We start from the raw sequence: 144,179 nt of genomic DNA, 5'->3' as shown, positions 1-144,179 counted from the left end.
GCCGTTTATTCAGCCTGTGTGTCAATCGTTTAATGTGCCCTTTGATGTCGGGTTTTGTAACGCTGTTTGGGCGTCTGTGCGTGCCGGCAATGGCGTTGTTGACTGACGGTATGTCGGTACCACGGCGGGAGCGAGTGCTTCTTTTCTTTCTCTGTATGTAATGTAACGACAGGAATGGAGGTTGATTTAATTGTAGGTGCATTGCAGCATTGTTGTATTTACACTGAAATACTGATTACTGTTTATTTCATAATAATGTTAGGCATGTTGTCCACAGTTTGTTGTATGTGTAGATTAGCAATGGGCACTAGGCTTAACTCATAGGCTGCGTAGTTCATTCTTAATTAGACATGCTTGCAGTGATTGATTGATTATTGTCCAGCATTGTCAGAGTGATGTTTATTTCATTAATGTGTAGCTTAAGGCATTAAGCAACTAGTCTTACTAGTGGCATTGCTTAATGCCACTAGTAAATCCACTAGTCGACCTTGCTGGTACTAGTTGACTAGTTGATAAGAAAAAAGAAAAAAAGTTTTTTATTTTTTTCCCGATTTGTAGGCCTCAAGATCAGGTAGATTATAGTTATAGTCACCAATGTACACAGTTTTTAAATGTACAAATATGTATTTCCACTAGTCGACTAGTAAACTAGGCAACTAGTCAACTAGTAAAAATGACTAGAAGTGAATGCCCTATAGCTTATATACATTATGTCCAGTGTGTAAGCATAATGCCTTCATGTCATTGATGTTAACGTTTACTGTGATTATCATCTCTGTACCATTTCAGACACCACATAAAGGAAGTCTATTATTGTACTGTACTGTGCTCAGTCAAGACCAAGTAAACCACTTGAATGAGAGAAGATGTCTGTCCTATGTTGTGTTCTAACCGACACCCCTGGGTGAAGTGGAGAAGCCGGACCAGCCAGCCATAGACATTACCAATTATACAGTCCTTCATTAACCCTCACTAACAGTGACAGTACTTCATTAGACACCACCCTGGAGTCGTTTTTATGTACAATGATGTCTTCCCTTTGTATTTAGGGTTTCTTCCTGGAGGCTGGACCCTTGACAGTCAAACGTGCCAATGAAAAAAACTGTAATATAGTGACATCACATTATCAGCCCCTCCCCTAACCCCTCCCCCTTTATCATACAACTACAGCTGTGGGTGCGGCTTAAATTCAGGTGGATCACCATTCACCACCCATCACCACCCACCAGGCAAACCAGGCATACTTAATGAACTGGTGGGGGTGCCCACATAAAAACGACATTTTAACAAATACTGTACTTTTTTTTTTTTAAATATTCTTCCTCCTTATATAACAATAAGACCTGATGATCATGTTTTAGGGTGGACAAAAATCATGGCACTCCATCTTTAATGCACAGCATATACTGTATATATGTATGCTTTCCTCCCTGGTATAAAGTGTATTATACTTCCAGTTTCTCAGTCCAGGTGAGGGAATAGTGTTTTGAGCTGTTCAAAGGAACACAGTCTCCTCTGACTTCCTGCTGGCTAATTCATTCCTTCCCAAGGTTGTTGTTATTATTTTATTTTTATTTCTGTTCCCACGCCTTAGCCTCGACCTGGCTTAGCTTCTCTTAGCACTGTCTATTCTGTCACCAAGTCACAGTGTGCTCACATAATATTGTTGCATTCACAAAGAAACCTCGTGTCAACATTTCTTTCCATCTTTTTATGCTTTTTTTGTGTAAATTAATCCCCTACTCCTTCATACAAGAGTATTAGTAGTAGTAGTGAAAATAGCTGATCTACAAGCTGGCTATTTTCAATATTTAAAAAATATATAAACGTGACAGTGACCATTATGATAAAATCTACAGAATATTGCAATGGAAACAAAAACTAAAATGTTTTTTTCTTTGTCACAAAACACTCCATATCTACAGTCTCTGTCGAGTGGAAACCCACGTCCAAGTTTTCCTTTTTTTTAATTATCTTTTAAATATTACAATTCCTTTGTTCTAATGAATCCAATGTAGTTATTATTTAGTCTCACGTTATTTTCATTGGTTCAATATTTATTAAAAAGAAAACACACACTTAATCACTTTAATTTTCACTCAAACTTCAAATGGAGCAAAAACAGCTGCTCTACAAGCTCTCAACGTGTCGCATCCCGGCACATTGTGAGTTGTAGATCTGTTCTTTTTTTGCTACTTTTGTGTGACACAGAAGCATGATAATGTAGGACATTGGTTTACGGAAAAAAAACCCGACGGCAACAATTATATTATTGACTACCGGTATGTACATCATATTATAATAAAAAAACAAAACAACATACAATGGTTTTTATTTGACACAATGTAGTATCTCAACTAAAGGATTGTTCCTTCTGTCTTCATACTGAAGACAAAGCAAAGCAGCACAGTCAAACGGCTAGAGGCTACATGTAATGCACGCACGCACACGCACGCACGGACACGCACGCACGCACGCACGCACGCACGCACGCACGCAGAGCCTTTAGAGTCTCAGAGTCCAGGGTCTCAACCTCTAGCATTCCTGTCATTCCAGCCACTGTTGGGAGTGCAGCTAGCTACTCACCCCAAGGCCCTGCCACTCTTACAACCCTGGGCCTTCATTTAACACAGAGAGCCTTAACCAAACCATAGCAGAGGGACCCGATTAAAATGAACACGGAGGGTTTTTTTAGTACTGTGTGCACTCACTGCTCCCGGAAGTAAAGAGAACCATGTTCAAGACCTGGTGACAGTGACCTGGTGACAGTGACCTGGTGACAGTGACCTGGTGACCCGGTGACAGTGACCCGGTGACAGTGACCTGGTGACGGTGACCTGGTGACGGTGACCTGGTGACAGTGACCTGGTGACAGTGACCTGGCGACAGTGACCTGGCGACAGTGACCTGTTGACAGTGACCTGGTGACAGTGACCTGGTGACAGTGACCTGGCGACAGTGGCCTGGCGACGGTGACCTGGCGACGGTGACCTGGTGACGGTGACCTGGCGACGGTGACCTGGCGACAGTGACCTGGCGACAGTGACCTGGCGACAGTGACCTGGCGACGGTGACCTGGTGACGGTGACCTGGTGACGGTGACCTGGTGACAGTGACCTGGTGACAGTGACCTGGTGACAGTGACCTGGTGACAGTGGTGAAATGAAAAAGATGCATATCCATCACATGTCATCATGTGGGAAAAATCGAACAATAGATGCCAACATTGTCGCGTTCTATTTTTATATCAAAAGTGCTGCGTGATGACATACACTTTCTTGATAGATTGATTTGGTTCACCTGTGTGATGCTGCCCACGCACGTTCCTCCAAACACACCTGTGTGATGCTGCCCACGCACGTTCCTCCAAACACACCTGCTTTTATTACAGTTCTACTCTGTTTTTGAGTGTTGCAGCCACTCCAATGCACAGCAATGTGTGTCCATATGTCTGTTTAGGGTCCATATGTCTGTCTGTTTTCCTGTTTTTAGGTCAGCCATTAATTTAGGACTAAAGTCTGGGACTGAGTCCACTTCAATTCGGCATAGAGTAGCGCAAACGTCGATCACTCTCTGCTGATTTCTGATCGTCTGCACCTTTGTTAAATTGACGCACACCCGTACACACACACACACACCTTGGAGGCGCAAGACGGAGATCACCGTCAAGTTCAAGTGCACGGTCAGTTGCCCGAGACGGAGATTGATAAAAACGACGGAGATTAATGATATAAAAACCGGTCGCATCGCTCCACAGCCTAGGAGCGCTTGTTGCCCAATCCTCTGTGTTGCACAACAGTGACACGTCATCGAAAATGTTCCCTGCCTGTTTAGCGGACGACAACGAAAATCTTAAAACGCTCATAACTCGCGATCTAAATCATCCCGTCTAATTATGAAAAAAGTTCCTGTGTTAGACGGCGGTCCAGTCACTAGTCGCGATAGATTTATTCTTACCTCCCGTTGTTGTCGATCGACTCTAGAGTGGTGTGGCTATTGTTAGCTGCTACACAGACATTACCGGTCCGCCGGTAAAAGTGGTCCGGGCGCTATAAACGATGGGCACATTTTATTAATGGATTAAATAGGCCCGAGCCCTCGAGGTGTTAATTAGTCTCATGTTGCGCAGCTGCGTCTAGATTCTCCCGGCGGATCCTGCCGGAAGCTGCCTATGCCATAGAAAGCATAGGTGGACCCCAGGCTAAGCAGGGAGTGGAGATCTTGAATGTTTTTTTTTGGTAATGGGTCCGTTGTATTTTCAGAGGCATCCCAGACCTCCTCTCCCTCCCTGTCGGAGCAGCTGCTCCTGGGTAAGGACGACGGCATGGGGGCCGGCATCAACGTGGAGTGCAGGATCTGCGGGGACAAGGCCTCGGGGTTCCACTACGGCGTCCACGCCTGTGAGGGATGTAAGGTGAGCAGACACTTTTTTGAGCGGTGCCTCTGCTCCATTACGCAGATATGTGTCCGTATGTCTGTCTCTGTGTCCGAGCACGGACAGCTGCAACACTTAAAGTGGCCAGTAGAGTACACCACACAGTACTCTACTCTACAGACTCGCGTTTCTGCGGGTCTGGATGTTCCGGGACCCCCCGGGGACCCCCACACGTCGGTAACTCTGTCATTTCTCGACTGTTTCGGACACGGGGTGGCTCGCTGGATCCGGGCCGGCACCCTGGGTGCGTTCCTGGGGGTCTGGAATGTTCCGGGGACTCTCCGGGGACCCCCACACGGTAACTGTCATTTCGTGAAGATTTTTTCCAAAAATAATTTAAGTACAGTAGAGAGCACAGTACGTGACTCAGTTATGAATCCAGCACTGATATCGCGTCGCGGCACGGCCCTTTAATCCATTCTTTGCTGGGATCGACAGCTCGTAAGTGTGTGTGGTGTCATGTGTGTGTGGTTTTCCAGGGTGTGTTTGTACACTGAGGACTTGACAGTGTCGTGTGCGGTTCGTGGTTTGTGTTTTTTCCAGGGTTTTTTCCGGAGGACCATCCGGATGAAGCTGGAGTACGAACGCTGTGAGCGCAGCTGTAAGATCCAGAAGAAGAGCAGGAACAAGTGCCAGTACTGCCGCTTCCAGAAGTGCCTGCAGCTGGGCATGTCCCACGATGGTGAGCCACGCGCACTCCCACTTCCACACTGCTCTAACACAGGGGTTCTCAACCCGTGGGTCGCGACCCCTCGGGGGGTCGCCAAATTATTTTAGGGGGTCCCCAAAAATATAAAAAAAAAAGAAAAAAAAAGTTTTTTAAAAAAATGTATTTTCACGATTTTTCAAAAATAGCAGACCTACAAGCTCGTAGCGCGCCACTCGGTGGCGCGCTATGAGCTTGTAGATCTGCTATTTTTCAATAGCTAAATTATAACATAATGCTTAAAACACCAAAAGGGGTTCCCGCCCAAAATGGGTTAAGGTTATTGTAGCAGTCAATTTATATTGGGGGTCGGGAGGGGGCCACTTCCACTCTGGCTGTGTCTCATGGGAAGGCTGTGGACATTTCTGAAACCTGCCTAATGTGTTTATGATTTTCCATGATTTGTCAACTCGGCTGTTGGCTTTGTTCGAGGCTTTTAAGGTTTTTAAATAAATATTTTTTTGAAATTTCTATTATTATTATTTTAAATAAATAAATGCAATTTAAAAATATTGTGGCTAGACCCCCAGGTTGAGAACCCCTGGAGTACAAAACAGAGTATAGTGGCACAGAGTACACTACAGCAGGGGTTCTCAACCCGTGGGTCGCGACCCCTCGGGGGGGTCGCCAAAATATTTTAGGGGGTCCCCAATTTATTAAAAAAATATATATATATATATTTTTTTTTAAATTTTATTTTCACGATTTTTCAAAAATAGCAGACCTACAAGCTCGTAGCGCGCCACTCGGTGGCGCGCTATGAGCTTGTAGGTCTGCTATTTTTCAATAGCTAAATTATAACATAATGCTTAAAACACCAAAAGGGGTTCCCGCCCAAAATGGGTTAAGGTTATTGTAGCAGTCAATTTATATTGGGGGTCGGGAGGGGGCGGGGCGGGGGTCCCGAGACGTTGCCAAAGCATTTTCGGGGGTCCCCGGCCAAAAACGTTGAGAACCCCTGCACTACAGTACGAGCACTTGGGCACAGTATACACAGTATACAGAGTACAGTACAGTACAGTACAGTACAGTACAGTACAGTACAGTACAGTACAGTACAGTACAGTACAGTACAGTACAGTACAGTACAGTAACTATAAATACATGTATAGTTGCACCACTCAGTTCACTCGGATGTGATTTTTTTCATTGTTTCCTGAAACTTAACTGTTTCAGACAGACTGATTGAAGTGTTTATTAACAGATTGGAGAATTACAGTACATTTCAAGCACAACTCAATACAAAGCTGCTAACTGTGGATGACACCATAAAGCATTACACTTGTTCACAATAGGGTCCACCATGTTCAATTCATCATAACATTTAGAGACGTACAAATATACACTTCTATATAGCCAAAAACAGGAAATCATTATAGAGGAGGTAAAAAGGAAAACAAAACAAAAACATATACAGTGAGGGGGGAAAAGGGGTGGGTGGGGGAATCACATTTTACGGGGCCAGTTTCGAATTGCAGCCGTCCGTAGTTGCCCTTTGAGACTCGCAGTCACACACACCCTACAAGGTTTCCACCTGACCGCAGTGACATTTCCTGGTCCCTTCGATGCAGGCACGTGCACACATAGACATCAACGGGGGCTTGAGCCGCTGCCCTTTTACATGTCTGTAAAACGACTGCCCTTTCCAGACCACGGATGCAGCATTTACTACGGTGAAAGAAATGCAAATGCCATTCCTTTCCATGCCAGATACTGGAAGGCAGCATTAATTCAGGAGAAAGTCTCCTGAACTTGGAACACGGCATTTTGCGTTGAACTCATTTGTTTTGAAATCCCATGTCGTTACACCGTATCTCCAGTAGATAAAGAGTGCTGGGTTGCGCCCCGAAAATAGCTGATCTACAAGCTCTCAACGTGTCGCGCTGCGACATGTTGAGAGCTTGTAGATCAGCTATTTCTGTCCAAAAGTGCCACTCTTACAGGGATTTCAGCCCCTGCCTCTCTAACACACTCTCTGCGGTAGGGTTGCCACCTTTGAGATCTTGAAATACGCCTGCCACGGCCTTGCGGCACAGGCGTGTGCGGCAAGGCCGGCAATAGGTTGAAGCAATAAGTTGAAGCAATAAGTTGAAGCAATAGGTTGAAGCAATAAGTTGAAGCAATAGGTTGAAGCAATAGGTTGAAGCAATAAGTTGAAGCAATAGGTTGAAGCAATAGGTTGAAGCAATAAGTTGAAGTAATAGGTTGAAGCAATAGGTTGAAGCAATAAGTTGAAGCAATAGGTTGAAGCAATAAGTTGAAGCAATAGGTTGAAGCAATAGGTTGAAGCAATAAGTTGAAGCAATAGGTTGAAGCAATAGGTTGAAGCAATAAGTTGAAGCAATAGGTTGAAGCAATAGGTTGAAGCAATAAGTTGAAGCAATAGGTTGAAGCAATACGTTGAAGCAATAGGTTGAAGCAATAGGTTGAAGCAATAAGTTGAAGCAATAGGTTGAAGCAATAGGTTGAAGCAATAAGTTGAAGCAATAGGTTGAAGTTTCCCTTCAACTTATTGTTAATGCTATCCACAACTTTTGAAGTAGAATTTTGTTTTCCAAATGAGCATAACAACATAAAGAGTTCTGATTGTGAATCCGAGTGGTTCTTTAAATGGGCACAATATTTAATTATATTGATTTATATTTATATTAGACTTTAAAACTCAACATTATTAAACAATCAACTATAATAGTCTACTGAAATAGCAGGCTAACCTATCCCCACATCAGCAGCCAAGATGTGGGCTATTGGGCAGGTATTAGAAATACTACTGACATGACATCTTGTAAAAACACGGATAAATAAGATGATAAATAATATAAGGTCCCATACCGAATCGATCTCAGGAGATGTTTGTCAAATGTCAAATGGATTTCGCCCTTACTGGATGTTTGGGTCATGAAGAACTGAAAATGAACTGAACATGAAGAACATGAAAAGATGAAATTACCTACCTAGGTTCCATCATGGAGTCAAATCTTTCCGGTGATAAAATGGCCACCAACGTAATCAAAAAAGTCAACCAAAGAACAAGATTCCTATACAGGATCTTCTCACTGGTCAACAAAAACACCTTGAAGACCCTAACAGGAGCCCTCGTACAAGGTTTCCTCGACTATGCATGCACCTCCTGGACGGTACCACAGCACCTCAAAGGCCCTTAAAACAAGGCTCCAGACTTCCCAAAACAAACTGGTCAGGCTACTACTTGGCCTCACTCCCCGAACCCACCTGGCTGGAATGGCTACAGGACTCTATACTAGGAGCCCGCGGACCCCCATTAGAAAATATATGCCAGCGACCCCCATAAGAGAGGATTTTTACGCAGTGATTCTCAACCCATTTAATTTCAAGTACCAGTTTGACATACATTAGTCTACGGACCCCCATTTAATGGCATTTCTATCTCTGGGCCCCCAATTCATATTGTAAAATCAATGTTAATTTAACTCTGAGAGTCCATTTGGTTCCATTTGTACACTCTCAGAGTTACAGGCCCATAAGGCCCATTTGGTTCCAGAGCTGGGGACCCCCTGGAACTCCCTCAAAGACCCCTGGGGGTACCCGGACCCCACTTTGGGAACCACTGGTTTAGGCTACTTTAGGTACTGTGTGCCTCCTGCTAGAACAATTGTGCTGACTTTAATATTTCCTGTGTTTTGTTTTGTTCATTATTGTTAAATTCAGTGTTGACGTGTAGAGGCTATTTAGGAAAATAAGGAACAAACTGTGTTCCTTATTGGTTCAATAAGGGACGCATCATTTAATTCTCCAATAAGGGATGATTCTGTATTTTAAGGGACGGGTGGCAACCCTACTCTGCGCGTCCCGTCCCTGCCTTCAATCCATGCTAAGCTCCGAGTGTCTCTCTCTCTCGCTCCTCCACAGCCATCCGTTACGGCAGGATGCCCGAGGCGGAGAAGAGGAAGCTGGTGGCGGGCCTCCTGGCCGAGGAGAGCGGCAGCCCGGGCAGCGGCGGCAGCCCCAGCGGCACGGACTTCAAATCGCTGGCCAAGAAGGTGAACAACGCCTACCTGAAGAACCTCAACATGACCAAAAAGAAAGCCCGGAGCATCCTGACCGGCAAGACCTCCTCCACCGCTGTACGTATATATACTAATGCCTAGAGAGGGAAGAAATACGGTATTCCGCAAAATAATTAATAACCGCCATCAGAGAGAACATTGCCTGGTCTTAACAGGCCACTTCACCCCTTTTGCAACCAGATCTTATTTTAATGATGTTTGGGAGACAAGAAACACTTTCCTGGGGTTTTTATGTGGGTAATATTTATTTTAGTTTTTAGATATTTTAGTATTTCCAAGTGACTGGGCTCACTTACTTCCTGGACTACATGTTGTCTCAGTAAGACAGCCCGTCCCCCTATCCACAAGGAGGAGCAGTGCACCAAAGCATTGTTGGAATTGTAGTCCAGGAAGGAAGTGAGCCCAGTGTCCATTACATCATGGACACTAAAATATCTAAAAACACAAATTACCCACATAAAAACCCCCAGGAAAGTGTTTCTTGTCTCCCAAACATCATTAAAATATGATCTGGTTGCAAAAGGGGTGAAGTGTCCCTTTAATGATCCTATCATGAGGACTAATGATGGATCCTTTTTAAAAACTATTGCTGCAATGTTAACCATCTTGCCGCCAGCATTAAAGCGCGCATTGCCAAGGTTGTATCACCCGTAACACTTATTTTGAAGAGCCGAATATCCGTAACCGCATGTTACAATGACTAAAATGCTGTGTGTGGTGTCTTGACCGGCTGTTGTTCTCTCGCTCTGTGCAGAGAAAACCCGACAGCGAGTATCACAGCGCCTGCTGTCGGCCATTGAAAAACCTTGTTTTCACCAGAAACGACATTCATTGCGCCGATTTGGAGATACAGGCATTTGAACGAGGACCATTGAATGCAAGTGAATGCGCGCGCATCTTCAAAATGTTTTTGTGCTCAGAATGGGATAAAGTACCATCTTTAGAGCCTAATAAACATGAATCGTGCTAAGAATATTAATCGTCCGGGCGTTGGTCCACAACTTGGAGTGAGTCTAGACTATAGCTGAAATGAAATGAAATGAAATCTATATTTACCCAGGGTATCTGGGCTAAGCTCAAGAACTTGTTTCCAGCCAGGCCCTGCTCATAGAACACATTTCATCGTAGTGGTTGATGCCTTGTTCAAGGGCATTTCAGCGGTGGTAATTTTAACGTGTCGGACGGCTGATTCGAACTGGGAACCTTCCGGTATCTAGACCGCGCCGCTATCCGTTCGGCCACCGCTGCCATGGAGCTATGGAGGGCTATGGAGGGCGATCACAACGGATCACGTTGTAAGCTTGTAGATCAGCCATTTCCGCTATTTGTACCTTTTATTTCACGTATAAAATTAACAAAATAAAAATTTGGGGGCGGCAGTGGCTCAGGGGTAGAGTGACCGGATTGGAGCCACAAGGGTCCCAGTTCGAACCCAGGCTCCCCCAGAGTTAGTGTCGAAGTGTCCTTGAGCAAGACTCTGAACCCCTAATTGCTCCCGATGTGCTGGTTGGTGCCTTGCATGGTGTGTGAATGCAATCTCTGTAAAGCACCTTGGATATAAAGGCGCTATATAAATACACCATTTAACATTTACTACGAGGCAAATATAGAAATGTGATTTTATTTTATTCATACAGTATGTTCCACAGCCCAAAAACACAATTAATCGTCAAGTTAACCCATTTTGGGCGGGAACCCCTGTTGGTGTTTCAAGCATTCTGTTATACTTTAGCTATTGAAAAATATCAGATCTACAAGCTCATAGCGCGCCACCGAGTGGCGCGCTATGAACTTGTAGGTCTGCTATTTTTGAAAAATCGTTAAAATGTGCCTCAAATCTTTCCGAAAATTGTCGTGATTTAGAAAACCTTTTTTTTTTATTTCGACGTCAGGCCTGAATGGGTTAAATGTGTAATGGTTGACAGGCCCTCGCTACCCTTGACATGAGAACGCTTCCATGAGAACCACTTTCTACCAGACTCCACAAAATGTGCCGTAGGTCACCCTGTAACTTAATCATGTTGTGTCTGACGGAGGAAGCCGGGGAAGTGGCTTGTGTGTACAGTAAACAACAGAGTGTGAAAATGTTAAAAATAGACCCATAAGGCCCTCGCAGGGTCCTTCCGTTCTCCACTGTTGTGTCTTCCAGGGTTTGGAAGTACTCAGATTTGTTTTAGTTAAAGGCATAGTACGTAACATTGCCCTGTGTTTGCATAACAAGACAACAGTGTTGATTTTGGCAGCAAAATTTGAGTTTAGTCATAGTTCTTTTGAATAAAGTTAAATTCAGTTTTTCTCATATTAAATATAGTCATCTGAAATGCTTTAGTGTTAGTCTGGTTTTAGTCTTACTAAATGTCATGCGATTTTAGTCGACTAATCGACCGGTTGTGAACTTGTAGATTTTCAGCATACAACCAAGTGTAAAATGACTTGTGTCTTTTACTTATAGTGGATCTCTTGTCCCTGTCCCTTCCTAACATTTTAGTCTAGTTTTTATTTGTCGACAAAATTGTCACTATATTTAGTCTCAGTTTTAGTCATCATAGCTTAGTTTTCATTTAGTTTCCATTTAGTTTCCGTCAGTGAAAAAGGGTAGCTAACGAACATTTTTTGTCATAGTTTTAGTCGACGAAATCAACATAAATATATATTTTTATTTTCAGATGTGGGTCCACGGACAGATACAGATACAGACATAGAAACATAGGTTTTTCAGAAAACTGTCATGATTTCGAAGAATCTGGTCTCGCTGTATTTTGGAGTCTTCACTGTTTGTTTTGGTTGACGGGGAGGTTTTTGTGGGGGGGAGTCTACCAAAACAAACAGTGAAAACACCAAAATACACAGCATAATCTACAAGCTCACAGACACATTGTGAGCCTGTGGATCAGCTGTGTATTTTGTTGCATTATCCAAAGTACAACAGTATAAAGCCAAGATTGGTTAATGTATGTTTTGCAATAATACATCTAAATCTAGTTGGCGAACATGCACTGCTCCCGTGCTTGCGGTTATGTTTAGGTTAGGGTTAGAGATAGGGATAGTCATTTCGGAACAATGAACCTTCTGACTAATGACACGTCACCAAAAATAATGTATTGCCTCTGAGTTGTAGTAGATGCATAGAAGTATTGGAGAAAAAAAAGTAAATTTAAAAGTACCTCCGAATTGAGGTACTTTTAGTACAGCAATGGGTCAATGTACTTAGTTACATTCCATCACTGCTATCAAGTATATGAACTCGTACAGGATACAGCGCCTCCCAGTGGCCCACGGAGGTGCTGCCCAAACTGCTGAAACTATTCATTAGAGACCAGTGGCTTTCAACCTTTTCCATATCGAGGCCCAGTATTTACTCAGCATTTGAGCATTTAAGCATTATGTTATACTTTAGGCAGCGGTGGCCGAACGGTTTGCGGAGCGGTCTTGATACCGGAAGGTCGCCAGTTCGTATCCCCGGACAGGCACGTTAAAATTACCACCGCTGAAGTGCCCTTGAGCAAGGCATTGAACCCCTACCATGAAATGTTCTATGAGCAGGGTGTGGCTGTAAACAAGTCTCGAGCTTAGTCCACTTCCCTGGGTAAACAAATAACTTTACTTTACTTTGCTTAGCTATTGAAAAACAGCAGATCTACAAGCTCATAGCGCGGCACCGAGTGCCGCGCTACGAGCTTGTAGATCTGCTATTTTTGAAAAATCGAGAAAATGTGGCGCAAATCTTTTGAATATATATTCTTTCAGAGACGTTCAACATTTTTATCTCAAATCTTTGCTTCTGGGGAGGGTCCCTGGAACAACATATTTTCAGATGGGGGGGGTCTACTCTGCAGCCAAATACAGATAATTCTGGGGGTCATTGACATGGAAAGGTTGAGAACCACTGACATAGAAACATAGGTTTTTCAGAAAACTTTTAGGATTTAGAAGACTTTAATTCTTTTAGAATCTGTGTCAGGTCTAAATGGGTTAAGCCAGGGGTTCTCACGTTTTTGGCCGGGGACCCCCGGAAATGCTTTGGCAACGTCTCGGGACCCCCGCCCCGCCCCCTCCCGACCCCCAATATAAACTGACTGCTACAATAACCTTAACCCATTTTGGGCGGGAACCCCTTTTGGTGTTTTAAGCATTATGTTATAATTTAGCTATTGAAAAATAGCAGATCTACAAGCTCATAGCGCGCCACCGAGTGGCGCGCTACGAGCTTGTAGGTCTGCTATTTTTGAAAAATCGTGAAAATATATTGTTTTTTTTTTTTTGTTTTTTTTTGGAAAATCATTTGGGGACCCCCTAAAATAATTTGGCGACCCCCCGAGGGGTCGCGACCCACGGGTTGAGAACCCCTGGGTTAAGCCACTGAGAGGGACAAGACTAATATCTATGCAGTGATATTATTATCGCTACACAATGCTATATATGTCATCCATCATGACATGGACTCACTCACTGCTTGTTTGTTTGTTTGTTGTTGTTTCTATGCAGCCACGACATGGACTCACTGTAGTGTGTTGTTGTTCCTATCAGTGTTGTTTTTGTCAACTAAGACATTTTACACTGAGGAAAACTGAATTAAAAACGAAATAAAAACTAAGCCATGATGACTAAAACTATGACTAAATATACTGACAATTTCGTTGACAAAATAAAAACTAGACTAAAAGGTCAGGGAGGGACTAGTGGACAAGAGTGTCATTTTACACTTGGTTGCATGCTGAAAATAGCAGATCTACAAGCTCACAACGCGTCGCGCTGCGACGCGTTGTGAGCTTGTAGATCTGCTATTTTCAACAAGTGTAAAATCTACCATTACAACGTCATCAAAGGCCCGCCAAAACACATTTTAGTCGACTAAATCAACTGTAGATTTAGTCGACTAAAATATGATATTTAGTCGACTAAAACTAGACTAACATTCCAGGTGACTAAAATGTGACTAAAACTAAATAAACTATTCAAAGGACTACCGTATATGACTAAATATTTGCTGTCAAAAACAACACTGGTTCCTATGTAGCCGTTTGTCATCCACGACATGGACACGCTGTGGCAGGCGGAGAACGGCCTGGTGTGGAACCAGCTGATCAACGGAGGCCAGCCGCCCAACAAGGAGATCGGCGTGCACGTGTTCTACCGCTGCCAGTGCACCACGGTGGAGACGGTCCGAGAGCTCACCGAGTTCGCCAAGAGCATCCCGGGCTTCGTCAACCTCTTCCTCAACGACCAGGCAAGACAGAAAGCACCGCTTTTTTTTATGTCTGGTTTTAGTCTGTCTGTCTGTCTGTCTGTCTGTCTGTCTGTCTTTTTGTTTGTTTTTACACAAATCTAATTAGCGTTGTCACGATCCTGACCTTTTACTTTACCTGAATAATTGTTATTAACGATTTAATTGTCGTCGAACATTGGAGCATATTAATACGATTTACATTTCTGTTTGCCTTTAAGCCTTCGTAAAAAATTGTACAGGACAGATATGACTAAAACAAAAATACATCGCATGGATGCACCTGGGACGTATCCTCAGTGATATATCCCAAGGTCATCTGGGTTTCGGGTCTCCCAACATCATACCCCTCACTCAGGCGACCCAGCCGGGGTGATCAAGTCCCGACTTACGTCCCAGTAGCTACCCTCAATCAGTCCCATTAGGGAAAAACCAGGGCCACACAATCCGTTCCTCCTGAACTACTCTGCCGGGACTGAGAGGCACTATTCTGGCGCGTGGAAGGACTAGGCTCTGTGGGTTGACTCCTGTCCGGGCCCCTCCTACGTCTCACCAGGTCCACTCCTGCTCTCACCAGGTCCAACCCTTTGCGTTGCACCAGACTCCCAGCACCAGGCACTTCATTCAGGAATGGTGAAATATAAAAACTTAAACATACAAAGAAATGACTGACATATTTAATAACTTTACACTTTATAACGGCGGAGATGGCTGGTCTAACAGGCTCAAAACAACACGTACCGCGTTGTTGTGAGTTTGCAGATCTGCTATCTCCGCTATTTTTGAGCGGTGCACACCGCTCCTATAACTGGCCGTGTGTGTCTATGTACAGTATGTCCACACAACCCACACATACACACAGACCCATTGACCACTGCAGCACACACACACACACAGCCTACACACACTCAGCTCACACGGGTGTGATTTCGGTTTTCCAGGTGACCCTGTTGAAGTACGGCGTGCACGAGGCCATCTTCGCCATGCTGCCGTCACTGATGAACAAGGACGGGCTGCTAGTGGCCAACGGGAAGGGCTTCGTCACGCGCGAGTTCCTGCGCAGCCTGCGACGGCCCTTCAGCGAGATCATGGAGCCAAAGTTCGAGTTCGCCGTCAAGTTCAACGCCCTGGAGCTGGACGACAGCGACCTGGCGCTGTTTGTGGCCGCCATCATTCTGTGTGGAGGTAATAAGAGGAACTGTTTGTGGCCGCCACCATTCTGTGTGGAGGTAATAAGAGGAACTGTTTGTGGCCGCCACCATTCTGTGTGGAGGTAATAAGAGGAACTGTTTGTGGCCGCCACCATTCTGTGTGGAGTAAACACATTAAACACTTTTTTTTGGGCAGAACAAATAATTTGAAGAAAAACAACAACAAAAAGTGTTGTACCCTGCCCTTTTTTTTCGTCTTTCTAATTATCTGTTCGGCCCAAACAAATGTTATTTATTGTCATGAGGTGTCACCTGCCGAGTTGTCTTTGTCCGAGGCTTTAAAGGCCTTTAAATAAATACTTTATGAAACGTCTATGGGGGAAAATTAATGGGGAATTATTTCCTGGTGACCTCCCAGGGGGGCGGGACTGCGACGCTCTATACTTAGTGCAGTTTAGAGGCTCCCACATCACCCGAATGATATATTGTCGTAACCTGTTTTTTTGGGGGACCCTTATGGTGTCTAGTTACGATTTATTCTCTTCGGAAGAGAAGAGAATGTTAGTACCATCAATAACCTTCATCTTTTGGATAAAACTTCGTCCTGGGCGCTGGGTGTTACTAATTGAAAGGACGGTGAACTTCGTCCTGGGCGATTGGGGTGTTAACCCATTTTGTAGCATTATGTTATACTTTAGCTATTGAAAAATAGCAGATCTACAAGCTTGTAGGTCTGCTATTTTTGAAAAATCGAAGAACGACTGACATAGAAACATTGCTTTTTCAGAAAACTGTCAGGATGTAGAAGACATTTGTAGAATCTGATCTCAGGTCAGAATGGGTTTAACCGTTGCATTGAACTGTGTGTTTTCTTTTCCTCTCCAAGACCGCCCGGGGCTGATGAACGTCAAGCAGGTGGAGGAGATCCAGGACGGCATCCTCCAGGCTCTGGACCACCACCTGCAGGCCAACCACGCCGACTCCGCCTACCTCTTCCCCAAGCTGCTGCAGAAGATGGCCGACCTGCGGCAGCTGGTCACGGAGAACGCCCAGCTGGTGACCAAGATCAAGAAGACGGAGTCGGAGACCTCGCTGCACCCGCTGCTGCAGGAGATCTACAAGGACATGTACTGACGGTGGTGGTGATGGTGGTGGTGACGATCTTTGTGTTGGAGATCTATCTGCTGCTCAATAAGGACAACGTGCTGGACTCTTCCCCGGAGGAGTCAGGAGGGTGTTCACCAAACTGTGGTGCGTTGTTGCACCCCTTGTGGTGCCCCGAACGAACGAACGAACGCCCTCTAGGGGGGGTGCGTGACATGAAAAGGGTAATAATGGCGGTTTTATGGTGTTATTTTAGCACAAATGGCAAAAATATATCCGGTAAAGCCACTGTTGTAAGGAGATGTATAGAGCAGCTGTGGGAGTGTACAGCAGCTGCATGTCTCTCAGTGCAGTGACATTCTGTGCTTTACCGGTATTTTGCCATAATCATATAAAAAAAAGAAAAATTCGGCCAAATACAACGAGACTTAGCGTCAGCTAAGTCAGGGGGTAAAAGGGGGTGCACTGCACGGCCCAAAAATGTTTTGGGACAGCTGGAGGATCTATGGGAGATCCAACGATGACGTGCACTGAGTGGCTTGACGTGAGGAACAGCCAGTGCTCAAAAAATGGCCTTTTTGGAGATCGGAAGGACTTACCGGCCTATTAAGGCCTTTTGATATACTTATTTTTTTTTGCGTGCGGTCGTGTTGCGACACCGCTGAAGCAGGCCAAGTCTACCGAACGTGTATCGTGTTGCTGCCATTCCTAGAAGGAGGGGGGGGGGGGGGGCAGTTGTCCCGAACGTGTATCGTGTTGCTGCCATTCCTAGAAGGGTGTAACCTGACTCCGCCAGATGGGGCAGCAGAGAGTACACTGGGTTCCCCCGGGGAACCCAGTGTACTCTCTGCTGCCCCATCTGGCGGAGTCAGGTTAAGAAGGGTTCCCCCGGGGGAACCCAGTGTACTCTCTGGGGCAGCAGAGAGTACACTGGGTTCCCCCCGGGGAACCCAGTGTACTCTCTGCTGCCCCATCTGGCGGAGTCAGGTTAAGAAGGGTTCCCCCGGGGGAACCCAGTGTACTCTCTGGGGCAGCAGAGAGTACACTGGGTTCCCCCCGGGGAACCCAGTGTACTCTCTGCTGCCCCATCTGGCGGAGTCAGGTTAAGAAGGGTTCCCCCCGGGGAACCCAGTGTACTCTCTGCTGCCCCATCTGGCGGAGTCAGGTTAAGAAGGGTGGGCAGGGGGGAGAAATCCTATCACATTGTAACGTGAAAAAGTTCGTTTTTCTATATATTTTTTTAAAAAGATATCTCTGGGGCTTTTTATGCCTTTTTTATAGTTGATGGTCCGACTAGTGAAGGTTGACGGGGGAAACGGGGGAGAGAAAGTTGGGGAGTGACATCCCATCGCTGGGGAGTGACATCCCATCCCTGCCTGGCTAAGGAATCCAGACGCACGGCTCGCCGTCAAGGCATCAGAGCCTACGTTACGTTACGCGCCTTAACCACTCGGCTACCGGCTCCAGAACAACATGTTACTTTTATAACAGAATGATGTTATTTTGTTAAAACGTGAAAATGTTACAACGGAATAGGATTTTTCTTTTTCTCCTGGCATGGCAGCAATACAGTTTACTCCTCCGATACACGTCGGATCCATCAGACTCCGACGGCTCTCCGGGGGAGGGGTGGGGGGTAAATGACAAAACCTTCACGTTTCCACGGATTGAAAATCAAATTGTGAAGTGATGAGCCAAAAAAAAAAAAAAAAAGGTGCTGTGTGAGTTAAATACAAAACCCCAATCTGTTCTACAACGCAACGGATGCTCCGACTATGACTTCCCATGTTTTCCAGACAGGAAACAAAGACTGTTGTTAATACAGGAATGGATGTATGTGTGAAACCTGGCTTAGCCAGTCAACCAACCTCTACCGGGACACTAAACCAACATGCTATGCTATTCCAGGTGAATTACGCCCTTATATGGGACAACCTACAAGAACTTCAACTCCCACAATCCTCATTGCTTTTTTTTCCCGTCTCTCTTTCTGTTTAGCAGATGATCAGTGTTTTTTTATAATATATACTTTTTTGTTGTAGTCTTATCGCCGAAGTTGGGAGCGTTTTTTTTTTTTTTTTTAAACAAGCAGGTCAAGACCCCATTCTCAACCATGGATGGACACCAGGGGGGGCTCATGTTACCAAGACTTTGTATCTTCTTTTTTTTTTACATTGAGAAGTTTGTTACACAGACGAATCGATGGCATCCACAGACACACTGTGTTCCCATTGGTCCCCATATAGCAGTGGTTCTCAAACTGTGGCTCGGGGTCACCAGGGGGTCCCCGAAATGTTGGTTAAACAAACCAAAAATACAGTATGAGTTAGTGTACACACACAGGGTAGCTGCTCGTTTCCAAAGTGACAATTACTTTTGACTCTTATAATACCTCTAAAATGAAAGGAATAAAAAATAAAACGATTACTGCGTTAACGGTAACCAACTAACTATACTATTAACCAAATTCTGGGCAGGAAAACCCCTTTTGGTGTTTTACCCCAATCAGGACGGGACAACATAACATTTTTTGAAATGTTTGAATAAGAAAAATAATAATAACTTTTCAGAAAACTTAAGTCAGTATTTAGAAGGCGTTTATAAGAATCGGCCCTCAGTCCTACATGTTTTTAAAGAATAGAAACATTAACCAGAGAGTGAAATATTGCCTATGAAAGAGGCAAACTAAAAATATTAGTGTTTATCGGGGGAAGGGGGGGGGGGGGGGGGGGAATCTAGTTTGAACTGGGCGACTTGAAAACGGCGGCTTGAAAAGGTTTCTCAAAGTGGGGTCCAGGGACCCTCTGGGTTCCTTGAGAGTTGTTTCAAATGGACAGTTATGTGTGTAACCTCTTGTAGAGTTGTTCCGATACTGGTATCAGTTACTCGGGCCGATACCACCCTCAAGTACTCGTACTCGGTACTCGGAACCGGCCCCGGTACTCTGACCCGAGTACCAAAACATCCAATTGACACTAGGTTGAACGATCAATGCAACGGGAGCAAGTCTGACCCAACACTGCAGCAAATCACCAAAAACAGACGATCTACAAGCATAAATGACAACTGACAAGTGTAGATCAGAGATCCATCAACATCTATGAGAAAAAAAGAGGTAAAATAAGTAGTTGCGCAACAAAAATAAAGTACTTGTATCGGTACTCGGTATCGGTGAGTACTAAAAATGAAGTACTAAAAAATGGTATCGGGACAACTCTAACCTCGTGTACGTTTATGGGAGGTCCTTGAAATTAAAAGAAGTTGGAGAACCACTGTCTTATGTACATGGATTAAAGTTCTCAGTCGCCAGACTGATTTCAGTCTTTTTTTTTTCTAATTATTTTTTCTTTTTCTTTTCTTTTTTTCTTACTCTGATTAAAGAGTATTAGGTCAAACTAGCAATAGAATACATATTCTATTCAATAGAATACTATTGCTTGAATTGGTGATATCATGTTCAGACTGAGGCATCTTCCATAATGGTCTGGGATATTTCATGAATGCAAAAGGTTAATTAAAGCCTCAGATCTTGTGATTTTCTTCAACTATAGTTGGCTGTATGTGTGTGTGTGTAAGAACAGAACATTTATAAGTCTACATATTGCTGTATAAGGGCTGGGCCATACGACTTCAAATCAATATCACCGTTATTTCAAACTTTTGCCTCGATTGTGATTAACGAACGATAATGTTTCAAATAGTGAAAATAGCTACAATAGCAAACCTGCAAGCTTGTTGTGAGCCCGTAGATTGGCTATGGTCACTAATAAAGTGGTTAATCAGACAAATCAATTTACTCAAACTAACACAGAAGAACCCGGGTCTGGGAAATGTTCGACAGACTTCACAAAATCATAGTTGTGAGATTTCTACTAGCTTTAAAAAAGCTAAAACAAAAGTTAAAGCCAAAAAATAAATACAGAAAAAAGCAGATCTACAAGCTCAAAGGTCAAGTTTACAAAGTATTGAGGGTTCAAGTGGTTAAAAACGTCCAAAAATACACATAGAAGAGATTGTGTGTAAACAAAGCAACAAAAAACTAATTTGCATCACTGATGATAGTGCTGTCAAACAGTGTAGTGGGAGACCGGGGGACCCCCACTACATATTGTCTCATCATATTGCCTCATCTCTCTCTCCGCTAAGGGGTCCTTGGCCTGACAAATGTTGAAGACCCCTGGGTTTATGTTGGACACCTTATATAAAGGACAACATTTTCTGGGCTATTAAGCAAAACATTTGAAAAGCTCAAAGGCTCGACTGGCGGTTGCTTTTACCAATTGAACCCTGCCGTACCTATTCTGGTACACTCAACAAGATCATCTATTTTCGGAGGAGGAGATTTGGTGTAGAGGGAAATACTAGAGCCCCTCGTACTAACCTCGCGTCACCATGGCTTTCCACCTCGGAGGAAAGCCTGGTTCTGTGTTACAAAATTGCCGCGTGAACCAACCGGTCTGGAGCGGATGATATCGCTACGTCATGTTGTAGTCATTGTTTTGTAGGCAGGAAGAATCACCCGGAACTTCCTTTTCCCTCAAACCGGAAGAATAACAATAAAAGCTCTCGTATAGCCTGCAGCTTTTATTGAGAAAAATCGGTTTGAGGGAAAAGATTGATGACTACAAAAAAATACTACAACATGACGTAGCGAATCATCTGCTCCCGACCGGATCATAAACCCGAAAAGGAATGCTGCCCAACGCTACCCTCGTACAGGGTTGCAACTATCGTTAATTTACGTAGCGATTCATCTATCAATTGCTTTTTTTTAATTAATCGAATAATTGGAGAAGTGTGTTTTTTTTTTCTGTCTGTAAGAAAATATATAGGCTATATCGATGCAATGTTGTATGTTTGTACAATTATTTGCGGAAATAGCCCATCTATAATCTCATAGATTGAACATGCGTTGCCCTTTTTGCTGTTTTCTTATTATTTAATTAAAATTGATAATGTTTTTATAATAATCAATTTAATTGATTAGTTTGATTAACTATTGCAACCCCAATCCAATTAAGAGCCCTGAGGGACACCGCTCAACTGAATTAAAAAGGTGTTTTAAGTGGTTAAAACATAAGAATTGAATCATACATAATATATAATTTTGGTCTTCATTATATACACAAATGTAATCGTATACGTACAGCATCGCGTACATATTGTAGTGGTTCTCAAACTGACGTCCAGGGACCGTCTGGGTTACGTGAGAGAGTGTAAAACTGGAACCAAATGAACCCGTACTCTCTCTCTCTCTCTCTCTCTCTCTCTCTCTCTCTGTCTAAAACATGGGTTCCCAAAGTGGGGTCCGGGGACCCCTGGGGGTACCCGAGGGAGCTCCAGGGGGTACCTAGCTCAATTAGAAATAGTTAGGAACCAAATGGACCCTTATGGGTCTGTAACTCAGAGAGTGTACAAATGGAACATTTCCATTTGTACACTCTCAGAGTTAAATTAACAGTGGTTTTACAATATAAATTGCGGTACCAGAGATAGAAATGCCATTAAACCGGGGGTCCGTAGCATAATGCGTGTGAAACTGGGGGTCCATGAAATGTATGTTTCGGAATCACTGCTAGAGCCGTAAGAATCCTCCCTTATCGGGGTCACTGGCATATGTTTTCAAATGGGGGGTCCGTGGCCTAATAAATGTTAATTTGGGGGTCCTTGACACGGAAAAGTTTGGGAACCACTGATCCACATGCCAGCTCTGAGGGGTGGCAAAACTGGTTCCACAAACGCTTTCAAATGTGACGGAACTGATTCCTAGTCCTGTCCGTGTTTGGATTTGGTTCGTCCAGTTCATATGATCCCAATTAACCCTAATCATGTACGTCACATGTTTTTCCAAGCACTTAAACGCAGTACTATATATATATATATATATATATATATATACACTGTCACAAGAGGCCTGTGTTGAAAATGTTATTTGAGTAAAAGTAGTGGCATCGAAATATGAATGAATGAAAGGTTTTTCTTTCTTTTCTTTTTTTTACTAATTTGTCTCGACCTCACAATGCTGAGCTTGTAGATTGGCTATTAACAGGGCTCAATTGTAGATTGGCTATTAACGGGGCTCAATTGTAGATTGGCTATTAACAGGGCTCAATTGTAGATTGGCTATTAACAGGGCTCAATTGGACCTAATTGGTTAGAGTATGTTATTCAAATAATTATCAAAAAAATCTACAAAGTAACTTTTAAGTAAACTTTTCAAAATTATTGTAGAGTAAAAAAGTACACTATATTTGCAGAATCATACAGTATTGAGAGAATGTAAAAACTACAAGTACAGTAAAAGTATACCCCCAAAATTGTACTTACAGCACTTAAGTAAATGTAAAGCAGTGAATGTACTCTGGTACGTCTCAAAATGACACCATTTGTCAAACTATACATATTAATATGTATTACATATTAATAATATGTAGGTCCTTACAACCTCCCTAATCTCAATATATTTGTACTATTATTAGTATTATTATTTGTTTCTCTTATGTAGATCCCTAGCTTTGTGGTCTCAAAACCATGGGATTTGTTTAGAGTTGTTGAAATACTGTGAAAAGCTTATATATAAAAATATATATTATATATACATGAACACAGGGTCTGGTCTGTGTATGATGTCGTTTCATTATTGCCTGATTTTATGTTTACTCAACATTTACCTACGTTGTGAATGATTCTGTTCTTAATAATACCAACGGTATTATTATTATTATTATAATATACCAACTCTATCAATACGAACTGTATTATTCTTGTCTTATTGTTGTTGTTAACCAAATGAACCCATCTATGCACACATGAGCTGATCACTTCACAACACAAGGATGTTCTTTTAGTGTTTTGCTTTCTTTTTTTTCTTTTTTTTTCTTTTTTTAAGTTCATAATTTAAAGTGGAGATATTTACGGTTATGGATTTTCCGAGGGTCTCAATCAATGTTTAGTAAAAGAAACAAATAATGGAATGAACAAACTTTAAAATAAATAAAATAAATCATTATGCTCATCGATTTGAGGTACTTTCTTTTCTATAACCCATTCTGGGCGGGAACCCCTTTTGGTGTTTTAACTAAGCATTATGTTATACTTTAGCTATTGAAAAATAACAGATCTACAAGCTCATAGCGCGCCACCGAGTGGCGCGCTACAAGCTTGTAGGTCTGCTATTTTTGAAAAATCTTAAAAATGCGGCACAGATCTTTATTTTGACGTCAGGCCTAAATGGGTTAAAGGTATATTCAGTGATTTGACTTAATTCAAATATCACTTATTTTTTCTTTTTTTCTGGATAATCCTCCCTACTATAGAGTGTGCTGACCATATAAGGAAATCCTCCCTGTCCCCAGTGAGCCCCTGGGGTCAAAAAACCCTAGTTTCAGTTTTGGTGGCGGGTGGCAAAACCTTCATCCAATCAGGATGAGAGGGGCCTTCCTCCAATCATGATCGAGTGGGGGCGGGCCTTGGTGCACATGCTGTTGGCCTGTTGCACTTCCCCCCACTGTAGAGCGTGCATGTGCACATTTTGTTACCGGGGCGGACCGGGTGGTGATCACTGAATGCTCCTTTAATATTTCAACATGAAATGAAAAAAGAAAAAAACAGATTTCATGGGGGGTACCTAATCATGGGACAACATCAGTGAAAAATGTGGGTATTATAGTAAAACATATTCCTAAAAAAGAAAAAAAGAAATGGTGCTGGGGTCTACTCTTGCTCCGCATGTGAGAATGGTCAGTGATGAATTCTGATGATTGTATCAACTGCCAGCAGACAGTGGCCTTGTGGTTAGAGTGTCCGCCCTGAAACTGGGAGGTCGGGGGTTCGATCCCTGGCTGGGTCATACCAAAAGACAAAAATGGGACCCAATGCCTCCCTGCTTGGCACTCGGCATCAATGGGTTGGATTGGGGGGTCAAATCAACTAATGATTCCCCGAGTGTGGCGCATGCTGCGTCTCACCGCTCCAAGAGCTGGGTCAAATGCGGAGAACAAATTTCACTGCGGTAACGTCTGTGACTAATCGTACGACTTTGACTTTGCCCATTGTGTGAGTATGGAGTTTGTTTTTATTACCCTCTGCCACAAAACGGCCTGGCCAATCAGCGGCAGCTAGAGGCGGGATCAAGGCAGCACTGTGTATGGCTTGATCCCGCCTCTAGCTGCCGCTGATTGGCCAGGGAAGTGGGCAGGGAAACACACCTACCTTCTATGATGTCACCCACACCTCAGACATCAGCAACTTTATGTAAATCACGTAAACCTAGTGTTCTACGGTTAATTAAGCTGATTGGCATTTAGCAATGCTGGTACAGGATAAACCAGATATACATACAGTACATACATTACATTTTGTACAAAAAGGACATGCAGCGACAATGTCAATTGCAGGTAGGGGAGTGCACCCTTACACTGATATTGTGTATGAGAATAAGTCAAACTTTAAAATGTTCATCTAACGGTGGACATCATGGTTTCTTGAAAATTATTCTTTGAAATGTTTCATAGTTTTAGAAATAATATATAGGCTAATATAGTGCTTTCAAATTTGAAAAAAAAAATAGAATGGGGGTTAATGGCATTCACACTTTTTTAAAATTCAGCTTTCTGAGGAGACACATGCTTGAACTTTTTTCTTTGAAATGTTTTGTAGTTTCTGAGTTATTTAACTTAAACGCCCAATGCATTCTCAATGACAATAGCACAAACTTTGGCATGCTACTAGTCCTACATACTTGCACCTAGAAACCCCATTCAAACCTATTTAGGTTCATCTTACGGTGGACATGTTTGCCTGAAAAGGAATCTTTGAAATGTTTCATAGTTTTAGAAATATAGTGCTTTCAAATTTGAGAAATGTATAATGGCAGATAGTGGCACGTCAAAAAATCACTTTCACCTAGAAACTCCATTCACACTTTGTATAAATCAGCTTACTGTGGAGACACATGCTGGAACTTTTTACTTTGAAATGTTTTGTAGTTTCTGAGTTATTTAACTTAAACGCCCAATGCATTCTCAATGACAATAGCACACACTTTGGCATGCTACTAGTCCTACATACTTACACCTAGAAACCCCATTCAAACCTATTTAGGTTCATCTTACAGTGGACATGTTTGCCTGAAAAAGAATCTTTGAAATGATTCATAGTTTTAGAAATATAGTGCTTTCAAATTTGAGAAGTTTATAATGGGGCTCAATGGCAGCTCTATGGGACGTCAAAATATCACTTTCACCTAGAAACTCCATTCACACTTTTTATAATTCAGCTTACTGTGGGCACACATGCTGGAACTTTTTACTTTGAAATGTTTTGTAGTTTCTGAGTTATTTAACTTAAACGCCCAATGCATTCTCAATGGCAATAGCACAAATTTGGCATGCTACTAGTCCTACATACTTGCACCTAGAAACCCCATTTAAACCTATTTAGGTTCATCTTACGGTGGACATGTTTGCCTGGAAAGGAATCTTTGAAATGTTTCATAGTTTTAGAAATATAGTGCTTTCAAATTTGAGAAATGTATAATGGGGCTCAATGGCAGATAGTGGCACGTCAAAAAATCACTTTAACCTAGAAACTCCATTCACACTTTGTATAATTCAGCTTACTGTGCAGACACATGCTGGAACATTTTACTTTGAAATGTTTTGTAGTTTCTGAGTTATTTAACTTAAACGCCCAATGCATTCTCAATGGCAATAGCACAAACTTTGGCATGCTACTAGTCCTACATACTTACCCCAAGAAACCCCATTCAAACCTATTTAGGTTCATCTTACGGTGGACATGTTTGCCTGAAAAGGAATCTTTGAAATGTTTCATAGTTTTAGAAATATAGTGCTTTCAAATTTGAGAAGTTTATAATGGGGCTCAATGGCAGCTCTATGGGACGTCAAAATATAACTTTCACCTAGAAACTCCATTCACACTTTTTATAATTCAGCTTAGCCTACTGTGGGCACACATGCTGGAACTTTTTACTTTGAAATGTTTTGTAGTTTCTGAGTTATTTAACTTAAACGCCCAATGCATTCTCAATGGCAATAGCACAAACTTTGGCATGCTACTAGTCCTAAATACTTGCACCTAGAAACCCCATTCAAACCTATTTAGGTTAATCTTACGGTGGACATGTTTGCCTGGAAAGGAATCTTTGAAATGTTTCATAGTTTTAGAAATATAGTGCTTTCAAATTTGAGAAATGTATAATGGCAGATAGTGGCACGGCAAAAAATCACTTTCACCTAGAAACTCCATTCACACTTTGTATAATTCAGCTTACTGTGGAGACACATGCTGGAACTTTTTACTTTGAAATGTTTTGTAGTTTCTGAGTTATTTAACTTAAACGCCCAATGCATTCTCAATGGCAATAGCACAAACTTTGGCATGCTACTAGTCCTACATACTTACCCCTAGAAACCCCATTCCAACCTATTTAGGTTAATCTTACGGTGGACATGTTTGCCTGAAAAGGAATCTTTGAAATGTTTCATAGTTTTAGAAATATAGTGCTTTCAAATTTGAGAAGTTTATAATGGGGCTCAATGGCAGCTCTATGGGACGTCAAAATATCACTTTCACCTAGAAACTCCATTCACACTTTTTATAATTCAGCTTAGCCTACTGTGGGCACACATGCTGGAACTTTTTACTTTGAAATGTTTTGTAGTTTCTGAGTTATTTAACTTAAATGCCCAATGCATTCTCAATGGCAATAGCACAAACTTTGGCATGCTACTAGTCCTACATACTTACCCCAAGAAACCCCATCAAACCTATTTAGGTTCATCTTACGGTGGACATGTTTGCCTGAAAAGGAATCTTTGAAATGTTTCATAGTTTTAGAAATATAGTGCTTTCAAATTTGAGAAGTTTATAATGGGGCTCAATGGCAGCTCTATGGTCAAAATATAACTTTCACCTAGAAACTCCATTCACACTTTTTATAATTCAGCTTAGCCTACTGTGGGCACACATGCTGGAACTTTTTACTTTGAAATGTTTTGTAGTTTCTGAGTTATTTAACTTAAACGCCCAATGCATTCTCAATGGCAATAGCACAAACTTTGGCATGCTACTAGTCCTACATACTTGCACCTAGAAACCCCATTCAAACCTATTTAGGTTAATCTTACGGTGGACATGTTTGCCTGTAAAGGAATCTTTGAATTGTTTCATAGTTTTAGAAATATAGTGCTTTCAAATTTGAGAAATGTATAATGGGGCTCAATGGCAGATAGTTGCACGTCAAAAAATCACTTTCACCTAGAAACTCCATTCACACTTTGTATAATTCAGCTTACTGTGCAGACACCTGCTGGAACTTTTTACTTTGAAATGTTTTGTAGTTTCTGAGTAATTTAACTTAAACGCCCAATGCATTCTCAATGGCAATAGCACAAACTTTGACATGCTATTAGTCCTACATACTTGCACCTAGAAACCCCATTCAAACCTATTTAGGTTAATCTTACGGTGGAAATGTTTGCCTGGAAAGGAATCTTTGAATTGTTTCATAGTTTTAGAAATATAGTGCTTTCAAATTTGAGAAATGTATAATGGGGCTCAATGGCAGCTCTATGGGACGTCAAAAAAATCACTTTCACCTAGAAACTCCATTCACACTTTGTATAATTCAGCTTACTGTGCAGACACATGCTGGAACTTTTTACTTTGAAATGTTTTGTAGTTTCTGAGTTATTTAACTTAAACGCCCAATGCATTCTCAATGGCAATAGCACAAACTTTGGCATGCTACTAGTCCTACATACTTACCCCTAGAAACCCCATTCAAATCTCTTTAGGTTCATCGTACGGTGGACATGTTTGCCTGAAAAGGAATCTTTGAAATGTTTCATAGTTTTAGAAATATAGTGCTTTCAAATTTGAGAAGTTTATAATGGGGCTCAATGGCAGCTCTATGGGACGTCAAAATATCACTTTCACCTAGAAACTCCATTCACACTTTTTATAATTCAGCTTAGCCTACTGTGGGCACACATGCTGGAACTTTTTACTTTGAAATGTTTTGTAGTTTCTGAGTTATTTAACTTAAACGCCCAATGCATTCTCAATGGCAATAGCACAAACTTTGGCATGCTACTAGTCCTACATACTTGCACCTAGAAACCCCATTCAAACCTATTTAGGTTAATCTTACGGTGGACATGTTTGCCTGGATAGGAATCTTTGAATTGTTTCATAGTTTTAGAAATATAGTGCTTTCAAATTTGAGAAATTTATAATGGGGCTCAATGGCAGATAGTTGCACGTCAAAAAATCACTTTCACCTAGAAACTCCATTCACACTTTGTATAATTCAGCTTACTGTGCAGACACATGCTGGAACTTTTTACTTTGAAATGTTTTGTAGTTTCTGAGTAATTTAACTTAAACGCCCAATGCATTCTCAATGGCAATAGCACAAACTTTGGCATGCTACTAGTCCTACATATTTACCCCTAGAAACCCCATTCAAACCTATTTAGGTTCATCTTATGGTGGACATGTTTGCCTGAAAAGGAATCTTTGAAATGTTTCATAGTTTTAGAAATATAGTGCTTTCAAATTTGAGAAGTTTATAATGGGGCTCAATGGCAGCTCTATGGGACGTCAAAATATCACTTTCACCTAGAAACTCCATTCACACTTTTTATAATTCAGCTTACTGTGGGCACACATGCTGGAACTTTTTACTTTGAAATGTTTTGTAGTTTCTGAGTTATTTAACTTAAACGCCCAATGCATTCTCAATGGCAATAGCACAAACTTTGGCATGCTACTAGTCCCTCATACTTACCCCTAGAAACCCCATTCAAACCTATTTAGGTTCATCTTACGGTGGACATGTTTGCCTGAAAAGGAATCTTTGAAATGTTTCATAGTTTTAGAAATATAGTGCTTTTACATTTGAGAAATTCAGAATGGGGGTCAATGGCAGATTTTGGCAAGTAAAGATTTGAGTGGGGTTTGAACCCACAACCTCCAGATCATGCAACCAGTGTGCTAAGTCACTGTTCTACTTGCTACCTGCCACAATGCAGACTGCTGTGCCCTTTGAGTAACAACATTGATACAAATATGAAATACAAAAAATAAAATAACAGGATATTTGTCTATTGTTTCTTTTGCTGTTGTTTATCTCTAGACGTTTGAATGTTTATGAACCACAATAAAAACAAGTCTCTGGCTCTTCTGTCATTATCTATTCGGCCTTTTGAGAACAGCATGCACTGTGGCTCACTGGGTACAGAGCCTGCCTGGGAATCAGGAGGCCACAGGTTCAGGTCCTGGCTCTGATATAGTGTCCCAAAATCATGAAAATATGATATACTATAGTATGCCGTCCGAAACCATGGACTATAGTATGTCGTTTTTTCATGATTTTCATCTTTTTTTGAAATCCTCCAAAATCACGAAAAACGACATGCTATGCCGTCCAAAACCATGAACTATAGTATGTCGTTTTTTCATGATTTTCATCTTTTTTTCAAATCCTCCAAAATGACGAAAAACGACATGCTATAGTATGCCGTCCGAAACCAAATATGAGAAATGTATAACTTTGGCATGCTACTAGTCCTACATACTTACGCCTAGAAACCCCATTCAAACCTATTTAGGTTCATCCTACTGTGGACATGTTTGCCTGAAAAGGAATCTTTGAAATGTTTCATGGTTTTAGAAATATAGTGCTTTCAAATTTGAAAAATGTATAATGGGTCTCAATGGCTGATAGTGGCACGTCAAAAAATCACTTTCACCTAGAAACTCCATTCACACTTTGTATAATTCAGCTTACTGTGCAGACACATGCTGGAACTTTTTACTTTGAAATGTTTTGTAGTTTCTGAGTTATTTAACTTAAACGCCCAATGCATTCTCAATGGCAATAGCACAAACGTTGGCATGCTACTAGTCCTACATACTTACCCCTAGAAACCCCATTCAAACCTATTTAGGTTCATCTTACGGTGGACATGTTTGCCTGAAAAGGAATCTTTGAAATGTTTCATAGTTTTAGAAATATAGTGCTTTTAAATTTGAGAAATTCAGAATGGGGGTCAATGGCAGATTTTGGCAAGTAAAGATTTGAGTGGGGTTTGAACCCACAACCTCCAGATCATGCAACCAGTGTGCTAAGTCACTGTTCTACTTGCTACCTTCCACAATGCAGTCTGCTGTGCCCTTTGAGTAACAACATTGATACAAATATGAAATACAAAAAATAAAATAACAGGATATTTGTCTATTGTTTCTTTTGCTGTTGTTTATCTCTAGACGTTTGAATGTTTATGAACCACAATGAAAACAAGTCTCTGGCTCTTCTGTCATTATCTATTCGGCCTTTTGAGAACAGCATGCACTGTGGCTCACTGGGTACAGAGCCTGCCTGGGAATCAGGAGGCCACAGGTTCAGGTCCTGGCTCTCATATAGTGTCCCAAAATCATGAAAATATGATATACTATAGTATGCCGTCCGAAACCATGGACTATAGTATGTCGTTTTTTCATGATTTTCATATTTTTTTTAAATCCTCCAAAATCACAAAAAACGACATGCTATGCCGTCCAAAACCATGAACTATAGTATGTCGTTTTTTCATGATTTTCATCTTTTTTTCAAATCCTCCAAAATAACGAAAAACGACATGCTATAGTATGCCGTCCGAAACCAAATATGAGAAATGTATAACTTTGGCATGCTACTAGTCCTACATACTTACGCCTAGAAACCCCATTCAAACCTATTTAGGTTCATCTTACTGTGGACATGTTTGCCTGAAAAGGAATCTTTGAAATGTTTCATAGTTTTAGAAATATCGTGCTTTCAAATTTGAAAAATGTATAATGGGTCTCAATGGCTGATAGTGGCACGTCAAAAAATCACTTTCACCTAGAAACTCCATTCACACTATGTATAATTCAGCTTACTGTGCAGACACATGCTGGAACTTTTTACTTTGAAATGTTTCATAGTTTTAGAAATATAGTGCTTTTAAATTTGAGAAATTCAGAATGGGGGTCATTGGCAGATTTTGGCAAGTAAAGATTTGAGTGGGGTTTGAACCCACAACCTCCAGATCATGCAGCCAGTGTGCTGCTAAGTCACTGTTCTATTTGCTACCTGCCACAATTTAGTCTGCTGTTTCTTTTGCTGTTGTTTATCTCTAGACGTTTGAATGTTTATGAACCACAATGAAAACAAGTCTCTGGCTCTTCTGTCATTATCTATTCGGCCTTTTGAGAACAGTATGCACAGTGGCTCACTGGGTACAGAGCCTGCCTGGGAATCAGGTGGAGTGGTGGTGCTTTCAAATTTGAGAAGTTTATAATGGGGCTCAATGGCAGCTCTATGGGACGCCTAGAAACTCCATTCACACTTTTTATAATTAGTGTGGTTGCCTATGGGCAACCATACTATTGTTCACCTTTTATTTCTTTCTTTCTTTTCTTTCTGTATAAACTTTATTTTGCCGTGCTACTCCTCCCACAGTTTTTGCCGCACACACTCGAGCCATATGTCAAAACGACCGGCTTCATCGGGAATCGTGTGCTATCTCCTTGCTAAGACATCCGTTGTATAGTTTAATTGATATTAATTAATTTTCCCCATTCACTTGAATGGGGAAATGCCAAAACTCACATTCAACCATTTGTTTCTCTGAGACCGTAAGGGCTGTAGTTACACTTGGAGGGGAGGTTCATAATAATTAGTCAAATTAATTAACTTGTAATTATATCGCTCGGCCTCATGGTGGCGCTATAACAGTCCACTTTACGTTTTGAATTATTACTCTTGAACCGTAGGTCGTAAAATCAGAATTATTTTGTCCTTGGATTCCTTGGGCCATGACGCATCTCCCCATATAGGCCACGCCCATTTGCGTCAGGATAGATTTTCCGCCATTTTGAATTTTGTTCAAAACACACTTTTGGATCCTCCAGCTACAGATTTTGTCCAAATCTCACAAAACTCGGTACACATGATCTCCGGACCTATCCGATTAAAACAGCAAAGTCAGAATTTCGATCGTCCGTAATCGGCTTCCGAAGTTAGTGGGAGGGGCCTATTTAACAAAAAACGCCACAAATCACGCACGGAATGTCCGATCCATCCCAAATCTGAATCACATGTCGAGGGTGGCTTAGTCTACGCAGTGCCAAAAGCAATTCCAATTTCATACATAGGGGGCGCCACAATTGCAAAAACACAGTCTGTCTGCCTGCCTGTCTCTGATAGATTGAATGGCCATAGTGTGTGTGTGTGTGTGTGTGTGTGTGTGTGTGTGTGTGTGTGTGTGTGTGTGTGTGTGTGTGTGTGTGTGTGTGTGTGTGTGTGTGTGTGTGTGTGTGTGTGAAACACACTTTTGGATCCTCCAGCTACAGATTTTGGCCAAATCTCACAAGAATCGGTACACATGATCTCCGGACCTATCCGATTAAAACAGCAAAGTCAGAATTTTGATAGTCCATATCGTTCGTCCCTAATCAGCTTCCAAAGTTGGTGGGAGGGGCCTATTTTACAAAAGACGGCACAAATCACAAACGGAATGTCCGATCCATCCCAAATTTTCATCAAATGTCGAGGGTGGCTTAATAAACACAGAGCCAAGCTATTCTATTTTCATCCATAGGGGGCGCCACAATTGCAAAAACACTTACCCGTTTGTTGCAAAAACATGATTTCAGGGGGGGGGGAAACACATGATCACAAGGGTGACTTGACGTTGTCATTGGCTAGCAAAATTACTGGGAGGGGCCTATATTAGCGAGTGGGGCAACCACACTTTGCAATTTCCCAGAATTGCTTCTTTCTAGTTAGTATGGTTGCCTATGGCGACCATACGCGACCATACTATTGTTCCCCTACTTTGGAATACTTTGTATCGCTACTCCTCCCACAGTTTTTTCCACACGCACTCGAGCCATATGTCAAATCGACCGGCTTCGTCGGGAATCGTGTGCTTGCTCATTGCTAAGAGATCCGTTGTATAGTTTAATTGATATTAATTAATTAGTTCTCCATTGACTTATAATGGGAAGATCGAAGACTAATTACGGCTCAAATTTAAGTATTTTTTCCCTTGGAGACCATAAGCACCATATTTATAAGACTTAGGCTGGAGGTTCATAATAATTATGAAAATAAATTTAAAAGGAATTACATCGCTCAGCCTCATGGTGGCGCTATAACAGCCCACTTCACGTTTTTCCCTATAACTCTTGAACCGTAAGTCGTAAAATCAAAATTTCCTTTTCCATGGATTCCTTGGATCATGACGGATCTCCCCGCATAGGCCACGCCCATTTCCGTCTAGAACGAAATCGCACCAAATTTGCATTTTCTTCAAAACACACTTTTTGCTCCACCTCCAACAGATTTTGTCCAAATCTCACACACATTGGTACACAACATCTCTGGTGCTATCCGATTACTTAAACACTGGCAGAATTTTGATAGTCCATACCGTTCGGCCATAATCGGCTTCCGAAGTTAGTAGGAGGGGCCTATTTTACAAAGAATGCCACAAATAATGAACGGAACGTTCAATCCACACGGAATTTTAATCACATATCGAGAGTGGTTCAATCAATGTAGCGCCAAAAGCAATTCCATTTTCACCCATAGGGGGCGCTGCAAATGCCAAAAATGTCACCGTTTGTTGAAAAAACAATTTGTTGGGGGGCTCAATCCCCACCAAAATACTTACACATGATCTCAAAGGTGATGTGACCATTTAATTGACTCGTAAAATTAGTGGGAGGGGCCAATTTTTTTCGAAAAAACTAAAACACTATATGTCACCAAATCAGGATCCGATCAGCGCCAAATTTGAATGGCATGTTGTTTGGCCTTGGCCTCTAACACAACACCTCCTGGCAGACTCCTTGGGTCCCCAACGACGTCGGTGCGACGGGTGCGATGGAGGCAACCATACTTTGCAATTTCCCAGAATTGCTTCTTTCTAGTTGTTTTCTTTCTGTATACATTTTATTTTGCCGTGCTACTCCTCCCACAGTTTTTGCCGCACACACTCGAGCCATATGTCAAAACGACCGGCTTCATCGGGAATCGTGTGCTATCTCCTTGCTAAGACATCCGTTGTATAGTTGAATTGATATTAATTAATTAGTGAATTCATTTTCCCCATTCACTTGAATGGGAAAATGCCAAAACTCACATTCAACCACTTTTTCCTCTGAGACCTTAAGGGCTGTAGTTACAACCCTTGGAGGGGAGGTTCATAATAATTACGAAAATGAATGGGGTTGGAAGTACATCAGGACACCTCCCAAAATCTCTCTGCATGGTCCTGAGGCTCTAACATTGTCACATCATGTTAGTTCTAGTAAACTTGAGTGGGTTTACACAGGGGTTCCCCAAAATTCCCCCCCAAAAAAAACATTTGAAACATTTGTTTTCTTTTAATCGAGCCCTTTCCCTTAATTGTCCTTCTCCCCTGATCAATCCACCAGCCACCCTACTTTCAATTAGAGAGAATTGCTGCCATCTGTTGTTATGTCAACGCAGCTGCAACTTAGACTCTACTTTCATAGTAGTAATGGTCTTATAAGTAATCAATCAATCAATCAATCAATCAATCAATCAATCAATCAGCAACTAAAGTTGTCAAATAATTGCAGTGGAGTAAAAAGTGTTTGCCTCTGAGGTACAAGTGGAGTAGAAGTTTAAAGTATCAACAAATGTACAGTACTGAGTGTGTGACAGTGTGAGTAATATTGCAGATGGTCAGATTGCCAACACAGAAACACTAGAAAATATAGCCTACTGTATATTTACAATGTTTGTGTTTACTTGAATTTGATAGAAACACTGAATCATGTTTAAGGTATTAAATGCAGCTGTGGAAAGTACATGTATGTACAATATTGTACTTAAATCTGGTTATGTACATCATCTACCTCAATACTTTACTAATATACAATTACATCTGGTTCTGTACATCATTATACATCAATAGATTCAATACAGCAGACAAAGCATCTGAAGACACAGAAACAGGTTTTAAAATCTAAATGCTGGCTTGAAACCTCTCAAACAATTTTAGGCTTTGCAATTAATTCATCAAAATTAATTCCATTCTAATCACATATGAATATTTGACCTGAGAAGCCTTTCGTTTTCAATTCAAATGGATTTTAGTATACAAGTGAATCAATAAAGAGTGAATAAATAGTTTAAGCAACAAAATATTGTTTATTTTTTAAGGTGGTAGCCTACTGAACAGTCTAAAAGCATTGAACGTGTTGTCTCCAACCAGCTCTCTCTCCATCTCTCACAGAACAACCTGCTGGATCCCAACCAGTCCGGATTCAAAAAGGCCCACTCCACAGAAACTGCCCTGCTGGCAGTCACAGAAGCACTACATGCTGTGGAATGCACTTCCCGTTGCAGTCAGAACTGCAGCATCACTCCCAATCTTCCACTGTAGTCTGAAAACCCACCTTTTCAGACTCCATCATGGCCCATAGCACTTACCCTACCCCCTTAGATAGCATTTCTGTAGACTTAGATATCATTTGATACAGACTTATAGCATGTTATGTAGACAGCACTATAATTGCATTGTATGTAGTCATAGCACATCATAGTACATATGTATAGCACTAGAATTTCGCCGCCCTTCGGGCAGCTCATCCTAGTTCCGTTGCAGCACAATGGGGCAGCACAATGGGAAGAAGGAAATTGCGAGATTTGACAGACTCCACTTTCAGCTGTGTTTTTAAACCCAGTATTGTGCCCTTCACATGTAGTAACGGATGGGTATTATTATTATTTGTTGTATTTTCACATCAAAGCAAATTAAATTAAATTAAAATAAGCACACATGCTTTTTACTGTTTTTGTTTACTTACAATAAATTACTGTTTTTGGAAACCAAAAGATGTTGAGAATGGAGCAGAACATACTGTAGTATATTTTTTGGGGGACCTGACTGCATTATAGTAGGCCTACAATCTTTTGGATTGCAGTGACCCCACATTGTTTCTTCGGGAACAATATTTGTAGTTACAATGAGGGCTACATGAGCCGAAGGGAGAGAAACACTTCGCCTCTCTCCAGTCCGTGCGTATGGTGCTGGTGGTGGCTGAATAACAACGGATCGCATCGCTGACTGACATAAACAAACAGTTACAATTCAGAGGCACTTCAATAAGAAAACTCAACTAATACCGCTTGTGTGTGTTAATCTGCCCGATGCTGACGTTAGTATATAATGTTTAGATTGTTTTCCTCTTGGACATGCGTTTGTGGGCACAGTGGCAGGGGGTGAAAAGCCGTTTTTTCCAATGGTGTGCACTGCGCAACTGTGCAGTGTAAAACATGCTGAAATCAAACTACACACACACACACACACACACACACACACACACACACACACACACACTCTCACGCATAGTCATGTGTGACTAATTATTTGAAATAAAACCTTTTTTGTCCACACACAGTCCTACATGACATGATGGCATACCTTTTCACTTCACTCGAGTGCCGACTGCCGAGTCGTTTTGTTTGTGACCGGGAGCGGTTGTGCACTCAACTAGCCTACATGTGTTCAACTTGTTTTTGTTTCGTTTCCAGTGTGTGTATAATTCGACTGCGTTGCGCGGTGGCGCGGCCGATCTCCAAGCTCACAACGCGTCGCGCTGCAACGCATTGTGAGCTTGTAGATCTGCTCTAATTCTGCAGCGCAAGCTAGCACGGCACTGCGCAGCGCAAAGGGGGACAACAGGGGGGCCCACGACCGGACGGCCGGGCGTTGCTTAACGGGAGGCTGAATAAGTGACGCCGGTTGCGAGGAGGAGGCGACGCGCGGCCGTCGGAGGCCCCCCTGGGGGGCGGCTCCAAGCCGACCGCAGCTTAAATAGGTGAAAAATCAACTGCGACGGAACGGGCTGCGATGCGATTATTGTTTCTTAAAAAAAAACACTGCCTAGCGCGAGGCCTCGCATGCGCGAGGCCCTGTGCGGCCGCACCATTCGCACTACCCTTAAAGCGGCCCTGCCCACACACACACACACACAAATCCTCCACGGTGTGAATACGTGTCTGCAGTGACACTGGTGCGAGGTTACAATCCGACTGCGCGCGTTGTGGCGATGAGATGGGCGCGTTCGGAAATACCGCACCGGAGCACACTCGCCTATTAGTTTGCATTGCACAGTGCGCTCAGTGCGATATTTCCGAACTGAGTGGATTTGGTTCAATACATTGTTGTGCAGGTACTGGTACAGTACCTGCACAACAATGTATTGAACCAAATCCACTCAGTCACTCACATACAGTACCAGTACCTGCACAATAAACAACAATGTATTGAACCACATCCACTCAGTCACTCACATACAGTACCAGTACCTGCACAATAAACAACAATGTATTGAACCACATCCACATCAGTCACTCACATACAGTGACTTTGATAGAATTACAATAAAAACATGTCAAATGTCTCACAGTGTTGTCAGTGGTGTTCCATACAGCCACGTCCATCTGCCCACTCGATCTGCCCTGGTCAGACCAATCCATGAATAACTCCCAGGGCTCAATCCATTGATGAATTCCTGATTATCTGTACATGATTGAATCATCAATAATTGTATCCAATATATTCACTTCTTCATCATAGAATTAGATCACATGCAACAATGTGGATGCACGAACCTACGCACAAGCACACACAAGCGGTCAAGCGTACACATGCACGCACGCACGCACGCACACACGCACGCACATACAAGGGAACAAAGATGCACGTATACACACACACACACACACACACACACACAAACACACACACACACACACACACACACACACACACACACACACACACACACCCTCTTCTCGTCTCTGATGAGTCATGCCACAAAGAAAACAAGCTGGAGTTGGAAATACATTGTTTTCAACGAGAGCTATTTTAAGCATGTGTGCAACATGACAACTGTTTTAAAGTATTGTACAGTAACAACTAAAGTCTCTTTAATGTTTATGTTGTACGATTACTACAAAACAATCCAAACTAAAGAGATTTAAGATCTTTAAAGCTGGGGTGTTGCCTACTTCCGGTCCAGGACTTGTCCCAGTTGGTGGTCCCCATGCTCAATAGAAGTCTATGTAGGAGAGCCTCCATTGGACTGAAGCCCCATGAAGTGAACGGAGTTTGCGTAACTCTGTCTATATCTAAGGCTCTGGGTCAGTGGTGATATTAACCCATCTGCTGCCTCCTGCTGGACGCAGAGCCAACTGCCGAGCCAAAATGAAGCCATCCAAGACCACCGGATAATCAGCAAAGACCTCCGAACATTGCGCGTTTTATCCAAACCATGGAGAGCTCTGTAGATTTAGAGTTATTCAGCTTTTTAGTCAGCCTGTATAAAGGGAGGTGAACGGCAGCATGGTTGCGCAATCCGGTCTAGGATCGCTAAAGAAGGAAAGGCCAACCAAAAAAAATAAAAATAAATCAGCGATCCGGTTTGATATCAATAATAAAGCTTATCAATCAATCAATCAAACTTTATTTATATAGCACATTCAAAACAACAAAAGCTGACCAAAGTGCTGTACAGGTTAAAAACAAACAACATCAACAGCGCCCATCAGCGCTTATCAGACGGAACGTTACGCCAGAAGCAGTTGCCGGTTAGATACCAACTGGCGGAACCTTCCGTCAGAAGCAATGCATTTGTTAAAAAGGACAATGAACAATACCTGCAATGAAGAGAAATATTTATATGAACCACAATGAAGATAGTGTAATGTCACCAGCAGAGTTGAGCTGTAGCAGGATACATATCCTTATGGAACATGCAGAACCAAAGGATGTCTTGACCTTTGTCTGATATGTTATGACCTAACTGTAAAGTACCTGCTTTCTGTCCTGCCTGTGAAGCACTTTGAACTGCAACTCTGTATGAAAGGTGCTATATAAATAAAGTTTATTATTATTACTTGCGCAAGCAGAGCGTGCAAGTAATAGTTTCCGTCCAGGGCGATGTTTGATGCGTATGCGCCGTGCCAGCGTATGACGTAATGACTACTTGTGCTTGATATGGCAGTGGTGTCAGATTACATACATGTATACATAGGGGCATTACCTTTAATACTCCCGACACTAAAATATATCGTCATTACGTCACCATCGTTTGTGTCATGCTATGAAGCATATGTCTCATGACGTGATGAAGATATGTACCAATGTCCCTTAGAATGCACGTGATATGATGTCATACGGACATACGGAAGCTGACCGTGCAGGTATGTTTTCTGTGAATCGTGATGAAGATTATGTACCAATGCCAGGGTATAATTGGTTGACGATGGTGACGTAATGATGATATGTTTCAGTGTCAAGTACATACGCATCAAACCACCCAGCCGATCACATTATACCACCAACCACTCAGAAAACTACATATACATAAATATAGACATGTACACATATATGGACATATGAGCATATGACGTGATAAATATATGTACCAATGCCAGGGTATAGTTGACGGTGACGTAACGATGACATGTTCCAGTGTGACGTCGAACAAACTTATAAGTAATTACCATCATTATTTTTCAACATAAGTTAATGGTATTTCAAGATTACCATTAACTGTCTTTTATCGAAGGCATTGGGTCGTTTAATCCACATCTTTATTACGTCATCATTGATAGCTAGTCATCATTGAGAGCTAGCTATACCAGTTATACCCTGACGTCATATGCTGGGACGGTGCATACGCATCAAAAGTAATCACAATATACCGCTAATCAACTTACAAATTACATATACACATAGGCATTTCCTTTAATTCACCCGACACTGATCGAGATATACGTCACCATCGAAGGCATTGGGTCCTTTAATCCACATCTTTATTACGATATACTTCATAATACTACTTTTTTACGTGCAAAAAGTAGGTACGTAGCAAATAGCTAAACCTAATAATTCAATATTTCAATCGTTCTTTCAAAGAGAAGCTGAGATTTGACAGTTTGTAGCGGTCGACAGTACTTGCGCGCTCTGCTTGTGCACTAGTAGGCCATTTATGGCCTACTTGTGTGCAACAAGCAAGTCACCTGAACAGATCACCTCTATTCTGGAGATAGATGTATCATCCCACTTTAATATACACTCCCTCAGCGAAGCATCAGATGACTCACAAGAAGATCTGATCAACCATACAGGTTGAAGGTCTCCAGAATTTATTTCTTTTGATGAATCAAGAGAGCCACAGTTCAGATGTCTACACACTGTGCCTGCTGTCCGCTGGTTCCACTGATAATCATCCACTGTTCTCCACTTTCCCTGGTGATGCAGCTCGAATATACCATTACAGCGACTGGTTCCGCCCACCAACCTGACATCAGTAGCTGTACAGATACATTTGCATAAGCGGTTAAAAATGCATACTTTTATTGTAAACTAAGTCCAAACCTCAAGTGTATTTTTTTTTTGTATTTGTTTTACCTGAGCAGGTGAGTCCAACAGTCTTTTCAGGTGAGCAGGTGTTTCTAATTGAGTCTGAGGTTCTACAGTCCTGGAGAGCAGTCTCATTGCCTTCACACTGGAACTCTTTAGTCGACATTGGAACCTTCCCTTCTCCATAGAGCGCCACCTGGAGGACTGAAAGGGCCCCACAGTCAAGCTGCCTACAGACCACCTCTGCATCCTGCTGGTCAAAGTCGTCTTCACACACTGAGACCCACGACTGAGTAGACTTCACCTCCACTCTGCCTGAACACAAACTGGACCCATTCACCAACCTTACAGACTCTGGAGAGAGAGAGAGAGAGAGAGAGAGAGAGAGAGAGAGAGAGAGAGAGAGAGAGAGAGAGAGAGAGGTGAGAGAGAGAGAGAGAGACAGACAGACAGACAGACAGACAGACAGACAGACAGACAGACAGACAGACAGACAGACAGACAGGCAGGCAGGCAGGCAGGCAGGCAGGCAGTCAGGCAGACAGACAGACAGACAGACAGACAGACAGACAGACAGACAGACAGACAGACAGACAGACAGACAGACAGATTAGAGAGTTCTTTAGGAAGCATAAGGTTTAACTTTTCAACCCCTAAGCCTAACCTAAATTCTATTCCTTCCTAACCCTAACACCAACCCGAATATTTTCCTAATTTTAAACTATAAATCCTTCTTTGTGTGTGTGCGTGCGTGCGTGCGTGCGTGCGTGAGTGAGTGCGTGCGTGTCCATCTGTACAATCAACTTTACACTCTCTGAATGCCAGAGCAGAACCTTAACCTTTCAGCGCTATCATTTATTGAAAAATTAGGATCGTCAGCTCTGTGCCGTCAAAGAAACGCTGTTTTGACCAAAATGCCATCTGGGACAAGGAATAGGAGATACAGGCGATTGAAAGAAATGGATAGAATGGATTATTATGGTGACGACGAACTAAGATGGGCGATCCAGTGCTGTGCTAACAACACAGCTAGCAAACCGGCTAACGTAAGTAGCATTTTGACTCGAGCAATCAAACGCACTATAAAAGCGCAATTGCCGAAGGCCTTCGGCAATGGCGCTGAAAGTATTAACATAATTATTTATTGATATTACTCAGACAGATTTTGTCCAAACGTCACGATGATGATTGGAACAAAATGCCTCAAATAATAGACACAGCTTCTGATTGCCGCGTAAATTTGCACACATTATTCCCACTAGGCGAGTAAGTCATGCAACCTTTTCAGAGTGTCATGTTATAGCACCACTGGATGGCTGGAAAATGAAAAATAAGAGTTTCCATAGGTTTATGTACATGCATAAACCTCCTTAACGAATATATGGTTTCAGTATTTAATTATAATGTATTTGTTCTATTATTAAGGTTATTGTAACCATCAATTTGTATTGGGGGTGGGGCGGGGGTCGCGAGACATGGCCAAAGCATTTCCAGGAGATCCCCAGCCAAAAAGGTTCAGGTACCCTGGTATAGATTACTGTCATTGTTGAGGTCATTGTTGGTTACCTGAACAGATCACCTCTACTCTGCCTTCTTGTACTTCATTTGGCATATATGATCCCTTACACTCCCTCAGTGAAGATTCAGATCCACCACAGGAAGATGTCAGCCACCATACAGCTTGCTGTGAACGAGTAAACTTTTTTGTTGAAACAGGAGAGCCACAGTCCAGCTCCCTACACAATACAGTTGCGAACCTCATGTTCCAATAGTTCAAATCAATTGGTCTCCAATCTCCATTATTTTTCATCTCCACTGTGCCAGCACAGTGACTGGTTCCTCCCACCAACCTGACTTCAGGGTCTGTAGTACAGAGACAAAATACAAGAGCATAAGCAGTAGCATACAAAATAAAATAAAATACATTTTAAATTGGATGATTGTAAAATAATCCAATCACAGTTTGTCTTTTACCTGAGCAGGTGAGTCCAACGGTCTTGTCAGGTGAGCAGGTGTTTCTAGTTGAGTCTGAGGTTTTACAGTCCTGGAGATCAGATTCACTGCCTTCACACTGAAACTCTTTGGTCGACCTTGGAGCCCACCCTTCTCCATAGAGCGCCCCCTGGAGGACTGAAGGAACCCCACAGTCAAGCTGCCGACAGACCACCTCTGCATCCTGCTGGTCAAAATCACCTTCACACACTGGGATCCATGACTGATTAGACTTCACCTCCACTCTGCCTGAACACAAATTAGGCCCACGCACCAATTGTACAGACCCTGAAGAGAGATAGAGAGGGCGGGATACAATTTCATCTATACAGAATTGACATATTTACACTATCCACACACAAACTCATTGCCTGCCAATGACAACTTTTTTCCCAGTGTCTCTCGCTGCCGAGGACGACTTTTACCACTTGTTGGGGTTTTTATCAATTCAGAAAGAGATCGCTGATAGCCAACGTATATCAGCGTCCCCATCGCTAGGTAGCGTTCGGCTCGGCTTTACCCGATTTAGCTTCCGGTTCATTTTTGGGGTCTTCAGAATAAAACATCCGGCTGCAGCCGTATCAGGGAACGGACTACAGACTGAATCAATGCTGGCAGTACATTTGTTTAAAAATCAGCACAAATTATCATATTTCGACACACTCATTAAGAACATACAGACAATCACTGTCATTTGTTGTTACCTGAACAGGTCAACTCCAGTGTGTTGTCAGCAGTATTATAAGTGAAAAGTCCACAGTGCCTCAGTAACGATTCAGATCCAGAACATTCCCCATAATGTATTAAGAGCCACCATGCAGGTGCATAATGAGATCCAGAAATAATTTTAGTTGAAACAGGAGCACCACAGCCCAGCTGTCTACACGCTACAGTTGATAACTTCTGCTCCCAGCGACTAGGATTTACTGGATACCACTCGTCCTCGTATTTCACCTCCAATGTACCAGTACACTTTCTGCTTCCTCCCACCAACCTGAGATCATCAACCTCTGTACAGAGACAATAGAATAGACAGCAACAAGAAAAGTAATATCTATGTACTTTGATAAAAACCGTTTAAGGCTACAATCTGATGTTTAGTTGTTTGAGGTGTGTTTGTTCACCTGTTGTGTGGCGTGTTGGTTGAACATGGAGAGCTGAAGAGACAAAAGATTAAATTAATTAGTTTCTGTGTAACAGAGTACATGGATATCTTCTCTAGCAGTACAGAGGATAGAGGATTAGCGTAAAGAAAGAAAGGAAGAAAGAAAGAGTAAAAGGTGCAGAAATACCGTAACATATACAGTGTACACTGGTATTTTCTAAGGTACCGTACCACACAGTAAAACGTAATACCATACCATCAATACTTGTGATAGATAGGAGTAGAAGATAAAATAAGATTACTGTCATTGGTGAAGTGATTGTTTGTTACCTGAACAGACCACTTCCAGTCTGTGGCGACTAGTGTCTGACTTAGACAACGTCGTTCCACACTCCCTCAGAGAAGATTCAGATCCATCGCAGTTCGATATCATCCTCCGGGCAGGTTCAAGTGGATGACCATCACTCCTTTGTGTTGAAACAGCCGAGCCGCAGTTCAGCTGTCTACACACTACAATTGCTGCCTCCAGTGTCCAGCCATAATTATAATCCGCTGGACTCCACTCTCCCTGGTGTTTCATCTCCAGTGTACCAGTACAGTTACTTGTTCCTCCCACCAACCTGATGTCTTCAGGCTCTGCACAAGAGACAAACAGCACAAAATAAGTAATATGATGTTGATTCTAACATAATAAACCGAACCTAAAGTGTAGTTAGTTGTTGTTTTTTTACCTGAGCAGGTGAGTCCAACAGTCTTAGGTGAGCAGGTGTTTCTAGTTGAGTCTGAGGTTCTACAGTCCAGGAGAGCAGACTCACTGCCTTCACACTGGAACTCTTTGGTTGACATTGGAGCCTTCCCTTCTCCATAGAGCGCCCCCTGGAGGACTGAAGGAGCACCACAGCCAAGCTCCCTACAGACCACCTCTGCATCCAGACCATCTCCTTCACACACTGAGACCCACGACTGAGTAGGCTTCACCTCCACTCTGCCTGAACATGAACTAGGCCCATTCACCAACCTTACAGACTCTGGGGAGAGAGAGAGAGAGAGAGAGAGAGAGAGAGAGAGAGAGAGAGAGAGAGAGAGAGAGAGAGAGAGAATAATTTAGATACAATTATGTTGTCATTAAACATGTTATAGTTATGTCATAGGAAAAAAAGTTTAAAAAGAAAATACATGGGAATAGTGAAATTAACTTCTAACACAATTTACAATTTAGGCATTTAGCAGACGCTCTTAATCCAGAGCAATTTACATTTAAGCAAGACCAAAAACATGGCGATACATCATATACATAAAATAGTCATCATGAATCATACGTAAGCTAAGAACGTAACAGTGGAATATCTATATAATGAAATGCATATGCATACAGTATATAGTGCTATGTAATGCTATCTAAGTTACATAAGTTGAGCCTTTGCATTCGCCTGTAAGGTCGTCGGGGCTATAGAGCGTCGCAGTCCCGCCCCCTTTCATGACGACGGCAGGCCCAGGAAATGAATCCCAATGCATTTTTCCCATAGACATTTCTAAAAGTATATATTTTTTTTAAAGACCTTTTAAGCGTCGTACGAAGCCAACTCCACCCGCAAATAAAGATGTCGGCATAATGTATAGTGCGTATAGTGGCCGCAAGATACCATTTATGCATAATGGAAGCTCCTAATTGCGCAATTCACGGATAATAGTTAATGCTTGCGGGTAGCTAGGCTAGCTCTGGTCCATAGCTCTAATGCGTTGCATATTTGCATTTAGACCTAGGCCTTACTCTCAACTTCCGCCGCTCGCATGAATGCAAACCAGCTTCTCCTCTTTAGCGTAAATAAAAATAATGTTTTTGCTACTCACCAAAACAAAGGCGGGTTGTGTCATTAGAAAGCCTACTTTCCTTAGTGGATGCACTCTGAGCCCCCCCACCACACGTATAAACTATACTTTTTGGCCAAAATGGATTTTGTTTCCACCGGAAAAAAAATACTTGTAGTTACTCCACTGCGCCTTCTACCGATATTGCCCAGATAATGGCCTCATAGAGAATATTTTTCCTCCGGTGAAAAAAAATCCCTTTCTGGCCAAAAAGTACAGTTTATACGTGTGGTGGGGGGCTCAGAGTGCGTCCACTAAGGAAAGTAGGCTTTCTGATGACACAACCCGCCTTTGTTTTGGTGAGTAGAAAAAACGTTATTTTTATTTACGCTAAAGAGGAGAGGCTGGTCTGCATTAATGCGAGCGGCGGAAGTTGAGAGTAACATAGCTCTAAATGAAACGCATTAGAGCTATGGATCAGAGCTAGGGTAAGGCATGGTATACGATAGAGCCCTTTGTTTGCTAAATGTGTAAATTGTAGGCCTACATATAAGACATGACAAAAGATTACTGTCCTTGTTTTAGCCATTGTTCATTACCTGAACAGATCACCTCTAGTCTGTCTCTAGTTGACTTAGACCTCTTTGTTCCACACTCGCTCAGTGAAGATTCAGAACCAACACAAGAAGGACTTATCATCCATACATCTTGCCAGCTTGAACCAGAACTTGTTTCTATTGAAACAGCAGAGCCACAGTCCAGCTGTCTACACACTACAGATGCTGACTTCAAGTTCCACCAGCTCATCCGCATTAGTCTCCACTCTTCCTCGTGTTTTATCTCCACTCTACCAGCACAGTGACTGGTTCCTTCCACCAACCTGACAACAGGCTCTGTACAGAGAGAGGAGAATAAGGAGTACAAAAACAGAAAGTTTACATTGACTGTAAAATAACCAACCATATCCAAACCTGAAGTGTGTGTGTATATATATATATATATATATATATATATATATATATATATATTTTTTTTTTTTACCTGAGCAGGTGAGTCCAACAGTCTTGTCAGGTGAGCAGGTGATTCTACTTGAGTCTGAGGTTCTACAGTCCTGGAGAGCAGACTCATTACCTTCACACTGGAACTCTTTGGTCAACATTGGAGCCTTCCCTTCTCCATAGAGTGCCCCCTGGAGGACTGAAGGAGCCCCACAGCCAAGCTCCCTACAGATCACCTCTGCATCCTGCTGGTCAAAGTCACCTTCACACACTGAGACCCACGACTGAGTAGACTTCACCTCCACTCTGCCTGAACATGAACTAGACCCATTCACCAACCTTACAGACTCTGGAGAGAGAGAGAGAGAGAGAGAGAGAGAGAGAGAGAGAGAGAGAGAGAGAGAGAGAGAGAGAGAGAGAGCAAGAGAGAGAGAGAGAGCAAGAGAGAGAGAGAGAGAGAGAGAGAGAGAGAGAGAGAGAGAGATTGGTCCACTCCACACACCTCATAAACATCATACAGGAGATTAATGTCCTTGTTGAAGTCAGTTTGTTACCTGAACAGATCAGCTCCAGTCTGTCGCCATCAGTACCGTCCTTCTTTCTTCCACACTCCCTCATTGAAGATTCGGATCCATCACAATTATAGCCACCAAGAATCAACCATAAAGGTTCGGTTTGAGAACCAGGACTCTGTTTTGCTGAAACAACATTACCACAGTCCAACTGTCTACACACTACAGATGATAACCTAATGTTCCAGGCATAAGGTTTGACTGCTCTCCACTCTCCTCCGTTTTTCAACTCCAGTTTACCAGCACAGTGACTGCTTCCTCCCACCAATCTGACATCACCATCTGTGCAGAGACAATAGAATAAACAGAATATATATATAGATGCATGACATAATCGGTATCGTATCGAAATCGGCCATAGAAATGCCATATCAGTATCGAAACAATCTCAAAATGAACCCGACTATTTTCACCAATATTGATGACGCAATAATAATGTGACCGTCAATGGCTTTGTACTCGCAGAGCAGACTATCTCACAGTCTCTGCTGTCAGTGGGGAGGGGGGCTTTACCATATACTTTCACCAGCAATCGGAATTGGTCATAAGAGAGAGAGAGAGCAAAACATGTAAGGCCATAATCTATCATGTTTAGTTACCTGTTGTGTTGTCTGTTGGTTGAACCTCATCTGAAGAGAGAAATGATAAAACTGATGAGTTTCAGTATAACTAGCACTAGTAACTAACTTATTTCTTGTGCATGGAAGGGGGGGGGGGGGGGGAAGGTTTACATTTGAAACTCTTGCCACAAATCAGATGTCAGTGTTCAGATGTCAGTGGTTGTTCACTGACATCTGAACAACCACTGTGTCAGCTAGCATAGAGTGAACACAGAGTAGTGACTTCTTAAAAGGACCTGACTGTATTGTGGCCGTGAGTGAGTTAGCTTGCAGCGAATGTGAAAGAGCCTGATTAGTGGGATTAGTTATATTAATGAACTCTTAGTGAATGAATGGAGTGTCCGGGCAGAGATAATAATTGGAAGTATAACCTCCTGCCTTCCATGTCCTAATGAACAATCGCTGTGCTGGAGTTTGTGCACTGCTCTATTAGGTGATACATAACCTGCAATAAACTAACACTCTCTAAAACAATACAAATTCATGAGCAGATCTCAGTTCCTGTCATATTTACTCACTCCACTCCACACGCTCATACAAATCGTACAGGAGATTACTGTCACTGTTGAAGTCAGTTTGTTACCTGAACAGACCAACTTCAGTCTGTCGTCGGGACTTTGATCTCCCCTTTGATCCACACTCCCTCATTGAAGATTCAGTTCCGTCACATTCATTATCTCTAATCAACCATGTAGGTGTCCCTTTTAGCACCAGGACTCTTTTTTGTTGAAACAGCACTGCCACAGTTCAACTGTCTGCACACTACAGTTGATAAATGAAAGGTCCATTCATTAGGCTGCACTTGTCTCCACTCTCCTTCGTTTTTCAACTCCAGTTTACCATCACAGTGACTTTTTCCTCCCACCAATCTGACATCACCATCTGTACAGACAACAAAAAAAGACAAAAAAAAATTATAATATTTTGTTTTTACACACATACACACATACATACATACATACATACATACATACATACATACATACATACATACATACATACATACATACATACATACATACATACATACATACATACATAATTATTATCATCAAAATTGTGCATCTCCAGTGTGTGTGTGTGTGTAGGCATACTATATATTATATATATATATAGTATGAGAGAGAGAGAGAGAGAGAGATGAGAGAGGAGAGAGATGAGAGAGAGAGAGAGAGAGAGAGGGAGAGAGAGGGGAGAGAGAGAGAGAGAGAGAGGCGACTGTGGCTCAGGAGGTAGAGCAAGTCGTCCAATGATCCGTTGGGTCGGCGGTTCGAATCCCAGCTCCTTCTGTCTACATGTCGAAGTGTCCTTGGGCAAGACACTGAACCCCAAATTGCTCCCGATGTGCTGGTTGTTACCTTGCACGGCTTCCGCCACAATCAGTGAATGGGTGAATGTAATGCACTATGTAAAGCGCCTTGGATAAAGGCGCTATATAATGCACCATTTACCATTTAGAGAGAGAGAACATAAAACATGTAAGGCCAAACAATCTATAATGTTTAGTTGTTTGTTCATGTTCGCTTACCTGTTGTGTTGTCTGTTGGTTGAACCAGGCGAGCTGAAGACAGAAATGATAGAAATCAAGTAGTTTCAGGGTAATTAGTGCGAGTAACTAACCAACGTTGCCCTCCTGGGTAATCTGAATCTTAGATCTGAATGTTAGATGTGGCAAAGCTTTGCTACAAAACTGAACACATGAAGACATATTTACACAAAGTAGGTCTACCTCAGAACACACTAATAATAAAAATGTATGGAGGAATGAATATAAGACAATCAGTGGTTTGGTGTTGCAGCTATCAGACCAGGTTGTCCTGGTGACTAATTCACTCTGCAACCTTGTAGATACATTTAGGATACAGAGGTCATGACTCATGACCTTCTGTATTATGTTGTGTTTCCAACAACATTCAGACATTTGAATGATTCTGATGAACCGCAACACATGGTCAGTTTTCCATTGCTGACTTAAGGTGGCGCCATTTATCTTTTTTGTAAAGATAGTCAGTTAGTCAGAGAGAGAGAGAGATAGAGATAGAGAGAGAGAGAGAGAGAGATAGAGAGATAGAGAGATAGAGAGAGAGGAGAGAGAGAAAGGACAGACAGACAGACAGACAGACAGACAGACAGACAGACAGACAGACAGACAGACAGACAGGACAGACAGACAGACAGACAGACAGACAGACAGACAGACAGACAGACAGACAGACAGACAGACGTCAACTCATCAGGTTATCTTCATGTGAACTTTGGGCCTTAGTGATTAATCCAGGACCTGAACAAGATCAATAACCTACAGTGTGTACAAACAAATTGTCCTAGCTGGCTCTGGCAAATACTGGAGCAGGAGACGAGGTAAATGTGTAACAAAAATGGGATTTATTAATTTTGGCGTATGCACAAACAATAAACTAAAGGATAAACTGAAGAGCAACAGAAGAGAACGGCACGGATCCTGTGAGGTGTGGAGTCAGGCCTCATTCACACGTACCAAACACCAATCAAGCAATGTTTGGTCGTTTTTTTTTGTTTTTTTTGGGCCACCACAATGCTTTTCCAATGGGAGTCACATGGTTTGATCAAACATTTGTGTTTGATCGCTGATTGCTGAATGCTCCCCCCTCATCAAACAAAAATGTTTGGTCAAACATGTGACTCCCATTGAAAATGAATTGGAGCAGCAATCAAAAAGCAATCAGGCATCACACACGGACCGAACATTTGTTGTGTAGGGCTTCATTCACACGTACCAAACACCAATCAAGCAATGTTTGGTCATTTTTTTGTTTTTTTGGGCCACCACAATGCTTTTCCAATGGGAGTCACATGGTTTGATCAAACATTTGTGTTTGATGGCTGATTGCTGATTGCTCCCCCCTCATCAAACAAAAATGTTTGGTCAAACCATGTGACTCCCATTGAAAATGAATTGGAGCAGCAATCAAAAAGCAATCAGGCATCACACACGGACCGAACATTTGTTGTGTAGGTGTGAACTAGGCCTAGGTGTGAACTAGGCCTCAGTAATCACTGGTGTAATGGAGGATGTGTCCAACAGTAGTATAGTAGTGTGTGTGTGGATGGAAAGCATCAAACATAACAGGACATGGTACGGAGGGAGTCAATTAGGCAGGTACTGCGTAACGAGGCATAGTGTGTGTATGTGTGGGGCACCACAAAATACAAATACAAGGCAACAACACATCTCGGAGATGAGGTTGACCTTTATGAATTAATATTCTCCAGAACAAGAGAGGTTATCAGTATACTATGAGACACATAACCTTTAGTAAACTATCTAGAACCAGAAAGTTTAACAGTTATATGTGCAGTGATGCAAAGTAACATGTAATGTACATTTACTCAAGTAAGTACATTTTTGGCCAAAAAGAGATTATTATTATTATTATTAAAAAATACTTTTAGTTACTCCACTGCGCCCTCTACCGATATTGCCCAGAGAAAACCCTCAGACTCGAATCACTCCAAAAAGTACCTTTTATACGTGGCTCAGAGCGCTTCCACTAAGGAAAGTATGCTTTCTAATGACGCAACCTGCCTTTGTATTTGTGAGAAGCAAAAACTTTATTTTTATTTACGTTAAAGACTAGAGGATGGTCTGCATTTAGGCGAGCCCCGGAAGTCATCGGTAACATAGCTCTAAATGCAACGGAATTGAAACGGCATTAGAGCTATGGACCAGATCATCATATCAGACATTATTGACATCGGAAATATTTTCTAAATATGAATTTAAGCACATGCTACTTCTGTCCCGTCATGCTAGTGTTAATGCACCACAACAAAAAATAAAAATAAAACTGTACGAGAAGAGGTTTGAGCTCAAAATGTCACAGTATTTTGTGGCACAATAAAGCATCTGTCGCATTTGGAGCAATATGGAGCCCTCAGACAGTGTGCGAGCGTTTATCGTTCTCTACACTCTAAAGTTCTAAACACATGTGATCAGTGTGAGATGGTCCAGTCTCGCCATGGTATCAGGAGGTGAAGGATTACATCTACTTACAGTGCAGCTCCATGGTCAGGGAGGAAAGGAGGAGAGAGGTCACACTCAGCCACGTTACCATCTTCATCCTGCTGCCTGAAGACACCTTCACCCCCTGTCTGCTCCTGTGTCTGCTGAAGTTCCACAGATACCTTCACCCCCTGTCTGCTCCTGTGACTGCTGAGGCTCCACAGATACCTTCACCCCCTGTCTGCTCCTGTGTCTGCTGAAGCTCCACAGACACCTTCACCCCCTGTCTGCTCCTGTGTCTGCTGAAGCTCCACAGATACCTTCACCCCCTGTCTGCTCCTGTGTCTGCTGAAGCTCCACAGACACCTTCACCCCCTGTCTGCTCCTGTGACTGCTGAAGCTCCACAGATACCTTCACCTCCTGTCTGCTCCTGTGTCTGCTGAACCTCCACAGATACCTTCACCCCCTGTCTGCTCCTGTGTCTGCTGAAGCTCCACAGATACCTTCACCCCCTGTCTGCTCCTGTGTCTGCTGAGGCTCCACAGATACCTTCACCCCCTGTCTGCTCCTGTGTCTGCTGAAGCTCCACAGATACCTTCACCCCCTGTCTGCTCCTGTGTCTGCTGAAGCTCCACAGATACCTTCACCCCCTGTCTGCTCCTGTGTCTGCTGAGGCTCCACAGATATGGAGGTATGCCAGACACCCACCGTCTGGTCCATGCCCCCTCCATAGCCCCCCCCCCCCCCCCCCCCACACACACACACACACACACACCATGTTGTGCAGACTGACTGTTGACTTTGATAAGAACACACACCATGTTGTTCAGACTGACTTCCACTTTGATAAGAAGAGCTCAATATAATGCAGGGCGTTGACATTGGATTTGGATATATTTGAGGTTATAGTTCAAAGGGAAAACATATACATATACATATTCAACTATTGTATAGCACCTTCATGACATGCAATGCAACTCGAAGTGCTTTACAGAGCAATAGAGAATGAAAGAAAAGCAAAGGCATAAAACTGCATTAAAGGACCACTTCACCACTTTTCAACTTATCTTCCTATAATTGGTCCTAACTAATGTTCATGATAAAATACCACCATTTTTTCTTACTCGGTCTGTGTCTCATAGGAAGGCTGTGGGCAGTTCAGAAACCCGTCCACCAGTGACATCATCGATGGTGAATCCAAGCTAATAGAAACGGCAGGCTTTATTTTCCTGAAAAGTTGCAATGCAAAAGTTGAAGCCATCGTTCTCACGATAAAAAAATCTAAATATATTTTAAAACAAATCTTGTTTAAAAGAAAATCTGCCTAATGATGATGTCACTGGTGGACGGGTGTCCGTACTGCCCAAAGCCCTCCTATGAGACACAGACTGAGTAGGAAAAGAATTGTGGTGTTTTATCATGAACATTAGTGAGGACCAATTATATGAAGAGATGTTGAAAAGTGGTGAAGTGGTCCTTTAACATAATAGCAGTAATGCAATACAGTGAGGAGGACATGAATAACAAGGATTTCAACTAAAAGCAAGTGTAGAGGTAGGCCTTCAGCTGTGCTTTAAACATGTCTACAGAGGCTGCCTGTCAAAGTGGGAATTTGTTCCACGGCGTCGGCCCGTAGAAGCAGAAAGCTGCTTCACCGTGTTTTTTAGTTGCCATTTTTTAGGCACATCGAGCAGTCCAGCAGTGTAGGACGGTGCGGGGGAGGTTGGGACATATCTAGACAGGCTGTAGGTAGGAAGGTGCGAGACCATTGATAGCTTTAGAAACAAGTAAAATATATTCTTTTTTAAATCTTGCTTCTCAAAAAGAAAGACCTGCCTGGGAGTCGCCTCCCTGACTTTAACCCCTCGTGTCCCCATGCGCCCCTTCCCTTCGCCCACCTGAGACTGTGATTGGGAGCATTTCCACCTTTGTGCCCAGGTGTGCTAATGACTCCCGTGTATGGTTGTCCCAATCTGATCACGTGATCGGAAATCATGTTATATAAAAATATAAATATTCGATCGGGAAAAATCTGTATTGACATATACTCAAAATCAAATGATCGGAATCGGATGGGGAAAAGCTGTCTCAAACTAGAGGCTCTCTCTGGCTGGGAGTTCCGCTGGATGGCTGGATCATTCCGTCAGGACCCGGGATGTGTTTAATTGGACCCAATTTGCTCATACTCAATTCAAAGTAGAATCAGGAAACCAAGGAGGACAGTTTAACGACAACTTTACTTAGGAAATAACCAACATTGATCACAACAGAAGTGCACCACACAGTGACAGGGCGAAACTGAGAATGCACAGGGACCCGGAAACAAGCAACATGACGCTACATGATTGATCCAGCACAGAGAGCAGTCACAGGCAGTCTTAAATAGTCTGATGGAGGTAGTCTGATCTGACTTAGCCCTAGAACGGCTCTTGTTGTTCCATACAGTATATACAGTATTTCACATACAGAGCCATAGAAAGGTCGCACTTGCTTTCATGTTGGACATAAACTTGTCGGCCTGAATGTGATAAATGCTCCGTTTGTACTCACCCATTAAATAATTCCAAAAATGTGGAGTGAAATATGGTCCTCTAGTTTTATATCCATGTGAAAGTTCTGGTACAAAACGTGTATTTATAATTATCTCCACTTTTTCAAGAGATGCACACGGACGTCTTTCTCTCCGGGCGTTGGGGGGCCGGAATGATCGATGAACTGATTTTATGAATACGTCCTGTTTACCGCAGACGTCATCACCAATTGACCAGGGAAACACAAAAGTTTGGGTCACACAATTGGCAGGTGCCTTGCGATAGGTTCTGGGTAATAATTCACACCACCAATTTCAACAAACCGTGACACTTACAGATGTTGTTTGTGCTGTAATTGTACTGACCTATCTTCCAGAGGGAGCCAGTACAAATGGGAAGCTTGTTTACCAACATGGCTAGCCCCAAAGCAACCCTGACCAGACTGTTCTGATAAACCTGCCAGACACTTCTCTTTTCGGACTTTGGTTAGACCTCCATACCACACCATGGGGGCATATTATAGCCAATACAACATACTTGCCAAAGAAGACCAACTGTATCCAGAAACTAAACTTCTCTGGACAATAATTTGGCACTGCTATTCACCTTGCTCATGGGCTTTCAGTGCCATAGTTTCACCTCCCAGGATGCAGTCAAACATGCTTGCTGTGGAAGAACACTGAATATATGTCTAAATATATCTAAATGCATTTGTTGGGGCCTGTATTTATAAAATATATGAAAATGTCGAGCTTAACATGATTTATGGCTACTATAGGCATGTTCTTTGTTTTTAACATCAATAGTTGTTTAACTTTTCTTATTAAGTTCAGAAACAATCTTTTCATTTTGGGTCATGAGGTGTTCTTTGGTAACTTGTTGACACGACAAGGCTCCCTGCAGAAAGCTCAATATTTTTTCCAGATGTGCCTTTCTACATGCACGCGCGCGCGCACACACACACACACACATACACACACACACACACACACACACACACACACACACACACAGCATCAAGCGTAAGCAACAAATTGTTATTTAACTGCTTTCTATCACAGAGACTTCATTGTTCAACTCATTGTTTGTCCACCACCACCACCGCGAGCGCTGCCACCGGTGAAAATAGCCCAAACTGCGTTTTGGTTTATAAACAGCGGGGCACTGTACAGTAGTTGTGAAGGTACCTGTCGGGGAGCCCACAGTGCACCCTCGCCACTTCTGACTTCCTCCACATTAGCCGACACTACACTCCAGACGCCACGTCTCTGGCCGAACGGATAGCGGCGCGGTCTAGATACCGGAAGGTTCCCAGTTCGAACCAGCCGTCCGACACGTTAAAATTACCACCGCTGAAATGCCCTTGAACAAGGCATCAACCACTACGATGAAATGTGTTCTATGAGCAGGGCCTGGCTGGAAACAAGTTCTTGAGCTTAGCCCAGATACCCTGGGTAAATATAGATTTCATGTTGGGAGGGGGGCATGTGTGTGCCTATGGTGTGTGCTACCAGCAGCCACCACTGGGCTCCGCCAAACCTTGACCATCTCAAGTGTCATTGCATCTCTGACTGTACGTTATAATTTTATTTTACCGGGTGCAGTACTTAGTTAGTGTGGCTGCCCTAAAGGGTCTGGTTGCCCTAATCCAGGGTGGAATAGGAAAGTTACACAACGCAGCTGTAACTTTATATTTTACTGAATCTGATTGCACTTTTATATAAAACCTTGTTGTTGTGAGCAGTGATTGGCCAGTTTTGTTCTTGGTGTGTCCCTCCCCACTCACTCTGATTGGCCCACTGTTAGTATTTAACAAGAGCTTGGTCTGCTTGGTGTCACATTAATCTCTGCTAGTTGTTAAGAGCTGAACTTCTCTCTGCACTAGCTGAAGCATTTAGTCTTTGTTTTGGTTCTACTTTACTATATACTTTTATAATATTTTCTCTCTATTTAAAAATCTATTTGGGCTGGTTTTGATTTATGGCTTTACTACAAACATTGAAGTCCCTGGTCAACCAGAGACTATCTGCTGCTGCTGAAGAGATATTTGGGGTCGTTGGAAGAATTCTAACAGAGTACGAGGATGAAGCTTTCCACATCAAGCAAGAAACTGACCGCCAACGCAGACTACTGGATATGGTTTTACAACCAATCGTCAAACTACACAGAGCAGGTTGGTAAAACCTTTACTATGTTTAATCTAACCGTTAATGTTTGAACACAGTTGGAAGAGGAACTGGTTGAAACTTTTCATCGATCCATTCATGTTAGTGTTAAACTTGCATTCAAAAAATGTATATGTGGATATATCTGATAGCAATAGGTTGTAGCTAATGATACATTATATTTGAGGAACAAGGAGACGCTTGTTTTAGAAATGAAGCGTTATAGAGCGTCGCAGTCCCGCCTCCTACCCTGGACCAGGAAATGAAACCCAATGCATTATTCTCATAGACATTTCTTAAAGTATTTATTTAAAGACGGTTACGCCGCGGACAAAGCCAACTCGAGTCGTGACAACTCATGACAACACAAACAATATTTTGGACCAAACAAATAATTAGAAAGAAGAAAAAAACGGCAGGTTACAACACTTTTTTTGTTGTTTTTCTTCTTTGTAATTATTTGTTTGGTCCAAAATATTGTTTGTGTTGTCATGAGTTGTCACGACTCGAGTTGGCTTTGTCCGCGGCGTAACCATCTTTAAATAAATACTTTAAGAAATGTCTATGAGAATAATGCATTGGGTTTCATTTCCTGGTCCAGGGTAGGAGGCGGGACTGCGACGCTCTATTGAGGTAAGAAACAATCATTTTGTTCACACTGGAATCAAAACAACATTAGTACAGATACGGAACTAACAACAGAAGTTTCATGTAATAATGTGTTTCTATTCTGTATCTTCTGTCTAGACTCCATACACCTCCTTGTCTGTAAAGAGGAGGTATTTCCTGAGCAGCAGCAGGAGATAACCTCCAGTCTGGTCCAGGAGGAACCAGAGCCTCCACAGATTAAAGATGAACAGGAGGAGATAACCTCCAGTGTTAATAAAGAGGAACCAGAGTCTCCACAGATTAAATATGAACAGGAGGAGATAACCTCCAGTGTGATCAAAGAGGAACCAGAGTCTCCACAAATTAAAGATGAACAGGAGAGAACCTCCAGTCTGGTAAAAGAGGAACCAGAGTCTCCACAGATTAAAGATAAACAGGAGGAGAGAACCTCCAGTGTGATCAAAGAGGAATCAGGGTCTACAAAGATTAAAAAGGAGCAAGAGGAGAGAACCTCCAGTCTGGTCCAGGAGTCTCTACAGATTAAAGAGGAACATGATGAATTATTTCAAAGATCAGAGGAGGATGGTGGATCAACAGAGACATTACTGTCAGTGAAACATGAAGATTATGAAAACATACCAGCAGAACCTGAACCTGTAGCCAGCACCTCATCTAAACACATGGCAACACAAGCTGATGTAGAGGACCGTGGAACATCACAACCAACTAGTGATGACCAGCTCCTGTCTTCACGCTGTTCTCAATCTGACATCACTGAAGACAGTGACGAGTGGGATGAGACCAGGGATGACCAGTCAGGTTTAAACCGGCTGAAATCACACAATACACAACACATGGGAGGAAATAGTTTGTCTTTGAGCAACAAGCTGCTCCATGACCTCAAACCAACAAAACAAAGTCACTCCACAAGGAGTCACACAGTTAAGGAATATTTTAGTTGTGCAGATTGTGGCAGAATGTTTAATCATAAGGGAAATCTGAAGATGCACACAGTGATTCATTCAGGGGAAAGGTAATTTGCTTGCACAGTCTGTGGAAAAGACTGTCAAAGAAAGGCTGATCTAAAAAGACACATGATGACTCATACAGGGGAAAAGCCCTTTACGTGTACAGTTTGTGACAAGGGCTGTCGTTTAAAGACTGATCTAAAAAGACACATGATGACTCATACAGGGGAAAAGCCCTTTACGTGTACCGTTTGTGGCAAGGGCTGTACTCGTAAAGGCAAATTAAAAATACACATGATGACTCATACAGGGGAAAAACCATTTACGTGTACAGTTTGTGAAAAAGGCTTTAGTCATAATTGCAATCTAAAGTGTTTTTTCATCATCATAGTGTATTCCATTGACTTAGTTTGATTATATGTTTAGATTCTCTGTATTATGTTGTCTTCATAAAATGTATTCTTTTTCAAATAAAGGGTTGACAGCTACACATCATTTGTGTGTTCATTACAGAAAGCTCACCACAACACATGCTTCACCAGGGTGGAAAAGGGCAACCAGACTATTGTAACACTTTATTATTTTATTTTTATTTTACTAGAGTAAGACAAAGTTTGTCCCACTACTAGTCCCACAGTTTTGACTACGCACTTGAACCATATGTCAAATTGACCGTAAAAATCGGGAATCATGTGCTTGCTCATTGCTAAGAGAAATATTGTATAGTTTAATTGATATTAATTTATTAGTGAATTAAATGTCCCCATTGACATGAATGGGAAAATGCGGAAAATCACGTTCAAGTATTTTTTCCTCGGAGACCGTAAGGGCTATAGTTACAAAACTTGGAGGGATAATTCGTAATACTTACTAAAATTAATTAACCTATAATTACATCGGTCGGCCTCATGGTGGCGCTATAACAGCCCACTTTACGTTTTGGCTTATAACTCTTGAACCGTAGGTCGTAAATTCAAATTCCTTTCTCCCTGTATTCCTTGGGCCATGACGCATCTCCCCATATAGGCCACGCCCATTTGCGTCAGGATAGATTTTCCGCCATTTTGAATTTTCTTCAAAACACACTTTTATTTTCTGATTCTACAGATTTTGTCCGAATCTCACAGAAATCGGTACACATGATCTCTGGACCTATCGGACCGCGTTTACATTTTTTTCAGATTTTTTGAATTTTTTTTGTCCGTATCGTTCGGCCTTAATCGTCGTCCGGAGTTAGCGGGAGGGGCCTATTTTACAAAAAATGCCTAAAATCACGAACGGAATGTCCAATCCATCCCAAATTTGAATCAGATATCGTGGGTGGTTTAATCAACCAAAAGCCAAAAGCGATTCTATTTTCATCCATAGGGGGCGCCGCAAATGCGAAAAATGTAACAGTTTCTTGCAGAAAAATGATTTTTGGGGGGATAAATCCCCTCCAAATTACTTACGCATGATCGCAGGGGTGACGCGACATTGCAATTGGCTGGCAATATCAGTGGGAGGGGCATATGTAAGCCACTGCGGCAACCACACTTTGCAATTTTTTAAAATTGCGACCTTTCTAGTTCAGCTTACTGTGGGCACACATGCTGGAACTTTTTACTTGTAGTTTTGTAGTTTCTGAGTTATTTAACTTAAACGCCCAATGCATTCTCAATGGCAATAGCACAAACTTTGGCATGCTACTAGTCCTACATACTTACACCTAGAAACCCCATTCAAACCTATTTAGGTTCATCTTACGGTGGACATGTTTGCCTGAAAAGAAATATTTGAAATGTTTCATAGTTTTAGAAATATAGTGCTTCCAAATCTGAGAAAATTATAATGGGAACCAATGGCAGATTTTGGCAACTGTCACCTAGAAACTCCATTCACTAAACTAATACTCTTCTGTGTGGAGGATCAGCAGCCAGCGTGTGTTGTGTGTCGAGATTCTAAAAGACACGCTGGCCACAGATTCAGAGTTCAGACCCATCGATGAAGCAGAAGCTGCTGATCACAAGGAGGAAGTCCAGAAATCACTGAAGCTCTTACAGAAGAAACTCAAGAAGGTCTTTAATAAAGTTTAATCAAACTGTGAGCAAGCATCAACCCAACCCATTTAGGCCTGACGTCGAAATTAAAAAAATGTCTTCTAAATTCTGACAGTTTTCTGAAATACCTCATGTTTCTGTATCAGTGGTGCTCAATATTTCATGTCAAGGACCCCAAAAATGATATGTAATTGGCCACGACCCCCATCTGAAAACATGTTGTTCCAGGAACCCCCCAGAAGCAAAGATTTGAGTTAAAAACGTTGGCTCTGAAAGAATATATATTCAAAGATTTGTGCCACATTTTCACGATTTTTCAAAAATAGCAGACCTACAAGCTCATAGTGCGCCACTTGGTGGCGCGCTATGAGCTTGTAGTTCTGCTATTTTTTAATAGCTCAATTATAACATAATGTTTAAAACACCAAAAGGGTTTCCCGCCCAAAATGTGTTAAGGTCCAGGCCCAGAAAACAGAGAGGCAGATTAAGAAACAGCATAGGAGGGGCTAGAGCCCCTCATAAATAAAATAAAACAAAATCACACCCGTGTGAAGTGACTGGAGCTCTTATCGTACATCATCTCAATCCGACCAATGAGAATTTGCGTCCTCACCTTCGTCTTCAACCGTTATGTTACGCAACGTTTGCGTTTACACAAACACTCAAAATTGTCCATTCACAATGGCATTTAATGGTAAATGGTGCATTTATATAGCGCCTTTATCCAAGGCGCTTTACATAGATTGTGCATTACATTCACCCATTCACACACACATTCATACACCGATTGCGGCGGAAGCCATGCAAGGTACCAGCCAGCACATCGGGAGCAATTTGGGGTTCAGTGTCTTGCCCAAGGACACTTCGACATGTAGCCAGGAGGAGCCGGGATTCGAACCACCGACCCATGGATCATTGGACGACCTGCTCTACCTCTTGAGCCACAGTCGCCCACATGTTTGTGTTAGGACAAAGTTTGTGTTTGCACACACACACACACACACACACACACACACACACACACACACACACACACACACACACACACACACACACACACACACACACACACACACACACACACACACACACACACACAGATGTCATATGTTGTCATTTAGTGCCCTATTAGGGCACTAAATGACAACATATGACATCATAGCAATACAAAATAATACTGACCCAATTTGAACCATCTGTCATCTGAGCCTTGGATTTGAACAAGAACCAGGATTCCCAGTGACGGTAAACTCCAGTACTAATTCTACAGGGAGGGAGTGTTACCAAGACGAGCAGTGAGTTTAATATTAATAATAATACAACATTATATTTATATTGCACGTTACATTTGAAACAAATCTCAAAGTGCGAATTTGTAGCGCTTCACTGAAATGGCTTCCCAGTCATCTTTATCCGAGGATGATTTTTCCTGTCCCGTGTGCCATGACATATATAAACACCCTGTTGTCCTTCCCTGTAGCCACAGCTTGTGCAAAGCCTGTCTGCAGGAATGGTGGATGCGGAGCGCAACAAAGCAATGTCCCATCTGTAAGAAACTATCTTCAGTCAACGATCCACCTTGTAACCTGGTTCTGAAGAACCTGTGTGAGAGCTTCGTGGAGACGCAGCGCCAGAATGGCTCAGAGGTTTTCTGCAGTCTTCACGCCGAGAAGGAGAAGCTCAAACTCTTCTGTCTGGAGGATCAACAACTGGTGTGTGTATTGTGTCGTGATTCCAAAAAGCACTCCAATCACACTTTCAGGTCCATCAAGGAAGTCGCCCTGGATCACAAGGAGAACGTCCAGAAATCACTGAAGACTTTGCAGAAGAAACTGAATGTCTTTAATCACGTCAAAACAAACTGTGACCAAGCGGCAGAACACATTAGGGTCCAGACCTTAAAAACAGAGAGGAAGATCAAGGAACAGTTCAAGAAGCTTCATCAGTTTCTACATGAGGAAGAGGAGGCTAGGATCGCCGCGCTGAGGGAGGAAGAGAAGCAGAAGATTCAGATGACGAAGGAGAAGATTGAGGGTCTGAACAGAGAGATATCAACTCTTTCAAACACAATCAGAGCCGTAGAGGAGGAGCTGAGAGCTGAACACGTCCCGTTCCTGCAGAACTACAAGTCCACAGTGGAAAGAGTCAAGCTCACACTGGAGGACCCACAGCTGGACGCGGGAGCACTGATGGACGAGGCCAAACACCTGGGCAACCTGGCCTTCAGAGTCTGGGACAAGATGAAGGACATCGTCTCCTACACTCCCGTCATTCTGGACCCCAACACCGCCTATCCGGATCTCGTCATGTCCGACGATCTGACCAGCGTGAGGCGTGGAGAGGAGCGGCCGCTTCCGGACAACCCGGAGAGGTTTCACTGCCACTGCCGCGTCCTGGGTTCCGAGGGCCTCAACTCGGGGACTCACAGCTGGGACGTCGAAGTCGGGGAAAACAGATACTGGTCGGTAGGCATGCTGACGGAAAGGAAAGGCGACAAAAACGGACAATTCTGGGCCATGACGTCATACGACGGTGAATACACGGCGTGCTGCTCCCCAGGGCCCACCACCGATCTGTCAGTGAAGCAGAAGCTGTGCAGGATCAGAGTCCAACTGGACTGGAACAGAGGAAAGCTGTCATTCTCCGAGCCCGACACCAACACACACATACACACCTTTGCGCACACTTTCGCTGACCCGCTCTTTCCGTACTTCAATAATAACTACTCTCTGCCTCTGAGGATTTTACCAAGGAAGTTCACCGTGATCAAAGATCAGGACCACACATCTGGTTCTTAAGAGGGGGGAATGTCTGCATTTTATAGAACCCATGGGTGATGAGAGTAAAAGTGGAGCAAAGTCAAAGGAGAGTCGTCACCCTGTTGAATCATTCCAAATCATTCCAAAAAGACAAAAGCATAATAAGTAAGTATTGTCTGTGTTTTGTTGTTTTGTTTGTTCTTTTTTCTTGTGGTTGTTATTCTTTGTTTTTTATGTTTTGTCCAAATGTTGATTGTTTTGTAGACCCAGTACATGTTCTACGTTTACTATTGTTTCTGAACTACGTTCTTATGTAAGGAGGATAGGCATACATAAGCTTTAAAGGAGCATTCAGTGATTTGGCTGATTTGGAAAAAATCCCGGCCCACCCCGGTAACAAGATGTGCACATGCACACACTCTACAGTGGGGGGAGTACAACAGACCAACAGCACGTGCACCAAGGCCCGCCTCACTCGGTTATGATTGGAGGAAGGCCCCTCTCATCCTGATTGGATGAAGGCTTTGCCACCCAAAGCCCAAACTGAAACTAGGTTTTTTTTTACCACAGGGGCTCACTGGGGACAGGGAGGAACTCCTTATATGGTCAGCACACTTTATAGTAGGGAGGATTATCCAAAAAATAAGAAAAAATAAGTGATATTTGAATTAAGTGAAATCACTGAATATACCTTTAAGCTTCTGCCTATTCCTTTTCGATCGTGTTTAAAAAAATGAAAAAAAATGATTTGTAATTGTCTAAACTGAATAGATCGAAATAAACCATTCATTCAAACCATTCATTCATTCATTCCAACGTCCAAACGGCAAGATCAGAGGATAGGATAGTGACCGAGGCAGCCATGTCCAGCCATGGCAAATCTGAGGAGATCAATGTCAGGGACGTACGTGGTGGCAGAGATCCTGAAGATCCAGAAGCTCAGCTGTGTTGCTCAGCTCCATCCGGACAAGAACGTGTAGCAGAGTGACTCAGAGCCTCGGCCTGATGGCCTAGCCAATTGCCTTTGGCTTAGTGGTTAAGATGTTGGCTTTCCACGTGGGAGACCCGGGCCGGGTACGAATCCTGGGCGTTACAAACACACTCAATAATGACCTAAGACAGGACCTCCATCCAGTCCAGTGAGGAGATCTATGAAAAGCACCTGAAGAAGCAGGTGGTTAACACGGAGGGGAAGGTCAGGTCGAAGGTTATCAGAGTTCACGGAAACGAAACAAAAAATATATATTAATAATCACACCCATGTGAAGTGAGCGGTGCCTTTTATCATGATGACGTATAGACGCACATGATGGTATAACCACAGTAACCGTGCTGCTATACCGACTAATAGACACCCAAGCACTCAAAGTCACACATGTTGGAGCGGGTGACACCGCTCAAAAAGTAGAACTACGTGTGCTTTTGTTTTGGTTAGAAATAGACTCTAGAGACAAAACAAAAATAGACTAATACTATCTGAAATGATATTACAGTAGGTACATAATGCAAATAAAAAATAAATAAATAAACGTGTGTTCATGTGACATAGTGACCGCACGCTTGTTTCATAATATATTACCATATACAATATCTGCACCTAGACTTTTACTATTGTTCACTGTAAGATTTTTTTCCGGAAATTACGTCGTATGGCGTATGTGGTCGTCCAATGATCCCTGGGTTGGCGGTTCGAATCCCGGCTCCTCCTGTCCACATGTCGAAGTGTCCACATTGCCTCCAATGAGTTGCTCGGTGTGAGCTCGCCACCATTGGTGTGTGAATGTGGGAAGTGAGGACACTGGCATCGACTGTTCGCCGCTTCACCTCCCAATGTATGAATGAATGAACCATTGTAGAGCACTTGGAAAAGCGCTATAAATAATGCAATTCATTATTATGTCTATGGACTTTAATGAGGTAAAAACAGCACCCCATGTGATGTCATGTGGAAGCCAACTATGGACTTTTAATGTTTGTTTAGAGTACGATGTTTGTTTAAAGAAGTGACGCGTCACACACTCCACACGAGTGTGATTCATTTCTTCTTTTTTTGTCAGAATAAATACCAAACTAGTGGTGGCTAAAAATCAACCACAACTAACTCACCGCTTCAGCAGACAAGAGAAGGATCATGCTAGCAAGATGAACACCCAGCAGCTTATATTACCAACACTCCAAATGCTATAATCGGTGAGCTTTAGAAGCTTGGAGATCTGCCGTGGCCCCAATCCATATAGCAGATCTGTCGAAGGGATACAATAAAACGCTCTTGAGACCTCATTTTCCATTGTGCTTGTTCTGCTATACGTTTCAGAATGGCGGCGTCCAGCGGCAACAACAACAACAACACATCCAGCAACAGCATGAGTAACCTGCTGCGATTTATGAAACTTATTGGGCAACTCAAAAGGGTCCCGCGGGGCCCAGGCGGTGGCGTAACCGTCTGGGCACCCGACTGGTAATCCAGTCGCAGTGTGCCGCGGGTTCGACTCCCGAGCCCGACACGGCCTTTACTGCATGTCTTCCCCCATCTCTCTCCCGTTTCCTGTCAGACTACTGTCTGTCCCTTCAAAAACCAATAAAAGGCGTAAGCCGCAAAAAAATATCTTTAAAAAAATAAAAAATAAAGGGTCCCGCGGACAGGCTGGGTCCACAGGAAGGTGAAGGAACCCGAGAGTGTTTCGGAGGACCACATGTACAGGATGGCCCTGATGGCCCTGACCATCACAGACCCCACGGTGGACAAGGAGCGGTGTACGAAGCTGGCTCTGGTTCACGACATGGCCGAGTGCATCATGGGAGACGTCGCTCCGGCGGACAACGTCAGCCAAGCAGAGAAACACCGACGGGAGCAGGAAGCGATGACACGTCTAACAGGTCTGCTGCAGGACGGCCTTAACCCATTGAGACCTGGAACGCATCCATGTCACGTTAGCGTTTAACCACATTAACCATTAACCCATTTTGGGCGGGAACCCCTTTTGGTGTTTTAAACATTGTTATAATTTAGCTATTGAAAAATAGCAGATCTACAAGCTCATAGCGCGCCACCGAGTGGCGCGCTATGAACTTGTAGGTCTGCTATTTTTGAAAAATCGTTAAAATGTGCCTCAAATCTCCCAGGCGGTGGCGTAACCGTCTGGGCACCCGACTGGTAATCCAGTCGCAGTGTGCCGCGGGTTCGACTCCCGAGCCCGACACGGCCTTTACTGCATGTCTTCCCCCATCTCTCTCCCGTTTCCTGTCAGCCTACTGTCTGTCCCTTCAAAAAACCAATAAAAGGCGTAAGCCGCAAAAAAGATATCTTAAAAAAAAAAAAAAAAAGTGCCTCAAATCTTTCCGAAAATAGTCATGATTTAGAAAACTTTTTTTATTTTTTATTTCGACGTCAGGCCTGAATGGGTTAAGTGGGAGCTCTATGGACTCTGGGAGGAGTACGAGAACCAGAGCAGTCCGGAGGCCAGGCTGGTGAAACAGTTTGACCTCCTGGAGATGATCCTGCAGGCCCACGAGTACGAGCAGATGGAAGGAGCCCCTGGAAGACTGCAGGAGTTCTTTGATTCCACCAGCGGTCGTTTCCAGCACCCAGACGTGGTCCAGCTGGTCGGCCGTCTGAACGAGGAGAGAAGAGAGCACATGAGCAAAGCGGACGGCGCAACGCGTTCTGGGAACGTGGAGGAGGCCCCCGCCAGTACCAAGACCGACGGAGTCCGCAAAACCACACACACACACTGACACACACAGCTCCTGACTGTTGCACACACACACACACACACGCGCGCGCACGATACACACACATCCCTTGATGCTTGGAGACGATTGGCAAGAGAGCATATAGGCCTGAAAGCATCCTACGAGACCGTCTGTTTAATTCAAAAACTGACTTAACAGATCTGGCATTCCATGATGTATATTCGACACACCGCCATTCCGACCACATGGCTTCCGTATGCGGTTAGGGCCGTAGCACTCGCCCTAGCCTCGACGACCTTACAGGCGTATGCAAAGGCTCAACTTATGTAACTTAGATAGCATTTTATGTAGACATATAGCACTATTACACGAGGCTAAAAGACAACGCGAGTTTGTCAACAGCTAAGAAAGACTGATTTGAAAGGGTGTGATACAACAAAGGAAGCGGTGTCATGTTCTGCAGCATCCTGGAACCTGAGTCAGCAAGGACGAGTGGAGAATACAGAGGTGTGCCGTTCCAGATTCAAGATGCAGTTCCAAGACTGGAAAAGGAACGAGCTAAAGTGATTGGTATAGGAAATGTATTTGGTTACATAATGTATCCTGTCCTGTAATTGAATGTAACGGCAATAGTGTAACTATTAATTATTTTTTTAAGATTTATTTTTGGCATTTTCTTCTGCCTTTGATAGTTTCAACTTTAAGTGAAGATAGACAGGAAAGAGGGAGAGAGAGACGGGGAGAGACATGCAGCAAAGGTCGTCATGAACGGGACTCAAACAGGCCACACGCTGTCAGGTCAGAGCCTTATGAGGCATGCGCATGGACCACTTGGTCAGCAGGCACCCGGTATAAAAATTAAAAACAATCCAAATCCAAACTCTCACTTGGAGGAGAGGCTGAGTGACTTACAAAGGGACAGTCCAGTCCGCACATTTAAGGCCTTTGATCACCCTTACTGGCCCAAATGGGATGGGTCGGATGCCAGTGCCTGTGCTCGATTCAGGGAGCAAGGTCAGGAGGATTTGAGGGCACTGACTAACCACTTTAGTGTATTCCTGAGTCGAGAAGATGTAACGCCAGAGAGGACGTCATATCCAACTTCCATGACTACAAGGTCTTTGCCCAGGGGAGAAGCAGCAGTTCCAATGGGGAGAAATGTTCTTAAATATTCTGCTGTCAGGTATTTGTCCTACCTTTTACCTTTGCTCCTGTAAACTTTAAAAACAAATGTGATCATTTTGTGTGTCATTCTCTCTCATTGTCTTCTAATGATGTTACAAATCCGATCTTTTCAGAGGATAAATGTGTACGGTTCAAAAGTTTGGTGACTCTCATGAGGGTGTACTGTAACAGTCAGTACTACTGTACTTGGTCCTGCCAGTCAGCTCCTCACTCAGTTCAGTCCAGCTTCAGAGGCTGCATGCTGCCTGGTTCTTTCTACTGAGGGCCCACAGTTTGAAGACTTTAATGCAGGATCTGGATGGTGGGCCTGCAGTCAAAGGAAGAGGCGCCCAAGGTTAATTAAATGAGGTTAGGAAGCGAAGACGTACAGTGGACTCCATATTGCTCCCTGGAAGGAAAGAAACATGCGCAACTGAGACCAAGGAAGCTGAACGCTGAAGTGTTGGCTGCATATAGCCCATTGCGCATGTTTCTTTCCTTCCATGGAGCAACATGGAGTCCACCGTACGGTCTTCACTTCCTAACCTTATTTAATTAACCTTGGAGGGGCCCAGGATGCAACCCCTGGGAGTCGAGGCATGAGACAGAGGATGACTGAACAATGAACAGACTGGTCATGTTGCAGATAATGACTCACCCTGGAGTCACAACTTATCACAATTTATTTTATTTTTTAAAAGACAAGTGCCTCAAAAAGTTAATGTCATAAGCCCTGACATACCTATGGAAATAAATAAGTATTGAAGGAGAGATACAGGTCTTCCTCACAGCTTGTTCAGGTCTGGGCCTGTACTGCCACACTGTGGCGGTACACTGTAATGCACCGAGTGTTACAGTACATTTAACTCAAGTGTTTTAGAGTCCTTACCGTTCCATTTGTACAATCTGACTTAAAACAGACACACATTTTTGCAGTTTTAAGATAAGTAGCACTTCAGTTCACACATGGAAATTATAAGAAAATAAGTCCCACTATTATACATACATTTATTATTTATATCGGGACTATTAATGCCATTATCAAAGTACATTTTAGACGTTAACTTATAAATCTGCATGTACATTAGTTACAGTTAAGCTTTACAACGGTCAGAATCAAGGCCAACCATGGCGATTCTCAATGCACAGGCAAACATGGAGTGCTAACTTGAACCGCCTATGTAAAAGAAAAGGGACACTAGCAGATCTACAAGCTTGTAGCGCTACGAGCTTGTAGGTCTGCTAGTCAAGGTTGAACTAATACTCCACTTGGACAGTGGGGAATGTCCAGTCCACTGGAGCAGTGGTTCCTAAAGGGGGGTCCGGGGACCCCCAGGGGTCCTTCAGGGAGTTCCAGGGTGTCCTCAGGTAAATAATAGTTTGGAACCAAATGGACCCCTATGGGTCTGTAACTCTGATATTGTAACACATGGAACCAAATGGACCCTAATGTGTCCATTTGGTTCCATTTGTACACTCTCAGAGATTGATTTTACAAGATACATTGGGGTCCCAGAGATAGAAATGGCATAAGTTGGGTGTCTGTAGCCTAATGCATGTCAACCTGGGGGTCCTTGAAATTAAACGGGAGGACAGCCAGTTCAGAATGTCCTCTCCAGAGGATGGGAGCAGATGTGGGTTCAGAATGTCCTCTCCAGGGGATGGGAGCAGATCAGAATGTCCTCTCCAGGGGATGGGAGCAGATGTACAGTTACTGTACAGTAGGTTCCGAATGTCCTCTCCAGGGGATGGGAGCAGATGTGGGTTCAGAATGTCCTCTCCAGAGGATGGGAGCAGATGTGGGTTCAGAATGTTCTCTCCAGGGGATGGGAGCAGATCAGAATGTCCTCTCCAGGGGATGGGAGCAGATGTAGGCTCTCTTTTCCAGCACCTGCTCGGCGATCTTCTTGATGTTGGCATCATTGTTCTCTGGAGAATCTGGAACCAGAATCATTACGTTACAAAGTATGCCAGACCTTTAGTACTTTGAGATGCTGTCAATGCACTGAATGTGTCATTTTCACACTTAACACTCCCAACGCGGATCGCGTATCAATACGTTATCAATTAATCAAACGTCGGGTGCGGATCACGTATCAATACGTTTCAATCACTTTTTTATAGCATACTTTCATTCATCTTTTTACCCACCCGGACAATGAAGAACCATCGCCCTATCATTGCTGCTTAGTCCCGCTCACGTGATCAGAAAAAAAAACCAAAAAAAAAAAAACCCCTCCCCTCCTGAAAACAGGAGGGCGGACCGCTTTACGTGTATAAACCAGTGTAGAATGGCTGCGCCCATGCCGATGTAGCCCGTGTGTGAAAAGAATCACATTTCACCTAACCTCGCCTCACCAGGCTTTCCTCCACCTATTGGCTTTTATACTCGATTCCCCCCTCCCCTCCTGTTTCTCCTGCAGGAGGAGAGCCTTGCGAGATGGGGGCTCATGTCTCGGAAAAAAACATACGGAACGCTGTTACGCTGCCTAACACATGATCTGCAGATTCTGCACCAGATCGGCAACACACATGGACAGATGCATGTTTACTTCTTCATACTGTAGCGACCAAACGATCCCCGAGCCTACAATACTACGAACTAACAAACGAACCACAGTATCGAGGGGCCGCCATGACAACAGACAGTCTACCGTTGGTGGATCACGTATCGCCATGCAGAGCCGTCATAATCGGAGATCGCTCAGACGTGTGATTGTAACGCTTTTTTATTCATTATAATTGTAGTGATAAGACCGCAATGAACGCGTCGGGGACGTAATCGACCCGGGTGTAATGTATAACGAACTTTTCCGCGACCTAAACCGTGGTGTTGTCATCTGTGGAAGTCATTTTTTCCTTCTCGTCGACATCACAGCCGGGTGACGCTTTTTTCCCCCTCCATCGCCCCCAAGCTGCATGCCCATAGCCTGGCTTGGCCAGCCTCATAGCGGGGATTCACTGAAGATTCTTCCCCGGAGGAAACATCAGTGAACCCTCGCTATGAGTCTGGCCGTGCCAGGCTAGCATGCCCAGGCATGTTCCCCTACACTAGCTTGAAAAACAAAATCAGCTGATGACAACGCGTCTCACCGTTATACTATAGTTCTGAACCGAACGGTGGAATGGGACTTTTTATAGCCGTACGGATCAAGACTTTTGCTGCCCAATGTGCCCATGACCCCCCCCCAATGTTACTGCGATCAAAACAATGAAAGCAGTGAGATAGATTAGGCGAGGCGGCAATCATCATCAAAAAGAAAGCATAGTTATGAAGGTTTATAGTCAGACATTGACAGGCAGATATAACAATAAACACAATAAATATGCTATACATCCTATACATCGAATGAAAGCCCTGAATGTGTACTTTTACGAGGAAAAGAGTAAACATTGATCCCATGTACAGTTTGTCATAAATTGGATACTGGGTGGATGCACATTGCGCCCACCAGATATAACTGCAGAGAAGACATGGACCCGAACTCAATATTCACAAAATAAGGCCTATAGCGACATATAAATACTATATACCGTATGAAACAGAAGACTCTCTGCTTTCATAAGGAAAAAAATTGTACTGTAATAATAAAAAAATCACACCCCTGTGAAGTGAGCAGTGCAACTCTACTTCTCTACTTATTCACTACAGCTCGCTATATACGGACTGAGGCAGAAAGTCATGTAAACCTTTTATTTACAGTTTGGTCTGTAAACTTCTACTGTAATAATAAAAATCACACCCCTGTGAAGTGAGCGTTGCAACTGTTCTGTACTTATTCACTACAGCTCGCTATATACGGACTGAGACAGAAAGTCATGTAAACCTTTTATTTACAGTTTGGTCTGTAAACTTCTACTGTAATAATAAAAATCACACCCCTGTGAAGTGAGCGGTGCAACTGTTCTCTACAGTTGCACCGCGCAACTATAAAGAACAGTTGCACCGCTCACTTCACAGGGGTGTGATTTTTATTATTACAGTAGAAGTTTACAGACCAAACTGTAAATAAAAGGTTTACATGACTTTCTGTCTCAGTCCGTATATAGCGAGCTGTAGTGAATAAGTACAGAACAGTTGCAACGCTCACTTCACAGGGGTGTGATTTTTATTATTACAGTAGAAGTTTACAGACCAAACTGTAAATAAAAGGTTTACATGACTTTCTGCCTCAGTCCGTATATAGCGAGCTGTAGTGAATAAGTAGAGAAGTAGAGTTGCACTGCTCACTTCACAGGGGTGTGATTTTTTTATTATTACAGTACAATTTTTTTCCTTATGAAAGCAGAGAGTCTTCTGTTTCATACGGTATATAGTATTTATATGTCGCTATAGGCCTTATTTTGTGAATATTGAGGAGTTCACGTCCATGTCTTCTCTGAAGTTATCTGGTGGGCACAAGCTGCATTCAATAACCAATTACTGTCTAACTGTAGATGGGATCAATGTTTACTGTTTTCCTCGTAAAAGTACACATTCAGGGCTTTCATTCGGTGTATAGGATGTATAGGATATTTATTGGGTTCAATTTTATATCTGCCTGTCAATGTCTCTGACTTTAAACCATCCATAACTCTGCTCGCTGTTCAAGATAACCACTTCCAGGCAAATGCAGGTGTTGCAAAAAGGTCAATATCTCCAGAATGGAACATGGTAAAATCAAAACGTATTTTTTTAATTGAAGTGGACAAGTTCAGCTTTCTTTTGATGTAGGCGTGTGATTCTCGCTATAAGAGAACATTTTACTGTGGGCCCCCGAACAAGGCCTTTGTGCAATGTTAAATGGCAGCAACATCCAAATAGGCCTGTTGAGATCTTCCAGCAATCAAAGTGTTAACACATTTTGGGCAGGAACCCCTTTTGGTGTTAGCATTACGTTATACTTTAGCTATTGAAAAATAGCAGACCTACAAGCTCATAGCGCGCCACCGAGTGGCGCGCTACAAGCTTGTAGGTCTGCTATTTTTGAAAAATCGAAGAACGACTGACATAGACATATGGTCGACCAGGTGAGTGCTTGTCATTGGTGGACCAGGTGAGTGCTTGTCATTGGTGGACCAGGTGAGTGCTTGTCATTGGTGGACCAGGTGAGTGCTTGTCTTCACATTGTACTCACGCTTCTGTAACTGACTCATCAGGTAGTTGTTCTTGAAGAACACCTCACTGCAAAATGAATTTGCTAGCAGAACCTGGACAATTAGAGAGAGAGAAAAAAATAAGTTAAAATGTATCTATTGCTCTAGATAAGAACGTCTGCTAATTGCCTCCAATCGTAAAAGTGTGAATTTAATCCTGATATGACATGAAGTCATTGTTTGGGTGAATTACTCACAGATTCAAGTCTACACCGTAGTTACCGTAGTTAAGTTACTTAATATTCTGGAGTATCTCTTTTCATGCAGTCTCCTGAGCTCTACAGTAGAATGTTCAGGTGTTTTTGGGCTAGTTCTCAAAAGGAGCACCTGGAGGTGTTGCTCAGTGCGCACTGCGGGCATACGTCTACTGTACCACAACGATGATCTGCCGCGCAACTATTTCACCATGCATGTGCACTTCATACACACCAGTTATAACGTATGTGCACCCATGAGTAGCTCTGGTCCATAGCCTTCTACTGCTTCTACGATTCTGCCCTGCAGTATAAGGCTATGGGACTTTCGGTTTTAAATCTCAAATCGAAATCAGACCAGCCTCTCCTCTTTAGTGGAAATCTCACAAACGTTTGACCTACTCACCAATACAAAGACGGGTTGTGTCAATAGAAAGCCTACTTTCCTTAGTGGACGCACTCTGAGCCCCCCACCACACGTATAAACCTTTTTGGCCAAAAAGGGATTTTGTTTCCACCAGAAAAAAATACTTTTAATTACTCCAATGCGCCCTCTAGCGATATTGCCCAGAGAACTGCCTCATAGAGAATATTTTTCCTCCGGTGAAAAAAAACCCTTTCTGGCCAAAAAGCACAGTTTATACGTGTGGTGGGGGGGCTCAGAGTGCATCCACTAAGGAAAGTAGGCTTTCTAATGACACAACCCGCCTTTGTTTTGGTGAGTAGCAAAAACGTTCTCTTAAAATACGCTAAAGAGGAGAGGCTGGTCTGATTTCGATTTGAGATTTAAAACCGAAAGTCCCATAGCCTTATACTGCAGGGCAGAATCGTAGAAGCAGTAGAAGGCTATGGACCAGAGCTAACCCATGAGTATGTTCATCAGAACGAGCCGTACTCTGGTACCAGTCTGATGTGAGACCAGTGTACAGTGTGCGTGCGTGCGTGCGTGCGTGCGTGCGTGCGTGCGTGCGTGCGTGCGTGCACCTCATGGTCATGGTTTCTCAGTCCTATGTTAATAGATCTGGTGGCTCTGGACAGGACAGCCGTCATGGCGTACAGGTGGATGAGAACGTCCGCCACTCTCTTCAGCACCAGCTGCTCGTCTACGATGGTCTGACGGCGGACACAGAACACGATGGGAATTAGAAGGGAATCGTCACCTTAAATGTGAAATCATGACAGCCCTGATACTAATACTGTAGATCCCATAGCCTGCAGCCACAGATTTCATAGCAGCCTGTGGCTAAAATGATAATAATAAGCTCAAGTTTGGACAAAGAGAAACATCTGCTTCCTTGTGCCATGCTAATGTCAATGTACTTCAAAGTTTTATGTTCTTGCTTTCGGTAAATATGCCATTATATCACCATGTTTATTCCTTTATTTCATTTTGTATTACTATTATCATTATTTTATTTATTTTTTGCAATCACTGTATAGGACATAGTATTTTCATAATGTGTTACAGTATACTATTGGATTCAATGCCGTAATGAGGTTGTAAGGTTTTCAAGGTTTGCTATGTTTAGTGTTTTGTCCTGTCCATGTTAGGTGTATGTAATTTGTTTTGTTTTATGTTTACATGTACAATAATGATTGTGACATGTATCTGTGTTGGGAGCCCCTCGAAAACGAGATGGTACATCTCAAGGGGTCTTTTTCCTAATAAAGAAACTTGAATCATCAATGTGATCAATGCACATGTGAAAGTTCAGATCAACTGGTCAACCCACTGCGGAGGGGGGACAAAAATGGATGAGCACAGAATTAGAAGAACGTTTCTTTCTTCTAATGGAGCGAAGGGTTTGATTTCAGAACGTATGCACAGGAACTGGAATGTTACGCAGGCTTTTCAACCCCTTCCGTCCATCCAGTGTTGTTTTTGGCAGCAAATTTAGATTTTAGTTTTAGTCATAGTCTCTTCAATAGCTTTCATTTAGTTCCAGTCACATTTTAGTCACATGGAATGTTTTAGTGTTAGTCTAGTTTTAGTCGACTAAATATCATAAGATTTTAGTCGACTAAATCTACAGTTGATTTAGTCGACTAAAATGTATTTTGTGAAAAAAAGGTAGTCGACGAACATTTTTCGTCATAGTTTTAGTCGACGAAAACTACATTGCGTCCATCGTCAGTAAATAAATTGTGAGAAGTGAAACACAATGAAGAATCCCACCTTTCCATATCGGTAGAGCAGGCTCTCTGTGGTCGTGCCAAAAAAGGCCACGTTCTGTTCCAACTTCTTTGCACTGTCCTGAAAAACAAACATAATTATGACACATGTCAAAAAAACGCACATCGTCATATGTCCAAACCTGTTACTTTTCAGGATTATAAACAAAAACAAAACGGATCTACAAGCTCAAAACGTGGCACTTGTGAATCTGCTACCTGTGATGCTTTGTGTGTGACGCTGTAGTAGTATGAACAAGTAGGGCGTTCATTTACGAAATAAACAAACAAAAAGTAAGAATTTGGAGACAAGGTTTTGACTGACAGCTACAATATCAGAAAGGTTGGGACCCATGCACTGCTCTACACTTCACTTCATATATGGAGTAATGCATATATAACTATATAAGTAACGAATGCGTTCGAATAACGTCCCATAGCTGGGGGGTACAAACATATTCGTACAGTACATAGCAGAGGAAGAATACAATAAGGTTGGGACCTTAGAGTATATATGAATAGAGACGGCACCCGGAGGAAACCCTGAGGAGAAATGGACATAGTGGCCGAATTTGGTATTGCAGTGCTGGGCCAATTCTGGTCCGTTGACTATCATTGCGCACGTTCATGATGACACGTGAACGCTGTTTCATACGTGAACGCTCTTTCATACGTGAACGCGTGCAATGATAGTCAACGGCAAAGCGCGTTCACGATTTGGCCCAATTCTTCCCAGAATGCACTCTGTTCCTAGCCGGAAGGAGGAGTGAAATCGCCTCATGCGCTTTTGAGCAACTTAATGCAAGTGGATGAGAGGAGAAATCCGGTGCCGTCTCTATTCATATACTCTAAGGTTGGGACCCATGCACGTCTCTACACCACCCAGACAGACGTCAGTCAGAGATGGGTGTCTTACTGCCAAGCTGGGATGCACCACTCCATCCATCCCCGTCAGACCCAGGTCCACAGTGCCGGCTCCAATGGACTCCTTCAGCTTCTTCCCCAGCATGCCCAGAGCAACGCCGATGTTGCCTTTCTTCATTTCCCTAAGAGGAGGAACGCCACACGTGTAAAATAACAGTCTGAAGCTACAATGGAACATCCTTATGGTTAAATGAGAATTCCATGCTAGAAGGCTTTCTTACCTTTCTTTGTAGTCGTTACGTCCCCACCAAAGAGGTCCAGGTGTTATTTTGTGCAAAACCTCCTTATTGGCTATTTCCCCTACCATAAGCCCTAAATTAATTGTATTGAATGGGAATTGAATGGAGCTATGGGGTGTTGTGCTAATTCGCTTATTTCCATCGCTCAAAATTATTGTTTTTTTGTATATATCCTCTCTTCATAATGTAAATAATATCCCAAGCGGCATACTTTACTACTTATTTCGATGGAAATAAGCGATTCATTGAGGGCTTATGGTAGGGGAAATAGCCAATAAGGAGTTTTTGCACCAAAAAACACCTGGACCTCTTTGGTGGGGACGTAACAACTACAAAGAAAGGTAAGAAAGTCTTCTAGCATGGAATTCTTCTTTAAACCGAGAAAAAGTAATTTTTTGCACACCTACGTACAGTGACATGTGTGTAGGTAAGAACACAAGTGCCAAGCACCATCTTCACTTACATTTTTTTATTTAACAATGTTTCAGTCCAACTGACAGCCAAAGTCAGTCTGACCGAGAACTATAAGCTTTTGTAAGTGAAAGTGTGCAGGACTTCTACCTTTTTTTTTTAACTCAAAGACAAAGCGTTTGTTTTGTTTAGTTAACTGATTACTTCATTTACTCACTTTATTTTCCCTGTTAGGATCTTGCCAGCGTACTGCATTCCAGTCAGAGCGATGTACATGCGGAGGATCTCATTGGTCCCCTGTAGACGAGCAACATTAAATTAAGGATTGAATTGGTCCCCTGTAGACGAGCAACATTAAATTAAGGATTTCATTGGTCCCCTGTAGACGAGCAACATTAAATTAAGGATTCCATTGGTCCCCTGTAGACGAGCAACATTAAATTAAGGATCTCATTGGTCCCCTGTAGACGAGCAACATTCAATTAAGGATCTCATTGGTCCCCTGTAGACGAGCAACATTCAATGCACATTACATGACTTGTTCCTGACGATCTCATTGGTCCCCTGTAGACGAGCAAAACATTCAATGCACATTACATCACTTGTTCCTGAGGATCTCATTGGTCCCCTGTAGACGAGCAACATTCAATGCCCATCACATGACTTGCTCTGCATGTTATATTCTGGTGACAATGTGCATGTTTACACATTGTGACGTAACGGCCAGGGTGACCTAGCTCTCCTTGCCGCTATGAGACTCGTTAAGGAATTTTTCTATTCCGCCGGTAGTGTAACTCGATTTAAGTGGGGATTATTTTATATTCTGGCCAAATTGGGGGGGGGGGGGGGGGGGGGGGTGTTCCCAGTGTTTCCACCCCAGAGAATAGGCTTTCAACACCTTCAAACCATCTTCGTTTTGGTGAGTAGCGACTAGCGAGACGAATGCCCATAGAGTCACATAGCGCTAACCGCTAAGAAGAACTCCGAACGCTATGGACCAGAGCTACGGGTGACGAAGGTTTATTTCTCACTATACATTTATACCTCAAGTATAACTATGAAGTGCGCCAGGGACACAGTGAGGGTGCAGCTAGAGAAGATCTAGATCTCCTTCGCTCTTATAATGTCACAGCAGTGTCGTGATGGTACCTCAAAGATGAGCAGGATGCGGCAGTCCCGGAGGTATCTCTCGTACGGATAGTTCTTGGTGTAGCCCAGACCGCCGAGGATCTGCAGGGCCTCACTGCAGCAGATCCAGCCCCCCTCTGAGCTGAAGACCTGCAGAAACATTTCAATATATTAAAATAGGTATAGATCTCTATCTATTCAGTAACAGTTAACAGTAAGTTATTGATTTGATTAGGTAAGTTGATCAATACATGATCATTAGGGATCTATTCTCGTCCATGCTAAACTATTGGCTATTTGAACTATTCAAAAATGTTTTTCCAAAATAGTAAAAAAGGCAAAGAAGTTTAGAGTTAAGGGGTTAAGCATGGACGAAAATAAAGCCCAAAATATGAAATTAAATATTCTTCTTCTTTCCACTTTCTCCCGCAGTAGCTGAATTTGAGATGAACCAGCTGTCCTACACTGTTAACCAATTTTGGGTGGGAACCCCTTTTGGCGTTAGCATTATGTTATAATAATATTGAAAAATAGCAGATCTACAAGCTCATAGCGCGCCACCGCTACGAGCTTGTAGGTCTGCTATTTTTGAAAAATCAAAGAACGACTGACATAGAAACAGAAAACTGTCAGGATGTAGATGACATCTCAGGTCAAAATGGGTTAATGGCCTACAGAATGATGACATTAACGGACGACGGACGTTTCTGTAGAAGCAAGGTGTTGAGCGGGTGTTCTGACCTTGACCATGGCAGCCTCCAGAGAGCAGTCAGGAACACCTGGCCGGTCCATCATGCCTGCTGTCATGTACGCCATGCTCTCCATCACGAAGGCGCTCTGGGCCATGATGGCAAACTTCTCCTGCAACACACACACGCGCACACACACAGAGACGAAATGTTTTTTATAATCGTCATTTGAATGCCTGATCTGCATGTGTACAAGAGGACAGGCAACGCGGCCCACCACCCACCACCCCGGACAAAAGAGGTGTTAACACATTTTGTGCCCAAAACGTCTGTGGACGTCCTGGGTATTACCGCACGTGCATAGCCCAAGACGTATGTGGAAATAATAATATTTTTTTTTTTTTTTATTAAAAAAAAAAATCAGAAAAATGTCAGAAAAATATTTTTTTTAACACGTGGTGCCAAAGTTTGTGTTTTCGCCATTGAGAATGCATTTGGCGTTTAAATTAAATAACTCAGAAACTATAAAACATTTCAAAGTAAAAAGTTCCAGCATGTGTCTCCACAGTCAGCTGAATTATAAAAAATGTGAATGGATTTTCTAGGTGAAAGTGATTTTGGGCAGTTTTGCGTGGGCTCTCAACGTGTTAAGGTGCGTTCAGACTTGGTTGGTTAGAGCGGCGCGATTACATGCAAAGTCACTGCAAAGACGAGAACTGCGCGACCTGGCGCGGTACAAACGGGACGATTCGAACCGAGGCGAATATATATATATTCAGGTCTAATTCCTCATGCGGGCTGGAGCCCCCACGGAGTCTATGTCACTGCGCACGCACACACACACCACATCATTGCAAACTCCTCCAACGAATTTCTACGATGAGTATCTCTTTAACCACTAGCAAAAATCCAGAAAATTGTACCAAGCTCAGAACGAATCGCAGTTGTCATTTTCTGCAAAGACATTTGGTGTATGGAGGAAAAATAATATAGCACATATGCCTGGGGGACCCCAGTCAATAATACTGCGGTTAAATGCCCATGTTACGCCAAAGCTCCAACTACTACTGTGTTGCATTGCGTTCGGACGGTTTAAAAAATGAACCAGGCGAATGCAACGCAGCGCAATGCAACGCAGCGCAATGCAACGCAGCGTCTGCAGTGGAGCACCCTTCATGGATTAAAAAGGGAACATTTAATAGGTTGACGCTGAGGCGACGCCCAGTGGCTGCAGTGGCGCTTCGCCGTTATTCCTTTGTGGATGAAATAAACATGATAAACATTATAAACTTACCTGAATCATACCGAACTCACTGAGTTTCTTGTTGAACTGCTTCCTGGTTCCGGCATATTCAGCAGTGAGCTCTACAAAGAGACACGGTTTCATCAGGACAAATAAATCACATTTAAAACGCTCCTTTACATTATTCCCATTAAAACCGGGAAAGCATCTGTGTAACCACTTAAACCATCATTTTATACTGTGGCTATTCAAAAATAGAAGATCTACAAGCTCATTTTTTTAAAGCCAACATTGTTAACTCAAATCCTTGATACTGGGGGTCCCTGGAACAACATATTTTGAGATGGGTGTCGGCGGCCAAATGCATCTAACTTTGGGGGGTCCTATTAGAAACATGAGCTTGTAGGTCTGCTATTTTTGAAAAATGGTGAAAATGTGGCGCAAATTTGGAATGTTCAGAGTGAACGTTTTTAACTCAAATCTTTGCTTCTGTGAGGCCCCTGGAACAACATATTTTCAGATGGGGGTCGGCGGCCAATTTCATATAATTCTGGGGGTCCTTGACATGAAATAGTTTGAGAACCACTGACATAGAAACATGGGTTTTTCAGAAAACGGTCATGATTTAGAAGGCATTTGTAGAATCGTGTCAGTCCAAGATGGATTAATGGGTCAATGAATTATGAATGAATCCATGACGTTTACCTATGAGTTTCTTTATCATTCCTGCCCCGGCACTGCCCATGCTGAACCTCCCAGAGTTCAGTATGTTCATGGCGACCTGGCAACAACAAAATAATTATGAGTGCAGATGTTCATTAACATTGTCCAAATCTCACATGTGGTCTCATATGTGTTGGCGTTCCATTTGTGTGTGTTGTATCATCATCATAATAGACCGACAGTTACCTTGAATCCACCACCAACTTCTCCAATGACATTCTCCACTGGTACCGGCACGTTGTCATAGGTTACTTCACACGCTGAACAACGAAAGAAAAACAAAATGTTATTAACCCATTTTGACCTGAGATCAGATTCAAAAAATGTCTTCTACATCCTGACAGTTTTCTGAAAAAGCTATGTTTCTATGTCAGTCGTTCTTCGATTTTTCAAAAATAGCAGACCTACAAGCTCGTAGCGCGCCACTCGGTGGCGTGCTATGAGCTTGTAGATCTGCTATTTTTCAATAGCTGAAGCATAACATAATGCTAACACCAAAAGGGGTTCCCGCCCAAAATCAACTCTATAGTGTAGTGTAGGTCTACCAATTCCTACACAGAGAACACCAAACAACATTATACTCAGGGAGGGCCATTAACACCAACTACTATAACTAAACTACAAAAACGTTTGGAAACTTCATTTCGGTCGATTATTTCTCAGTAAAAAAGCAAGACTCTTGCACACCTAAAGGCGACAGGTGGGTAGGAGAAGACCATACGACTGGGCACTATACACACTGAATAAGGAGAAATCCCTGCACACCGTCTTCAAATGCAGTTGAAAAGGTTTTAAATTGGAAATCACAATGTTTAGGTCTGTTTACACCTTCATCAGGCTAACTTTCTGAAAGATAGTTTTTCCTTTTTCAGGTTGATTATTTCTCCCCTTCAATATAATACCAATTTGAATTTTATACAGATGGAAAAACCTGATTGGTCACCTTTACAACAAGGTACAACTCATAAGGATCATGCATTCGCGGAATGAGCAACACAGCTAACCGTGTGGGTATAGCGCCCCCCCAAAAATGTTGCCAAAATCCGTGCCAGGACAGGCAGTCAAGACTCCAACAATCCCCACTAGGTACCATTATTAGGAACTTGCATTCCTATGCATTAGATGAGATGAACTCTAGATTTAGCATTTTAGGAGAAGTTTTAAACTCTTTTTATCCTAACTTTGTTAATGACATGAATTCTTCTAGTTTTAGGATTAATTTATTTAGATTAGATCGTTTTATTTTTATTTTCTTTGGGGGGGGGGGGGGGGGATAATAAAACCTCTCTTTCTTTTATATCTTGTCTTCTGAGCTGCTTGAGGAAGAAAGGAAGGAAAGACGAATAAAGTAAACTTAAAGATTTCACAGTGTGTACGGGAACATGCATTAAGGTTGGCGAACATGCACTGCTCCCGTGCTTGCGGTTATGTTTAGGTTAGGGTTAGAGCCACGGCACCGTGTGTACAGTAGTAGTGTACTGACTGTTGGACCCTCTGATGCCCAGCTTGTCCTCGGGCTTGCCACTGATGATGCCGCCGAACGCCCGCTCCACGATGAAGGCAGAGATCTTGTCTTTCTTCACGCCGTCCTTGTCGACCACCTCCGTCCGCGCGAACACCGTCATGATGTCCGCCATGCCGCCGTTGGAGATCCAGATCTGAGCGGCACCACAACGACAATTAAATCATTGTTTATTAACCCATTTTGACCTGAGATCAGATTCTAAAAATGTCTTCTACATCCTGACAGTTTTCTGAAAAGGCTATGTTTCTATGTCAGTCGTTCTTCGATTTTTCAAAAATAGCAGACCTACAAGCTCGTAGCGCGCCACTCGGTGGCGCGCTATGAGCTTGTAGATCTGCTATTTTTCAATAGCTAAAGCATAATATAATGCTAACACCAAAATGGGTTAAAACAAAAACAACAAAGAATAACATGAAGAGAAGAGAATAGAGAATAGAGAAGGAGACACAAAGTCCAAATGTAAGTGTAACTAAAGTGCATAATATGTAATTCATGTCCGTAATAATAGAATGCATAGTTTTTAACTAATTGCATACTAAATTAAGTGACTACGAGCTTCAACGAGCTCTTTGATGGGTGATCTGGTCCGCAGTAACAGTACTGGTACTGTACTTTTTGAATGGCTTGAAATGAAAACAACGTACGCATGTATTCAATTTCTTGCATTGATCTTTTTCTTTTTTCTGGGGAAACCCAGATGGCCCCAAAGCAGACGGTGGTGAAACGGTGAGTCTCACCTTGGAACCGTTGAGCACGTAGTGAGTCCCGTCTTCTGACAACGTGGCGCGGGTCTGGATAGAGGCTGCATCGCTTCCACTGGAATCACCATCATTGATTATTAATAACAATGAGAAATAAGTCATTGTGTGTTAACCCATTTTTTTTTTTTTAAAGATATTTTTTTTGCGGCTTACGCCTTTTATTGGTTTTTGAAGGGACAGACAGTAGGCTGACAGGAAACGGGAGAGAGATGGGGGAAGACATGCAGTAAAGGCCGTGTCGGGCTCGGGAGTCGAACCCGCGGCACACTGCGACTGGATTACCAGTCGGGTGCCCAGACGGTTACGCCACCGCCTGGGCGTGTTAACCCATTTTGACCTGAGGACGATCGTTTTCTGAAAAAGCTATATTTCTATGTCAGTCGTTCTTCAATTTAGCAGACCTACAAGAAAATAGCAGACCTACAAGCTCGTAGCGCGCCACTCGGTGGCGCGCTATGAGCTTGTAGATCTGCTATTTTTCAATAGCTAAAGCACAACATAATGCTAAGACCAAAAGGGGTTCCCGCCCAAAATGGGTTAATATGCAAGCGATGCAGACAAAGGTTCCAGCACCAGGTTCTAGATCAGCGGTCTTTAGCCGAGAGAGAGTTGAAGCCGCCCAGGACCCCCCCACTGCATATTGTATAAACTTGTGCTATTTGCTGGAAATTGCAGATCTACAAGCTCTACAAGCTCACAACGCTTCGCAGCGCAAGCCGTTGTGAGCCGTCGGCTATTGTCGGCGGTTAAAAATCAACCGTGATGCGGGTTAAAAAATCACCCATGGCTCTCGACATGCGCGGCAGGTTAAAACTAAAATCACACGTGGTTTCCTGTGAGGTCAGGTTTTGGGGAGGGTGTCTGACTCATGGTGTGTCTGACTGCTAACAAAACACATGCACCCTTCAGCAGGGGGTCTGGGGACCCCTAGGGGTCCTCAGAGTTACGACTGTAGTAACTCGGAGGACCCCTAGGGGTCCCGGACCCCCTGCTGAAAACCCCTGCCTGTTCTAGGATGCTCGTTTACCTTCCCGGTTCAGTCAGGCAGAAGGCTGCCACGTGCTCTCCAGAGGCCAGTTTGGGAAGGTACTTCTGCTTCTGTTCCTCACTGCCAGCTATCAGAATGCCCTGGAAGGAACACACATCGTTACCCACAACCCACGCTGGGCAAGACCTACGCTGTAGAGTGCATTGCTGGAATTTGGCGGAAGTAGCAGGAAATGACGAAAAATATCGTATCCGGGGGAAAGACATCCGTCGGATGTTCCGGACCGACACTTACGGCGATACCATCTCTGCCTTATATTGTGACCAGGCTTTTCTCTTCGCAGATGAGTAAGGCTGGGACCGAGGCTACTCACAACCTCACTTCAAACTCCAGCTCAGTGGCCTTGTGGTTAGAGTGTCTGCCCTGAAACTGGGAGGTTGAGGTTCGATCCCCGGTCGGGTCATACCAAAGACTGTAAAAATGGGACCCAAAGCCTCCCTGCTTGGCACTCAGCATCAAGTGTTGGATTTTTGCATACAGCAATGTATGTGGCAATTCTGGCAAATAGTAGGACTGCGCCCACATATCTCTATCGGACGATATTTGCCGTTGTCGGTCAATATCGGAATTGGCAAATAAACCTGACTTAGTTTAACCGATGGCAGTAGCCGACATTAGCATTAGCTGTTGTTGATAAGCATACATTTTGCGCCGGCTATGTTGTTGTGTTGGTTATCTGTAGTCTACCAAGCTGCAGATTCTGAACAGTTATTTCTTATAATGAAGATGTATTTGTATCCCTGGCACAAAAAGGGGAAATAATAACACACACAAAAAGAAACTAAACAAATATTGGTTTCAGTATCGGCTATATTATTATTTTAAACATCGGTATCGGCCATGAATGTCCATATCTTTCTTATAAAGCGTCCCCAAGGACCCCTGGGGGTCCTGCACTGAAGGAAAGCAGGTTTACAGCATACCCAAGGACCCCTGGGGGTCCTGCACTGAAGGAAAGCAGGTTTGCAGTGTCCCCAAGGACCCCTGGGGGTCCTGCACTGAAGGAAAGCAGGTTTACAGCGTCCCCAAGGACCCCTGGGGGTCCCTGGGGGTCCTGCACTGAAGGAAAGCAGGTTTACCTTCAGACCGATGGCTTGGTGAGCAGCCAGAGTAACAGCGATGGAGCCATCCAGCGACGTGATCTCTCCTAACCGGGCATACATAGTGTTGGACAGACCAAGACCCCCTGAAAACAAACACACAAAACATACATGGTGTTGGACAGACCAAGACCCCCTGAAGACAAACACACAAAACATACATGGTGTTGGACAGACCAAGACCCCCTGAAGACAAACACACAAAACATACATGGTGTTGGACAGACCAAGACCCCCTGAAGACAAACACACAAAACATACATGGTGTTGGACAGACCAAGACCCCCTGAAAACAAACACACACAACCTTTTATCCTGACCTTGATGTCAAGCTTCTAAATAAATACATGGGAGTATAAAGCCTGATTTATACTTTGTTGCACATGCCGCTGTCGCGTTGTGAGCTTGTAGATCGGCTATTTTATTTCGGCAAAGATATTTAACAGAAAACACACTAGCATAAAGCTCTGAGGCACCGTATAGGGTTTTAACCCTTTGTAAATGAATGCCATACTTGATCACACTAGTGTCTCACACAAGCATCAAAAGCAGCAGATCTACAAACTTTGTGTCGCGTTTTAGAGCTTGTATATCTAAAACTTTTGACGTTTTAGAATCCTGAAAAGTAACGTTTTTTTGACATAATGAGGTTTCCACCCGACAGAACAGGGGTAGGCAACCTTTGGCACCGGGGCCAACATTGGCAAAAAGGAGGATGATCACTGGTGATGTAGTCCAGGGGTTCTCAACCCGTGGGTCGCGACCCCTCGGGGGGGTCGCCAAATTATTTTAGGGGGTCCCCAAATTATTTAAAAAAATAAAAAAATAAAGATTTTTTTTTAAATTTTATTTTCACGATTTTTCAAAAATAGCAGACCTACAAGCTCGTAGCGCGCCACTCGGTGGCGCGCTATGAGCTTGTAGATCGGACAAAAACGTTGAGAACCCCTGATGTAGTCAAATGAAGTCCCTCACATCATTTGTATGTAAATTGCATCCTGCACACAATTCTACATTCATTGAAACTCTGAAATCTGACTGGGGAGGGAGTCTGGGAGTTAAGTGGGGTTATTGCTCTGAGTCTAATGATCATTTATAAATATTTAAAAAGAAACGGGAAAAGGTCATATTCGTGGACAATCAAAATGTTTTGAGATTTTTGATGTGGTGTCATTCAAATGTATGTTGAACACCGACTATCAAGAAAATAAAACATGGGATTTCTTTTTTTTTTTTTTTTTTAGGTTGCAGATGCCTGCTATAGAAATAGAAATAGAAAATCCTAACCCCCAGAGGTTAGGATTTAGAAAGAATGGTCAGGACTAAATGGGTTCCAGATCTTACCATACTCCTCTGGGACCTGGATGCCAAACAGACCCAGCTCTTTCAAGCCGTTCAGGGTCTCTGGAGGGATCTTAGCTTCATGGTCGATCCTCGCCGAGTCCACTGGAACAAACAAAACATGACTGTCACATCAGCTGGTGTGTTTCTCGACCACTGGTCCATGGACCACTACTGGGCCGCAGCAACTGGTTCATGGGAAAAAGTTCTAAACATTTTAAAACTAGTCCATACCCGTGCAGGGATACATGACATACCCAATCCCTACCTCTCCTCCCCCCCCCCCGCACCCACCATCTACAACGTATGTAACGGGTGTCCCCTGTGGCACACCAGTTATGCGATGCTCAGCCAATCGCAGCGCAGAATGACACACCTTCCAGCCAATCACAGCGCGCAATATCTGCGGACGCATTCCGTCCACACATTTTGAGGACGCAACATCTAATGTGATTAGTTACAGTACAGATTTGTGTTTCTTTGTTAAATGCATTTAAAAAAATGCTGTTTAATTAGTATCCTTCCATCCATCAAATTTAAGAACATTGAAATCTAAGGATGTATGGATGGATCAATGGAGGTCTTCTCTCTCACCCTGCTCGTTGAAGAACTTCTCCACCGGGGCCACAAACTGGTTGATCTCCTCCAACTCCTCATTAGATATTTCTGGGTAGGGAAAGACCTCTTCCTGGAGGAGGACAATCACATTGTTAAAGGGACATTATTTTTACCACTGGAAGAAACTGCAGACACTCAGGGCCCGATTAAGCAAGTGGAATCTAATTACATATAATTTTACAGTTTTTAAGACGTGGGGGCGTGTGCAATGTCATATTACAATTATGGGCCAGGTAAGAAGCGCTTTTGACACCCCGTGGTGTGAGCAAAACGGCCTTGAATTAGTCATGGGAGTGTTTCAGGGAGTTTTGAGGCTTACCCAATGAACATGTCCGTACTATTCTCTTTACGACACCAGCTGATGTCCTCATGGAATGCGCCCTTTTCGGCAAGTGGTATTACATTTATGCAGACTGGCACCATAGACATGACATGACTTTGTCACATTTGGGTTAATTATTCATATTGCACTGCATGCTGTCACCTTTATGCCTCAAAAGAACAGATCCACAAGCTGTCACAGCCATGATGTGCATAGCTTGTAGGCCTATGTCTCTATTTTGTTAAGTAACTTGCAGTTTTCATTGGAAAGTCATTACAGCGGCGCAGCCATATGCTAAGGGAGGGAGATATACGCACATCATCACTTAATTTGTTTCTGTTCTAAGCAGCTGTAAAAATCTTTATTCTAGTTGATTTGATTCATAAATGAATAACTAAGACTTTGAAATGGCACCTACCTATACCTTTCAGATCGGAATGGAACTGCGAGTAGATACGCAGCATTGGCTGGCAAATTGGCAATCCATGTGTAATGTTCCCAGAATCGTCTAACCCCCGAACATACAAGTTCGTTTGATATTGTTTAATTCGATAAAAATAGAACCATGTACCATACAGCGAATGAAAGCAAGATTCCTAAGGAATATGGGGATTTTTACATTTTAAAAAACGGTTGAGAAATGAGAACCATGAGTGTTTATAATATCAAATATTATAAGAATAATATGAAAGACAAACGGGCTGTGAAGAGCTCAGCTCACCATCCCGACAAGGAGGAAATATAGCCTATAGTGCATGCACGTATATGCACTGACTGTTGCACACACGCTCTTTATTTGTTTCTATTGAAAAACACCAGTAAAATAACGTTTATTTTATTTTATTTCATTCGAGTCACGACGAAGGAATGAGTTGAAATGCCATACGTGCGCCATGCGTATTGCTGCGGCCCCAATGTTATGGTCTTCGCTCGTAGCATTTTATTGAAGAAGAATTGAGTCGGGTGTGGATTATGGAGAGGTTTTAATTTTTTTAAAAGGTTGAGAAATGAGCGATATATGAACCTTTACAATCTCAACGTTTGAACGTTTGAGCCAGAAAGCTCGTCTCCTGCTGTTGCCATGTCTCATAGAAACGTAAATAGGTCTATAAACATACTCCCTAAAGAATCGCATATAACCGGGGTCTGCAACCTATTTTAAATGAATTGCCATGTTTTTATTTTCTAGATAGTGAGTCTGCCATATCAAGATTCATTTTAATGACACCACATTAAAATTTCCAGCATATTTTGATTGTCCACAAATAAATAATGAATAAAGTTCTTCCTTCTTTTTACATATTTTCTTGCACATTGTTATAATGATCATTATAAATATATATCCCCCTGCAGTCAGAGTTCATAGTTTTAATGAATTAATGTGATGCATTGTGAGCTGGTAGATCTGCTATTTTCAAAAGTAATCTTTGAAAAAAGTGACAATTGTGGAATATTTTTGAAAAATGTTATTGAAACATTTAAAAACACAAATCTGTCATGGGGGTCACTGGCTTAGTTGGGCAAATGCATTCATCTGGGGGTCCTTGACATGGGAATATCGCTGTGTGAGGATCACTGGTTTAAAAAGCCCAAATAAGCACTTTAGAAACAAGAAAAGCAACCACAACTACCAATATTTACAAGCAACTTTACAGAAAAAGAAGCCGCTTATAATAAACAGCAAACAGACATGGCAACACTCCAGAGCCGCTCAAGTGTAAAATCAAACAGTGCTTTTTGCTTTTAAGACGTGGTCAGACCCAGGTCGAATCGGTATGCGCTGAGTGTTTTTAGGTCAAGGGGCTTAATAGCAAATTGCGCAAAGCGAAAATAATTAACATATGGACACTCCCCCAATGCTAAATTATGCAGGAACGTGGTATTCCATATGAGTGAGCGCTCACCACGGCTTCCATAATACGAAAAGGCGCAGAGCGAGGCCCAAATCTGTATTACCGCATGGGTTTTTCCACCCTATAGTCAGACAAATAATGAAGTGTGTGTGTGTTTGATTAGGGTTTGACTGGATTGCTGAATTCCTACAATGACCATAATGCTGTGAGGGGGGGGGGGGGGGGGGACTACATTTTCATGAAAAGATTTTGGTCTTGAAGATGGCGTCATGACCAAAATATCTGAAACCACATATTACACATAAAATTAGATCTGATTGCAAAAGGGGTGAAGTGGCCCTTTAACACACGCACGGTATAGTTTTGAGAACATATATGCCAGTGACAATATTGTTCTGCACAAAATGCATGAATTAAAAACATATGGCCAACATAATGCTCTACTCTCCCACCCTGTGTGTGTGCGTGCATGTGTCTCTGTCTGTCTGTCTGTCTGTCTGTCTCAGTGATAGTGTCCCAGTGGACAGTGTTTTAATCCAGTTTGGATCAAACTTAACACCCGTCTGAGTTTGGGTCAATTTAATGTATTCATTTAATTATTTTCCGCAAATCCATCAATGGTCAAAGTTTCACCCCATGTGATTGTTCATACTGTACATGTATACATGTAATGGGGTGTGGTTTAATTTGCTATTGTGTCAGCACACAGTCATGTCAAAACCGGTGCAGCAGGATACCTACAGTACATACTGTAGATACATACTGTATGTATGTGAGGAATTCACTGCAGATGGCTACTCGATTTTCAACCCTTTTCATATCAAGGCTCATTGTTTATTTGGCATTTGAGCCAAGGACCACCATTTGATGAGATTTAGCCTCGCAGACCCAAAACAGAATATTTTGTTATGGTAAACATTGATCAAAATAATTTTATCGAAATAAATTATTCTATACATTCTCTAATTGTGTAGACTTCTTGTAAATTAAGTAGGCTAATGCAGATGTTTAACAATAATCTAACTTTTGAGAGCGTAAAATGAAACCAAATGGACCATAACCGTAAGGTCCATTTGGTTTTACGGGTCCATTTGGTTTAATTTTAAACTTTCAAAAGTTAAAGATCTATAAGGGTCAATTTTTTTTTTACCAACTCTCCATCATTTAACTGGGGACAACCTGGAACCCCGTCAGGGACCACTGGTGGTCCCCGGACCACTGGCTGAAAACTACACGGGTGTATATTCATTTTTTTTCCTTCTTTTTGTCTCCACCAGGCCGAAGGCATGGGGAGAGAGTATGTTTTGCACTCCGTCCGTCCGTCCGTCCGTCCGTGTGTCCGTCCGTGCATCCGTCCGTCCGTCTGTGAACAGCTAATCTCCGGCACCGTTGGCTTGATCGCAGCCATACTCTGCACACACACTCCCTGAATGCCAGAGCTGAACCTCTGCCCCAAAGTTTTCACATTGGCCTGTTATAGCGCCACCAGGAGGCCACTTTGTGCAAAACAAATGTTTTGACAGTACACCTACAGATTTTGTCCAAACATTACGCAAATTGGTACACAGTCTCTCTAGAGCCATTCAACGAAACGGGTCTTTCAGATTTGTCAGACTCCATCCTGATTGGCTAAGATTGGCTTCCAAAGTTCGCAGGAGTGCTCCGTTTCAAACAAAATGCTGCAAATCATGAACACATGGTGTGATTTCCGTGAAATTTTGCACGCACATTCCCACTAGGTCGAGGAAGAAATGCCACTTGAATATTTTCAACTCAGCCTCATGGTGGTGCTATAACTGGCCGATTTGTGTTTTTACCTATAACTGCACCGATCTGTGTAAAACCATGTATGCACACTCCCTAGAGGCCAAGGAAAAACCTTTGCCTGGAATTTTTCCCATCTGCTCTTTATAGCGCCACCAGGAGGCTGACATATGTAAAACACATTTTCTAATATTACTCCTTCAGATTTTATCCAAGTTTCACGCAAATCGGTACACATGCTCTCCATAGTCATGTGATCATGTGATTTGTTTGATTTCTCATAATTATCCATCCTGATTGGCTACGATTGGCTTCTAAAGTTTTAGCCCGTTTTGTACAAATCGCCAAAACTGCTCAACGCAGCGTCCGATTGCGGTGAAACTGCATGCCTATTCCCACTACTAGGCTAGGCTGAGGAAGAAATGCCACTTGACAGTTTTCAAATCAGCCTCATGGTGGCTCTACAACAGGCCAAGTCGCGTGCGTCACACACACACACACACACACACACACACACACACACACACACACACACACACACACACACACACACACACACACACACACACACACACACACACACACACACACACACACACACACACACACACACACACACACACACACACACACACACACACACACACCTCCTAAACATTTTGCCAAACATCACACACAATCATATCCTCCTGGTGGAGACCTGTGCCCAGAAGGGCACTTTTTCTAGTTACCCCTATTTCTCCCCCAGTTCGTTGTTATGCCAATTGATTCCTCCACACACTGTACATTTGTGTGTTGTTGTCACTGCTGTTGTGTCCAACTGACTCACCTGCCAGTGATCGAGGAGCCCTTCATCTTTATTCTAATATGTACGTTGGGTTAGTTCTTGACTCTACTCTCACCTGTAACTACTGTTACAACTAATGCTAATATACCTTCAGCTGTGTTTGTTTACGCATCAACAATGTGTTGCTCTCATGACACAGCATGTAACATCTCCTCGAGGCTCCAGTACATTTCTAAATTTAGTTGACCTCATAATTTAAATTTACCTCACACCACTCTTGTTTCTATCATAATGCAGTGCACGCCGTCGGTTGTTCAATGTTGTGTCATCCAAAAACGGATTTAGGATTATAACAGTGGTTTTCAATTTCAAGGTCCATTATTTATTCGTCATTTGATGAGATGTAGCCTCTCAGACCCGAGTTAAAAATCTATAAGGGTCCATTTGCTTACCAACTCTCCATCATTTAGCTGGGTACCACCTGGAACCCCCTCAAGGACCACTGGTGGTCCCCGGACCACTGGTTGAAGACCACTGGATTATAGGATCTAAATATGATTGTGTGTCTACTCACAAGTCATTTACCCTTCAACTTTCTGTTTATGAGCTGAAAATGATTGTACCACGTACACTTGGAGCACATAGGCTACATAATTGCAATACTAATGATGCTATGATATATACTGTAGCCTACTGGACATACATCTATTCACTAAACAAGTCTTATTAGTGCTGCTTTTTCTGGTTTTATCCTCTTAGCAGATTTTGTATTGACCTGTATTTTTGTTGAACTGTACCCATTCTGCAAACTGTTAATACAATTTTCAATCAACCGATCAATCAATCACTACCTGAGTGAATCAATCACTACCTGAGTGAGTGAGTACAGTAACAACAGAAACAGAGATATGATTTTGATCGTACAAACAAACAGACTGAGACAATGAAGGTTTCCAGTTTTCTAGCCCTAAAACATGACTGTCAGTTTCCCAGCCAACAACAGCGACAACATATCAAAATGTATAATATATGTAATGCTAATTAATATTATCATATCATAATAATACATCATAATAATATGGTGCTCACCTTGTTGAGTTTTCCCAGGAACAGATCTTTAGCATAGGCTAAATGTCTGCTTGTGGATCTAAAAGTCCTCCTGTGCTGCAGGTCTGCAGGACTGCCGGTGTGTTTCACATGACAGCTCAATGTTCTCAGACGTCTACACACCAACACCACTCTGTTCATATGCATTATTATTATTATTTGTTATTACACTGTCTGACCTGATATCAACTCCACCGCCTGACTGGACTGACTGACTGGGGACCTTTCGCCTACATCTGTCGCATGGTGATGACATCATATATAGCCTTTTTAAGGAGAGTTGCGTCATGGAGGGGTTCAGAAAACAGCGCCGGTCACGTGGTTCATGTAACTCGAAGTAGTGACAAATGCCCATAGACTCCAGTACATTCCGTAAACTTCTGGTTCAGAGTTTTGTCACTATTCGCCGTGAACGGAGATGGGAGAGAGATAGAGCAACTCTCCTTCAATGGCTATCCTTTGAGTAACCATAGATAGAGACACGGGGAAACAGCGGCGCCCAGCGGTGAAGAGCTGTTACTGTAGTTCATATTCACACAACAAGACAGTTTGATTGATTGATTGATCATCATGTCAATCAATCGTTGATTGAGAATTGCAGTACATTTCAAGCACAACTGAATACAGAAATACAATTCTGCAAACTGTTAATATGAGCTGAAAGTGAATCCCCCCCACCGCCCACCCCTTTTTTTCCCCCTCACTGTATATGTTTCTTTTCCCTTTTTACCTCCTTTATGATGAAATGAAATGATTACTATATTTACCCAGGGTATCTGGGCTAAGCTCAAGAACTTGTTTCCAGCCAGGCCCTGCTCATAGAACATTTCATCGTAGTGGTTCAATGCCTTGTTCAAGGGCACTTCAGCGGTGGTAATTTTAACGTGTCGGACCGCTGATTCGAACTGGCGACCTTCCGGTATCAAGACCGCTCCGCAATCCGTTCGGCCACCGCTGCCACAATGATGAATTCCTGTTCTGTCCTTTGTCTATATAGAAGTGTCTATTTGTACGTCTCTAAATGTTTTTGATGAATTGAACATGGTGGACCCTATTGGAAACAAGTGTAATGCTTAATTGGGTCATCCACTCACAGTTAACAGCCTTTGTATTGAGTTTGTGCTTGAAATGTACTGTAATTCTGCAAACTGTTAATAAATTTTTCAATCAATCAATCTGTACTGTACTGCGAGAGTGAGGTCTAGCCAACACCAACTCGGGATTCCTGGATCGCTGACCTCCACAAATTCCTATCCATCATCAGGTTCTTGAGCTCTGCGGTGTTGTCAGCCAAGCTGTCGCGCCGCAGCACGTCTACATAGGTGGTACGCTTCTTTCCCCTCCTGGCTTTGCCCTGGGTTGGCTCCCATAGGGTCAATTTACTTGCCTCAAGTTCTGGGTGCCTGACGCAGTGCCCTGCCAGCCTCATCCTTCTCTCTCTGACTTTGTCCGTGACGCGTGGTAGGTCCCCATAGAGGTCCACATTTCTGATGCGGTCCGTCCATGTGACACCTAGTGCCATTCGTAGCATTCTTGTGTAGACTCCATCCAGGGCTTTTTCCTGTTATACTGTGAGGGTCCATGTCTCGGCCCCATACAGCAGTACTGACTCCACAGTAGCTATGAACAGCCGCCTCTTAAGGTCTTCTCCCATGTCTGATTTCCACACTCTCCTCATCCCGTGCAAGGCTTTCCAGACAAGTGCTCTCCGAACCTTCAGATCCTGTTCAGTTGAGGCAGTCCAGGCCCCAAGGTACTTGAAGTCCTCGACTTGCTCGAGCACCGTCCCGTCTGCAGTGGCAATGGTTTTGTCCTCGGTGTTGAATGTCATTACCTTTGTTTTCTTGGCATTGAGTTTGAGGCCGATCTTCCTGCACTCCTTTTCTACTGCCAGTAGTAGCTCCGGTCCTTTCTCGACTGTATCCGAGATTAGGGCGATGTCGTCTGCATAGTCGAGGTCAGTGACCATGATGGGGTGTACTCGCCTTGACTTCCTCGGGACCAGAGTGAACCCCAGCGCCTCCTCTCTGCCATTGATTGCAAGTCTCAGTGCATGATCCATCACTACAACGAACAGGAAGGGGGCAAGAGTGTCACCTTGTAGGACGCCTGCAAGAATTTCAATTTTTTTGGTGTCTCCGTCACAGGTTTGGACCTTGGCTCTAGTCTGGCTGTAGCTTGACTCTATCATCTGGACCTACTTTTCTGGAACTCCGTAGGCACGTAGAATTCTCATGAGTTACCCACGGTGGATGGTGTCGAAAGCCTTTTGGAAGTCGATGAATGTGATCACCGCTGACAGGTTGCGCTCCCTTACCCCTTCCAATATCCTCCTCAGTGCCAGTATCTGCCCGACTGTTGTTCGTTCCGGGCGGAAGCCGTTCTGCGAGTTTCTCAGTAGAGGGTCTAAGATTGGTCTAAGACGATTGAGGATCATCCTGTTAGCGGTCTTGGCAACTTGTGAGCTCAGGCTGATGCCACGGTAGTTGTAATCAATCAATCAATCAATCAATCAATAACTTACTGTAATCATTTATGCGCATGTACGCACGTCGCACGCACGCACTGTGCGCAGCCGGCGCACATACAATAGAGAAATATCGTGGTTGGTCCAATGGTCCGTGCACACTGCACTACACTCTGAATTGAAAAGGGTGGACCCTGGTCTGTTGTAAACAAATTAAGTGTAATGCTTTATCAGTGTGTCGTCCACAGTTAACAAACAGTCTTTGTAGGCTGAGTTGTGCTTTCATGTGAAATACCATTCTGCAAACTGTTAATAAATACTTCAATCAATCAATCAAACCATGCAGCATGGGAGGAAGGGATGTGTACCAGAAATAACTGTCTGAAGTGAAGAATAGACGGAGGAATATAATCATGTAAGAATACAGGGAGGGCGGCGTCAGCGTTCTGTTGCTGTGAAGTTTGAAGTAGGCCAGTAGGCCTACGGACCGTTTTAGTAACTGAAGGGTGTTTACTGTTTATTCACATGTAATCTGAGTTCCCAGAAGTTTTTGCCACTAATTCACATTGTAAATTGTAGGCACAAAAGTAATAAGCATTTCCGGGTACTTCCGGTCAAGGACAAGCCACTCCCTATATCTAAGCTATCCCGACCTTAGAGTATACTCTAAGATCCCGACCTACTTCAGAATCAAAAAGTTTACTGCAGTGTTGCCAACTCTCGTGAGAGAAATAAGCCAACAACCCCACCTCCAAAAAGAAGCCAACACCCAATAATATGGCCATATAATCCATAATAAAAAAAAGATTTGATGCATTTATCATTGTAAATACTATTTATGTCTATAATAATGAATATTCTGGTCATTTATTATACTATAATTACACACATACTTTAGCCAACCAGACCGATTCTGTCACTCAATGTGATTAACACTCCCCCAAACCTATGGGTATAGACATATAGTGCTTTCAAATTTGAGAAGTTTATAATGGGGCTCAATATGGCAGACCTATGGCACGTCAAAAAAACACTTTCACCTAGAAACTCCATTCACACGTTTTATAATTCAGCTTACTGTGGAGACACATGCTGGGACTTTTTACTTTGAAATGTTTTATAGTTTCGGAGTTATTTAACTTAAACGCCCAATGCATTCTCAATGGCAATAGCACAAACTTTGGCATGCTACTAGTCCTACATACTTACACCTAGAAACCCCATTCAAACCTATTTAGGCTCATCTTACGGTGGACATGTTTTCATCATTTTTGACTATGGGCTATAGCCCATAAAAGACGAAAATGACTCCGAGACGATGGGCTATAGCCCATGGTCTCGGAGTGATTTTTGTCTTTTTTTCAAATCCTCAAAAATGATGCAAAATGGCATGCTATAGTATGCCGTCTGAGGCCATGGGCTGAACTTGAACCCACAACCTGTGGGTCACATAGACAGCAGCTTATCACAGAGTGCCACCATGCTCTCTGAGAATCTCCTCAGCTTTCCATCTCTTTCCAGTTCTCTTCTGGATGTTATTCTCCAAAACATGCTGCAGAGTGAAAGTAGGAGGAACTCAGCTGGATTTGAACTCACAACCTCTGGCTCACATGGACGTCATCTTAACAAGGGTGCCACGGAGCTCTCAGTGATTTTTAGGTTGTAAGTTGTTCTTCTTGGTGTTACTTTTCAAATGGGGCCTTGGGATCATGTACAGAGTATTTGAATGGTGCTGTGCATCAAAGGTGTCTTTAGTGCTTGTAAGTGTTATCGTGGATGTTAATCAGATAATACAGAGGAGAAACCATGACAGGACACAGACAGCCTCCCCATTGGTGGATGTGATCCTGGCAGCCAGCCCAGGTGTGTTCTGGTCCTGTTGATTGAGCTGAGAAGGACCTATAAACCTCAAGGTTTATAGGTCCTGCTCTGCTCAATCAACAGGACCAGAACACACACTCGTTACTTTTCTTCCAGTTTATTATACTCGTCGTCACGCTACTAGTCCTACATACTTACACCTAGAAACCCCATTCAAACCTACTTAGGTTAATCTTACGGTGGACATGTTTGCCTTTACTTTGAAATGTTTTATAGTTTCGGAGTTATTTAACTTAAACGCCCAATGCATTCTCAATGGCAATAGCACAAACTTTGGCATGCTACTAGTCCTACATACTTACACCTAGAAACCCCATTCAAGCCTATTTAGGTTCATCTTACGGTGGACATGTTTGCCTGAAAAGGAATCTTTGAAATGTTTCATTGTTTTAGAAATATAGTGCTTTCAATTTTGAGAAATTCAGAATGGGGCTCAATGACCTATGGCACTTTCACCTAGAAACTCCATTCACACTTTTTATAATTCAGCTTACTGTGGACACACAAGCTGGAACCTTTTAGTCTGACATGTTTTGTAGTTTCTGAGTTATTCAACTAAAACGCCCAATGCATTCTCAATCATGGGGGGCAAGACGAACATTTGACAAGTAATGATAATTCCACTATCATAATTATTATTTACAATTATACTTTTAATGTGCTGTCGGCCATCAGCCAGTTTTAGTTTCAGACTATTGACAACGTATTGCTTATTTTACTGTCCAATGACATGAAATGGCACAAGGGACGGACCCCACAAAAATACCACCCCTTTTCTGTGGTTTCAGTCTCTGCCCCCTCAGTGCTCTCTGCACGGCCATGAACAAATTATGTATAGTTGGTGGTTTAATGAACCGTTTTATGAACATCTGAATGATAATTTGACAAAACACAGTAGCCATGTTTTCTGACAGATGTATATGAAATAAATAGGCCTAAAAAGGCCTGATGTTTAAACCATCTGCAAAATATCGTAACGTTAACACGTTAACACGTTAACATCAGCTCATCTTGAAGGAGTCCCCAGTCATCATGGCCACAAATTCTGAAACAGAAAGTGGCAAATAAATTGTCTAAATAGCCAGTAAAGTTGTGTTTCCCCAAACAAAATCATATTTTAATACCGGTACGTAAAATAAGGACTCTTATTGACTGAAATGTTGATTCTCACAACACAGCACACATTTAAATACTGCCTACTGCATAGTATCTATAACAAAATACAATTTCCAAGAATAATAGCAACTAAATCATTACAGCAGACCAGCATTTGTTGTAGTAGAGTAGATGAACATATTATCAATTATTTTCATACAAATTAAAATAGTCACAGCCTTTAACCACCGGAATCTGCCACGCTCACAACACTCATGACACATTGCCAGCTTGTAGATCTGCTATTTTTGCCAAACCCCAGAATAGGGACGCTAGGGACAGGGTTTATGTGGTTAATAAGTTGGATTTGAGCGTTTATACCTTCATAATCTATTGTTCCATCGCCGTCTTTATCTGCCTCTTTCATCATCTGCTCCGCCTCTATCTCATTAAGAGGTTCTCCAGCATTCATTAATACATACCTGCAACAGAGTATGAACGATAACAAAAACAGATAAAGTTAATGGAAGTAAATGTAAGGTTTCTCTTGTATAGAGGAGAGATTTGGGACTGTCCGGTTTTAAATACATTTCACATAATAGCCAGTGCTCTTACTTCAAAGTGTTCCACTCAATATATCCTTTGGCCTCTTTGTCAAAAACTTTAAAAGCAGCACGGAGTTGGGCATCTTGGTTCTTGGATCTTTCATGGTACAACGCCATCAGACCCAGGAAGCTGTCACAGTTAAATCTTCCTTTGCCTGAAATATCCCAAAATATATCATTTAAAAACAGTGTTACGTGTACTGCCATTCAGACAGGCATACACTTGTGTCTGTGTTTGCTGGTTCGAGTTTAAAACGGAAACTCTGAAAGAATATGATTTGAGGCACATTTTCACGATTTTTCAAAAATAGCAGACCTACAAGTTCATAGCGCGGCACTCGGTGCCGCGCTATGAGCTTGTAGATCTGCTATTTTTCAATAGCTAAAGTATAACATTCCCGCCCAAAATTGGTTAAGTATCGGTTATTTTAAAAAGGGTGTGGTAATTTTCGGGTATTTCGACCCGAATATAGAATTTCTCACAGTTCCTAAGTTGTTCGCGGGGCTCATATTAGCCAAGAACAGTTGAGATATTCTCTCCTAAATGAAGTGCATACAAAACTTAGCCAGTGGAGTGAAGAGAATCAAGCACATGCACGAATAGATGGACAGACCAAGAAACACTGACATCTACAGGGGAACTTGAATAACAGCAGTGAGGAATGTTAAATGCAATTTGATGTGAACGAGTGTAGAACAATAATGTATAGTAGGCAAGAAAAAAAAAAGATTGCTCCATTGATTAGAAATTGATCATTCCAAATATGCTCCTCGTTGACTTACATTGTACAATGAAGAGGCTCAGTACACAGTGAATGCAAGGGTTTAGGTTCTGAACACTTATTTGTAACACTATTTAAACATGTCAGTGATTATAAACAGAAGAACATCGCCGGTAACACTTTTTAAACACTAAACATGTTTATTTATGTGCGAACAAGTCCTGCTCCTGAGATGCACCAGACTGGCCTGCTATAGGCTAGAGGCGCGGCTGGAACTCCCTTCTATGTTTATTTATGTGTTATTTATACAATCAAAAGTCAGTCATATACGTGTTTAGAATTGGAACAATAGCTGTTTGAGGTGAGTGTATTTTATGACCATGAATACATTTGACATTTGGCATGCAATTATTACACACTGGTGTTTTGGTTTTAAACGTGTCACATGTTCCAGGATTTTAGCCCATAAACAAGGCAGACAAAGTTGATTCTGACAATATCACCAAACCTGGTACTATTTGTATTTAAAATAGAAATGTCAACTTTTTGTTGATTTTACCATTTGAAGAACCGGATGGATCCTAATAATATCATGATAGAACAGCCCTATGATAATATTATAATTACCATCTTTGTCCACATCCTTGGCCATTTGAAGAACCGGATCCTAATAATATCATGATAGAACAGCCCTATGATAATATTATAATTACCATCTTTGTCCACATCCTTGGCCATCTGGCTGAGCTCTCTTTTAGTGGGATTGATTCCCATTAAGCTCATCAGTCTCTCCAGCTCCTGCGTCTTGACGTCTCCATTTCCATCCTCATCAAACATCTCAAAAACTCCCTTATACTCCTTTATCTGCTCTTGTGTCAGCTTGCTAGCCTTTATGATGAAAATTCACAAATCAGATACGTATACAAACATGTATATGCCATTATTAAAAGAGTATAGTCTACAATCAGTGGTTCTCAAACCTTTTCTTGTCAAGGACCCCAACATCTAAATTATTCCAAATCCAAAGAACAGCTGATCTACAGAGGCTCACAATGCATTGCATCTTAACGCGTTGAGATTGTGGATCGGCTATTTTTGAATAGCTGAGGTATGAGATAAGGTTAAGTGGTTAAGTGGCCTACACACAAGCATTAATTTAACAATGTAAATTGTTTACCTACTGAATTATCTTCATGTTGAATGACAAATTAGTTTCAATATGTATATCTTCATGTTGAATGACAAATTAGTTTCAATATGTATATCTTCATGTTGAATGACAAATTAGTTTCAATATGTATATCTTCATGTTGAATGACAAATTAGTTTCAATATGTATATCTTCATGTTGAATGACAAATTAGTTTCAATATGTATATCTTCATGTTGAATGACAAATCAGTTTCAATATGTATATCTTCATGTTGAATGACAAATTAGTTTCAATATGTATATCTTCATGTTGAATGACAAATTAGTTTCAATATGTATATCTTCATGTTGAATGACAAATTAGTTTCAATATGTATATCTTCATGTTGAATGCCAAATTAGTTTCAATATGTATATCTTCATGTTGAATGACAAATTAGTTTCAATATGTATATCTTCATGTTGAATGACAAATTAGTTTCAATATGTATATCTTCATGTTGAATGACAAATTAGTTTCAATATGTATATCTTCATGTTGAATGACAAATTAGTTTCAATATGTATATATGTTTTAAAGAGAGCTACTCACCATTTTGTTTACAGGCAAGACAAACTGTTGTGCGAGAGATGTGTGTAAGGCTACTGGAAACGGAAACTTTGGACTAAATGGACATCTTCAAGGATCTCTGCTGTCCTTTAAGGATCTCTGCTGTCCTTTCCCCAGAGTTTGGCCTGTATTCAAGACCGTGTATGGAGTTTGGAGGTTGGGCTTACTGTTCACCCACGAGGAATCTTCAGATAACAAACCAACACACTGTAGGCCTACAGACGGAAAATGGAATTGGAATGAGGAATGTCTGGCTCCAAACCTTTTCTGAAGATGTCGGTAAAACGTTTGACACTCAAAGTATTACAAAATTACCAAATTACAGAGCATCCCTTTTAGAGGAAAACCTCATATCTCCTAGACCGTTACTTTTCAGGAAATCCAATGGATCCATTAATATTTAGTCACTTGAGGTCATAGTAATATTTAGGTCCTGTTAAAACCTTTCAAAGGTTAAATATTTATAAACCCCACAGACATAAGCACATTTATTGTCACTTTCATTTTTTCCAAAAGTAGCAAAAATAGCTGATAGCTTTAGATCGGCTATTTTGAATTATTAAGATACGAGGTTTCTGGGGGACGATAAACCGTTTGATGGTTGTTGCATGACCTCAGCATCACATGCAACTATGGGACCTGTAATTGCCTCTCCATGAGCCATGTTTTCAGCAGGTGCTGCTCGGTCCCCAGTGAATCCCATGCCATTTAGCCAACCAAATAAGGAGGTGCTTAACTGCCAAAAGTTATTTCCTACAGAGCGCAGAGAAGCAGGAGAATTTAAACAATTGTCATTATAATTAAACAATTGTCATTCACGGAAATTGCACGCTCCGTTCATGATTTGAGGCTTTTGGTTAAAAACAGGCCAATCCTGCAAACTTTGAAAGCCAATTAGGATGGAATCTGAAATATCGGACAGAGCCGTCTTGAACACATGACTATAGAGATAGTGTGTAACGATTTGTGGGATTTTTGGACAGAATCTGGAGGAGTAATATAAAAAAATGTGTTTTTCAAAAGTCGGCCTCCGTTCTGGAAATTTTCAGGGGCAGAGGTTAATCGTTGGCATCCAGGGAGTGTGCGTGCACAATTTGGCTTCGACCGGGTTAACGGTGCCGGAGATTAGCTGGTAACAGACGGACGGACGGACACAAACACACACGGACGGAGTGCAAACATACTCTCTCCCCATGCCTCAGATGGACACACACACACACACACGAACGGACGGACACACGGACAGAGTGCAAAACATACTCTCTCCCCATGCCTTGGGCTTGGTGGAGACAATAAGCCAACAAAAATGTTTAGGAGTAATATAAACATAAACAATTTTCTTCATTTTGTCATCTGAGGATAGAATTCTGGATGAGCAGGACATGTGCAGCATTTTGTGCAAAACGGGCCACTCCTGAAAACTTTGGAAGGAAATCTTAGCCAATCAGTGTAGACTTGTCTTGATCACATGACTACAGAGATCATGTGTACCGATTTGATTGAGATTTGGATGAAATCTGTGCGACTAACATAAACAATGTGTTTTGCAGAAATCGGCCTTATGGTGGCGCTATAACCGGCAGATGTGGAGAGATGCAGGGAAAATGTTTTTCCATGGCCTCTAGGGAGTGCGCATACATAAGTTGTATACAGATTGATGCAGTTAGGTAAAAACAGGAATTGCCCTGTTATAGCGCCACCGTGAGGCTGATTTGGGAAAAAATAGTGGCATGTCGTCCTCGGCCTAGTGGAAATGTGCGTGTATAATTTCACGGAAATTGCACACTGTGTTTGTGATTTGTGGCATTTTGTTCGAATCGGACCAATCATGTGAGCTTTGGAAGCCAATCTTAGCCAATCAGGATGGAAGATGGGAAATGGTGCAGATCCGTGTTGATCACATGACTATGGAGATAGTGTATACCGAATTGTGTGATGTATGGATACAATGTTTACGAGTAATCTACAGAAATGTGTTTTGCCTAAATCGGCCTCATGGTGGCGCTATAACAGGCCATTGAGGAATATCTGGGGCAGAGGTTCGTCGTTGGCAGCCAGGGAGTGTGTGTGCAAAGTTTGGCATGGATCGGGCCAACAGTGCCGGAGATTAGCTGGTAACAGATGGACGGAAGGAAGGACGCACACACACACGGACGGAGTGCAAAACATACTCTCTCCCCATGCCTTCGGCCTGGTGGAGACAAAAGGAAGGAAGGAAGGACGCACACACACACGGACGGAGTGCAAAACATACTCTCTCCCCATGCCTTCGGCCTGGTGGAGACAAAAGGAAGGAAGGACGCACACACACACGGACGGAGTGCCAAACATACTCTCTCCCCATGCCTTCGGCCTGGTGGAGACAATTATACCAAGGTACCCTGACCCTAGTTATAGTATGTCGTTTTTAATGATTTATGTTTTTTTAAATCATCAGGATGCTACAGAAACAAGTGATACATGTACAACTGTGAACCTGTCAAGAGTAAGATTTCAGCATTTAAAAGTGGACACACTTGTCAGTCATAAATACATGGTCTTCTTTCATGAATGTAAAGTTGTTTTCATGAATGTAATGTATTCAGCCATATCCAATGCACTGACCTCATCACATTTGTGATGACGGTTATCGCCGCTTTTAGGCCAAGGATTGTTTTTCGTGCAAAACTAATGCTTGGAATGGATTCAGAATCATGAAAACCCCCTAGTTTGACATGTCGCATGCTACTTAAAGTATGATGAAACTTTGCCTTATATCGGTTGTCTATGGTGTGGTATACAAAAATGGCTATAACCTTTTTTTTTCGCGATGTTTCCGGCAGAGCAGACCTCTCATTCTGTGGACCTTAGTGACCAAGTGAATAGAAAAACACAAATAAAAAGTATGTCATGACATCACAGGTTAATCCTTAACCGTTGAGCTTTTGGGCCTGTGGCTCCCCGGCTATAAAGGCTTAATGGAAGGAATTAGTGGGGCACGATATAATCGGTATCAAAATAATGCAGTTAAAAAAGTTGTTTTGAGTATTGCTAATGTTTGAAGACAGCATAATCTGAATCGGCAGATATGACCCTGCAAATGATCGGATATTGGTCATGAATTCATAATCGTGCACCCCTAGAAGGAATACACTGCTCGTTCAGGAGAATTGCCTTTCTGCTTGGTTTCAGACAAATCTCTTAAAACTAATGTGAGAACAAAAATCACACCTGTGTGAACTGAGTGGTGCAACTCCCCTCTCTCTCTGTAATTAGCAGGCAACAGTGCAACACTATCTCTCTCTCCGTTTCTGGCACAACAGCACCACTTTTGCCCCTACTGGTACTCTAAACATAGTTACATAGGTTAGGACGGACATTGCTGTTCCTTGGAGTGGTTGCACCACTCAAAAAATGAAGGGTGCCATTTACTGACCAAACGCATTTTATTTCCCCCCCAAGGCTGTCTTATCAAATGTCCTAGGTTTATGAAAACAATGAGCAGATCATTCCAAATTAAACAAAACCAACATTTGAGAATACAGTTGGAACATAATATTCTACAGAGTAAATGTTTGTCATTTATCATTACACAGAAAAAGATTACAATTCCATTTAAATAAACCAGACCAGTGCAGCAACATTGCATGTATCCTGCCCTGCCATCCACTACTCCTGTACATCCAAGATGGGAACTACGTCGAAGGTCACCAGGAATGGAGACGGGTGTAGAGAACCCGTCAGCCTATGTTTAATCCATTTATTAATACAATGAATAACTCCTTCATTCCAACTCTGTGGCTCTCTAAAACACGTGTTTCAATGCGGCAGCCAAATGTAAAGGCAGGAAAAATAATTAAAAAAATAATTTAGATAAATTCAATCAATAATTGACAGCCCTTTTTGTTGGACAAACAGGAACAATTGGGAAGAATCGAATACTTTTTAATAAATAAAAATATAAGAAAAACATGATTGTGAAATGCAGTAATGTAAAAAAAAAAAAAAAAAAGGCAACAATAGCCAACATACAGTACAAGCGCAAACGCATCACAATCGTGATGCATCATAAGTTTGTATAAACGATTTTCTTTTTTTAAGCCATAATGAAAAAGAGGGGCTGCAGGCAGAGGGTATGATTCTTTAGGGGTCTAAAAGTTAGGGAACTCCTACTCCTACCATAACATCAAGCAGGAAATCAACGTAAAATACACCGTCACAGCAGTGTCATTTTGTACAAAAAGCTTAACTTTAAAAATAATAAGTTTGAAGACGTAAAATGTTCAGCTTTTCATCCCAAGATTGAGTCACCACATCATAAGTCAGTTAAGCATTGTTAACATATTGAGACATCCCTTTTACAACGAGACATCGCCCAATGATAAAGCTGAACGAGAGGCATTACTGTAATCAAAATGTCTCCATGCTTGCACAAAGATGCCTAGTGTCCAGTCGGATAGGACTGAGTTGTGCATGACCACCTCATTCACTCAAGGGTGTGCTCAAGAAAGGGTCATCATGAACATCCCTTTGGTGTCTATTTATACTACTCACTGTAGTGTAGCTACAGTCACACAGTAGACACTGGAAAGGCTTTGCACCGTGTACAACGGTGTGTCTCTTCAGACTGTCCATGTGGATGAAACTCTTCTCACACTGTTCACACTGTAACCTTGCTGCAGAGTGGACAGACTGGTGTCTCCTGCATTCATTTAAATGATAGAAACTCTTGTCACACTGACCACACTGGAACGGTTTTACTCCGCTGTGGGTAGACTTGTGTCTCCTGAGGTTACTCGGCTGACCGAAGCTCCGGTCACATTGGTCACACTGGAACTTCTCACGGAAATGAATATTCCTTTGGTGAACCTTTAGACTACTTCTCTCAGTGAAAGTGCATGGACACTGTAGACACTGGAAAGGCTTTTCCCCAGTGTGCACACGGAGGTGTCTGTTTAGACTGCTTATCTGAGTGAAACTCTTACCACACTCTTTGCACTGGAACGGCTTTTCTCCACTGTGGACGGCCAGGTGTCTCCTGAGGTTACCTATACTACCGAACTTCTTGTCACACTGTTCACAATTGAAGTTCTTTTCTCCCGTGTGGACACGCTGGTGGTCCTTCCATTGGTAGAACCTATCGAATAACTTGAAACAGAAATCACAGATGAAGGGATCCTTTTTTCTGTAAGTCCGCTTCGGTACAGGTCTGGTCGACAGTCTATGGCTATATATATCTATTGGCTCATCGGTGTCTTCTTGTTTCAGCGATATTGGCTCATCGGTGTCTTCTTGTTTCAGGCCAGTGGGGTCTACGCCGTTCACAGGGAGGCTCTCTGGGATCTCTCCGTCCCTCACCATTCGTCTGTAGACCTGATTGTGACACCTCCTCATGTGTTTCCAGAGGTAAAGCGAAGACGTGTAGGCGACATCCGTACACTCGGGACAGGTGAAGGCCCCAAGCAGGTAAGCCCTCATTCCTGAGAAAGACGAGAAGGGCAGGTGAAAATGGATGAGTACAAGTAACGTGAAAAAACCCTCCATCTGTCCAACAAGTCCCCTCATAGGCACACTATGATTTCGCCGTTAGTTTTAAAGGACGACTTCACCAACTTTCAACGCATCTCTATAGAATAGGTTCTCATTGTTGTCTCAGAGGGGGTTGTGGTCAGTTAAGAAACCCACCTACAGTACCAGAGTACCAGTGACATCAAAGAGGGGGAATCCACATTGAAGCTAATATAAACGGAAAGTTAGCATGCTCATTTTTCTCTCGTGAATAAAAATCTATTCTCTCTTATTATACATCATACATCATCTCTGAACAACTGAATATTTCATTTCATTTCATTTCATTTCATTTTATTTCGCACATAGTGTAACACAATTACAGTACAAATCATAATAGATAACAATTAATATATTTCATAATTCATTTGTCTTTCATACAGTATCTGATACACCTATGACGAAAAGGAGCAGGAAGAAGAATAAATTCTTATAAATACCTGCCCCCTTTTCACTTAAAATATATGTGATTGGTTAGCCGATTTGCTCGTCTACATGTGATTTTTCGCCCCTCAAAAGAAATCACACTTGTGTGAAGTGAGGGGCATCACTGGGGCACAGGAGGGCCCTTCAAAAGGAAAATCTGCATTTGAAAAAGAAAAATCTGCCCAACGATGATGTCACTGTAGGCGGGTTTCCTATAGAGACCTAGATGGTACCATATTATAATGATCATTATACTGCATTCACACAGATGCAAAGCTACAGTCTACCATGCGACATGACGATGCATCAGAGGTTTGTAGCTGCTGCAAAAGCTACAAATACACTGTAGTTTTGCATCTGCCTGTGTGAACGCAGCATTAGTGAGAGCAATTATATGAACCTGCCTGAATAAGATGTCAGAATTTAAAAAGGACAAACACTAGGACCTAGGTCATAAAAATCTCACATCACACCTGTGTGATGTGAGGGGCGCTCTTATCATCGTACATCATCATGACTAACATGTCGATTTGCTCAACGGGAATTTAATGTTTGTTTAAGATGAACATCTACATTAATAGCCAGTGCCCCTCAAAAGAATAAGGTCATGCATGCTAGCCATTGGGACATCCGCATTCATCCAGGATTTTTGGACTGCACGTACGTTCAAGGACAGACTTGCACAGCATTAAAGCTAATAGAAACGGAAAGTTAGCATGCTCATTTTTGTCTTAAAAAATAAAATAAATTAAATCGTGTTGTGAAAATCTGCCTAACGTTGACGCCACTAGGCGGGTTTCTGAAGTGTCCTATGAGACCTACACCGAGTAGGGAAACAAATGGTACATCTATTCTAAAATTGTTAGTGGTTGTTCAGTCACACAGGTCTCGCCATATCATTAACAAAGGCAAAATACATTTCAGGTCGGGATACAAATGTTATCCAATCATTATCCTATAAAGATAATTCTTCATAAGCTTCACTTTTTCAGTTTTCCAGTTCCAAAGAGAGGGCAACAGGAGAAAAAGAAAGACAGACACAAACAGATGAAAGAAAAGAGAAAGACAGGTCAAGCTATTCCTGCAATAAACACTATAAATGAACTGCATTTAGCATCTGTTAACATATGAACAGTTTATCACCCAGGTATGGGCCTTGGATATTTACCATTTCTGTCCGCGTGTAGAATCTGTGCCACTGAAGTGGCATGATCTTTGTTGAATATTCTGCCTTGCTTCAGGATTCTTCTTCTAGTTTCTGCGACGTACTCCAAGTCCAACCAATCAGAGTCTTCACTGCTGCTCTCGTCTGCTGATTCCCAACACATGTCCGTATCATAAACGCTGTCCTCAGACTCTTCTTCTTCCACGCTGCTGAACTGCTGCTGCTGCTGCTGAGGTGCCGGTGGACCGAGAGCATGGCGAACCATGTCCAGTGGGAGTGGGGTTAGGATCACGGCTGGCTCCATGTTCAGTGGATCTGTGGGTGAATAGAGTTTGGTATGGACCACGGCTGGCTCCATGTTCAGTGGATCTGTGGGTGAATAGAGTTTGGTATGGCCCACGGCTGGCTCCATGTTCAGTGGATCTGTGGGTGAATAGAGTTTGGTATGGACCACCGCTGGCTCCATGTTCAGTGGATCTGTGGGTGAATAGAGTTTGGTATGAACCACCGCTGGCTTCATGTTCAGTGGATCTGAGGGTGAATAGAGTTTGGTATGGACCACCGCTGACTCCATGTTCAGTGGATCTGTGGGTGAATAGAGTTTGGTATGGACCACCGCTGACTCCATGTTCAGTGGATCTGTGGGTGAATCGAGTTTGGTATGGACCACCGCTGGCTCCATGTTTAGTGGATCTGTGGGTGAATAGAGTTTGGTATGGACCAGCGCTGGCTCCATATTTAGTGGATCTGTGGGTGAATAGAGTTTGGTATGGACCACCGCTGGCTCCATGTTCAGTGGGGGTTTGTGAGAATCGAGTTTGGTAAGGTCCACCGGTCGCTCCATGTTTAGTGGGTGTTTGTGTGAATCGAGTTTGGTAAGGATCACCACTGGCTCCATCTTTAGTGGGTCTTTCTGTGAATGGACTTTGGTATGGACCACCGCTGGCTCCATGTTCAGTGGATCTTTGTGTGAATCGAGTTGGACCACCGCTAGCTCCATGTTTAGTGGGTCTTTGGGTGAATCGAGTTTGGTATGGACCACCGCTGGCTCCATGTTCAGTGGGTCTTTGGGTGAATCGAGTTTGGTATGGACCACCGCTGGCTCCATGTTCAGTGGGTCTTTGGGTGAATCGAGTTTGGTATGGACCACCGCTGGCTCCATGTTCAGTGGATCTTTGTTTGAATTTTTGACACCGCTGGTCTGTGGATGATGTGACTTGTCAGCGGGTCTGTTAGGCGCCACAGGACTTACAGATGTATACAAGTAAGGCATATCACCAAGGAAGAAGAACACTGCGAAAAAAAATAAGAATTCAAATCATAAAACGCATGTTAATGTCATTACTTTACATTATGAAATCATAAAAAAAACAAGTTTGTTTTTGTTAAAAAAGTTGAAGCTCTAGCGCTACAGTATTTGTTCAGCATCTCTCCAGCCCATTTTGGGCGGGAACCCCTTTTGGTGTTTTAAACATTATGTTATAATTTAGGTATTGAAAAATAGCAGATCTACAAGCTCATAGCGCGCCACCGAGTGGCGCGCTATGAGCTTGTAGGTCTGCTATTTTTGAAAAATCGTTACAATATTTTTTTCAGAAAACTGGAGGATTTAGAAGATTTTTTTTTTTAATTTTGAGGTCAGGCCTAAATGGGTTCGTAAACAGATGCATTTCAGGTCGGGATGCCAATTTGATCTAATCGGGGAATGAAAAGTCGACAAAGATGATTCATCAGCTTCAATTGTAAAGCGGTTCAGTTCTCCATAACAGTTATTCATCCTGCGTTCTGTATTAGTGGTCTGTCCTGGTTCCATAACAAAATGGTATCACGATCTGAAGATTGCATTTCAGTTTACTAAAGAGCGCGGGGGACAAGGAAACCCCTGTTACTGAACAAACACTAATGTTCAGTTTACTAAAGAGCGCGGGGGACAAGGAAACCCCTGTTACTGAACACACACTAATGTTCAGTTTACTAAAGAGCGCGGGGGACAAGGAAACCCCTGTTACTGAACACACACTAATGTTCAGTTTACTAAAGAGCGCGGGGGACAAGGAAACCCCTGTTACTGAACACACACTAATGTTCAGTTTACTAAAGAGCGCGGGGGACAAGGAAACCCCTGTTACTGAACACACACTAATGTTCAGTTTACTAAAGAGCGCGGGGGACAAGGAAACCCCTGTTACTGAACACACACTAATGTTCAGTTTACTAAAGAGCGTGGGGGACAAGGAAACCCCTGTTACTGAACACACACTAATGTTCAGTTTACTAAAGAGCGCGGGGGACAAGGAAACCCCTGTTACTGAACACTAAAGAGCGCGGGGGACAAGGAAACCCCTGTTACTGAACACTAAAGAGCGCGGGGGACAAGGAAACCCCTGTTACTGAACACTAAAGAGCGCGGGGGACAAGGAAACCCCTGTTACTGAACACTAAAGAGCGCGGGGGACAAGGAAACCCCTGTTACTGAACACTAAAGAGCGCGGGGGACAAGGAAACCCCTGTTACTGAACACTAAAGAGCGCGGGGGACAAGGAAACCCCTGTTACTGAACGAACACTAGAGCAATCGATTAGCAATTAGAATATAGCCATTGATGACTAGGAAAAAATTTAAATAAATCTCGCATAGAATCACTTAAGGGGCATTCCACTCATTTTCAACATTTTACTATGTCATTAATATACCTTAGAGCTGTTGTGTGGAAATAATAAAAAAGTCCCCCCATTCTGTGTTTCCTAGAACCAGAGGTCTGAAAAAAATAATTAACATGGTGAAACACATCTTGATGATGTCATCAAGATGTGTTTCACCATGTTAATGATTTTTGTCATACTTACAGTTCTAGGAAACACAGAATGGGGGGGGACTTTTTTATTATTTCCACACAACAGCTCTAAGGTATATTAATGACATAGTAAAATGTTGAAAATGGGTGGCTTTCCCCTTTAAACTCACTTTAATAATGGGTGTTGGCTTTAGGTGTGTCAATACAGTCTATGCTTGCACATTGCCACACCAATATCTAACACCAATTATCATACATGCATTATCTGTAGTTGTATTGGTTACTAGCCTGATTTATCTGCTGTAGTTTTTAACCTTAAAAGGACCCCTTCAAAGTAAACATGTTTTACTTCATATAAATGGTCCTCAATTCACTAACGCTCATTAAGATGCAGGGGGACACTAAGGGCTGGCTGACCGTTTGTGGCAGGTGAATCAAACTTTCGGGGCAGGTGGAGTTTGCTTTCAGGTTGCCCGACTGGGCAAGTGCGTGTTTGAGTGGGGACGCAAACGTCTTTAGTTCTCTATAAAAACAACACATCTGTCGGCCCAAAACTTGCTTGGCGGATACCCTCGTTGCTACTCTTAAAAATATGAAGTGAAGTCATAATCATATATAGTAAACATAGTATAGTAAACAGTAAAAAATAAGTGTTGAAACTTGAACTGAACGATAATTAAAATTGTACCAATCATTTTTTTAAGGGGCGATTTACTTTTTGGGCAACTGGGCATGACCTAAAGCTAAAGGCAAGTACTTTCCTTAGTGTCAACTTCTGAGATGGCACTATTTCTGTCTCTAATCTGCATCTCAGAGACAGACATGTAGACAGAAAAGGTGGAACCTTATAAGCCTTAGTGAGGACCAATTATATGAAGATTAGGTTGAAAATTAAGTGCTTTATGTGGAAAAGAAACAAACAAAAACATCAGCTTAGGGTTTCATGCCCAATGTAGGATCATCTCATCTGTGTTATATTTTTACAATTTTAACAACATGGGTATTTGGAAAAATGTATGATATTGGGAGGCCTGGACCTCGGTTATTTACCATTGGTGTTGATTTGTGGCGCCTGTGTCTTTGAAGTGGCATCTTTGTTGAGTTTTCTGCCTTCCTGCACGTCCCTCTTCATTTTCGATATGGACGTGTCAGAATCATACACACCGTCATCCTCATCCTCCCCACTGCTGCATTGCTGCGGAGATTCCGGTGGACAGAGAGAGTGGCGAACCATTTGCCGTGGCAGTGGGGTCAGGACCAGCGCTGGCTCCATGTTTAGTGGCTCTTTGTGTGAATCCTGTGCCCCGCTGGTCTGTGGGTGTTGGGACTTGGCAGCAGCACCATTAGACGCCACGGCACTCACGGATGTATATAAATAAGGCATATCACCAAGGAAGAAGAAAACTGAAAATAGAAATCATTAACATCATGTTACAATCATCATTGGATTGTGTTAACAGAAATCATAAATTGTCACATGTAGGAGCCAAAATGGCTATAATAACTATATAATAATAAAATAACCCAAGCTAAATACAGGCTTCACACTTAAAGGGGAATTTCTCCCTAAACCTTTTTTTTACAAAAGTAAGTTGATAATTATGTATATTGACAAAGAAAATATATTAAAAAACAATAAAGATATAGGGGAGCTGGGGCTGCAGCTGGAGATGAAGCTGGGGCGGGGTGGTCTAACGCTAGAACTCCTATTCAATCGCGCAGTTGTTTTTTGTTCACATCTGTTCTAGATGATGTGACAGCAACACTCCATGCATTGTTGACACTGCACTCTTCCTGGTCTACGTGAGCTGATGTTAAACCCCTCCAGCAGCAGCCCCAGCTCCAGCCCCAGCTCCCCTATATCTTTATTTTATTTTTTTAATTATTTTTGTTGGTCAATATACATAATTACTTTTGTAAAAAAGGGTTTAGGGAGAAATTCCCCTTTAAGTCAATTACCCCCGTTTAACATGCCAGTTTACCTTTGCTGGTTGAACACATTCAGTGCCCATTTTTTTGTAGAATTATCTTTTTACTTACTGTTAGGTCTTAGCTTCCTGTAATCAGACAGAGTTGACTGCTCCAGACGTTCTGGGTCTTCGATGATCCACTGCAGCTTACTTATGTTCCGCTTCGTGGGATTCTTCTCCGAGAGCCGGATGATAAACCTGTGATATGCTTGTGAATCCTCTTGTGTTTTGCCTATACGCCAAAAGCACTGCCTGAGATATTCCGTCGACGCCTTCTTCACAGAACGTTTGCCTGTATTCCCATTCTTTACAGACTTTACAGACAGATCAGAAGAGGCCTTAAACCGCTTGGCTGTCACGTGATTCTTTACATCTTTTGTATGTCGGCGCTTCTTCACCCCTGCCACTTTTGTTCTTTGCTGGACGTTGCTCGAGTTGGTGTTTAGATGGAAATCAGGCTCTTTCATGCAGTAGTCAGGAACCCACATCGCCATGATCTCCTCTACTGCATCACTCGCCACGGTGTCACTCAGCAGATTTAAACAGTTGGCTCGCAGAGAGATGGGGTTCCAGAACTCGGGATCGAAGTGCATGCCCATCTTCAGGACCTAAAAAAAAGGCAGATTTTACACGTACATGTTAAGGTTGCCACCAAGAGCTCGATAACGCAGGGATTAGCAAATTTCACACAGCAACACCGACATAAAATAAGAACTATCGTTTTATTATTACTTATCCCAGGGCCTGAAATTCAGTTTTCCAAACGGGAGGGATTCTACTTGGTGCTGTAGTTGTCCGTCTCTTTATCCTTCTACTCCGTCCTTTAGTCTTTCTTATCAACAAAGTATGAATAAGGCTTCAGAATCCGGTCCCGGTGCATTAAGATTATTATTATCATTTGTCCCGTTTGCGTCAATGCATTCGGGATGACCGGTGGTTTTTCAGAGCAGTTCCCCTTTAATTAGGATGATTTACATTCCAGCCAGTTGTCCATATTTCATCATTCAAGTTCATATTGAAACCTGATTTTAGTGAGTGTGCGCTGCAGCCGTTGTAGAGTCTGTGGCTACAAAAGAGGGGGCTCACTGAGTCATTGTAGAAGAGGAGAGAGAGCGCACACACCACTGAAGACGACCTGGAATGATACCGCACCTTATGTCCATTTGTCGCCCCTTCTGGACGGGAACTAGAGTTCTCAAATTCTGCCCGAACCCGAGGGTACCCGACCCGACCCGACGGGTTCGGGCCGAGCCGGGCTGAAATATATGCTAATTGGTAGGGCCGGGTCGGGCTCTCGGGTTGGCGCTGCTAAAGGGGATTTTTTTTTTTTTTTTTTTCAATAAAAATGATTCTGTTCTGTCAATCTGTCTTTGTGTATTTATTTATTAATAATGAACAGCAGTGCTGTCAGTGTGTTGTGTTGCTCCGCTGACAGTGACTGGATTGGGAATTTGGGATGTAAAACTTTTGGAGAGAGAGAGAGAACAGCACGCGTTGCGCTGCTCGCGCAGCATAAAGTCTGTCAGACTGAGTGAGGCTGAGGGGCGCCTGATTTATACTTCATTGCAATCTGGTGTTGCGCACAAAATAGACATTCAATCTACAAACCCACTGAAGTCCACAATGCACCATGAGCTAACGCTTTTTTAACTTGTAGATCGTTTTTTTTAAAGGGCCATAAATCGTTAGAAGAAAGAAAATAATAGCCTGAATTTACATGACTAAAGGTGTTACACTTACAGCCGCGGCACGGCGGTGCTCAGCAGCACGCAGCAGAGCAGACGCACGGATTCAAGGCAGACAGATAAAGCATTGATTGATTGACTGAATACTTTATTAGCAGTTTACATACAAGCGCAAGACAGTAGGCTACAGTTCAAAATACAAGGTCTGCTTGAGCTTGCCTTGTTCTCATACTAGAATATGATTTGTTTTGTACTACTGCAGTAGAACATGTTTTGGGTTTGTAACTTTGTTTAACTTTGTAGACTAGAAAAGATCTCTGCTCTGCTGACAAAATAGAAATTACACGAGCAGCGGCAGCGCCGTCAGGGAGAGAGAGAGAGAGAGAGAGAGAGAGAGAATGAGAGCTACAAAGGGGATTTAACATTCTAGTGCTAAATACCTATTTCGTAGGCCTACTAATACTATAACCTATTTCGCGCAGAAGAGAACTTACTAAGTTAACATTATGTTTTCAACAACTGAACATGATTGTGATGTCTCCATTTAGAAAACTATTATAATGTCCGTTGACTCCATTCTCTCTCTCACTCGCGAGTCGCAACATGGCGCTGCCTGCGCAGTGCGCACACTAACAATCTTTTTTTTTTTTTTTTTTCTCTCGGGTTTTGTCGGGTTTTCGGGCCTAAAATGATGAGAACTGTTCGGGCCGAGCCGGGCCTCGGGCTGGCCCAGTCGGGCCCAGTTAGAGCCGGGCTTTAATTTTCAGGCCCGTTGAGAACTCTAACGGGAACCCCTTTTGATGTTTTAACTAACCATTATGCGCCACCAAGTGGCGCACTACGAGCTTGTAGATCTGCTATTTTTGAAAAATCGAAGAACGACTGACATAGAAACATAGCTTTTTCAGAAAACTGTCCTTTTCAAACAGACATTTTTAGAATCTGATCTCAGGTCAAAATGGGTTAAACCATTGCACTATACCTGGAGCGTTTCAAAGCGAACTTGGTTGCTGACAGGGCTGGCCTGCGCATGGTCGTCCTGGTCAGGGTGTATGTAGAGGCTGAAGACCATCTTGAAAGCCTCCACCGTGCGCTCTAGGAAGAAGACCAGCAGTGCACAGATTTGGCACATCTCCAGGTCATTGGGAAACAGGCCAGCGAGGGTCTTGTAGATCAGGGACTTGGTGGGGACATCGCTGGGAAGGCAGGACTGAAGGGCCTTGGTGCACAGCTCCACACAAAACTGGTGTCCATCTTTGCCCAACTAAATATTGATTAAAAAAAAAGACAGAATGCAGAATAACGGTGGATTTATACGGTTGCATGTAATGAAAATATTCCACTTTCCATTATTGCAAAAGTAGTGATTTAGTTAAGAATTCTCCCCACCTGACTCAGCCATTATTCAGGTATTTTAAGATAATGAACTTTGATTATTTTTCAATAGCTAAAGTATAACATAATGCTTAAAACACCAAAAGGGGTTCCCGCCCAGAATGGGTTAAAACACATCTTGAGTTGAAGAACAATCCTGCACAAAAATGTAGCTCCTTTCTTTACATGAAAAATACTCACCTCTTCCAGAAGTACTTTGATGAAAGGGAAGACTGAATTGACATTGGTGGCAGTCAGCATCAGCTGTTGGATCTCCTCAAGTAAGACTTGCTTCGAGGTTTGCAACCGCAACTGGAGTTTACTCCATATGAAGACAAGGTGACTGTAAGACAAAAGACAATCAATCCATGATTCTATGAGCAGTAACATTAAACTGCCTTACACCTCGTTTCCACATAGTTCGTGATCTTTATGAGTCAACCAGATGTCCATTCATTCCTATAATGGTGATCTCTGATGCCATAAGACCTTATTTTTCTTTTATTGTTTCCGTAAAAAGAAAAACAGCCATTTTAGCAGTTCTGAGCTATCGTTCTTCACGAAATTCGGCAATATTGTAGAGGGCATCGAGGATCCCTCAGGAACTGAGCTCACTCATTAGTCAAGACTCAAAAGACCTCTGACCTTTAGATCTCCCGATGAGTAAATTGATTTTCTCGATCCGAATTTCAACAAAATAAAATGGCATTACATGGGGGTCAGTAGACTATGCATGTCAAACTGGGCATCCTTTTCAAATGGGGTCTTGCCCTGAAAATGAATTTTCAGGGCAAGACCTCGACCTTGTGCGTGCGGACTCGGCCCCCAGCCTGGTACCCTAGTCAAAATATGGCCCTTGAGGAAAATGAATTGGGGAACCCTGTGCTACAGTATCACCTGTTCAGACATTGGCAGGGGCGAATAATAAGGGCGAAATAATTAATAAATGCCTAATAGTGAATGTGTTCTCACAAAAATGTAAAATGCTTTGAGGAATTTCTTGAAAATCTTTTGAAATAATAATTAAAAAAAATAAAAATAAAGGGGTATTCACCGTTATAATTAGTCCATGTACAGTACTGTACATCTTAGTCTGTGTACTGGAACTTGAGATACAGTGTACTTGATATGTATTGTGTATTTGCCTGTACTGTAGCATACTTTATGGATGGGCTACGAGAGACATCTCAGCGCCAGCAAGGTCAGCCTTGCTACATTAGTCATTATCATGTCACGTTTCTATGTCTGGCACGCTACGAGCTTGTAGGTCTGCTATTTTTGAAAAATCGTAAAAATGCGGCTTTTTTTTTCTTTTTCTTTTTTGACGTCAGGCCTAAATGGTTTAATCAAAGTTCATTATGATCCAGCACTATATACGTTTCCTGTTGTGTAATAAACTTTGTGAACCTTTAGCGTGATACTGTCTCGTGTCGCGTTATTGTTCTCCCGGGCCCGCCGCCGCCGTACCGAAGGAATACTTCAACCGGATTATCACACACCACCCAAGCTGCACACACTACCTGTCTGTCAGAACCAGACGAGGGTCCAGTTTAGAGATCACAACAATCACTCACAAGTTCGCAAGTCGCAACCAAGGGGCCAGTGAGGCTATTCAACGTTGAAGGTCTGGGCCCTAGTGGTAGGAGGAGGGACTACAGGCGGACCCGTGGATTCATGACCGGGAAACCCCGTGCAGCTGGGCTTTAACATTGAGCGCTCGGTTGCATACGTCACCCCGGACCTCAAGGTACTTCCGGCAGTCTTCCGGGTGCTTCAAAACGCCACTGAGCAACTTCATAGAAATGAATAGCTTGGGGGCGGGGCTAGTGCTCCAGTTCGGTCTCTATCCTTTATATACTCTATGGTCGCAACCCATAAAATAAAAGTGGTCCACGACCCACATATGGGTCCTGACCCACTGTTTGGGAACCTGTGACCTAGATCATCCAGCCCTCCTATCAGCACATGGCCATGGTAAGCAGGATTATGAAACCTTGCCTAAAATCTAGAAATGGGCATGTTTTAAACTGTGTTGTGCCAAACAGTGCCACGCCATGTACAAATGGGAATGTAACTGGAATGGTTGTTTGCTGCTCTTAGAACCATTTTGGCATGCCATCAATAATAATAATAATAATAATGAATTGCATTTTTATGGCGCTTTTCTATGCACTACGTGCCTACTCAAAGCACTTACAATGGTTCATTCATTCATACATAGGGAGGTGAAGCGGCGAACAGTCGACGCCAGCGTCCTCACTTCCCACATTCACACACCAATGGTGGCGAGCTCACACCGAGCGACTCTTTGGAGGCAGTGTGGGGTTCAGTGTCTTGCCCAAGGACACTTCGACATGTGGACAGGAGGAGCCGGGATTCGAACCGCCGACCCATGGATCATTGGACGACCTGCTCTACCTCCTGAGCCACAGCCGCCCCATCACTCTGCAAGTAACGTGACCTTGTTCCCAGGCATTGTATTGTGGGGGGGGGGACCATCATGTTATTTAATAAAAGGGTCAAAATAAGACTTGCAGTCTAGTCTAAGTGTTACAGAGTTATATAAAACACAAGAGATAAGCTACAAATGTAGTCTCTTTTTTTAGCAAAAAGCCGATGCACACCTCAGAAGGCTAGTGACAGGTGCGTAGGACAATAGAGCACACATTAAAAAGGGTATCCTTGAAAAACAAAGAAAAGGTCCCACACACGACGAAATGTTGCTCTTTATTAGGTCGACGTTTCGGTCGCTTAGACCTTCATCAGGACAGACAAATGTATGTAGTCTCAACTTTAGTCTCAGAGCGTGATGGAATGAAAAGTCAAGAGTATAATTCCACACAGCTAGTCTTTAAATAGCAGTCGAATCAATGTTGCTGCTGTTCGATGGCGCGAATTACCATGTCAAAGTTTACTAAAGTGGAACTGGGTCCACCGATTGCAATTAAATAATTCAAATGAATTTAATTTGATGTGAGATATCACCGTGACTAGCCCTTTAGTATATTTGTGAACTAATAGAAAGTACAATCTACCCCAAATGGTCCATGTATCCTCTACGAAGCTGCTGGGAGAGGAAGGCTCTGGCGAGGGTCAGTACTATCGATTCATCGCTTTCCTCGCTCTCCATATTACAGATGATCTGAACAGCATCCTTGCCATTAAGCTCAGCCACCTGAGGTAGGGGAGAAAAAAGCCATTGTCATCACATTATTCAAATGCCATTAGCTAACTGGTTAATGTGTATTTGTTACAGTACAACAAGTCGTTGGTTCGATTCCTGCTGTGTTGCATGTCTTTCTAACCCGACACCGCCAGATGGGGCAGCAGAGAGTACACTGGGATCAAGGCAGCACTGTGTATGCCTTGATCCCGCCTCTAGCTGCCGCTGATTGGCCAGGCCGTTTTGTGGCCGGGCATCAAGTCTGCCTGAGAGTTCCCAGATGGGAGCAGGAGGGGGGAACCCAGTGTACTCTCTGCTGCCCCATCTGGCGGAGTCAGGTTAATGTTTTTCTACACGGTCCTGCATAAATAAAGCACAAGCACCTCAAAATATACAAATAGTCTAGTCTATACCATTAAATACTCCAAATAGTCTAGTCTATACCATTAAATACTCCAAATAGTCTAGTCTATACCATTAAATACTCCAAATAGTCTAGTCTATACCATTAAATACTCCAAATAGTCTAGTCTATACCATTAAATACTCCAAATAGTCTAGTCTATACCATTAAATACTCCAAATAGTCTAGTCTATACCATTAAATACTCCAAATAGTCTAGTCTATACCATTCAGAGTGTGCTGGTAATAATAAGAACTGCAATACATGTCCACAACTAAAAAGGAACACAGAACTCTGGTAGTTTCACAAGGTGCTTCAAAAATCAAGTTGCGTAGTTTGGGGCTGTCGGCATCAAAAGGTCCGTGGTCAATTAAACACAGCTCAAATGGAGTCAAGGGGGGGTTTTTGACCATTAACACAATCATTCCCAGGATTCCTTCAAAATAGGAGCTCTGGGGTGCCGGAAAGACATGGCCCGCCTTTACTCTTGGATTGGATTGGATTCCCTATGACGTGTGGACGGGGACACGTCCTATGAACGGAACCTGTTAATGTGGATATACCGGTAGTTGTTTTGTCCATCGATTGAGGAAGTCAGACGGAAAAAAAACCTACGTTACTGACTAGTAAAGTGTGTTCAATTAGCACAGATTCATTTTAAAAAGAAAAGTCGGTTTCTGCCCGACAGCGATGACACGCATTGTCATTATCCAACACTGTCACTCAAACCCACCTCTTTGTTCAGACGGTCGTGCTGAGAGGTTTTGTGGAGACAGGTGAGGTACACCTGGAGGAAGAAGTGATGTTGTCCTGCTGTAGGATGCTGAGAGCAGCACTTGGCCAGGGCCATGGCCTCACTAATCCTCTCACAGGTCAACAGGTATCGTACCCGCAGCTCCAACAACAACGGCAGCTGGGAGCCGATAAATGTGTCCACTGTGGGGAGTCAAACAGGAGGAGAACATTTTAGTTCCATTATAGAAATCAACATGGACATCTTATACATCTCTGGGTAGCAGTACAACTTGAGAAACATAAATAAACTAGAAAAGTTTTTGGAAAGATTGCAAAGTGCAAAATTGCAAGTTTTGCTAGCCAATTACAATGTCACGTCACCCTGTGATCATTTGTAAGTATTTTGGAGGGGATTGTTTTGCATTTGCAGCACCCCCTATGGATGAAAATAGATTGCTTTTGGCTCTGGGTTGATTAAATTAAACCACCCGTGACATGTGATTCAAATTTGGGATGGATTGGACATTCTGTTCGTGATTTGTAAAATACTTGAATGTGAGTTTTCGCATTTTCCCATTTATGTCAATGGGGAAATTTAATGCACAAATAAATTGATAGTTGGTAGTGAATGAGGATGAAACAATATTGAACATTTGTTTTTGATTTGTTTATGCTAAGAAACACAATTTAAAATGAAATATTTGCACACATAAAATAAACACCAAAATGAAAGAAAAAAAATCACTCGTGATAAGTGAGGGGCCCGCTTATCTTCATACATCACATTCCGTGCTTACTGCTCAGCCAATCAAATCATCACAAATGTCATTCCAGCCAATCAATTTTGGCGTCTTCACTTTTCTGCCCTCACTTTTATCCTCAATATGTATATTGCTCAGCCAATCAAATCATCGCTATGGGGTGATCAGCCAATCAAATCATCGTGTTTGTGTTCACACAAAAAGGCGCAAGCACACCTGTGCCGCACAAAACACCTCGTCCAGGCATCTCTTCCGGGTTTTTAAACAGCTGGTGGATGGAAATGACGCTTGTGCGCCGGCTTTTACTTTGACTAAAAAAAAATGTAAAAAAAAGAAATCGGACACTACAAGTTGAAGCTGCGTGCGAGCGTCATTTCCATCCACCAGCTGTTTAAAAACCCGGAAGAGACGCCTGGACGAGGCCCTTTCTTGCCGCCTCTTGACGTGACAATGTGCCCACACCCAAACAGACAAAGCTGGGCATAGGAGGGGCTTGCGCCCCCCAAAAATAAATAATAATCATAAACAGGGTTGTTGGTGCTGTGTGAGACAGGTATAAAAGATGTTTTCACCATTACAAACCTTCAATCTGTGGTATTGTAGTCTCTTCGAGGATGGACTGCAGAGTGGCGTGTGCCCATGGCCCTCCATCTTGTATGCAAGTGCTCACCTGGATCAAGTGAACATTCTGATGCCTTACAAGACACATATGGCATTCCTGGAAGACAGAGAAGAGAAGAAATTGATGGACTGATAAAATACACAAAATAAATTGTACTTTATATCAGGCGGTTTTAAAGTGTGGGACAATCGGCACAGGAGAGGTTTTAATTAGGGATGCACCAAAAGGGAAATTCTTGGCGAAACCGAATATAGGAAACAGTTGGCCGAAAAATGAATATGATTAATATTATTTTCTTTCCCTACCATTGCTGATTTATGGCAAAAGAAATGACAAAACTTAACTTAAATAATAATCACTATTATGGGTCCATAAAACATTTATTCAGCTCTTTTGAATGCATTAATTGCATACACTATTCGGTGATATATTTTCTGCCTATTCGGGCCGAAATCGAAATTTGCCGAATATTTTCTGCGGCCGAATATTCGGTGCATCACTAGTTTTAATTGTCTGAGACAATGGGCCACAAGTTGCAACCAGACAAACATTAAATACATTTAATTACCTCACAAACGCCCGCTTCTATTTACACGCACTTGTGTTTTACTTACAGTAAGTAGCATTATAAATATACTGTAAGGGTGTTGCATTTAAGGGGCAAGTGACAGCTACTGTTAAAGCAAATGGAAAATGGATTGAAGGTTCACCTGAAATGTAATTGTGAAGTGTTTCAGTGGATCCTTATTGAAGTCCTTCTCATCAAAGAACAGCAAGAGCTCAAAAACACTCCTATAAAAAGGAACAGAGATCCTATAAAATCTCTCTCAGGGAAATAAACATAATTATTTTAATTTGCATCCCGTTTCCTATTAATAGTCCTAACAAAGACCTCCGCCAGCATTACTTACAAGGCCAGACTGCTGAGCATGGAGCGCACATCATCACAGCCTACTCGAAATAAGTGAGAGCCTCGAACAAAGTAGCAAAGAGCAACCTCAAGGATCCTGAGTCGAGGCAGTGGAGTCTGCCAGTGACATGTGTACTCCTCCACCAGCTAGAGAGAGATGGGGAGAGCGAGACATAAAAAATGAATTGTCAACAATACCAGAGTTGGGAAACAGCTTCGATCTCATTCAAGTTTTATATTTTTTTCACATCCAGGCCCTGGCTTCAGCTGTGTACAAAACAGGATTAATTAACAACATGACATGGTACACAAGACAAAATACAACATGCAGCAGCACAGAAAACAACAACCACTTGACAGGCAGTTACAACAGCCCTCCCCCGGCAGCCCCCATACTTCATCATTAGGTGATCATCATTAACCCTTGACTAGAAGAAGTTCAACACCAGCTCATCTATGGCGTCACATCTCCAATATCAGAACGAACGTCTCTAAATGTTCTGATGAATTGAAAATGGTGGACCCTCACCCAATTGTTAACAAGTGTAATGGTTCATGGTGTCGTCCACAGTAACGGTTTATGAGTTGCGCTTTCGTTTGAAATGTACCCATTCTGCCTACTTTGAATAAATACTTCAATCAATTAGTGGTGTATTCAATTAAGCGATATGGCAAATTTGGCAATATATCAATTGAACATCCGAAAGATAGGTGAATCGATAGAGAGGCTGCTGTATCGATACGGCAATAAACGGCATGAATTATCTGGGTGACGCAGTGTTGCGAAACGCGTCTCTGTTTAACGTTATCAAAGCACCCCTTGCAATGCACTCCCGCACTATTCCTCGTCTCCCCCAATGAGTGCAACTGGCTGCGCAACCCTGACCGCCAGGGGCACTGTTGTGCAGTTACAATGGAGGAAAGATCCAAGCTGGATGACAGATTCCGAGACAAAGTGGATCAAAACACTTTTTTATTGAAAACTACGGACCTACAGGTTTTTAACCTCGCCTCACCAGGCTTTCCACCTCGGAGGAAAGCCTGGTCTCTGTTCCAAAAGTGCCGTGTGAACCGGTCTGGAACAGATGATATCGTGTTGTAGTATTGTTTTGTAGTCATCAGGCAGGAACAATCAAACGGAACCTCCTTTTCCTTCAAACCGGAAGAATAACAATAAAAGCTCTCATATCCTGTAGCTTTTATTGAGAAAAATCGGTTTGAGGGAAAAGGAAGTTCCGGAAGATTGATGACTACAAAACAATACTACAACATGACGTACCGATATCATCCGCTCCCGACCGGTTCATATACCCGAAATGGAATGGTGCCCAGGCTTTTAAACGCTAGACATAAGCCAACCTGACAAGTGGGGCAGTAGGCCAAGCACCTTAGATTTTGCATTTGTACATGTTTAAAGTCAGAGTAGCTACAGTACAGAGGCAGCAGGTCCTGCGCTCAGGACCATGGGGCATGATACCTAAGAGTTAGACTCTCGTAGATTGAAAATGTCAGAATCGATAAATCTACGCGAGTCTAAATCTTAGGCTAGTTTAGACCAGTGGAGCAATATAATATCTAGTATAAACACTTCCTTCCATTAAACACTGCGTTCCAGAGGTGTTGCCAGAGAAAATGCAAATGCAACCAGGTCTATAAAAATAAGCCAAAAAGAAGCAGTACTGATATGATCCTTTCTGGCCAGTGTTGCCAAATCTGTTTATTATAAGCGATTTGGGGATTATTTTTCTGTGAAGTAGATTGTAAAATATTGGGGTCCTTTGCACTTGGCATGAAAATGTTTGACAACCACTGCTCTAAAACAATATTAGACAAATTATACAGTTTGCAGCTAGAATTAAGCCACAAACACATCCTCATTCATTCTCTTATCGTCCTTTTGCCTAACCTAAATTAAATAGGCCGATTAACCAAGTAAACAAAGTTATTAAACGCAAAACAAAAGATAAATATTTGATTTGCATGTATTAAGAACATTGTATTTTAATTTAAAGATCTCTGTGGGCCTGAAAGTGTTTTATTGTATTTGTGCAACATGGTCATTATTTTTTAATAAACGTATAATCGATATATATCATATTGTGGCCTCTGTATCGTGATACATATCTGTGTGAGGTTGCAAGCAATATTCACCACTACAATCAATCAATCAATCAATCAATCAGGAGCGAGCACACTAGTGGGGAGGTGAACTTGAGCAGAGATGTCGCACAGCCAGGGACAAATTAGCCATTGGGCCAGTGGGGCCGTGGCCCAGTGGCCCTTGGCTCTCAGGGGCCCTTCGGGGAAATTGGACCGTGCGGTACTAGGTTTGACACCCTGAAAAGGGCATCTGGGGCCCTTCATTGGCCATTGATTTTGTTAAATTTAGGTCAAAAAGATGATAAAAACACGAAAATGTCACACGCACGCACGCACGCGCGCTATGGGGGCCCTGCAAGAATTACCGGCCCAGGGGCCCTGGTGGGGGTTAATCCGTCCCTGCGCACAGCTCGTAGTCATGATGCAAATATATTTTACCAACTTTTCGTTTCAACAAGAATGCCTTCTTCAGGGTAAGAGGAATAGAAAAACTGCTCCCATTTATAGAGATTGGGAGTCTGGGACAAAGGCCTCATCAGGGAGTGTCCTCAATCTAGCCAACACCTAAAGTGAGTAATTGGTTGCTATTGGCAATTATGAATAGTAGTAAAAACCAGATTGAAGTAATTCAATAAAATTCAAAAATATATACACATTAGCAAAATACATTAAAGGATTATAAAGGTTTAAAATACACCTGCCCACATCTGCAATATCAGCCAACAATTACATGTAATTATCACGTTATAAGTTTCAGCCACAACTGACAGCGGATAGGTTTGGGGTATTTGTCACTGGAGTGAGATCCAAAAAAGGTCAGAGAATTTTAGATTTTCATTAAACAATCGCTTTGCAGATTGAAAGAGGATAATTCAAGCTGGCCCTACAGCTGCAACGTCGGTGAGTTTAACGTCGTTTAATATTACAAGCAGATCGGAAATTTCAATTTGGACAGCTGTCAATGGAGGGTAGCATTGCAACTAGATTCAACCCAATATAAAACAATCTAGTGTTGCAAATTGCGGCTAGTAGCATCTGCCCAGAATCGTCTCGTTTATTTGTGGTACAAACAAATGCTAAGCTAGCCAGGCTAATGTTGGGCTAGCTAAACCGTTGGCTTTAGCAGTGAATTAATTGACTATATAGGACCGTTAGCTCTGGAACAGTAATTAAGGCTATGGGGACAGTCATGGTCATTAGCACGAAACACAAACAAGTCACTGACACCCGTTCGGGAACATATCCAATTGTTCTTATGCGTATTGTTGTTCTAAAACATCACAAAATACAGATAGCCTAGCGGTGAAATCATAGTTCTCGTCGCGCGTGCGTGACGTGTGGCTTGTCAAAATTACGGATGCCTAATCAAAGAGAAAGACGTTTTCATCTGAAAATGTTGAAATAACGTATTATATATTTTTTGACAACCGCGCAACGGGGGGTGGGGGGGTGTGTAGCAAAAAAAAACTAACGTCAGCTAGCATATTTCTGGGGGAGGGGAAATATGAAGAGCTGCTAGGGTTTTTTTGTTATTATTATCGTCTTCTCTCTCTTACCTTGCTGAAGTCAGAACAGAAGGTTTTACCACGGTCCACCTGCACGGCATCAATGGTCGAAGACGAGCTGTTTTTAAACGATTTAAACAAACTCTGTAGTTGTTTCTCGAAGCCCTCCAAGTCGAGTTCACAGCCCCCTGCTGTCGCCATACTGCCCGACTAGCCGTGCGCGTAGCAGCTGCTCTGGTTCATAAGCATAGAAGCAGCTACACACACGCACACACGCCCTCCGCTACGGAAGCCCCGAAGCCGTGCACAGTCTGCACGCCGTGTGCAAAAGGGTAATATCAGTCCTCAAGGGCTTCTGACAGAAATATGGGGAGGGGACTATCCGACTTATACAAGGGACTCAAGGGAGGGGATGGGAACATGGGGTGGTCCACTAGAATACGAGACGGCTCGCCCCTTTTCCAACTCGCCCAAAGCGGCGAAGATCGGTCGCCCCAACGGGAAGAGTGGTCGCCCCAACGGATCGAGAATTTAAAACCTTAGAAGTTGGACTTATTACCCCCTTTTAGACTTATAGCATAATGTACAGATAATAGCCTACTACTATACTATACTATACATACTATACTATATTATATATTATACATGTGTACTATAAAGTGCTATGACTATTCGAAATTCTGTGGCGAGCCGTCTTCACTTTTCGGAATTCTGTGGCGAGCCGTCTTCACTTTTCGCGGGGGCGAGTTGGAAAAGGGGCGAGATGACGGTACCGTCCACTACCACCACCACCACTACCCCCCGGGGGTTGGTAGGGGACATAAGTTGACAAATGAATTAATGAAGATCATGAAGATGTATATTCATTTTTTTTATTGGATGATGTACGACGACAAGAGCGCCCCTCTCTTCACACGGGTGTGATTATTTTTATTTATTTATGCTCCCCAGAAACCTGAACTTCTCAAGGGCCCCTGAGGGTCACAGGACCCCACTTTGATAACCACTGATCTAATGCATTCAGACTAAGGTTAATCGATTTTAAACTCATCATCACTTTCTTTACACGTACAGCACACTGAACAAGTCAACAGGAAGAGGAAGAGTCAAATCAAATATACAAAGTCCAAGATGCAAGCAGGATTAAAAGTATAACAAAGGAAACATGGCCCTATGCTATTTCTTCAGTCATGTGATAAACATGTGTCCGAAAAGCCAGATGTTGGAGGGGCTATAACCTAACGCCCCTCAAAAACAACAGGAGCCGACAATGTGCACGATTGATCGGTAGGGTGTGGCTCGCAAGATTAATTACAGACAGACAGACAGACAGACAGAACGGATCTTGGACGACTATTAGCCATTTTCAGAGCAATGACGTAAAAACATTGACGTTTTGTTGTCGTTTTGTTGTTATGGATATTAAATAAGACCAGACGGGGTCTCATAACGCCACAAGTGACGACTATGTGAAAAACGATATTTCCTTGGTCTACAAGCAGTGTGCACAGGAATTATGGCATTGACTTTGACATTATGTTGTGTATACTTTCTTATGTATAGCCTAAGAAAAAATCACACCCATGTGAAGTGAGGGGCGCTCTTATCATCATACGTCGTCACATCTATTTGCTCAGACACTATGACGTAAAATTGTCCATTCATTGTCAATGGGAATGTAATGTTTGTGTAGGACAAGGTTTTTGCACACACACACACCAAAAGCTGGAAAAGAAAAAATAAACAACATTATGTTGTGTTATGGATATTATGTTACTTAAACAATGCTACAGTAACTTGCCTTGGATGCTAAGTAGGCCTGCAAGCTTCATTATGCTACTGTACTGTTCTCATTTTGTCTTTATGTACAGTAGCTATGTGAAAAATGTATGTTGTATACAGTTAAATAATGAATGTAAGTTCTATGTTTGTTTTTAACAGTATTACAAAAAGATGTTGGATCCTTTCACTAAAAGGCCTATACACTACTACGGTCTCCCTCGTCATGTTAGCTGTCTGCTAAGCTGACCACTAAAAGCAAGAGCAGAATAAAGAGCAGAATAGTAAATGTTAAAAAAACATTGACATCATGTCGATATTCTGTTGTAAAATTAAAATAATGATAATAATATGGACTATGTAGAGTCGTGGATACTCGTGTGAAATGGGGATATAGGGGCTGAAACCGACAGTGCCTCTTCGACCTACTACTAAAACAAATCACACCCATGTGATTGTGAAGTAAGCGATGCCTTTTCTCATGATGATGTATGACAGGGGTGGGCAACTGGCGGCCCGGGGGCCACATGCGGCCCCCACCTTCACTTAATGTGGCCCTCAGGTATATAATGTCAGAATACTGATAGTGTTGGTTTCAGCTGTTTACAATTCCACAACATGCAAACACGACCCACTGTAATTACTTAGCTCATTGCTCAACACAAGTATAATTAAAGGCATTTGAAATGACATAAAAATGTTAATTTTCAGGATTCCAATTCAAAAATAGCAACAAATAATTCAAGATATCAATTTGAATAATAGAAAAAATAGCCGATCTACAAGCTCAAAACGCGTCGCGCTGCGACGCGTTTTGAGCTTGTAGATCGACTATTTTTGCTACGACAGTAATATATGGCCCTAGGGAGTGAGTGTGGAAATATAGTGGCCCTCTGCATCGTCAAAGTTGCCCACCCCTGATGTATGATGACGATGATGTAGCCTACAACCCACATGATCTCACGGCGACCACAGTAACCCTGCTGAGATAGATAGCGACCATAGGTCGCAGTTTACTATGAAAATCTGCATTTCCCGCTGGTCACGCCTCCATATATGGTCATGCCTCGTGACATCACGCCTCCATATATGGTCACGCCTCATGACATCACATCTCCATCTCCATATGGAGCTCACCTGCATGAGCTGACATTCCATATGTTGATCCTTCCCACCTGTCCTTCTCTTCGATGTCTCCCTTTTGATTGATACTTGTCCATTAAAACTCTAGACGGGCCCGCCAGGCCCGACCCTACCTGGGCCCTCGTCAAACCCTCAGACACTCAAGACACTGCCACCCTTAGATCTCCATATATGGAGCTGACCTGTTCTGACATTCCATACATTCCATGTTCTGACTTCATCAGTATTCGACCTCGCCCATTAGGGCCCCTCAGGTATACTAATGCTAGACTAATACTACACACGTGAGGGCACATCAACATACATCAGCTCATTCCTGCCAATCACAATTTGCATCCTCACTTTTCCGTCCATCTATCATGCTTGTACTTTGCTCAGCCAATCAAATCATCGCTACGGGGTACACCCAAACACACAAAGCTGGGCATAGGAAGGGCTAGTGCCCCTCAAAAACAAATGGGGGTGTCTGCGGCCTAATGAGGAGACCAAACTGAGGCAATTCATAAGGTTGTGAATACAGTAAGTGTCTATAGTCCACTGGTTTTAAACATCAGCTCTGTGGGGACCACTAAGGGGCCGTTCACACCTGAGACAGAGCTGTCTCCTCGGTGTGTCGCACGGCTCGCAATGCATTTCCAATGGGAGTCACGTGGTTTGACGAGACAAGCTTGTCGCGTAGGGGGGGAGGAGGGCAGAAGACAGCCAGGGAGCCAGGGAGCCAGTGACTCCCATTGGAAATGCATTGCGAGCCGTGCGACACACACATAGCGGCGGCAGTGGCTCAGGGGTAGAGTGCCTGGATGGAAACCGCAAGGTTGCCAGTTCGAACCCGGGCTCCCCCAGAGTTACTGTCAAAGTGTCCTTGAGCAAGACACTGAACCCCTAATTGCTCCCGATGTGCTAGTTGGTGCCTTGCATGGTTTCCGCTGCCATCGGTGGGTGAATGGGTGAATGTAATGCACAATCTCTGTAAAGCGCCTTGGATAAAGGCGCTATATAAATGCACCATTTACCATTTACCATTTACAGAAGAGACAGGACACACAGAGGAGACGGCTGTGTCTCAGGTGTGAACGGCCCCAAAGAGTTCAATAATGGTGCCTGCATCTCCACTGAGGATTTTACAGTGGAGACGAGGGTCCCAGAGATATATCAAAGGGGAGTCTGTGGCCTAAAGTAGCCTAATACAAACTGGCTGTCCTCGAAATAAAAAAAGGTTGAGAATCACTCTTCTAGTCTGCGTGCATCTCCCCTCAGCTGCAGGATAAAACGGAGGGCGTATTAATTCCTGACATTATATTAGTATACTAATATTAGTCTATATTAGTATCTGAGGAGGAGGGTGTGACCATCTTCCAGTTGCTTCCCAGCGAAGATGGTCACACAATTCAATTCAATTCAATTCAAGGAGGTCACACCCTCCGACTAATATAATGTCGGAGGCCAAATGCATAATATAATGGTCCTGGCCAAATGCATATCAAATGCACATTATTATTATTATTATGTGCAGAGCCTTAAAAGGTCTTAATCATCACTCTAAAAAGCTCCAGGACTTAACACTCCTCATCTCTTTGAGGTACACTCTGAAGGTATTGTCTGTCATAGAGTGCAGAGCCATCCATAGCTCATCATCTGTAGAGAAGGACACCATGTCACCGTCTCTGTCCTTGTAGAATATGGCAAAGATAATCTGGTCTTTCAGGTTGGAGAAAGCACTAATAAGTCTCCTCCTCAGTTCCTCACAACATCTGACGTTGTCCTTCTCAACAGTAAATCGCCGAATCTCTCTTGGGGTGGTCTGGTCTGGCCCCAGAAGATATGCTTTCACATTTATGTCCATGATAAACTGCTTAATTTGTAAATAAATTGCATTTAATGAGTAGTAAGGTGTAAAAGTCAAACATATAAAGACTGACCGAGCTCTGTCTGACATCACACATAACGCTAACAATGTAAATTTGCGCAGGCATGTCCTGTTGTTTAGTGCCCTAAACAAATATAAAAAAGGGCAATGCCCCCTTGTATCGGCTCTCTCTATAGGCCAGAACAGCTCCTGTAACTTCTTCCTGGGGGATCCGAGGCATTCCCAGGCCAGTGTGGAGATGTACAGGTAGGGCTCTGTTTTCGTCAGTGCCCTTACCCGCGATGCTGCCCGCAAACTACGGGTAGGGCAGCTTGCACTGTCCCTAAATGGTATTTTGGTGCAGCGTTACCCGCTATCCATTATGCCGACACTACTGTTATTTGCGCCTGGAGGTGTGGCTGTGGGCGGGTTGGCACACTTTCCCCAAAATTGCTATTTTGGCCACACACATCTCTGTGATTGTAATTTTCCTATAACCAGCAGAAGTGAGTGTCAATTCCTTGTGTCCATTGTGTTTATATAATTGTCTATTCAAAGTTATTTGAATTGTGCTGTGCATTGTGCGCGATTCCATTCACTAATTCAGTTTCATCCATCCATTGTGCAGAAAATAATGAATGCATTACAATAATATCTTTTAGAAAAATATTGAGGGGCAAGCCCCTCTAACGTCTAGCTTTTGGAAATTATGTTACTGTATAAAAGTCTATGGACATTTAATGCTGTAAAAAAAGCACCCCACGTGACGTCACGTGGCAGCCAAGTATGGACTTTTGAATGTTTGTTTAGAGCACATTAGATATAATACTTTTTGAATCTCACCCATGATAAATAAAAACTAACTAAACCAAAAAAGTTAAACTAAGCATTTCCCCAAAATACTAAACTAAACCAGCAAAGCTACTTTAAAAACTCTATGGAGAGATGGCAGCGCTCTTGTTCGATTCGTTACATTATGTGTAAATATTTAGACACCTTAGTTTTTGTATTTATGTACGTGCGTGCGTGTGTACAGTTGCATGTACAGTATATGTGGATTTATAGTTGGCTGGATTGTATGAAATGCATGGTTGGGTGGTCAAATCAATTGTTTGACCAAATAATGCAAAGTATGCCACAAGTCATGTCTCTGGAAACAACAAAAACTATAACTTCACCTCTGTTTTAAACCTGCAAACCTGGGATGTGAGAATAAAGGTGATTCTAAACTTGAAGTCAAAATAAAATAAAAAAATTAAAATGAAGAAAAAGCAACAGCGATTGCCCCTCGATCTGCAACAGCAGCGGCCCCTTCAAACGTGATCAAACGTGATCAAAGTGAAAGTGTGCGCTGAGCATCTACAGTATAGCTTCCCTGCTCCGGGCCCTCTTCAGGAGAGGGTGCCTTGTACCGGTACCCAATAAGGGCTGTCCCTCGGCCATCATTGATTTAAGGCCAGTCTCTCTGAAATCGCATGTTATGATTCATGAAGATCTTCATGCAACCGTTACTGAAGCACGTGAAATCATGGGAGAAACCTCCAGTTTGCGTACCTGGAGAGCATGAGGATATCATCTACCTGCTGAATAGGGCCTCTATCCACCTGGACCCTGCATGGGGGCATTGTAAGAATCATGTTCTCCAGCGCAGGCCTACTATATCCTCCAACCACACCTGCTAGCCGAGAAGCTCTCTGCAATGCAGGTGGACCACAGCATGGTGTGGTCAAATCAATTGTTTGACCAAAGAATGCAAAGTACGCCACAAGTCATGTCTCTAGGATCAAATTAATAAAGGCACATTTGGAAGGACCAACAGTTTCTTCCAGGGCAGGAAACATTGTACAATAAAATCCTCTCACCCCTAAATAGGAAGAAATGTAACTGGTATCGTTCCAATTGCGGGTTAAACATTGGTAAAACAAATAAAGGGGTGGACCGTGGAGATAGAATGTATCAACCTTTAAACACTGCTCACATTGCGGGGTTGGGAACACCCCTCTCCACCATCGGGCGCTGGGGGGCAGTAGCACGGAGTTAGGGACCTCTAGTGCGAGGAATTCTGCAAAGATCCAATCTTTAACCTCCCGGTTTACTCACAGACGATCATGATTGTCGTCATTATGTTTGATATTTATCTAGATGATTACTTCAGTGCTGTCCGAGTGAGATGGAAGGAGCATGTGGCACACGACCAAGACATTCAGTGAATGAGGGAACGTTTGCCATCTGATGATTGCCAATAAACGGAATGGCTTTGTAACCTATCATAACTTGTTTTATGTCAACCTGAATCAAAGAAAACAAAAAAAACGATTATTGACCTCCAAGGAGGGGACCAAACAAAAACAGAAACAAAACAAAAATGAATAGTAGGCCTATGATTTAAAAACGTATGTGGTATTCTAAAGGTGCATATTTTTCAACAGTCAGTGACAAAACCATCATACAAAATGGACTGCCAGAGGCACTGTGACTAGACATGAAATGAAATGAAATGATTACTATATTTACCCAGGGTATCTGGGCTAAGCTCAAGAACTTGTTTCCAGCCAGGCCCTGCTCATAGAACATTTCATCGTAGTGGTTCAATGCCTTGTTCAAGGGCACTTCAGCGGTGGTAATTTTAAGGTGTCGGACCGCTGATTCGAACTGGCGACCTTCCGGTATCAAGACCGCTCCGCAATCCGTTCGGCCACCATATTTAATTTCACTGTAATCATATAAACATGGAAAACTATGTAATAATAATAAAAAGGCCAGCTCAGTAGATACATCAAATATTATTCAAAGACACTATCAACTCAGAGCTTGGTGACCAAATATTGAAAAAAGAAGAAAAAATAAAAACATTGTCCTTAATATCTGAAATCCTGGGGTTGTTCCCTCCCCAAGTGCTCACACTTCTGTTGTATCGCAGTGGAGGTCAGTGGACAGTCAATTAACCTCCTCCAACAGTGGTGGAATCTGATGCTGCTGTGGCTAGAGTTTCAAGGTTTCGTAGGGTGTGACTCGCTGGTTATTGTCAGTGTGTCAATTACTGGGTGAAGTTAATTCCTCTCGAATCAGCTGGGGTATCAATTATAGTGCAAACTTCCGTTCTTGAGTGCATATTTCTGATTTGACGTCAGATAATTCAGATAGTTAATTCCTACTGTCTATAGTCTGTTCCCAGTGTAACTCTAATCCTCTGCCGTAGAACCATTGTTCACCTACAGTACCTGCTTCTCTGCCCGGTTTGCTTGTCTATAACAATATGCCCGCCTTGCTTGCCTGCCTGGCAGCTCTTCTCGCCTCCACTGATAATCGCTCGCTGACCACGCCATCATGGTTCATCACATAGTCATGTCTATGTTTGGGTTCACGTCTGTTGAGCCTGGTTTGGCCATCTGGCCTGGTGGAGATATGCTCATCGTAGAGCACCTACTTTTATTTTTTACTTCTATTTTCTATTATTGTGAAGTAATGCAGGGCATGTTATGAGACTATGCATGTTGTGGATATTCTGTTATTAAAAAAAAGGAATTGCATAAACGTTTACATCTTGGTGTGTTGTGGAAAGTCTTATAAAAAACCAAAAATAAAAACATTGACTATGTTTTATTGTGGATAGTCTGTTATATAAAACATTGGCATTGTGGTGGATATACCAAAAAAAACATGACATGTTGCGGATATTGTTTATTAAAATAAAATACAAAAAAAAGCATAGATATTATGTTGTGGATATTCAGTAATAAAAATAAAAACAACATTATATTGTTGCTGTGGATATTCTGTTGTTTAAAAAAAAAAAAAAAACAGGTATTGCGAGTGAGGCATTTCACAAAGATTGTATGAATGCCTCAGATGATGCAGGACGAGGTGGAGGGTCGAATCCTTCTGGACGTCAAAGCTGGAGAGGGTGAGGTCATCTTCCCAGTCACCTTCCCAGATCAGCCTCTAGCCAGTGAGGGTTTTCACCAAGATCTGCTGTCCCTCTAGGTTGTCCTCCAAGTCAACATAATTATTATACGTACAATGTTTAGAATTGTAGGTATTTGTTATGGTTGAGAAAGGTTAAATGCTCACCTCATTCTCCTAGATATTAATGAGGTTGATTGATGAATTCACACTTCAGTCACTGTACATTGGCCATCAGGCAGGCATTCTGGACCTTCCAGTGCTCATGGAAGATGAAGAAGGGGAGAGTCAGAAGACTCTGCTCCAGGAGGGACTCTTGTCTTCTGGATTCAGTCTTTGCCTCCTTGGCCTCAACTCATAGGCTCTCCACACGCTATAGAAAAGCTGTGTGCAGCCTTAAAAGGTCTTTAGGTTAGTCTTGGAAAGTCCAGGACTTGATACTTCTCATCTCTTTGAGGTACAGTCTAAAGGTTTGGTCCGACATCGTGTGCAGTCCCATCCACAGCTCGTCGTCTGTAGAGAAGGACACCAAGTCCCCGTCTCTGTCCCTATAGAACATTGCAAAGACAATCTGGTCTTTCAGGTTGGAGAAGACACTAATAACTCTCCTCTTCAGGTCTTCGCAACTTCTGACGTTATCCTTCTCGACAATAAAGCACCGAATCTCCCTCGGGCCCTCGTCTGTGCCCAGGAGATAAGCTTTCACATGTATGTCCATGATATCTTTCTTACACTTGCCTGTAAATAACTACTCTTACCTATAAATAACTACACTCTTCGTCACACGTATAAGAAATTGTCACATGGAGATGTCCAGGTGTTGTACCTTATATAAGCTGACTGAGCTCTGGTCTGACGTCACATCACACAACAGCACCTGGTGCCTAGCCTAATGCAATTTGTGCAGGTGCGACCTGAACATACTGTATGGCATTGTGCATCTGTAATAAATTGTAATATTACCTCCCCATGTGAATAATATATAAATAATAACTATAACATTTAAGTAATAATATTAAAATTACCCTTCCCCAAAAAGTTACAATTTCCATGCCCCTTGATGTAACTGCGGGCAGTAGTGCATGTGTGTAAATCAAGTTGCTTGATTTAGTATTTAGATATTTGATATTCATTTTAGCTGCCCCACCCCCTTCCTATCCTGATATCGTCCTTCTAATATGTGAGGAGGCTGTACTTTTTGTGATTTATGAAGGGCGCTAGCCCCTCCAATGTCCAGCATTGAGGGTTTGTGTAAACACAAACATTGTGTTAACACAAACATTGAATGGCATTGACAATGAATGGCCAGCTTTGAGTGTTTGTGTAAAATTGAAGACGAAGATGAGGACGCAAATTGTGATTGGCCGGAGTGAGATGTTTTTGGGAAATGGAAAAAATGTAATAAAATGAAAATGAAATCAAATAAATGAAAAATGTAATTGGAAAAAACACTGTTTCACTAACACTACTGTCTAGATCAATGGTGTGCACAAACCATTGAGCTTGAGACCCAAAATAAATGTGATTTTTTTTCCTGTGGGCCCCAAAATAGTGAAGATTCTAATGACTACAAATACATCATGGGGAAGGGGATCAAGGGGAAGGGGATCAACGTCACATCTTTGTTTGACCCTGCAAAAACTCGCATGTGTGTCTCAAAGAATATGATTATTGGCAGAATCGCGGGAAAGTTGGGAAATTCGGCGGCCCCGTTTTCATTTTACACAGTACCGGTGGTTGTTGCAATTACCTCAACTACAATACTTTTATACTTTTACTTTTATGGGATTTTTTTATTTCAGATTTGGGTGCCAAAGACGAGATATTTTGTCTTTTTCTTCCAAGGCCCAGAGTGCCAAAGAGAAGAAAGAGGAGATTTTGTGTTTTCAGTGGTTTTACGCTAGATGTCACTCTTCGCTAACTTATGAGTCACCGTTTGACTGTCCTTGAAGCCAGGGCACAGGGCTCTGGGTTCGCTGCCCTGTGCCCCTGTCAGGTGTTCTTTCTCCATGGCGGTGCGTCGCAAGTCTCGGCTCTGGGTCGACCTCGAAGGGAAGGTTGAAGGTTGCTCGCGAGCTTTACAGCACCCCCGTCCCCCCTCGCCATTATCATTGGAGCATAACAAACGAACAGCACAACGGCTAGACCAGGGGCGCATAGTTCTTATAACTGTCAGGGGTGCCTCCCAGCCCCGCCCCTGTCCCGGGGATCGATCGTAGTGGACATAAATATTCTGTGACTATACTTAAACGGTAAGAACAGGACTTCTTACAGAAGATCGCTGGCACTGGATGAATTAAATAATGATTTTCTCTGGCAGGTTAAAGAGTTCTTGGATGTATGAAGTTCTTTTTTTATTTCTGAAAAGTGCACATGAATTAATTAATAAGTTCATGATTTGTGTGTGTCTATTTAAGGCTTAAACCAGGGACCTTGTCTACTACCACCTGAACCACTGCTACCCCCAGACTGTGATAAAAAGGAAGCTATGCAGCTACCAAATGAGCATTGGAAACAGGTTAGAAGACTCTTAGGAGTCGAAACATGATGCCGTTTTAAACTTTAATAAATAAAGTACCCATATTTTATATCCGCCCTCTCCTCTTTTCTTTTTCTTTTTTTGAGTGCTCTCTCTCTCGAGCTTAGCAGAGTACTGAGGGATTTTAGGTATTGTGCTAAAAACCAAAAAAAACAGGAGTTAGAATGTAACCGTTTTCATATCCTATATTAAAATTGCCTAGAGGGAGGGTGGGTGGACGTTGCATATGTAACATACGGACCTGCGAGGCGCACCGTTTCTCTGTACCGCAACAAACATGACAAACAAACATAGGTGGCCAATAGGGACATGCTGTGATTGCTTAAGGCCTGCCAGGCACGGGGCTGGGCTAACTGAAATTATTAGATTTCAAAGCATGAACAGCATACAGCACTTTCAGACTGGCTGAAAGATGTGAACACACTGTTATCAACAATACTTAACAGCATGAGAGAGAGGCCGCGTCAACTGTCACCGTAAACACGACAGACGGACAAACCATCCATCCGTCTGTAGTTGGCGCCCCCCAGTGGTTTGCGCCCTGGGTAATTGCCCACTCTGCCAGTGCCTTCTGCCGGCCCTGAGGCCTGCAGCACCCTCTGCGTACAGTACCTGTGTACAGTACCTGGCTGGGCTTTACACAGCCATAACTCCAGTTCCCAGCATGCTAAAGGCCCCAAACTTTTGGATGCTCTTAGATGGCCAATAGGGACAGCCCTCTCAGCCCTCTCTGTGTTCATATAGAGGGTATGCGCGTGACATCATCATACCCGGAAGTTATGCGAGAACGCCTACCGAGTGTCAAAAAACTACTTTATGGCCTTCACAGCCCCTACATCCAAACAGAAAAGTCCTATCTTATTGTATTAAACGACGTTAAAACAGCCATAACATCCAAACTTGGTGGGTGGTCCCACGGACATCCAATTTCATAAATAAAATTACACTTGTGTGAAGTGAGCCTACAAAGTTTATACAGAATTAATAAAAAAGTCCATAGACTTGGCTGCTACATGACGTCACGGTCATGTGGCACCCACCACGTCATAGTAAATGTATTTTGCCATTGACTTAATTGGCCTAAAAACTTTATTGAATAAAATGTTCTGTAAAAAGGGGGCACACACAAAGCCGTGCGTTGGAGCAGCTGGCTCAAACATTACCACTGAATGAAGAAAGTTCCTTTCTACTTCCAGTTTGTCGGATTGACACCCTCTCTGATGACGGGTGTGGACTCGGAGTTCAATGGTGCAACCCGGAAGTGGATCTGTTAACTTGTCTTTTACCAGGAAGTGGTCATCGGTTGCCATTGCTTTTATCAGCGCAACATAGGACAAGGTTTGAACATATAGTCGGAAGATCTAAGGGTCAGAGGTCATAGGTCAAAGTCAAATGTATTCCTCACGTGGAGATGCTTGTGTATTGGAGTTTCATGGCTATAGGTCAAATGGTTCATGTGTATTGAAGTTTCATGGCTATAGGTCAAATGGTTCATGTGTATTGAAGTTTCATGGCTATAGGTCAAATGGTTCATGTGTATTGAAGTTTCATGGCTATAGGTCAAATGGTTCATGTGTATTGAAGTTTCATGGCTATAGGTCAAATGGTTCATGTGTATTGAAGTTTCATGGCTATAGGTCAAATGGTTCATGTGTATTGAAGTTTCATGGCTATAGGTCAAATGGTTCATGTGTATTGAAGTTTCATGGCTATAGGTCAAATGGTTCATGTGTATTGAAGTTTCATGGCTATAGGTCAAATGGTTCATGTGTATTGAAGTTTCATGGCTATAGGTCAAATGGTTCATGTGTATTGAAGTTTCATGGCTATAGGTCAAATGGTTCATGTGTATTGAAGTTTCATGGCTATAGGTCAAATGGTTCATGTGTATTGAAGTTTCATGGCTATAGGTCAAATGGTTCATGTGTATTGAAGTTTCATGGCTATAGGTCAAATGGTTCATGTGTATTGAAGTTTCATGGCTATAGGTCAAATGGTTCATGTGTATTGAAGTTTCATGGCTATAGGTCAAATGGTTCATGTGTATTGAAGTTTCATGGCTATAGGTCAAATGGTTCATGAGCTATGCCTGTTCACACTTCACAGTTTGCATTATTCAATTGATTGCTATAGCGCCACCCTTTGGCCAATGGTTGCGAGTTTCATATCTCTGTAGTTATTCATGACCCTCTACTATACTGCAGGAAAAAAAACGACTGCACGGTTCCGGCTGTAGTGATGTAAGAATAATAAAACTAACAAAAAATAGAAAAAGTGCTTCTCGGAGCACAGGTCTCCGCCAGGTCAGGTAGGTTATTGTGGGCCAGCAATGTTTCGAAAGTCACCAATAGGAATGGAATATGAAAAATCTGACAGTGTACCGATTTTCTGTATATTATTACTCTAGGAGTAATACAAAAAATGTGTTCAGCTAAAACCGGCCTCCTGGTGGTGCTAAGGACAGTGTGAAAAGGGTGGCATTTCTTCCATGGCCTAGTAGTGGCAAAGTTTTACGGAAATTGTACGCTGTGTTCATGAGGCATTTTGTTCAAAATGGACGCTGCAAAATTCTGAAGCGAATCTTAGACAATCATTCAGGATGAAATATGAAAAATCCGAAAGAGCCGTTGGCGTCGGGTTTAATGACTAATGAGTACTAATGTACTGTGTACTGATTTGCGTGATGTTTGGACAAAATCAGTAAGTAATGTAAAAAAAATGTTTTGCAAAAATCTCGCCTCCTGGTGGCACTACTAACAGGCCCATGTGAAAATTTTGGGGCAGAGGTTCTGCTCTGGCATGGATGGACAGGGTGCAAAACATAACCTCGGCCATACGTTCGACAATAGGGGTCCTACGCACTACGTGTTTGGCCCCCTAATAAAAAAATCACACTCGTGTGAAGTGATGGGTGCCTTTATGGGGCACCCAGTAAGTAAGTAGCCTTGCCGAGCCATGAGGCCCATAGGGCAGGAGCCTATCTCCTGTTTCTGTAGCGTGAGGCAGCTTGATGTACAAGTACACCCCCTGGACATGACGCTAGTATGTCGCAGGGACTTACCCCCAATCCAACCCTTGATGCTGAGTGTCAAGCAGGGAGGCACTGGGTCCCATTTTTAGAGTCTTTGGTATGACCCGGCCGGGGATTGAACCCCAACCTCCCAGTCTCAGGGCGGACACTCTAACCACAAGGCCACTGAGCTGGTATGGGGCACCCAGTACCATCCACTTATCCATTCATCCATCTTCAATCACTTATCCGTAGTCGGGTCACGGGGGCAACAGCTCCACCAGAGAGCTCCAAACATTAGTTCATAACTTCATTCTGGAATATCCTGAGGCGATCCAAGGCCATTTTGTAGATATAATCCCTCCATCTGTTCCTTATTGGTCTGTAAGTAATTACGCTCGAGAGACATCCTTACCAGATAAACTGGCTGCTTTCCAAGCGAAGAAGCAGCGATTCTACTCCAAGTCTCTCATGTGACTGAACCATCTCACTCATTTCGGCCACTTAATTGTAGTCCATAGACTTGGCTGCCACATGACTGAGTGGCAGCGGTGGCCGAACGGATTGCGGAGCGGTCTTGATACCGGAAGGTCGCCAGTTCGAATCAGCGGTCCGACACGTTAAAATTACCACCGCTGAAGTGCCCTTGAACAAGGCATTGAACCACTACGATGAAATGTGTTCTATGAGCAGGGCCTGGCTGGAAACAAGTTATTGAGCTTAGCCCAGATACCCTGGGTAAATATAGTAATCATTTCATTTCATAGTAAAAGGTCTATAGACTTGGCTGTCAGATGACGTCACAGGGGGCACACACAAAGCCAGGCAAATATTACGTGTTACAACTCCTGAAAGTTCTGTGATTATACCTGTGTTTAGACCAGGTGGCAAGGAAGATCCATTTGAAGTCTGATAAGGAAGAGCTTTTCAGGACAAAATCAGATTTAAAAACAGGGAAAACTCACCCAGCTTATAAAAGTCTATAACTAGTAGACATGGTTGAAAATCCAAAGTCCTTGTAAAACTGAAATGCTCTGCTGAACCATGTGCTCCGTTCATTGATAAATTCACCTAAAAGTAAATGCACAAAATGACTGGTTGAAAGGGATGTCTCCCTTCCCGTATGCAAAAACTAAAAAAGACCTAAACCTAAACAGAGATCAGAGGATTGAACTGAATTCTATCAAAAAGGACACGTGGTTATGCAGAAGTGCAGACAATGGTGGAGCCATTGTTGGAAGAAACTAGCCCAGAAACCTACATTTGACCTTCAACAACAGATTAAGGAAAAGAATGTATAGATCTGTGCTGAGAAATCACAAAACCTTTATACACGTCCATAAAGTTGTATTAGTTCTTAAATGGACCTGTAGCTTTATATAACCCAAACCCGTTTTACATCATTTCGAGCGGTTCTCACCGCTCCAACAAGTGACTGCGTGTGCGTGTTCTGTCAAAAAACCCTGGAAATGCATGTCATCCTTTACCTTAGAGGGACTGCTGGCACCGAGAGGAGGCCAGTTTCTCAAAGTCAGGGTTGTACAGTAGCAACCGGATGCAAGTCCGGCAGACCACAAGGTGTGATCTTGACATCAGCTTGATGATCTTCATATGAGGGAAAAGCAGATTCATGGTTGGATGGATATTCCGTAATTTAAAAAAGAAAAACAATTGACAAGCAGCGATAAGACCAAGGCCAAGCCAAGCCATAAAAGCAATAAAGAAAAAAGTTGGACACTGGAGATGACATCACGTTTTTGTTACACTGATTGGCTTAAGGGGTTGTCTGTCAACGCTGTACTTGTTAGCAGGGTCGAGACTCTTCTGCACAAATGAATGGAAATGCGATTTCAAGGGGGAGTGGTTAATCAAGCTACGAAAATCCCAGGAGTGGATGGAGTGGATCATATAATGCATACGATCATATCATTGGGAGATCTAAAGGTCAGGTCCTTTGACAAATGACCGTGAGCTTCAGTTCTTGACCGTTTCCGATGAACTCTACCATATTTTGTGGAAAGCGACAGCACAGAACTGCAAAAAGTTGCTGAAGAAAAGAAAAAACTGTAGAAAAAACTGTAGAAAAACAATAGGGGCTTTCGCCCCTTCGGGCTTGGCTCCGAATTATGTTGTTTCGTGGATATTCTGTTAAAAAAAACATCGACATTATGTTCTTGACACGTTATTAAAAAAGGGAAAAAAGAATGAAAAAAAAAAACATTAACATTATGTCATTGATATTCAGGGTGATGGTCTTGCCATTTAGTGTTTTCACATTGATCTGCATGCCTCCCCTCAGATGCAGCAGGTGGGGGGAGGAGGGGGGGTGTCTTCTTTATGGAAATTAGGCGATATTTGGAAAGGGTGTGGCCATCTTCCATGAGTCTTCATGCCTCCCCTCAGATGCAGGACAAGGTGGAGGGTGGGTTCTTTCTGGAACACTAGTCTGAAAGGGTGTGACCATCTTCCAGTTGCTTGCCAGCAACTGGAAGATGGGGAATGGGGGAATGCCTCTTTTTTCATGTATTTTAACTTTAACATTATCAATGGTGTCACTTGAATTGCTAAATGCAGAGGAACCATTTCAACTAATTCTGTGTGGTGCATTCTTTCTGGAACCTTATGATCATAGAGGGGTGTGCTGTGGACATCTTCCAGTTGCTTGCCAGCAAAGATCAGCGACTGGTGGTCGAAGAAATGCCTTCTTGTCTTGCATTTTAGCTTTGACATTCTCAAGGATGTCCTTTGGGTCAATGCAGAGTTCTCAACTCTGATCCCATTATTGCAGGCTGTCTGCTACGCCTTAGATCTCTTTATTACTCTTGGAAATTCCAGGGGCTTCTCATCTTCTTGAGGTGCAGAAAAAGATAGATTCCACTATTATAGGCTGCCTGCAAGGCCTTAAATGTCTTTACTCAAAGAAAGTCCAGGACTTAATACTTCTCATCTCCTTGAGGTATAGTCTAAAGATTTGGTCGCGCATAGCATGCAGTCCCATCCACAGCTCATCATCTGAAGAGAGGGACACCAGTTCCCCATCTCTA

General features: G+C 42.6%; 7 protein-coding genes across 8 annotated transcripts in view; 4 read left to right on the top strand and 3 right to left on the bottom strand.

The window, feature by feature from the left end:
- Positions 1-16,964, top strand: part of LOC306928970 (peroxisome proliferator-activated receptor delta-like) — a 21,486-nt gene extending 4,522 nt beyond the window's left edge. The window contains exons 3-8 of the mRNA XM_079509292.1: positions 4,263-4,414; positions 4,979-5,117; positions 9,030-9,244; positions 14,205-14,414; positions 15,353-15,596; positions 16,449-16,964. Coding sequence (XP_079365418.1) covers positions 4,263-4,414; positions 4,979-5,117; positions 9,030-9,244; positions 14,205-14,414; positions 15,353-15,596; positions 16,449-16,696 — 1,208 coding nt within the window. The 3' untranslated portion in view covers positions 16,697-16,964. The remainder of the gene's footprint in view (positions 1-4,262; positions 4,415-4,978; positions 5,118-9,029; positions 9,245-14,204; positions 14,415-15,352; positions 15,597-16,448) is intronic.
- A 39,640-nt stretch (positions 16,965-56,604) lies between these two features.
- Positions 56,605-58,959, top strand: LOC306930437 (uncharacterized protein). Its single transcript, XM_079511401.1, has 2 exons — positions 56,605-56,913; positions 57,653-58,959. The coding sequence occupies exons 1-2, from the start codon at positions 56,721-56,723 to the stop codon at positions 58,549-58,551; spliced, it is 1,092 nt and encodes a 363-aa protein (XP_079367527.1). The 5' UTR covers positions 56,605-56,720; the 3' UTR covers positions 58,552-58,959.
- A 2,953-nt stretch (positions 58,960-61,912) lies between these two features.
- Positions 61,913-63,319, top strand: LOC306930028 (E3 ubiquitin-protein ligase TRIM35-like; the record flags this gene model as incomplete). Its single annotated transcript, XM_079510767.1, has 1 exon — positions 61,913-63,319. One exon carries the CDS (start codon positions 61,913-61,915, stop codon positions 63,317-63,319), a length of 1,407 nt encoding a protein of 468 aa, XP_079366893.1.
- Positions 63,320-64,173: 854 nt separating this feature from the next.
- On the top strand, positions 64,174-67,015 carry LOC306930027 (5'-deoxynucleotidase HDDC2-like; the record flags this gene model as incomplete). Its single annotated transcript, XM_079510766.1, has 5 exons — positions 64,174-64,256; positions 64,403-64,475; positions 65,595-65,647; positions 65,910-66,182; positions 66,673-67,015. The coding sequence occupies 5 exons, from the start codon at positions 64,174-64,176 to the stop codon at positions 67,013-67,015; spliced, it is 825 nt and encodes a 274-aa protein (XP_079366892.1).
- Positions 67,016-68,802: 1,787 nt separating this feature from the next.
- Positions 68,803-93,472, bottom strand: acad9 (acyl-CoA dehydrogenase family, member 9). 2 transcript variants are annotated; one of them, XR_013790855.1, is made up of 19 exons: positions 93,205-93,472; positions 87,366-87,459; positions 86,775-86,876; positions 85,410-85,516; positions 84,310-84,410; positions 83,259-83,337; positions 82,480-82,654; positions 81,183-81,256; positions 80,979-81,054; positions 80,325-80,395; positions 79,083-79,202; positions 78,363-78,491; positions 77,431-77,510; positions 76,556-76,685; positions 75,644-75,721; positions 74,452-74,580; positions 73,255-73,327; positions 69,396-70,075; positions 68,803-69,351 (listed from the first exon to the last, which is right to left on the bottom strand). XR_013790855.1 is itself a non-coding variant. In XM_079510880.1 (18 exons), the coding sequence occupies exons 1-18, from the start codon at positions 93,367-93,369 to the stop codon at positions 69,975-69,977; spliced, it is 1,884 nt and encodes a 627-aa protein (XP_079367006.1). In that variant the 5' UTR covers positions 93,370-93,472; the 3' UTR covers positions 68,803-69,974. The 2 variants fall into 2 exon arrangements, 1 of the variants encoding a protein (XP_079367006.1); XM_079510880.1 differs by having other exon boundaries at positions 68,803-70,075.
- Positions 93,473-98,515: 5,043 nt separating this feature from the next.
- On the bottom strand, positions 98,516-102,462 carry LOC306930026 (calglandulin-like; the record flags this gene model as incomplete). Its single annotated transcript, XM_079510765.1, has 5 exons — positions 98,516-98,615; positions 99,047-99,147; positions 99,281-99,425; positions 100,706-100,880; positions 102,394-102,462. 5 exons carry the CDS (start codon positions 102,460-102,462, stop codon positions 98,572-98,574), a joined length of 534 nt encoding a protein of 177 aa, XP_079366891.1. The 3' UTR covers positions 98,516-98,571.
- Positions 102,463-105,662: 3,200 nt separating this feature from the next.
- On the bottom strand, positions 105,663-127,182 carry LOC306930131 (uncharacterized protein). Its single transcript, XM_079510879.1, has 12 exons — positions 126,967-127,182; positions 123,312-123,457; positions 123,111-123,192; positions 122,361-122,496; positions 121,016-121,218; positions 119,751-119,890; positions 116,917-117,058; positions 116,324-116,605; positions 113,727-114,264; positions 112,737-113,090; positions 108,896-110,185; positions 105,663-107,213 (listed from the first exon to the last, which is right to left on the bottom strand). Exons 1-12 carry the CDS (start codon positions 127,114-127,116, stop codon positions 106,216-106,218), a joined length of 4,461 nt encoding a protein of 1,486 aa, XP_079367005.1. The 5' UTR covers positions 127,117-127,182; the 3' UTR covers positions 105,663-106,215.
- Positions 127,183-144,179: the final 16,997 nt, after the last annotated feature.

The sequence above is a fragment of the Electrona antarctica genome, assembly GCF_951216825.1.
Source record: "Electrona antarctica genome assembly, chromosome: 9".
In the NCBI taxonomy this organism is placed as follows: Eukaryota; Metazoa; Chordata; class Actinopteri; order Myctophiformes; family Myctophidae; genus Electrona; species Electrona antarctica.
This window is presented reverse-complemented; position numbering and strand designations above follow the sequence as displayed.

Coding starts and splice junctions, on each gene's coding strand:
- LOC306930437 (XM_079511401.1), top strand. CDS start 56,721: ATGGCTTTACTACAAACATTGAAGTCCCTGGTCAACCAGAGACTATCT. Junction 56,914..57,652: donor CGTCAAACTACACAGAGCAG/GTTGGTAAAACC, acceptor TCTTCTGTCTAG/ACTCCATACACCTCCTTGTC.
- acad9 (XM_079510880.1), bottom strand. CDS start 93,369: ATGCATATGAACAGAGTGGTGTTGGTGTGTAGACGTCTGAGAACATTG. Junction 81,257..82,479: donor GGGCATCAGAGGGTCCAACA/GTCAGTACACTA, acceptor TTCGTTGTTCAG/CGTGTGAAGTAACCTATGAC. Junction 76,686..77,430: donor ATCCTAACAGGGAAAATAAA/GTGAGTAAATGA, acceptor TCCTCCTCTTAG/GGAAATGAAGAAAGGCAACA.
- LOC306930131 (XM_079510879.1), bottom strand. CDS start 127,116: ATGGCGACAGCAGGGGGCTGTGAACTCGACTTGGAGGGCTTCGAGAAA. Junction 121,219..122,360: donor TACAATACCACAGATTGAAG/GTTTGTAATGGT, acceptor GACTCCCCACAG/TGGACACATTTATCGGCTCC. Junction 116,606..116,916: donor TCAAAGTACTTCTGGAAGAG/GTGAGTATTTTT, acceptor ATCAATATTTAG/TTGGGCAAAGATGGACACCA.